The 122,737-nt window shown below is 45.7% G+C and overlaps 4 protein-coding genes and 2 pseudogenes across 11 annotated transcripts in view; 3 read left to right on the forward strand and 3 right to left on the reverse strand.

Annotated features, from left to right (window-relative positions):
* Positions 1-373: 373 nt before the first annotated feature.
* Wdr73 (WD repeat domain 73) lies at positions 374-9,290 on the reverse strand. The gene is made up of 8 exons (XM_051148818.1): positions 9,202-9,290; positions 8,738-8,805; positions 8,434-8,522; positions 7,588-7,676; positions 6,791-6,855; positions 2,791-2,955; positions 2,162-2,527; positions 374-724 (listed from the first exon to the last, which is right to left on the reverse strand). Exons 1-8 carry the CDS (start codon positions 9,240-9,242, stop codon positions 489-491), a joined length of 1,119 nt encoding a protein of 372 aa, XP_051004775.1. The 5' UTR covers positions 9,243-9,290; the 3' UTR covers positions 374-488.
* A 2,348-nt stretch (positions 9,291-11,638) lies between these two features.
* Positions 11,639-13,112, reverse strand: Nmb (neuromedin B). The gene is made up of 2 exons (XM_051148812.1): positions 12,875-13,112; positions 11,639-12,171 (listed from the first exon to the last, which is right to left on the reverse strand). Exons 1-2 carry the CDS (start codon positions 13,029-13,031, stop codon positions 11,882-11,884), a joined length of 447 nt encoding a protein of 148 aa, XP_051004769.1. The 5' UTR covers positions 13,032-13,112; the 3' UTR covers positions 11,639-11,881.
* Positions 13,113-23,841: 10,729 nt separating this feature from the next.
* Positions 23,842-65,043, reverse strand: Sec11a (SEC11 homolog A, signal peptidase complex subunit). 2 transcript variants are annotated; one of them, XM_051148811.1, is made up of 7 exons: positions 64,875-65,043; positions 47,257-47,366; positions 40,232-40,381; positions 35,547-35,666; positions 34,503-34,537; positions 24,657-24,714; positions 23,842-24,366 (listed from the first exon to the last, which is right to left on the reverse strand). In XM_051148811.1, exons 1-6 carry the CDS (start codon positions 64,923-64,925, stop codon positions 24,689-24,691), a joined length of 492 nt encoding a protein of 163 aa, XP_051004768.1. In that variant the 5' UTR covers positions 64,926-65,043; the 3' UTR covers positions 23,842-24,366; positions 24,657-24,688. The 2 variants fall into 2 exon arrangements, with proteins under 2 accessions (XP_051004768.1, XP_051004767.1); XM_051148810.1 differs by lacking the exon at positions 34,503-34,537 and having other exon boundaries at positions 64,875-65,042.
* On the forward strand, positions 30,040-31,282 carry LOC127191625 (60S ribosomal protein L4-like; annotated as a pseudogene).
* Positions 65,044-72,787: 7,744 nt separating the features above from the next.
* On the forward strand, positions 72,788-72,983 carry LOC127191628 (ubiquitin-like protein 5; annotated as a pseudogene).
* Positions 72,984-90,895: 17,912 nt separating this feature from the next.
* Positions 90,896-122,737, forward strand: part of Znf592 (zinc finger protein 592) — a 47,495-nt gene continuing 15,653 nt past the window's right edge. The window contains exons 1-5 of one of the 7 annotated variants that reach the window (XM_051148800.1): positions 90,896-91,393; positions 99,202-99,646; positions 99,714-99,938; positions 104,121-104,226; positions 116,439-118,680. In XM_051148800.1, coding sequence (XP_051004757.1) covers positions 116,458-118,680 — 2,223 coding nt within the window. In that variant the 5' untranslated portion in view covers positions 90,896-91,393; positions 99,202-99,646; positions 99,714-99,938; positions 104,121-104,226; positions 116,439-116,457. Of the gene's footprint in view, positions 91,394-98,810; positions 99,647-99,713; positions 99,939-104,120; positions 104,227-116,438; positions 118,681-122,737 lie in introns of those variants that run through there. The other 6 variants (XM_051148799.1, XM_051148801.1, XM_051148802.1 and 3 more) reach the window with 6 other exon arrangements.

Below are 122,737 nucleotides of genomic sequence, written 5' to 3' on the forward strand. Positions count from 1 at the left end.
GAGCAGGCTGGGCTTAATCCCAAGTAGAAAAAACTAAGTAAAAAAAAAAAAAAAAAATCGCTCTTTTCTTGTTCCTGGCATTTTTTTTCAATGTTTATTGGCCCTAAGACATTGCTTCCTTCTGTGAAAAAGCTCACACCCACATCACACTCCAGCTCTCCTGATTCTCACCATGATGCTGTGAAGTCAGGGACACAGTGCTGCCATTTTACACTTAGAAAGGCAAGGCTCCTAGAGCCAACAGTCGCTTCTAGCCCTGTTATACCATGTGCCTGACCAACTATTCTCAGATACTTTACTTGTGACGTTCCCCACAGCCCTAGGTAGTAGTTACTACCACCCTAATTTACAGATCAGAAAAAGGGACCAGAAGGGCATGCTAACCTGCCTGAAGCCAACAGCTGTGGTAGACCTGTGGTCACTCAGAGTCCTGCAGCAGCCACTCAAGCCACTCCTCTTCTCAGAGGCCCATGAGGGAACCGAAGCTGTCAACAAGAGGCCTGGAGGTCCACCCAGTCCCACACATGCAGAGAGGCATCATTTGCTGCTGATAACAAAGTCCTGGGTTTGCAAGGGTGCCAGGTGTGGGTGGTGACCAGGGGAGCGGAGTCAGCCTCATTCCCATCCAGGAAGATGTGGCCTTTGTGAGTGAAAAGGGGATCCGCTTGGGTTCTCTTCCCATCCCACGATGTGACATTATAGATCTGCACTGTCCCGTCGAAGCCTGGAGAAGAACACAGAAAAGAGAGGTGTGATACTGTGTGATGAAGGCCTGAGGTGGATGCCTGTTGTGTGTGTATTCCTGTGGCGGTCAAGGACGTAACCCTCAGGTGTCATTTTTCAGGCACAGTGCAACTTAGGCCTGCAGGCCAATGAGTCCTGCCTGTTTCTGCCTCCCTGGTGCTGGAATTATAAGCACAGACCACTACGTTGAGCATTCTTCCCCAAGACTGCCCCTCTCTCTGTGAGACAGACTCTCACTATGTAGCCCTGGTTGGCCAGGAGCACACACACTCACTCTACCTGTTTATACATATTTATATATTGGTTTTTCTTCCTTTCTTTTTTGGTTTTTTGAGTCAGGATTTCTCTGTGTAGCCTTGGCTATCCTGGCCTCGAACTCAGAGATCCACCAACCTTTGCCTCCTGAATGCAGGGATTAAAGGTGTGGGCCACCATGCCCGGCCACATACTGGTTTTTCAAGACAGGGTTTCTCTGTGTAGAACACTCAGCTTTTTTAAAAAAAAAGATGTATTTATTATGTATACAGTGCTCTGCCTACATGTACACCTGAAGGCCAGAAGGCATCAGATCACATTATAGATGGTTGTGACCCACCATGTGGTTGCTGGGAACTGAACTCAGGACCTCTAGAGGAGTCAGTGTCCTTAACCTCTGAGCCATCTCTCCAGCCCGAACACCCAGCTTTTCTACATGGGTTCTGGGAATCAAACTCAGGCCTCCTGCTTACAAGTGAGCTATGCCCCAACTTCAGCATGTGTCATCTTTAGTCCTCATAACAGTTATCTTCACTGGAAACAGAGGCAGAAGAAACCTTCAAATCTTTTTAAGTTGCTCCAGATTCCACTCCCTCCCCCTCTGGTCCTTGGCGGACAGTCTCATCTCCTCTTGAGAGAGCACCATGCCTCCTGTCCATCTGTCCCTCTCCCACCCTGCTGTCTTCCTGTTCTCTCTGGCACAATGTTTCTTCTGCTCTTTCCGGATCCCGAAATGCCCCCTTTTGTGCTTGCAACAGATCTTTCTCACTGGCCCCTAGATGAGTGTCCCACTGAACATGCACGGCCTCACAGTGAGAATTCCCAAGCTTTGGGAGCCTGCTGTCGTGGCTACAGCTAATACAAGCAACAAGCAGCTCACAGAGCTGCTGTCTGGTGCAGCCTCTGGCTGTTCCAGATCTTACTGTCTACAAGTCTCTCAACACACCTGAACACACCTAGACTTGCAAGGGCCACTGCCAATAGCTGCAAATTCAGTAGCCACGGTGGGAGGTGACGGACTTTGAGCAGACTAGAGACCAAAGTGGCATTCCAGTAGGCAGCCTGACCTTCTGCAGCCAGGTTTACTACAGGGCTGCAGTCCTTTCCCAAGCACCTGCCATCCCTGGGAGAGAGCAGTGGAGTAACAGCTTCTCGCCAGTACCTGAAATAGCCACGCAGTTATCCAGGCCTGGAGCCCAGGTCACCCGCAGCAGCTCTGGGTCAGGACTGGATCTGGATACTGGGCATTGGACTGAGCTCACAGGCTGACAGAGAGTCCGGGAGTCAAAGAGGCAGAGCTTCCCATGAGAGCCAAGGCTGGCGATGCAGGGTGCAGGGCCTTGGCCCCCATCCCTAACCTCTGCACACCATCGCTCTCCACCTGAGCCAGGGCTGGGGCTGACAGTCTCCAATGGTGCCCACTTCTGGCGGGTGTCCACAAGCCCCAGCCGACCTGAGGTGCCACAGAAAGCAAAGGTGTCTGCATCCAGGACTTGAAGGCTGCTCAATGGCTCACTGTCACTTGTACCTACAAGACAGAGGGCACAGAAGAAAAGGTGCTGGAGTCAGATGGGTCTGGCAACATGGCAGCGCCAAGCCCAGGCAGAATGAATCATGTTTACACCTTTCACCTTGCCAGTCTGCTCTCTGGCAGGTGCTGGGCCAGGGTTTGTACACGGCCCATGTTTCCCCAGCACCTGGCACAAAGGCTTGAGCGAGGTCTCACTAGGGACTCTGGAGGAAGGACAGAGCTGGTTGGAGCAGCCAGCAGGGGGTGCACTGTGTTAGTACCTGAGCTGTAAGTGATCTTCTGGGATTCCACATCCACAGTCCTCAGGCCACTGAGCCGCGCCCCGTGGAGGATTCCAGGTGCCACAGAGGAGAAGACAGACAGGCGAGGCCAGAGACTCTCCTCTTTGTCCTGCACATCAATGGTACTGACAGCTTCAATGACATCTGAAGAAAAGGGGAAGAGGCCAAAGTGCTGAATGTCAGTGAGGGGAGGCAGAAACCTTCCCTGACATTTAGAGGGTCAGGGAGAGCGAGCTAACGGCTGCTGAGACAGTGTGGAGACAAAAGCACTTTGGGCTTTGTTCACACTCTGAACCTGCCAGAATTATTTTCATGCCTTCGTAGTTTGTCTTATGAACTATTTTTGCAAATGGGAGACAATGAGTCACTGCAGCCATCTTGAAATCATGAGGTTCTGACTTGTTTGATGGAGAAGATAGAGAGGGAAAGAAAAGGAATGAACACATGCTGATGTCAGTCACACCTCAGTGAAAAGTGACAAGCATGGAGGTCATGAACCAGCCCTGCTCCTTCCCAGATATGCTCCGTGACCTCACCACGCAGCCTGCCAGACCTGGCAGCTCACGGCTGCACTGCAGATGTCATGGATGAGAACGTTTCATTAAATTTAGATTGCCAGATGGTCAGGCTCGACATCAAGTGCCTTTACCTGCTGAGCCACCTTGGAGGACCTTTAATTTTTTCCCCCTTTTTTGAGATAAGGGTCCTAGCCCAGCCTAGCCTCAAACTCTTGATCCTCCTGTTTCCTGGTGCCAGAATGAAATACATTTTAATTTTTGTTTGCCTCAGGCTCAGGCTGCTTGGCTAGCTGGCTGTTTCTAGTCTTTGTATTCTACATCTTTTGAGGCCTTTTTGTTGTTGTTGTTGTTAAGTTTTTGGACATAGGGCTCGCTCTGTACACCAGGCTAGCCCCAAACTCACAGAGCTCCATCTGCCTGTCTCCTGAGCGCTGGGATTCATTTGTCACTTCTCTCGATGTCACTCATAACAGTTTCGAACAAGTCACTTGCTGCATAAACTACTGAAAAGAGAAATCCTGTTTTGTGCTTTGTATTTTCTCCAAAAAGAACCCCCTACTTCACGTCCACACTGCACGGAGATGAAGATCTACGCGCATTTTCAGCTTTTTGTTTTTGTTTTTCAAGACAGGGTTTCTCTGTGTAGCCTTGGCTGTCCTAGACTCACTTTGTAGACCAGGCTAGCCTTGAACTCACAGCGATCCGCCTGCCTCTGCCTCCCTGAGTGCTGGGATTAAAGGTGTGTGCCACCACGCCCAGCAAGCATTTTCAGTTTTTTTTTTTTTAAGATTTATTTATTATGTATACAGTATGCATCAGATCACATTATAGATGGTTGTGAGCCACCATGTGGTTGCTGGGAATTGAACTCAGGACCTCTGGAAGAGCAATCAGTGCTCTCAACCTCTGTGCCATCTCTCCAGCCCCCCAGCATTTTCAGTTTTAAAGGACAGGACCGAGTCAGCACTGAACGGATGAGTGTGGAAAGGGTACTAAATGGCTGAACAAGAGCGTTTGGCAGTATGTTCCTTCCAGACAGTTCCCCTGCACCAAGACTTCTGACCTTCCCAGGGTCACGGCACCCTCAGGGCATTTCATCCAGACTTTTCAACACAAGCTGAGACGCGCCTGCAGCAGACACAACAGCTGAGCCTCAGAACTATTAGCTGGTCTCTAGAGAGCACCAAAAGGCTGTGGTTGAGGCCACTTTAGCAGAGCCTGCCTGGCTCTTGTGTGCTTTACTTCCCTGACTCCCTTGTACTGACTCCAAGGAGCCTGAAGCCAGTTCTCCCAGGACCTGCTGCTCTGAGCCACGGGAGGGGTCTCAGCTGCTGGACTGGAGGAGACCTATTTCAAAGCTTCTTCAGAGACAATGCCAGAGCACGGGCCTGACATAACTGAGGCCCTGGGTTCCCGCTCCATCCAGCACCGTAATAATTATATACATACCTAAAACAAAAACCCAGTCTTTCCCACTCAGTACAGAAGTATATCCTCAAGAAAATCCCCAATCAATATTCCAACCCAGCACGTTAAGAGGCTGAAAGAGCCAGGAGCGGTGGTACACACTTTTGGTCCCAGCACTTGGGAGATGGACACCAGCCTGGACTACGTAAGTGAGTTCCACGACAGCCTCAATTATATAGTGTGACCCTGTCTCAAAAAACAAAACCAAAAGCTGGGCGCATGTGGTGCAAGCCTTTAATCCCAGCACTCTGGAGGCAGAGTTCGAGGTCAGCCTAGTCTCTAGAGCATTCCAGGGAGGGCAGCCAGGGATACACAGAGAAACCCTGTCTCTAAAACCAAAAAAAAAAAAAAACCAAACAAAAAAAAACACCAAAAACAAAGCAAAACACCACCACAACATACAGCAACGAGAAGAAAAACACCAAACTGGGATAAATTATCAGCAAATGTATCTAATGAAGAACTTGTATCTATCACACAAAGAACTTTTTTTTTTTTTTTTTTTTTTTTTTTTTTTTTTTTTTTTTTTTTTTGGTTTTTCGAGACAGGGTTTCTCTGTGTAGCCTTGGCCATCATGGACTCGCTTTGTAGACCAGGCTGGCCTCGAACTCACAGCGATCCGCCTGCCTCTGCCTCCCGAGTGCTGGGATTAAAGGCGTGCACCACCACGCCCGGCTTACAAAGAACTTTTACAACTCAGCGTGGACCAGCACTCCAGCACAGGTGAAAGGCCAGCATTTTACTAAATAAACAAATGGCTTCCAAGCCACATGAAAGTTGTTTAGTGCTGTTAGTGAAAAATGTAAGCCAAAGCCACAGTGATATGCATACCACCCCCATTAGAATGGCTCTGACGAAAAGGCAGGGTTAGGGATAAGTGCTTGCTCAACAGGCATATGATTTAATCCCTAGGCACAGAGACAGTGACAAATGTTGGTGAGGATGTGGAAAAATGGTAACTTTTGCACACTGCTAGTGGGACATAAATGAACACATTTTATAAAATTTTATGAATGTGTAGGTATGTGTGCCTGCTTGAGTTTATGTGCACCATGTATGTGCATGTGCCCATGGAGACCAGAGGGTGTCTGGTCCCTGCACACTGGAGAAACAGGTGGCTGTGAACTGCCTGACAAATGAATGTGCTGGGAACCACTGCAACAGCACAAGAGCCTTAACTGCTAAGCCATCTCTTCAGCCTCAACTTTTAATTTCCAGGACAGCAGGGCTACACTGAGAGCCCTGCATAGAAAAACCAAAAAACAATCACCTCCGCCACCACCAACAGCAACCCCAGTGGCAGCAATCACCACCTACCCACATGTATAGGTAAGCAACACCAAGACAAGGAACTGGGAACAAGTGCACAGACAAGTGACAAAGAGAGTGCTCAACAGAATCCCAGCCATTGCGCTGACTGCCAGAGCTCTGCAGGAGACATCTTGGGACGGCCCACTTCCTACTGGTGAGAGGCCTCTCACTGGAGGAGGGACGGAGTGAATGGTTGGATCAGGGCAGAGGGACCATTGCTAGTCCCCACAGAGGAACGTCCTACCCCTCTGAGAAGGAACAGGACCTTCTCTGTGCCCTTGGCAGCACTGTGACCTCTGGGTAAGACGCTGCAGTGAGCCTGTTGCTCACTTGTACTTTCCTTTCCCAGAACTAGCACACTCTAAAAGGAGGGACCTTCTCCATGTCACCTTCTTCTCCAAGAGCTGAGTGCTCCTGACAGGCTCTGGCTCTGCCCTGTCCCTGCCCCTGTCCAGCAGAGAGGTCCTTGCTCTCAGGGTACTCTGCCTGGAGCTGGGCTGGTAAACTCAACTCCTGGAGGAAGTTTAAAGAAGCCCCATTAGGCCCGACTGCCACACCGTGGATACTAACTCATCTTTACAGACAGTGGACTGAAACTGCGATGTCCCCTGTCCCCTCCTTATGTGCTTTTTTACTGGCTCAGCAGAAGGGACCTCAACTTTCACCAAGTGAACTTCACTCACCATTGTCCTCTCCAATTTGCCACACCTGTATGTGACACCCTGGAAGGCCACTTGTCACCAGCAACCTGTCCCAGAGAGAAAAAAATCTTAGTCCAGACAGAGGGAAGCTCACCCTTACCCCGGCAGCCTTTCCCTTCCCACCCACTCAGGATCCCGGAGACCAGCTGCCCCGCTCATGCAGCAACGAGCAGGCTCACCCTGCTCTAGGGACAGGGATCACACCTCAGAGAGCCACGGTCTGAACCCAGACTTCCACAGGCCATGGTGGCCACCTAGAAAGGACACAAGTGGGGGCTGGAGAGATGGCTCAGAGGTTAAGAGCACTGTCTGCTCTTCCAGAGGTCCTGAGTTCATTTCCCAGCAACCACATGGTGGCTCACAACCATCTATAATGGGATCTGGTGTCCTCTTCTGGTGTGCAGGTGTACATGCAGGCACAATACTGTATACATAATAATAAATAAAAGACAAAAGTGGGAAACTTGAGCATGTAGCCCTGACTGAAAGCCGAGCTTCTGTGGGAAGTGTCTGTCAGTTCTCTGAGAAGCTTGAGAGTACTTTCCTACTCTGTATCTGGTTCCTGGAGCAACTCCAGAGACCTGTTGGTTTCACTAATCAAAATGGCTGCTAAGCTAGTGGTTTCTTCACAGGCTAAGTCTGTGTGTGCCCTGGTGTCATGTGCACACATCTATATCTCTACACTGAGAAGTGGGCATGGTGAGGAAAAGGCAAAACACTGCAGACCACTTCCTGACAGCCCCAAAGACCGGAAGGTGTGGGACAGAGACTGGCCATACCTGGTACCTGGCACGTGCTTTAGGTCAAAGACAGATCTGTCTGAGAATCCTCCATGGCGCATTTTGAAATCCCTCTCTGGGAATAAGCCCTAAAACACAAAGGGGTGGGGGTAATCAGACAGCACCTGTTTTTCCTTTCTCTTTTGGCTTTTCTAGACAGGGTCTCTCTGTGTAGACCTGGCTGGCCTCCAACACAGAGTGCCATGTGAGTGCCACACCACTGGGGTACTTCTCAAGTCCCTATATCTGTTTTTATTATTATTATTTATTCTATGTGTATGGGTGTTTGGGCTGCATGCATGTCTGTGTACCACACACACACCTGGTACCCTTGGAGGCCAGAAGAGGATGCGCTGGGACAGGAGTTGTAAAAGGCTGTGAGCTGCAATGTGGGTGCCAGGGATCAAAGGCAGGTCCTCCGAAGGACAGCGGTGCTCTTAGCTCCTCAACCATCTCTCCAGCCCCCTAAATCTATTTTTGACACGGTAAGATTGCCTTTACCTGTAGCAGCTCCCCGGTGAACCACCTGACTTCCCTTGGCACTCAACCCTATGCACGGGAGTCCTCCTTCTACTAAACTTTGGTTTTTCAGAGACAGGGTTTCTCTGTGTAGCCCTGCCTGTCCTGGAACTAGAGCTATAGCCCACGCTGGCCTTGAACTCACAGAGATCCACCAGCCTCTGCCTCACAAGTACTGGGATTAAAGGAGTGCGCCATCATGTCCGGTTCTTCCACTGGATTTTAAGGGCAGGCCCATAGCTTGTCAGAGATAGTACCTGGTGGGTAACAGGCACTCCGGAAATGCAATCACTTGACACATATAAGCAGCCCCTCCACTTAACTTACCTGGTTTTCCTTTACAGAGAGTCTGAGAGGTAATAGCAAATGAAGAATCTCATTTCTTTTCAAACTTTCATAACCAGCAACAAAGACTCCTGAAACAAAATAGTAACTGTGACAAACTTGTTAGAAATACCGTGGACCATGGCTGGATTTATAAATTCCCGCCAAAGGACAAATCTCTTTTCTCCATTCACTGGGCAGCCTTGTCAGGGAACAGAAGCTGGACGGGTTTCTCTAAAGTCTGAGACCTTAAAGCTCGGCCTGAGGGGACAGAAATCTATCTCTAGTGGCAGGTAAGGTATATTACCTTTTTCACCAATCCACTCAAGGACTCGAGTGGCTCCTGAGAGGTCAAATGCATGAAAATCTTGGTACCTGCGGGATAGGGATACAAAAGTCACATGCTGCGCGCCACAGTACAGCTGACCAAGGACTCTGGGATCGCTGCAGGATTAGTGGACCCAGGCTCTGGAGTTAGGTAGACAGGGGACTGGTTTTTTTTTTTTCCTGCGTTTTACTCCCTGTGTGTACAGGTTCAGTCCTTGAATCTGTTTTTAAGTTAGCCTAGAGGCTGGTACAATTTAACTGGTCATGTGTGCCATACCGTTCACAAGCGCGGATCTGGTCGCTAGCATACAAAGGACCGAATGTCCCAGAGCGAGGCCGGGGATTAGGACCTTCCTTCCGGCCGTGCCTGGGCACCACCCGCGAGCCTTTACCCGTGCCCCGGCAGCCCGTGCCCTCTCCCACAGCCCACCAGGCCCGATTTACAAGCGCAAAGACTCCACTAGCCAGTCCTCCGCGAGCTCCATAGCAACCGTGGCTTCCGCCGCTCCACTTCCGCCCTCCAGACTTCCTGGGCTGGCACGCTCTCTCGCGAGGAGAGGGCGTGGTCTTACGCCTGGCAGCGTCGTGAGCGCGCAGCCCCGTGCATGTTTCCTCAGTTCTGTGTGCAGAGTCCGGGTAAAATCGACGCAAAACCAGAACTTCATCGATGTCAGCTACAAGCAAGATCTGAGACTTCAAATATGCCGCTGCTTAGGATCAAGTTTGTGCAGCCAAAGAGCTGTCAGTGTCCCAAAGCCGGGTACAATACAGACTTAATGGGAACTTGAGGTGAACAGTCTCTTGGGTTTTCTGTTTTGTTTTTGTTTTTTTAATGAAGGGTATTATTGGACAGGGACTATAGCTGAGCTGGTGGAGTGCTTGCCTAGCATGCATGAAGTTAGCTTTCCAGTACCACGGAACACCCCGCCCCCCTTTTTATGGTGGTGCACCCCTGTAATTCCAGGGTAGAGGAGACAGAGTTAGGGGGATCAGACGTTTTATGTTATCATTTGCTACATAGGGAGTTTGAGGCTAGTTAATGAAGTATCCGATACTCCAATTTAATTTTTATCCTATAACTTTGGCTACAGTCAGAGAAGGGCTGGATTCCAGCGTGGTCCTTTCTTGTCTACACTAGGTACTGCACTAAATCTTGGCCTGGGGATGAAAGATGGGTGAGTGTGGCAGAGTGTAGGCAGCCTCCCATTGCAGGCGAAGAAACTTTAGGTAGCAGAAGACAGCAAAACTCATGGCTGGCAGTGGGCCTGTGCCCTGCGAGGTGGCAATCACTCATGGCGTGGCTGGTACCATGGCGACGGCTTTCCCAAGACCACGCCATCTCGCTGAACATCCATCCCATCCTCCCCTTTCCTCAAATGTGGGTGGAAGGAGAGGCCCAGACGTTCTGTGTAAAGCTGAGTGTTTTTATTCACAACTTCACCAGGGAAGCAAGAAACACAGTAGCAAAGACTTTGTGTCTGCATTGTCAACATTCCTGGTCACCCAACCAGAAATCACAGTAACGGAGTAGCACATTTGAGCTTAGGATTTCTATCCAGATGGGGCCACTGCTAGGGTTCCACTCAGCACCTTCACTGGATGGAGGCGCTTAGCGTCGTGTCTGTCCCATCATTGGCATCACTTCTGCAGTACTGGCTCCGGCAGCCTCCTGTACTGAAGACAGAAGGAGAAGACTCGATTCTGGAGTCCACAGTCATAGGGATGTGCTGGGGATAGGTGGGGGCGGGCAGGGACAGGCTCTCAGCTGAGCCTCTGAGTGAGTACCTTTCTCCTTGGAAGGCCTTAGGAGTCAGGGGTAATGGTTTTCCCAGAATGTGGCCCCAGTTTCACAGGGTAGTCATGACAACTAAAGGACACCACAGAAATCAAGTCCAAGGCACTAGGCAAGTGTCAGCGACATGACACTGTCCCCAAGCCCTGCTCCAGACCTCATGCTAATTCTCCTGCCGCTGGCCAGGGCAGTATTGCTTCCTCTGAGATCTTGCTGGTTGGTCTTGGAATTTCAGGCCTTCAAAGTAACATGCCTAGAGGGGATGCGATCTCTCTTTGGACTCAGCCAGCCTAAGCTTCTGGCTCTTGCACCTGAGGTTCCTGTGGTGTTTGCTGGGACTGGAGGTAGACTTTCTCTAAGGAAAGTCTCTTCTATGCACAACGTGCTAGTCACAGTGGGGCATATGAAGGGGGTCGGTGGCGGCAGATAGTGCCAGAGACTTGCTGATCGGTGACAGGAGTGTTCTGTGTGCGCAGCACTGTACCGCACATGTGATATAAATTATCTCATCTACGGGGGGGGGGGGGTTATTTCCATTTGGTGAAGAACATGGAGCTTGGCTCGGTGACATTTCTACGATCACCCAGCTACCAAGTGGCTAGTGATGGTCCCAGCATACATCCTACCCCATCACACTGCCTTCTGCACACAGCAACAGTACCAGGGACAGTAGTGTGCAGTGGGGACAACACCAGGAACAAAGAATGGAGGAGCTGCCACCCACCCAGGCAGGACACTAAGGCCATGAGCACCACAGGCCAGTGCTGTAGAACCAGCAGTGACCTGAGCTCCCTTCCCACCTGGGGAACATTAATGTTGATGTCTGAAGGCTTTTTGTTTTTGTTTGTCCCAAACTCCTGATCTCAAACCATCCTCCTGCTTCAACCTCTGAAGGGTCTAGGGGTCTGCAGGCAAGTGTACCCATTCTTGGCCCGGAAAGAATTTTATCACCACTTGGCTAGGGAGGATATGCACTGGCATGCCGTGGGTAGAGACCAGCATCCTAAATGCACAGGACAGTCCAGCAGAGCCTTTACTGTCAAGAGCCTGCTGTCGGTAAGTGGACGGGGGGATGGAAAACAAGCTGGTTCTGAGCCCTGTCTCCACTGCTAACCTCCTTTCCCACTTCTAGGCCTCCAGGATCACAGCTCGACCAAACACAAGCACAGACGCCTGGCTAGCACAGTGGGTGACAGTTGGGGCGGGCAAGGCTGTGTGGCAAGGAGGAGGAAGCTCTGTTTAAGGGCTAGAATAGTCCTAGCCTGTGACTTCAGACTGGGCATGGGCAAGGAGGAACTTTCCCCCATGCAGCCTGCTTCTTCATTTTTCTAGTCACTGACCTATTCCCCTTTGAGCCCTGGAGCCCTGGCTAGGTGGTCCCACCCTGAACCCATGCTGGCTGGCAATTCTTCCATCCTGGGGCTGCGACTGACTGCGGTAGGGGCTCACCTGGACTGGGGCAGCTGGACCACCGAGATTCATGCCTAGAGCTTTCTTTAGCAGGAGGAGCCTGAGCAGATCATGACTCAGCTGCAGTCTCTGGTCCCTCTGGGTGTTGGGGGATGCTGTCCCCACCAGTGACAGGCTCGGGGGCTCCAGACTCTTCTTGCCCATGAAGTGACCTAAAATGGAGGTGCCAAGGTAGATGGAAGCTAGAGAGTGAGGGCCCTATTACCACAAGCAAATTCTGGTCTATTCTACCTTTCAGCTCTCACAGTGGGAAGACAAGAAACGTTCCTTCTCAGCAAGAAGCCATAGATGGCTGGGTGGAGGCAAAGCTGACCACCTCAGCTTTTCCTGACCTGCTGGGGGGTCAGGGTAGATAGCCTGGGACCAGGGAGATAACGTGCTAGGGGAGAAAGTGGAAGAGGTGTCTCGGATACGAATATGCAGAGAAGACGTGAGATGAACAGACCTGGCAGTCTGCCTAAGGGAAAGGGGACTGACTGGCAAGCACATCTAAGATGCTGGCCCAGCCCTGTCTTAAACTTGCTGAGTGGGTTATCTTAGCCAAGTCTGTGACTGCCGGGGTCTGTCAAACTGGATGAGCCCCAGGGGCCTGCAGGAGTTATGCCACTAAGAGCCTCCAGAGGGTTGAAAGGAAAATTAGGGACTAAGAAGAAGGAAGCACGCTTGTCAGGGTCCTCTAAGACTCACCGATCAGCGGGGCGGTGGTGGCGCACGCCTTTAATCCCAGCACTTGGGAGGCAGAGGCAGGCGTATTGCTGTGAGTTCGAGGCCAGCCTGGTCTACAAAGCGAGTCCAGGGCAGTCAAGGATACACAGTGAGACCCTGTCTCGAAAAACCAAAAGAAAAAAGACTCACCGGTCGCCCAGAGGTTGCCCCGAGGGTGCACTCGAATCTTGCTGGCTCGGCTCCGGGGCTCCGGGAGATCCCAGTTGAAGGGTGCGACGCCGGCAGCAAACAACGCGAAGAGCAGGACACCGCGGAGCAGCCAAGAACCCCTTGCCTGCCGGGTCATAGCTGTGCCGAGCGGGCTCTCCTCTGGCACTACTGGATGCTAGTTAGCGAAGCCCGCCTTGCAGCCTTTTAAACTACAGTCTAGAGCAAAGTCTGCCAGAGGAGCCGAGCTCGCCCCGCCCCGAGCCCCGCCCCCTGCAGGCTCCGCCCACACAGCCCCTCTGTAGCCTTGCCTCACTGGGGTTTCCAGCAGAAACCCATCACAATCTTGTGCAACCTGGAGTGTGGCACCGCCCCACCGCAAAGGTGGTTCCCAAAGCCCTCCGTGGATACGAACACAGCTTTCTACCATCATGTTCTTCCATCAGCCCTCAAAGCGTCTCCTTAAAACTAAAGCGGAGCAAGAAGCCTGCTTTTAGCAGCATGGGTGTTTGGCATCCTCCCGCAAAGGAACTCCACAAAAGAATTCTGTCACCTCCTGTCTGGAGGAATCAGATCCTTGTTTGTACCGCTCTGCTCTCTCATAAACAGCACACACTGGGTAACCTGGAAAAGCTCTGTGCCCAGAACGGGGATAGGATGATTGGGAAGGGAGCCAGCAGCTGTCTCCTAGTAGCAGCATACTGTGGATGGCCCATGAGGCAGACCCACTGGGTAGGTCAGAGCAGTGGAAAGAGCGCTGCACCAGATGACACCTTCTTCTACTGTGAAATGGAAATAATGGTAGTCCATGGCTTTAGTAGTTTTACAAATTTCAGTACACCTACTTGTGGTTTGTTTTTTTCTTTTTGAGGAAGTGTTACCGTGTAGCTCTGGCTGTCCTGGAACTCACTGTGTAGACCAGGCTGGCCTTGAATTCAGATATCTGTCAGCTTCCGGCTCCTGAGGGCTGGGACTAAAGGTGTGCGCCAACACTGCCTGCCTGGCAATACAACTATTTGATAAGGAGCAGAACTATGCCTTCCTAGCTGGTCTTGGGAAATATCTTCAGCCCTCAGTGGCACTTAGTGGACAAGGACAGATATGTGCTCCAACCCCTTTATTTTTGTTTAGCTGCTCGCTGCACACCAACATTTGGAACTCTGTGGTAGACATGAGGGGACACTAACTCCCCACTCCCTGTTCACCGGCTCATTAGAAACTAGGTCAAGGAGTGACTGATAGAATGGGTGTGAAGTCTTGGATTCTCTCCTGGAACACTTGTGGGGCATTACAGAACCTACAGGCATCAAGATGGCACCTGCTGGCTTAATCTTTTTATGTTTGAGACAAGGTCTTTCTATGTAGCTCTGGCTTTCCTGGAACCTACTATATAGGCCAGATTGAACTGAATTCACAGCAATTCTCCTGTCTCAGTTGCCCCAAGTACTGGGAGCACAGGTGTGAGACGCGGCACTTGCTCTGCTAGCACCTACACAGGCTAGCTGAGCAGGGCCCAGCAGTCCTCAGGGTCACCATCCTACAAGGGCACCCTGACATTCCTGTGACGTCAGAGGTTAGCATGTTAGACATTTCCCTCGATTGTGCTCCGTGTGTCTGTGTGTGCGCGCGCGCGCGTGTGTGTATGCACACGCACACACACGCATGCCCATATGTGGAGGCCAGAGGACAATTTCCAGGGGTCAGTTCTTGCTCCTGCTTTATTTGAGGCAGCGTCTCTCGTTTCTGCTGCTTTGCTGTGTGGTCCAGTTTAGCAGGCACACAAGCTTCTGGTTATTTTCCCACCTATCTCTCTCATCTCACCATTGGAATACTGATCACATGTATGTGTTACAACATATGTTTTTTTCGTGTGGGTTCTAGGAATTTGAACTGAGGTCAGTCTCGTTGCAGCAAGTGCTTTCACCCACTGAGTCATACCTACAGCCCACACCCTATTTTTAAAAAATATGTATTATTTTTATGTATTTATGAGTGCTCTCTCTACACATACACCTGCACACCAGAAGAGGACATCAGATCCCAGTACAGACGGTTGTGAGCCACCATGTGGTTGTTGGGAATTGAACTCAGGACCTCTGGAGGAGCAGTCAGTGCCCTCCTTCCTGAGCCATTTCTCCGGCCCCCCAGACCTTATTTTTTGCGACAGGGTCTCTTGCTGAACCTGGAGCTCACTGATTAAAGACAGGCTGGCCAGCAAACCTAGAGATCCCCATGTCTCCAGCTCCCCAGCGCTGGGATTTCAGGTGCGTGTCAACAGCCCTGGCTTTGTAGCTGGTGCTGTGGCTCTGAACTCAGGTCCTGATGCTTGCACGGCAACTGCTTTCCTGAGCCATCTCCCAGCCCAGGGAAGCTTTCTGAGCCTGTGACGCTGAGGTTCTGGAGTGGGGCACACAGGACAGTGACAGTCTGTTTCTGGCCCTGGCTTTTCCCTTTAATCTCCTTGCTTCTCACCCCCAAGCTGACATTTACACCTCCCTGCTCTCTTGTCACAGCTTAGCCATGGTGTTCAGATATAGCTCTTATCACCTTCTATGATAATCATTCCCTCTGCGACCGCCGCCCTCTCTTCTGCATCCATCACACTGCCAGGCTACCTCTTTGGTCCACGGATGTAGGAAGCAAGGGAAATAGTACTTAAGTGAGTGTTGCCTTCCTTAACGGCTTGAAGGAACTCACCTGGCAAGCTTCTCTCTTACTGCTGAAGAGCTCATCAAAGGTTGAGTTACTTTGCCCAGACGTTTCACTGGAGTCGGACTTCAGGTCTGTCACGACGCTTTTGGGGCACTGCCTCGCGCTCCCAAAGCTGTGAGAACAGACACAGCTTCCCCTAACATGCATGCTCCTGTTTTCCCACGCCATCTTCTCAGTACCCAGTTGAGTTTTGGGTTCTCAGGAGCAGAGCTAGTGGCACTTGCCTTTCCAGTCTCACTGCTCTGCAAGTGACCGGGGCCTGGAGTTCTGTTCTCACAAGTTCACACGTCAGAAGACTAGCTCCATCTGACACACACTCGGTCCCTGGCTCACAGCAGGAAGCCAGAAAGCCACCACTCCACTGAACCCACTGAATCTGCTGAACACAGGGTGCCAAGCAGCCCTGGAAGTGGCCAGCCCAAGCAGTGTTCCTAACTATTTGCCTGTAACAGTCATACTACGATGGGATAGCTACATAACTGAATATCTTCAACCCCAAAGAGGGCTTTAGAAATGTTTTTGGATTTTAGAGTCTTAGACTCACTGTGGAGGCCAAGGCTGGCCTTGAACTCAAAATCCTCCTGCTTCAGCCTTTCCAGCGCTGGGATGTGCAGCACCACTCTTGACTGTCTAACTAGGTTTGCGGACTTGGGATTCTGGTAGATTCCAAGGGATTTGATAATCTGAGCCAACCCAAGGAAGAGAAGGACTTTGCAAATCGAGGTTTTCTGCCATAGTCCATTTAGTTCCCACAGGCGGGACAGGGTATGGCACCCAGCGCAGCAACACGGAAGGGACAGCAGGACTGTTGTGCACTGACCTGCAAAGACACAGTGCAAACTCCTGAACTCTGTTTTCTTTCCCGGGTGGAACAGAGGTTACTCTGAGGCATGTTAGATAGAAAACAACAGCTCTTCCTTTGCAGCCATTGCTGGAGCTGCAGCCACCAAAATGAGGCTCAGCCCCTCTGTGAGTTCCGACTGAAGCAAATAAACGGCATTTCAGTGCACCCTCTCACTTTCAGAAGATGTCTTCCTCTTTCCAAAGAGCTGAGACAGAAGCATAATGTTGGATCCATGACCACTGGAAAGGATGATGAAGGTCAGGTTGTCCGAGGACACGGCAAAGGTCAGCAGATCAGCCAAGTGGTCCGGGGGCCAGGTACACAGGCCATCTGCACTGAAAAGGGGCAGCAAGAAGAGGCTAACGGAACCAGTGTCCACATGGGCATCCACCCAGCAAGGAGGTCACCGCCGGGCTAAAGCTGGACAAAGACCACAAGAAGATGCTGGAAGGGAAAGCCAAGGCTCCACAAGTAGGAGAAGAGAGCAAAAGCAAGGATGGGTGAGACAGCGCAGGGCTGGGAGCAGATCATGCACAGTGTCACTAAAGACTGCTGGTGTAGAAAGAGACAAGGAGGAGCAATGTATTAGGAACTGTAAAGAACTTTTCAGAACGGCACCTGCTGGGATCCTAGGAAAAGCAAAGCCTGAAGCCTGAAGCTGGTTACCAAGAAACGTTCGCTTGTTAGTAGTGAGACCAGAGAGTGTCCACACAAGAGTGCCCTGCCAACATGCCTATGACATCTTGGTTCTTCAACCAAAATGCCATGGCACCCACATCATTTCTTCTCCTTCTTTCCCTCTCTCTCATTGGTTTATTTATAGGTATAGAGTTCTGCCTGCATGTATACCTGCAGGCCAGAAGAGGGTACCAGATGGCTGTGAGCCACCACATGGTTGCTGGGAATTGAACTCAGGACCTTTGGAAGAGCAGCCAGTGCTCTTAACCTCTGAGCCATATCTCTAGCCCCCCCCCCCCTTTTTTTTACAGTGATCTTGCTTCTGATTCTGAAGTGCAGGTGAGATTTAGTGTGGTGCTTAAGGCGTGAGCCACCATACTTGTCTGTACCTCAATTCTTGACTAGCTCTGCGTAAAGAAACTCTACAGCATTCTGGTTTTGGCCTAAATAAGTGGTCAGGCTGAGAGCTTTGACCAAAGCTTTATGTAAGCTAATTTACTTGCCTAACATTAAGTTCTGAATATAAATTTATCTAACTAGACTCCTTGAATTAAAGCTGAAACCTGGTTTAGCAATCCAAATAGACAGGACAATTAAAGTGATGGCTCTAGAGAAGTGACTCTTAATTGAGAGTGGGTAGAAGCATGCCAGAACGCCTAAGACAGGAAATACAGCTTGAAAGTCAGAGTCAAGAGTACAATTTAACAGTATATAAGAAAAGAGTGGTTTTCTTTTTTTTAAATTATTATTATTATACAAACTTAAGAAAAACCAAGGTAGCAAGGTAAAATATTTTTGGCAGAGGAAAGTGGAGACTGTGGCAGGAGGGTCTTAGAATAGTGAGGGTAACAGATTTCTATTTCCTCAAGAGGCCTGGATCTAGAAGTTTATACAAGACTATATAAGGAAAGTTGAAACTCCCCCTATGGGTGAGGGGAGGTGGCTTTTTTGGTTTGTTTATGTTTTGAAACTATGCCTCATGTAGCTCATGTTGGCCTTGAGTTCACTTTTATAGCTAAGGCTGGGTCTTAAATTCCTGATGCATCTGCCTCCACCTCTCCCTGTGCTGGGATTGCAGGCATGGGCTGCCACAGCCACTCAGGAGGCGGCTTTTTTAGATGTTGCCAAAACTAACTACACTGGAACCTTCTGGGAAACAGCCTGAGGACCGTTACCAGGCTGATTTGTACAGGGATTGTTGCGCAACGCCACAGGGTGGCCCAAGAGTTCTCTGGCCTTTGAAACTACTATAAGCTTTCTTTTATTACTTTTTTTTGGGGGGGGGGTGCATTTTGAGCAGGGTTTCTCTGTGTAGCCCTGGCTGTCCTGGAGCTCATCCTGTAGACCAGGCTGGCCTCAAACTCACAGAGACTCTCCTGCTTCTGTCTCCCAAGTGCTGGGATTAAAGGTATGTGCCAGCACCACCTAACTTTCTTTTTATTACATTTTATGCCCATTCCACAAAGCACAGAAATAGCAGTTTCCTTCTTTGTACTAGACACTAAAAAACCAAGAGTTAAAGGACACACACACCTCTTCCAGCAGACAACAGAATCTTTTACTACCTTAGGTTTTACTGATTTTGTATCTATTTTTTTTTTAAGATTTTATTTACTTATTATTATGTATACAGTGCTCTGCCTGCATGTACACCTGTAAGCCAGAAGAGGGCACCAGATCACATTACAGATGGTTGTGAGCCACTATGTGGTTGCTGAACTCATGACCTCTGGAAGAGCAGCTGGTGCCCTTAACCACTGAGCCATCTCTCCAGCCCCTTCGCATCTGGTTTTATCCATTTCCTCTCCAACAATTATTTCAATTCTAATTTCTTCAGTTACAATTTTATATTTTATCACATAGTACTATATTTATCTGTACAGAACAAGACAAGTATATAAATTGGTGTAAAAATAACCACAATACTGTAACAGGCACTAGGAGATACCCAAAGATGAATCCAAAACCAGATCTGTCTCAGTGCCTAAAGGAATCAACCTCACTCTAGTGGGAAGAGCAACCCAGAGGAAGCCAGCTGCCCTGAGGCGATGCTACAGACAAAGCACTGGGCATGCTGAAGCAGGAAGCACTCCACACACCGACTGGACACTCCCCAGCATCTTTTTGTGATCACACTAAGGCCCTATGTGGGAAGTGTGTTATGCGTGCCCCACCCACTAAGGTAGAGTACCCAAAGGGTGGGCATCAAAGACCTTGCTCACTTACCTCTGTAGCTGGGTCTAGCTGAAAACCTGACACAGCGGATGTTCAATAAACATCTGCTGAATTGATGAGAAAATGCTTGGCTACACCCCAGGCAGTGAGCAGCACAGGCAAAGGTTTACACAGCAAAGCCCACGTGGGTGCGGAGAATGGGGTTGGGGAGAGCCGAGACTGGAAGGGTCCTGAGGGCTTAAAGGGACTCTTAGGAGGAATGTCTTAACAATATGCGAGGAGCCTTGCTCGTTTTAGTCTCAATTACATCCCTTGAATAAGTGGCATTCTTTCTATGTCCAGACATACTTTGTGAGGAGAGGGTCACATCTGCTTCCCACAGCCCCTGGTATTGCTCAGTTCTAGCCACAGAACAGCAGTGAAGGTACAGGTGGGCGGAAACCAGCTTGCACCGGCTCCCTCACTCAAAGAGCACCTGGAGGAAGGGAGCGAGTCCATGCAGCCAGCTACAATTAGATGATCATTTCAAGCTCAACAGTGTCAGAACACTGTCATAGGGAGGGTGAAGGCAGACGGTGGAACAGTGCCTTCCCATGTGATGAGCGCTGGCTGGAGCTGACAAAACACTAAGGCAAAGACCAAAGCTAGAGAGCCTCTGTCAACTCCCCAGAAAAGCACACAAGCAATCAAGAAAGCTGAGGATCTCTCAGAAGCCTATGACCCCTGCGGTAAAGCGGCAAATTCCAACAGTCCCACCGGAAACAAGGACCTAGGAAGAGTCTGCAGGCATACAGAAACAAGAAAGCAGAATTAACGTTAAAAAACAAAAATCTAGAGAGGTACATGTTGCTTAAACGAAGCCATGGCGAAAGGAAGTTTTCAGATTCAACTTTGGCAGGGCCAAGAGAGAATGCACTTACTAAATAACAGGAAAGTACAAATCACTTTAATGATTCATATGCTCTGCTCAACAACAACACTGATCGGAGATACTACACCACTGCTTCCAGGGCCTGATTATACCCAACACTTAACACGCATGCTGCTTCACGTTACTGGGGAAACAGAGCAGTGTCTATAAAATGAGGCTCCTGCAGAGGAGCTCCCAACCCGCAGGAATCTTGAGACCGTACCCCAGATCCAAAACACTGTAAAGCTGTCAAGGATCAGTGCAGAGGAGTAACGTCTGAAGACGGTGACTCAGACAAGGTGAGAGAATGAGGCGATATAGTGGAAACCCCAGGGAAGGGGCATGGGGGGTGCGCATTCAATGTAGCTGCATTCAAAGCCTGAATCTCACTCGCAGGAGAGTTCAGTCAAGGGAGACTCCTGAAAGTAAAAGGCACACCTAAAGTAATTACCCACAATGCCCACGGACTGGACCACTAGGGCAGGGAAACCCGACAGGACAGAGAAGAGCAGGGGCAACACGACTGGTACTCAAGCAATAGGGAGCAGTAAATGCTAATGAAAATGGATGGCTAGGGCTGGAGAGATGGCTCAGAGGTTAAGAGCACACCATCTGCTCTTCCGAAGGTCCCGAGTTCAATTCCCAGCAACCACATGGTGGCTCACAACCCCCTGTAATGAGATCTGGTGCGTGCTAGTGGTGGGCAGGCACGTGTGGGCAGAATACTGTATAAATAATAAACAAATCTTAAAAAAGAAAGAAAAGGATGGCTAAAGGGAGATGGGGCTTGGGGTGACACACACAGACGCCACCTGAGCCTGGGAGGATTAGCCGAGAGGCTTCATGGGCTGCCCTAGGAGCTTGGGTTCAAAGATGGAGTTGTGGGGCTGGGGCTGAGGAAATGACACAAAGACTTATTAGCTGGAGTCGTGAGAGCCAAGAGATCATCCTTGTATCAAGTTCCAATTTAAAGTTTCATTAGTTCTCACTCCTGTTTTAACTCTTTCCAGGGGCCGAGTCCTCCACACTTCCCTTTACTCTTGCTGAAGGCCAAAGAACCGGGAAGGCCATTCAGTCACTACTTAGGTTTCTCTGGCCTTCCTTACATTTTTCATCTATTTTTGTTTGGGTGGGTTGGGTCTCACCATGGCGCCCAGTTGGTCTCAGCCTCCTGGGTGGCTTGGACTACAGGTGTGTACTGACATGCCCGGCTCATTTCTTACATTTTCCTTTTTTAAAAGATTTGTCTTGTTTTTAATTGTGTATGTGTGCATGAGTGCATGGGCTCTAGGAGACCACAAGCTGTGGGATCCCGTGCAGCTGGAGTTACGTGGGTGCTAAAATCCTGCTTCTCTGCAAAAGCAGATTCTGTTTCTGTCCACTACCTATGATGTCATTGCTTACTGGCCACAGGGGCATGGCCCTGCCCAAGGCCATATAAAAGAATAAACCGTCCAAGTGCCTCCCCTCCTCTCTCTTCTTACTCTTCCTGTTTCTGTCTCTCTCTGGGGTACCCCTCCCCCCTTTCCTTCTCTCCCTATGCTCATTTAATAAACTCTGTATAACATAATATCTGCTGCCTTTCATCTCATCTTATATATAAAAGCAGTGAGTACCCATGACTCCAATGAGCAGTCTGTCTTCAACACCCCTCATTCAAGATTTATTTTAATTTCTTATATTTTCAAAGAGCTCAAAGTATGTTTAAAATTTTTTTAAAAGATTTATTGTTTTTTCAAAGATATATGTGTGTGTGCTTGTGGAAGCTGGGAGGCGGCACTGGAGCCCCTGGAACTGGACTTACAGGTGGCTGTGAGCTGCCTCATGTGGGTCCTGGGAACCGAACTTACATCCTCTAAAGGAGCAGTGTGTGTGTGCTCTGGACAATGAACTAGCCCTCCAACCCTCATCCATCCATCTATCTATCTATCTATCTATCTATCTATCTATCTATCTATCTATCTATCTTCTGAGACAGGGTTACTCTATGTAGTCTTGGCTGTCCTGGACTCCCTCTGTAGACCAGGCTGGCCTTGAACTCCCAGAGATCCACCTGCCTCTGCCTCCCGAGTGCTGGGATAAAAGGCGTGTGCCACCACGCCCTGCAAGCCTTTATTTTTGTATGTGAGTGTTTTGCCTGAACGTATGCATGAATGCCGTGTCTTTAGTGCCCATGGAGGCCAGAAGAGGGCATGAGGTTCTTCTGGGACCGGAGATGCAGGCGGCTGGGAACAGATGCAGGTTGAGCAGAAGCAGGCCCCTGAGGCAGCCATGCTTGTCCTCTAACTGCTGAGCTGCCACAGCTCTGGCTCCCCAAATCTCTTAGTTTTAAGTCTTATGTTTTAGCTTTCAACAAAATAAAAATTGGGAACATAATACCTCTCCCCCCAAAATAATCTTTTTACTTTTGGCTAATAGAGTGAGTCAAGTGTTCTAAATGCTCTGGCTACTTTTTAAGAGAAATTTAGCCTTTGTTTGTGTTAGGAGCACCTAGCAAAAAAAGAAAAAGAGCCAGGGCACTGACCGGGAAGTACTAACCCATCTCCCACAGAGGACCATGGAGAAAGAAAGTACCCATGTTCTGCCATGTGCTGGAGAGGCACCCTGAGCACCCTCCAGGATCATGAGAAAACATTAAGTCTCCCAGGTGGGAAGGCCATTTGTTAAGACTGATACCATCCAGCACCATATGCAAAGTTTGAAGGCTGAGGCTTGGTTATGGGTGTCAGGTGCAGCACTCTCCACAGGGAAGGCTTTGCAAGCTTGTGCATTCTACCCCATTAGCAATAAATACAGCACAGGCTGTCACCTCAGATTCTGAATAAACAGAATCCGAGCACGTGCTTACTTTGAGATTTCACATTAAACAAGAAAAACAGAATTAGAAGTGTTTTATGTTACTGCATATTGGTTTACCCTAAATTCCACTTCCCTGGTGGCTTCAAAATTTAAAGACAGCACAATTGGGCTTTCAGTCACTACTTCAAACTCTGTCTCATTACGCCTGCATTAAAGAAAATGCAAAGCCAGCCACTTAAAAGAACAGGTTTAGGCAAATTAGAGAGTTAAACTGAGTACAATGCTGGCCAGGCTCCTGCCTGTCACCTGCCTCATCCAAATGCTAACACATAGTGTGGAGAAGTGCTGAGAGGCCGCCAGGGGACAAAGGCTTAGGTGTTTTCACAGCCAGGTGAAGTTTTTCAGGACCTCTCAGTCACATCCATCTGGAATTATACATACCTGAGTCACACCCTAGTGAAGAATCTAAGAGATTAACTATGTGACTAAGAGATTTCCTATGTACGTCAATGGCTACTTTGGCTTCACAGAAACAAGAACAAACCTAAACAAAAAAACATCATGGCTGAAGCCTTTTCTCCTTTCTAGTTTCTTGAGACTAAATCTCATTTAGCCCAGGCCGGCCTTGAACTCACAATGTAGTTGAGGATGACCCAGAACTCCTGATCCTCCTGCTTCTGGTGCTGAGATATTCCAAAACTGGGCTAAGAGGCATGTGTCGCCATGCCCAGCCACATCAGAGCCTTTATGAACCCATAATGGGTACTAGGAACCAGCCGAGAAAGGCACATTTCAGAAGCTTTCCCAACAAACACAATTCAGGGAAAGGGGTTCAATGTGCAAAGTCTTTTATTTAAAATCTTGAAAAGTTAAGACTTATGACCACCTCAATATGTGCCATCCCACTGTAAGGAGGAATGACAGGTTTGAACTCATGCAGAGCTGTGTTTTCATTTACAGAACTCTGTAGGCACTTTAAAAGTGAAGCTTGGCTTCAAAATACAAACACTGGGGGCTTTGGCTCAACCTTTTAATATAAAAAATTCACTGATGTACAAAAATGTGAAAGAGTGACAATGACAACATATGAAATCCTGTGATTGAAAGTCCCCTTGAGTGCACTCCATGGTGCACACGCGCCCGCCCACACATCCTCAAGTGTGGAAACAGAAACTAATGCAAACCAGTGCTACCAAGAAGTGCCAACATATGTGTCCTCCGAATATCCACCAATCAGAGCAGGATCTACTGCAAACATCCAGTAACAGCAGGCACAGCATCTTCCCGGGACAGCGAGCCGACTTCTTACTCACGATGGACCAGCACGAACAAACCCAGCAGAAACAGTACAGCGTACTGGAAAACCAAGCAGGAGCACACATCAAGGATGCTTCCCACAGCGCATAAGTCTTCAGCATTCACGAATTCACTTGTGACCAGGATCAGTTACTAACTATCCAATTATTCTTTCACACTTCAACTGTAATCCATTTAACAGCTTTCAAAATTAAACAAAAGGTCACTGTGGGGGAGGTGGCTGAATCCAGGCCTCAGGCATGCATGCGTGCTGTTGAGCTGCACCCTCAACCCAAGATTGCTTAATTTCTAATCAAACATACAGTAGGTAGGTAGGTAGGTACTCTTACCTTAAATTTAGGATAGTCATTCATGAGGATTGTCACAATTCCAATGTAAGGAACAAATCTAGAACAGACAAGCCAACAGACAACTTATCATCACAGACTCACGCCCTAGATGAAGCAACTGCTAACATTTACTCAGTATTAAGTACCAGTACCTTCTACAGAGTACTAATTTTCAGTTCACAAAGCCCACTTGCATATATTATATATGCTCCTTTCAACAGCCTGTTACAAGGAAGTTAGAACTATCACCATTTTATAGATGAGGAAACAGGATCACGCACCCAAGGTGCATGGCTTGTGTGTGGCAGAAGCAGTACCAGAGTGGAGATCTTGGTCTCTAGTTGGTAGCTCTAATTCTAGGGGCTGGGTGTGGCCTCATAGCCTTTAGGGAGCTGCCAATCTTGGTGGAGAGACGAGGCACACAGCAGCATATTATGAGGTACTTCATGTTGAGTGGCCAGTGAACAGAGAGCTTTATTACACAGCTCAGGGCTTCACCACCCACTCATTTAACCGTAGTCTGGCCTTGGCCCTCTTAATCTTTTTTTTTTTTTTTTTTTTTTCGAGACAGGGTTTCTCTGTGTAGCCTTGACCTGAACTCATTTTGTAGACCAGGCTGGCCTCAAACTCACATCGATTCACCTGCCTCTGCCTCCCAAGTGCTGGTATTAAAGGCACGCGCCACCACTGCCTGGCCTTATTTTATTTTTTTTTTAGACAGGGTCTTGAAAAGTAGCCCAGACTAGCCTTGAGCTTACTTCCACCTACGCCAGTCTCCTAAAACACCAGGCAAGGACATGTGCCACTATGCCTAGTTCTGAAATTTTTCTAGAACCATTTTTATCACCACATACAGCAAACCAGTCTTCATCTCCAGCTTCCTGTACATTTCTTCAGTATTTGATTTTTTTTTTAATTTTATATTTATTTATGTAACTTGAGTGTTTTGCCTGTGTGTATGTACGTATGATGCCTGGTGTCCACAGATGTCACAAGAGGGCACTGGATCCCCTGGAACTGGAGTTACAGATGGCTGTGAGCTGCATGTGGGTGCCGAGCTAGAACCCCAGTCCTCTGAAAGAGCAGTCTGTGCTCTTAACCACTGACTGAGCCATCTCTCCAGACCTAGTACTTGATAAAAATGACAACTTGCTCTTGAAATCCTTCCTCTTTGGTTTCAAAAACTCACAAACCCTTCTACCCCTACCTCTAGACTGCTATATCTGTACTTTCATTTCTTTCCCAAACTGGAATTATAAATGGGTGACCAAGCACAGCATGCACTTACAGAGGCTCTGGGGATCTGAACTCAGGTCCTTACATTTGAGCAGCAATCACTTTAACCTCTGAGCCATCCCCCCAGCCCTGTGTTAACACTAGCTTTCTTTTTCTTCATCTCCTCAAACTGGGCAAAATTACCTGGTGAAAAAAATCTTAAAGAACTCAATACATTTGCCTTTGAGGTCTTTTGTTTTGTTTTGGTTTTCATGACAGGGTTTCTCTGTGTAGCCCTGGCTGTCCTGGACTACCTTTGTGGACCAGGCTGGCCCTGACCTCACAGCGATCCACCTGCCTCTGCCTCTTAAGTGCTGGGATTAAAGGCATGTGCCACACTGTCTGGCGCCTTTTGAGGTCTTTCTCACAATTTTAACTAATTTGTGGTATCTGCCTCCCCTTCAGACTCTATGAGAGTAGCAATCTTGATCTCCCATAACCTCAAGGCCTTGTATGTCCAACCTTCCAGTAAATACGCAGATGTGTACACTTGAGAGCGCGCAAGAACGCACGCACGCAAGCGCGCGCGTACACCCACACACACCCACACCCACACCCACACACACAGTGCTTCACCATGCCAGAGCTCAAACTCAGGGCTTCACCTAGGCCAGGCACTCACTCTATTGCTGTTCAAGCCTTTGGCTCAATATTGCCTGATGGAATGTTTGTTTGAAGAGGTTTTGCTTTTCATATTCTTGAGAAATTTCATTTTCTCCAGGCTTTAGAGCTTCTCTCTATGCAAGACACCTTAACAGTATTAAGACTTCAGAGCAGGGGCTGGGCTGGTGGGATACACATTTAATCCCAGGCCCTCGGGGACAGAGGCAGGCTGATCTCTAGGAGTTCAAGGCCGGCTTGGTCTACATACCAAGTTCAAGGTCAACCAGGGCTACAAAGTGACACTCTATCTTAAAAAACAAAATAAAACAACTCGCAATAATAATAACTCAGGTCAGAACAAGAAAATGATCAGGGTGTCACTGATGTTAGAGGGAAAGAAAGTGGTGCGCAAAAGTAAGTGTTCGACTGTTTTCACTTCCCTTACTGCCGGGCTTCAGAGGAGCCTGGCCATAATGTGGCAATCTAGAGTCTGTCACAGAAAAGAGAGGGTGGGTCTAAGTGGACTTCAAACTCTTTATCACAGTCCACTTTCACTTTGTGAACCAACCCTTCTTGCCCTGCCAAAGGCCAGAGAAACAAAAATCATCTCTTACCTAACACCTCCACCACCAAAGCCACAGGCAAACTTGAAAAGACACTGTCTTTAAGTGTCCTTCACTTCCTGTTAAGACCTCTACTTACTTCCCATCAAATGTCTCTCTTTTTAAAAACTAAACTGGTCTTTCTCCCTCCCTTCCCTCAAACTCCCTGCCCACAAGTTAGTGTTTCTTTTTGTTGTTGTTGTTTTTAAAAACGATTTATTTATTTATTATGTATATAGTGTTCTCCTGCATGTACACATGCAGGCCAGAAGAGGGCACCAGACCTCATTATAGATGGCTCTGAGCCACCATGTGGTTGCTGGGAACTGAACTCAGGACCTTTGGAAGAGCATGCAGTGCTCTTAACCTCTGAGCATCTCTCTAGCCCTTGTTTTTGTTTTTCGAGACAGTTTCTCTGTGTAGCTTTGGTTGTCCTGGACTTGCTTTGTAGACCAGCCTGGCCTCGAACTCACAGCAATTCACCTGCCTCTGGCTCCCGAGTGCTGGGATTAAAGGTGTGTGCCACCACCGCCTGGCCATGTTCGTGTTTCTTAGCAAGTGGACCTTCGCCAACAGATCACCGGGGATGCAGTGGTAGCTCAGGTAGTGTCGGCCAGCAACAGGCACGAAGCCCTGGGCTTGCTCTCCAACACCACACAAATCAAGTAATCTCAACATTTGGGAGGTGGAGGCAGGAGGATAAGTCATTCTCAGCTACAGCAGAGAGCTCAAGACCAGCCTGGGCTACAAGAAATCCTGTATCAAATACAAATAAAAGTACCACATATACTTTTCTATTGTCCACAGATTTTCTGAGTAAACAAATCCCTGAAAAGTGTACCTCAAGCAATGCTCCTGAACACTCAAGTTCAGGATGTTTAGGTCTGATATAAGGTGCACCCCACAAGTATGTGGTGGCAAGCAGCAGTTTTTACCCCAGCAGACCTTGTATCAACATGTGGGTTCTCCAAGAGCTGAAAAGAGACACCTACAAAATATTGCTAAGCTCTGAGAGGAAAGATATCATTAACTGGTTGAAATTCAAACCTGCAGCCACTTCCCCTTGTACTGCTCAGATACACTGGCTTGTCATAGCTGAGTTGTTAATACACAGAGTAAGATTTTACAGCCGGGCGTGGTGGCGCACGCCTTTAATCCCAGCACTCGGGAGGCAGAGGCAGGCGGATCGCTGTGAGTTCAAGGCCAGCCTGGTCTACAAAGTGAGTCCAGGATGGCCAAGGCTACACAGAGAAACCCTGTCTCGAAAAATCAAAAAAAAAAAAAAAAAAAAAAAAAAAAAAAAAAAGATTTTACATAAGGGAACAAATGCCACTCACAAAACTGCCTCCAGCACCAGCTCCTGTCACGTTATTATCTAGACAGTAGAGCATGGGCTGGAGTTCACGTGACCAAAGTACTGTTATGGCTGTTGTGGCATACACAGACACAGAGGCACGCACGCAAAAACAAACGTATCAGCCTAAGCATCAAACAGTAAAGGAAATATGCTACACAAATTAATAGTGATTTATATTTAAGGAGTTTGGGGCAAGCTGGGAGTAGTGGTGTGTAACTTTAAATGTGATGGCTAAAGTTATGTTTCAAGTTTAGATCACTGTGCTTAAGAGAACTATAGAACAGCAATGCCTCTAACCTGTAGGCCCCACTTGCCCGAGGACAGATAACTTCCTGGAATGCTGGGGGCTGTGTTCATGCAAGATAACAAGCTGCACGTTGTCACTTCTGTAAACAAGCTTAGTTGCCCCAACTACACAGGATGTGCTTGATCACATCCAGGCAGGAAGTACAGTAAGATGTATGCTTGTTCCTAACTGGATGAAGGCGGAAGTACATAGCCTTGTGGCTTCTGCCTTTCTAAGCACCTGACTTTGGAGATTTGGTGTCATACTCTGGGAACCCCAAGTACGGACCTGGCCAATGTCCATTGTCCTGGCTAGTATTTAATAAAGTTTGCTCCAAATTTGGCTCAAAAATTGTGGTAGTGGTGAGATTAATATAATTGCAGCACTTGGGAAACAGAAGCAGGTGGATCACTGTGAGTTTTAGGCCAGCCTGCTGTATATAGTGAGTTCCAGGACACTCTGCCTTGAAGAATCCAAAAATAAAATTAAACAGAAATTTGGGGCTGACAAGATAGCTGTTAGGATTCTACCCCAGTCTGCCTACCTGCCATTGGGCATGGCACTGCCCAGTATATAAAAGGACAGACCTACCTTCTCTCCCTCTCACCTCATCTCTAACCTCTTTCTCCCTTTCTTGTTTCTCTTCCCGCCCCCCCTCCCTCTCTCTGGGGTACGCCCCCACTTTCCTTCTCTCCCCAAGCTCATATAATATCTGTTGCCTGGCATCTTATTTTTTAATTGTTAAAATGGCTCATTGGGTAAAGGCTCTTACCACCAAGACTGACAATCTGAGTTTGACCCCTGGAACATTCATAGCAGGAAGAGAGAATCAAGTTCTCTGGGCTGTCCTCTAACCTCTAGATTGGAACTATACAGACACTTATACAAAATTAATAACTAAAAAAAAAAAAAAAAAAAAAAAAAAAGCAGGCATGGTGATGCCTTTAATCAGAGCAGGGAGGCAGAAGGAAGTAATCTCCGGTAGTTCAAGACCAGCCTGGTCTACAAAGGGAGTTTCAGACCAGCCAAGTGACACAATGAAATTGTCAAAAAGGAAAGGGGGGGGGGGGAGCCTGGACCCCAGAAGCCAACTTAATAAAATACTATATAATGGTCCCAGAATAGAGTTTAGTTTTTGGAATGAGCTGCTTTGAGCTAAATAAAATGTAGGGGTTTTTTTTTAGAGATAAGATTTCATGTAGCACGTTTCCTGTGGGAGCAGCCAGGTTGAGAGGAGTGTGGCTTTTTCCTCTCCCCATGATGGCTTGTGTCCATCCCCTCATATCGGTGTACTCTGAAAAGGGGGAGTCATCTGGCAAGAATGTCACATTACCAGCTGTCTTCAAAGCTCTCATCCGGCTGGATATTGTGAACTTTGTTCACACCAACTTAAGGAAGAACAGACATCCGTATGCCCGTCAGTGAACCATCAGACCAGTGCTGAGTCTTGGGGTACTGGCAGAGCTGTGGCTCGGATTCCCAGAGTTCGAGGTGGTGGGACTCACCATTCTGGCCAGGGTGCCTTTTGAAATATGTGTCATGTGGGCCGCATGTACGTGCCAACCAAAACCTGGTGTTGTTGGCATGGCAGAGTGAACACAACCCAAAACCGATACGCCATCTGTTCTGCTCCGGCTGCCTCAGCCTTACCAGCTTTGGTAACGTCTAAAGGTCATCGTATGGAGGAAGTTCCTGAGCTGCCTCTGGTGGCTGAAGATAAGGTTGAAGGTTACAAGAAGACCAAGGCGACTGTTCAGCTTCTTAAGATACGTAAAGCTTGGAATGACAAAGGTCTATGCCTCTCAGAGAATGAGAGCTAGCAAAGGGCAAATGAGAATCCACCAATGTATCCAGCGCAAGGGGCCCTGCGTCACCTATAATGAAGCTAATGGTGTCATCAAGGCCTTCAGAAGCATCCCTGGCATTGCTCTGCTTAATGTGAGCGAGCCCAACATTCTGAAACATGCTCCTGGTGGCCATGTGGGGCGTTTCTGCATTTGGACTGAGAGTGCTTTCCGGAAGTTGGATGAGTCGTAGGGCACTTGCCGTAAGGCTGCTTCCCTCAAGGGTAACTCTAACCTTCCAGTGCCCAGGATGGTGAACGTAGACCTTAGCAGAATCTTGAAAAGCCCAGAGAGCCAAAGAGCCCTGTGAGCACCACGCAAGAAGATTCAGTGTAGAGCCTTAAAGAAGAACCCACTGGAGAACCCGAGACCCACGTTGCCGCTGAACCCTTACACAAAGACCGTGTGCAGGGACACCGCTCTTCGCCAGGCCAAAAACCACAGACTCGGTGTGAAGAAACTGGAAGCCGCAGCACGGGCAGCCAGGTCTGAGAAGGTTGCTGCGGAGAAGGGGACTGCAGACGAGAAGGCCGCAGTGGGCGAGCAAGAGAAGGAGCCTGCAGATGTTAGGAAGCTGAAGACGCCTGCAAGCAAGAAGCTGCCAAGAAACCAGCAGCTGAGAAGAACCTACCACAGAAGGAAAAAGGCCTGCTGCATAAACTATTAACATTTGTTTCATTCCATAAAGTAAATAGAGACAAACCTATTTGAATAAAAACCTAGGGAGTGGAGAGATGGCTCAGCAGTCAGGAGCACTGACTGTCCTTCCAAAGGACGTGGGGGTTCAATTCCCAGGACCCACATGGCAGCTCACAACTGTCTGTAACTCTAAGATCTGACACCCTCACACAGACATACATGCAGGCAAAACATCAATGCACATTAAAATAAAAAAAATTTCATGTAGCTCAAGCTATCCATGAGCTTTTCATCCTGCTAGCACAAGCACACAACAATCAAAAGTGCATTTTAAAAGGTTTATTCAGCCAGGTGCTCTGGCGCATGGCTGTAATCCCAGCACTTGGGGAGGCAGAGGCAGGTGGATTGCTGTGAGTTCGAGGCCAGCCTGGTCTACAAAGCGAGTCCAAGACAGCTAAGGCTAAGCAGAGAAAGCCTGTCTCAAAAAACAAACAAACAAACAAAAAACCCATATAAATTGTAGTTCTTGTTTTAAGTCAAGAGAGAGCTCATAGCCAGGCATGGTGGCACACGCCTTTAATCCCAGCACTTGGGAGGCAGAGGCAGGTGGATCTCTGTGAGTTCAAAGCGAGCCTGGTCTACAGAGTGAAGCTAGGACAGCCAGCTGTTACACAAAGAAACCCTGTCTCAAAAAACCTGAAAAGAGAGGGAGAGAGAGAGAGAGACAGAGAGAGAGAGAGAGACAGAGAGAGAGAGAAAGAGAGAGAGAGAGAGAAAGAGAGAGAAAGAGAGAGAGAAGAGCACTCACATGAAACTGTTTTAAAAATTAAAAGATTTACTTTTATTATTTCTCTTCTATGAGTGTTCGCCTCATGTGCATCTGTGTGCCACATTCATGCCTAGTACAAGAGACGAGGTGCTGAGCCTCCATGTGGCTGCTGGGAGTTGAAGTGGGTCCTTTGTAACAACAAGGACTCTCAACCACTGAGGCAACTATCGAGGCCTATAGTTTTAATTGTCAAAATAGAGTCTCACTATGCTGCTGCAAACAGCTTCCCCTCAAGAGAGCCTCTGTCCCAGCTCCCAGGTAGCTAGGATTACATATGCTTGCCACTTGCACCTAGACATAAGCTTTATTTTTTATTTTCATGTAATTTATACACATTTAGAATAGAGTGTACACTAAACAAGTCAGGGTAATTAGCAATTCCATTTTACCATCAGACATTTTGCCTGGTACACTTCCCTTCCTGTTAAGAACATATTTCCTCTTCTGTTGAGAGAGCTTTGTTTGGATACTTCAAACGTCACTATCCTAGCTTTCCCCTTCTTTGGTTTCATTCTTCTATTCACGATAACATTTGTACCAACTGTTCTGCCGGTCCCTCATCTCTCATCCCATTGCTCTCTTCTCTGTGACTAACAGGTTCTCTTGCATTAAAAAAAAAAAAAAAAACTTTCTGGTTTTTCCAAAGTGATCTTTATTAAATACTTAGTTGGTACAGTATTAGTTTCATTTCTAAAAACTTTACTGTATGCTACAAGATAAATTAACCTTGAAAATTAAGGCAGGTGAAAGAAGACAAACACAGAAGGCTTGCTCTGTATGATCTGTTTACATGAAACAGACACGTAGGTTAGCGTGGCAGCGGCTGCAAGAGGAAGGAGAGGAGACGTGACTGTGAATGAGGGTGGGGAGAATCGTGCTGGAATCAGAACCTGTGGATATACTAAAATCTGTGAGTTGTCTTACATGCGAACTCTGTTTAGTAACATCCGGCTCAGAACTGCAGGGATCAGTGTGCAGTAATCCAGAAAAGAGCAAGTTGTCCCACAGTCACAGCCTGACTCTGTGTCTGACAAGTACAATTTCCACAAAGAAAGGTGATTCATTACATTATGTGTCAAGCTCAGGAGTGGGATAACCGATGAAAAGTGAATCGTACAGTAAAGCCCATCTGCCAGCTGCTCATGCCCCAGGTGGTTTATTTTTCAAAGAAACTTTACTCAATTCAGACTATTACATTTTTTAATTAAAAGTCACTAAAGGATTTATACTGTTAAAGTTTAAATTTTAGTTTAAATTTTATATAGTTTGTGGAGTTTTAGAAGACAGAGAAACCCTGTCTTGAAAAACCAAACCAAACCACTTGCGTCTCTATCCCTGCATTATTAACAGGCTAATAGTGAATACTGATGAGGTGGATGGAAGTAAAGCAATGCCACTTTCTGATAATGCTATTTCCTCATCATTCTAAATGTATCTGTAGATTTAAAAACTAAAGGAAAAACAAAGACAGAAGAGATTAATGAGTCTGAAAAAAACGTGATGGGAACATCTTTGGAAACAAAGAAATTTAGAAATATTCCTCAGATGATGATCTAAAGTGGACTATTTTTAGCTCCAACATAGAACATAAAAATTCCCAATGTTGGACTGGAGAGATGGCTCAGAGGTTAAGAGCACTGTCTGCTCTTCCAGAGGTCCTGAGTTCAATTCCCAGCAACCACATAGTGGCTCACAACCATTTATATTGAGATCTGATGCCCTCTTCTGTCCTGTGGGTGTACATGCAGGCAGAGCACTGTATACATAATAATAAGTAAATCTTAAAAAAAAAAATTCCCTGATGTTGGATCTGCATATGCATGCATGTGCGAACACACACACACACACACACACACACACACACACACACACACACACACGCCACATGCAGACAAAATACAACACAATACTACTTGTTCTGATCTGGATGCCTTTACATCTCCTATGCTACAAGAGAAGACACTTTGGTGCAGAAACAGTCACTTCTTTCTGTACAGCACGGTGTCACAGTGAGGTGGCACATACACAGTAGAGTTGTGTAGTAAATTGGACCGGAGGTTCTGACAACAGTAAGAACGCTATGAAGCACCTAAATAAAGAACCAGTACCCACCCATCTGAGGGACGCCCTACCAACAATGCTACTGTGATGGCTCAGAGGGTGGGCTCTGGAGCTCCCAGCCACTTCGTGCCACCATCAGCATGACCTTAGATAGGTACATGGCTTGTCTGAGTTTCCTCATCTACAGAATGGGAATCTTAGGGTTGATTGGAGGTTAAAATGAAGCAACACTTATAAGGCACATACAGTGAGTGTCTGGAATATAGCAAGGCCTAATAACGGTGAGTTGTCGTTAATACTATTAATATATTAAAGTAGTAATTCCATACTTCCTTACACCAGTAACTTACAATTCCTGTCCTCCACTGATCTGTTCTCCTGATATCTGAAATAAACAGGCTTAATATAATTTAAAACTTTCACTTGACCTCATCAACTTTAAGACTAGAAATAAAAGAATATAGGATACATTAACACAATAAAGTTAACTTAGATGAACAATTTAAATTGTCTCAGTAACTTCAGTTTCACAAAGCAATACTACTACTGCTCTGGATCCTAAAAGCCTAGGCAAATGCAGGTATCAATACTCCTTGGGTGAATTAAGAAATAATTCTTGTTTTTAGAGACAGGGTCTCAGGTAGCCCAGGCTAGCCTTAAACTCAGCCTTTTAGTGAGTCTGGCCTTGAACTCTTGATACTCTTGCCTTTACCCCCCAGGAGCTGGAATTACAGGTGTGTACCACCACACTTGGCTCATGGTTGTTATTTAACTGTGATATCCACTCTACTCTCTCATCGCTAGTTCTACTCATCACACATTCTACTCTTATTGTTCCCCATTCCTCCCCTCAGGAACAGTATGCCTTAAGACTTGTATATGGGGCTGGAGAGGTGGCTCAGTGGTGAAGAGCACTGGCTGCTCTTTCAGAGGTCCTGAGTTCAATTCCCAGCAACCACATGGTGGCTCACAACTATCTGTAATGGAATCTGATTCCCTCTTCTAGCATGCATGAAACCAGAAGAGGACTCATACACATACAATAAATAAATAAACCTTTAAAAAAATAACACTTGGATGCATGGCTGGGGGTGGTGGCACACCTTTAATCACAGTGCTCAGGGAGGCAGAAGCAGGGGGATGACGTGAGTGCAAGGCTAGCCTAGTCTACAAAGCGAGGCCAGGAGAGGCCAGGTCTACACAGAGTTAACTCTGTCTCCAAAAACAAAAACAAAACAAGGCTTGGATGCACTTTAAGATGTATATTTTTTAAAGGACAAAAGGTGACTTGGTGAAACCAGGACCGACTGTTGCGCACTCAGTTATGTACAGTCAGTCAGGAAGACCATGCTTAAAGTGATATGAAAGGCTCGCGATGTCCCCTGGGTACTTACCCCCTTGCTCTCCCTACAACGTCTTTCTTCTCTAGCCAATGCTGTCCTTGTTTGTAGAGGCCTCGGTCATCAACGGCATTATTATCTCCTTTGGTTAAAAACTTGATATGCCCATCTTGCCTTAAGAGAGTAAAAAAAAAAAAAAAAAAAAAAAACCACAAGTCACTAAACACCCTCATAATATTTAATGCACAAAAGTAGCTCTTGTTAACAAGGACTAGGAATCACCATGCCTAACAGCTAAAGGACTGTTCACAGCTGGCTGCTTAGCATAGAGAACGATTAGAAATAAGTGAGAAGTCTAACACTAAGGAGCCAAACACTCTAAGCATTATGAACACTGTTGTAGAAGAACACAAAATGCTAGATGGTCATGCAAATTTTACTAGATGATAAACTAGTATATACAATAAACCTCATTTTATATTAAAACATACACAACCAATTTTGTACTAACATAAAAATCAAAGACACATTAAATTATCCCTCAGGAAGTAACTGTCAGAGTTTAAAAAAACAAAACAAAATAAAAAACTATGGGAAACCACAGTTCTTTAAGCAACACGAAAATTTTTGCATGGAACAAAGAGTGCTGGAGAAGGGGGCTCTAGACGACGTAAGAGTCTATCACACGCAGCCAGCGATGGCTCAGCAGGTAACGACACTTGTCACCATGCCTGACAACCTGAGTTTGGTCCCCACAAACCAGAGTACAAGAAAAGAACCAACTTCCCAAGGTGTCCTCTGACCTCCATATACACTAGTAGTGCCTCCCAAATGAAGAACAGTAATTAAAAAAAAAAACAATAAAGGCAATTAAAATAGCTTTCCAAAGCCACATCAACCAACTGCAGCCGAGGACTTTGCCTGACCTAAATTCAAACAAACAGTTAAAGTCATAATGAAATCAGTTAAGTTGAACAACAACTGGAAATTTAATAATCTTATGGAATTGCTCATTTTAATTTATCATATATTTAGTTATTATTTGTTATAGTTTATATTTATTCCCACAATTATAGTTTTAGTTTATAAATGTTGTTTTATAGAAATTTATTGAAATATTCATGTGACATGCTATGATATTAAGGATCTGGCCCAAAATAATACAGGGAAGGAGGAAAAGAAGAGCATGTAGCTGCACAGAAACGGCCACATGTTAACTGACTGTTAGATGGCAGACACATGGGCTCATTAGACCTCACTGCACCTCTAAGTACAGACACCTCTAAGTACAGAAACAAGGGCTAAAATAACACAGAGCAAGGGATAAACAGTGGCCACCTATGGCATGCTGTAACTTCACACTGTCTTATTTTTCTCTCTCTCTTAACAAGTATGTAGTTATTTGAAAAGCAAGTTTTAAAAGAAAACAAAGCTTCAGTTCTTCAGGTGTGGTAGCATTTATAAGAACAGTATTTTAGGTAAGGTCTAGTGGCTCACGCTTTTAATCCCAACACTGAGGAGGCTGAGGCAGGAGGATTTCTGTTAGTTTGAGGCCAGCCTGATCTACATAGCAAGTTCAAGGACAGCCAGGGTTGCATAGAGAATCCAACTCAAAAACAAAAACAAAAGACAAAAGAAAGCAAACCCACAAACTGTCCTGCCTAATCACAGAATGATTGCTTGGGGCCTGCTGCCGCAGTGTAGTGAGTGCTTGGAGCTTATACTAGGCCTTAACTTCAATCCCAGACCACATCAACTAAGCATGGCAGCATAGCACACGATCCCAATGCTTGAGAAATAAAGGCAGGAAAATGAAAGAGTTCTCTGGTCACACAGGACTGGAAGACAAGAAGGCTCATGAGGTCCTGTCTCAGAATAAGAAAAAAAAAGTCAAGAATTTAGTTCTACTAAAGAATAGTAAGACTGGTACTAATTTAAAAATTGCTTAAAACAAAAAAGGAATAAAATAAAATAAATTGCTTTTAGATTTACATGTATTAGTGTTTCGACTACTTATATGTATGTGCATCGTGCATGTGCCTGGTGCCTGCAAAGGACAGAAGAGGGCACTGGATCGGCCTGCACCTGCAGGTGCACGTGAGCTGCCACGGGGAGAATGGGAGCGGAAGCAGGGCCTCTGCACGAACAAGCGCTCTTGATCACCGCGTCATCTCTCCAGCCCAACTTCTAGTAATGTTAAAATGCAATTGAAAACAAAGCAAAATTTACAGTTAATAAAGACCAAACTAAAATTAATCCAAGTGTCTTTAACAATCACAGTCTATAAAAACAAATTAGCTTCAGGTTTCTACTGACTAATATCCACTGACTCCCAAGATGCTAGAACTGCAGGTGAAAATTGGGAGGTGTTGCAAACACCAAAGACCGTTAAGTGCAAATGTTCCAGTTTTTTAAAAAATGCAAATATATACATTGAAAAGCAACCTGTAGCTGACAACTCAGTAAGTGAACGAACATCTGAGATATCCTGGAGGTTAAGAGGACAGGTGGCATAGGGACTGGCTGTAAGAGAGTCAAGAGCACCAGGGAGGAAGAGTCCTTTCAACCAGGAACAGATGCTGGCCCCTCAGAAAGTAAAATCCCACAGAAGAGCAGAGCAGGAAGGGAAGGAATGCTCCCGGCTGCTACTACTCTTCAAGACCTGCTTGTCCACAAAACAATACCCAGGCTTTGCCCTGCTGGCAGTACTCCTGAAGAGCACACGTGACCACAGCTCAACACACCTGTCAAGATCTGCTCCAGCGGGTGTGGTGGCACACGCACAGAACCCCAACACCTGGAGCCAAGAGAAAGATCACCAAAACCACTGCTCCTCCTGAGTGTTAGGGTAGAGATGACCTTTCCTCACTGCTGTCCTGCAGGGCCTGGAGGTGGCCTTCTTGACCCCACCTCTCTGTGCTGGGATGAAGGGCACACCACCTCAGCTGAGTGCTTACGTGGAGAAGAACTAAAGATGCTGAGCCAGTCAGTATTAACTGAGGACTTTCTCAATGCAAGAGAGCCTTTCGGGTTCCCAGTATACCATCCCTTTGTTCACTTCTCTCCTTCTCTTGTCTTAGTTTCCTTACTACAAAGACTACAGACTGGAGAGGACAGGAGTGCACAGATGGGCAGGGACCACCCAATTAAGAGTTCATGATTCAAAAAAAAAAAAGAGTCCATGATTCATCTTTCTGAAACCTTTACATTACCTCAGGAAAATGAAACCTAGGGAAGTGAGGTTCTTGCTCCCTGTTCTCACTCTGAGGTGATTGGAAGGCTTTTTTTTTTTTTTTTTTTTTAAATGTGTGTCCTTTCTGCTTCTAAAACAAAAGCTTGTTCAACTTAGAAAGAAAACTTAGATTTTAGAAATTTGTCTTGGGCTTCTCACAGGCACGCATGAGGCAAAAGCAGGGAAGTCAGGAGTAGTCATTTAGTGGTGTTATGCACACCAGGGACACATGTGGAGTTCAGGTCTCCTCCCCGTGTGGGTCCTGGGAACTGAACTCAGGTCATTAGGCTTGGTGATAAATGCCTTCGCCCACTGGTGAGCCATCTCACTAGTCTCTTAAATTTTTTTTAAACTTTAAAATCATTTATCATTGAGTTATGCATGTATGTATAATGCCATAGAATATGTGTGATGGTGGGAGGACAATCTTTTTTTTTTTTTTTTTTTTTTTTTTTGAGACAGGGTTTCTCTGTGTAGCCTTGGCTGTCCTGGACTCACTTTGTAGACCAGGTTGGCCTTGAACTCACAGCAATCTGCCTGCCTCTGCCTCCCCAGTGCTGGGATTACAGGTGTGTGCCACTTCACCCAGCTCAGAGGACAACTTCTGAGCTTCAGTTCTTTCTTTCCACTGGGTTCTGGGGACTGAGCTCTGCCATCAGGCCTGACAGCAAGCACCCTTACCTGCTGAGCCATCTGGCGAGCCTCTTTACTGAGCTTTGAAAAGTCAATAAACTTGAGTCCGGCTTGGTTTACTTCCAGTATTCCAAGAGAACTTGACATGTTTACTGTTATTATTAGATTGCCTTTTGCTTTTGTTCTCATCTTAAGGTTTCTTTATTCATGAAGGTTACTTTATTCCATTTAAAGCAGGGAATATTTTTTAGGATTGATCTTTACAACATGACTTTTGGGAGTTCTACACAGATTGATAAGGAATTAGAAAAGAACAAGAAAAACCTCTGGGAAAACCTTCAGAGAAGTGGATGAATCAATACCTATCCAAAGTTTCCCAAGTGCCCTCTACAACGTTTCAGTATTGGAGAAGAAGCTGAGTTAGCCCGCACTAGGCTCCAATGTGCTATGTAGCCAACAATGACCCTGAACTTGCCCGCCTCTGCCTCCCATGCACCTCAAGGTCTGGGTTTCACATTTCAGTATTGGGGAGCTAATCCAGGGCTTCACTGTATTCTACTAACTGAGTTACATCTCCAGCCCTCTTTAATAATAATACAAAAAATGTTTTATGTTTATGAGCCTTTTGCCTGCATGTATATGCACCAAGAACATGCCTCCAGAGGTCAGAAGAAGGCATCAGATCACCTGGAACTGAAGTTACAGATGGTTGTGAGCATCATGTAGGTGCTGGGAACCAAACCTGGGCCCTCTGCAAGAGCAACAAGAGCTCTTAGCTGACAAGCCATCTCTAGGTCCCCCTCCTCTTCAACAACTTTTATATATTAAAATTAAACACTTCAAACTGTAAAACAAATAAAAAGCTGGCATGTACTTTTCATGGATCTTCAGAACTCGATGCACTATAGGAATCTCTCTTCCTTCTATCCTGAAAACAACGATTTCCCCAACTCGTATAGGATCTTCAACACGGTTTGTGAGGAAAAGGAGATCTCCTCTGTGAAACGCGGGCTCCATGCTGCCACTAGAAGGGAACAAAGATACAGAAAAACAGGTTACCTCGACTTCAAAACTACATATTCAACAAAACAACAGATGCCATTGTACTGTGATGTACTGTACCCAGCATTTTAACAACCACAGCACCACAGCCGACACTGACCTCTAGTCCATGCTGTTTCATCACTCGGCGATCAGTCATTCTGAGGACATAGGTACAGTTTCACAGGTGAGGTCAGGATGCTCTCACACCTGTGGCAATTTTCTTACCTTCGCCTCCCAAGTCCTGAGATTACATGTGTGCACCATCACACCCAGCTTGGTTTCCCTCAACTAGTAAAGGAGCATTTTAGTTATGAGTCTTCACTAACTAGTTCCATTTAAGCATTACAATTCAAAGATGCGAGTCTTGAAAAGGGCAGTGTTACTAATTCCTTAACCTTTTAAAATTTCAAACGACAAACAATATAAAAGAATGAACTTTGAAAACATTGCCCTTACTCTGGCTTCATCTGAATAGCTAAGCATATTCAAATATTCAAATGAGAACTGGATCATCTTCTGCCATTTATAAAGATACAGACCATGATGACCTTATGGGTTCAACTGATTGTGGAGGAAAACAGCTCATCAAGTCACAAAACAGTAAGAGATAACACTGGTGCTATCAAGGCATTTGTTCTAAAGAGAAAGATATGGAAGACCACAGAGATTTCTGTCTAAAACTTTCAGAAACTAGGAAGAAGCGAGAGAGGCTCACAGAGAACCTCTTTCCCTCTCACCTGCTCTGCCTCACACCAGTTCTGAAAAGGTCCTAAGTGATTTGTATCTTCAGGAACTCAATCTCCAGTTTTCAATTACAAGAACATTAGTAAAAAGGAAAAATACCAGCAGGAAATAACACTCAAGACAGACGCTCTCCAGCCACAGCCGCTGCTGTTTGAAGCAGTCGTTCCCAGCCTCTCCTGTGCAGGGGAATAACCCAGGCAACCTAGATAAACTCCTCCAGCCCAGGTCACACACAAACCCCTTCACATGCCTGGGCATGGGAGGCAGGTGTCACTGGATTTCTAGAAGCTACATTGTAAAGCAAAACTGTTACTATTTGTGGGTTTTCTTTCTAAAACCTTTGGTTGGTTTTGTTGCTCATCTCATGTTTTCTAAACAAAATATGACACTATCACAGGTAGCCCATGCTGACACAAAACTCAAAACAGTCTTCTTGCCTCCCAAGAGCTGGGATTACAGGCATGTTTGTCTGTTTGCTTACTGTTTTGCTGAACTTGATCTCACACAATCCTCCTGCTGGGATTACAGTCTTGCGCCACCATGCTAGGGTAGTTGTGTACATGTTTAGTCCCAAAGCTTTTGTTATAGGCAGGCGGAGTTCCATGAGTTCAAGGCTATCCTGGTGTGCACAGCAAGTTCCAGCCAGCTAAGGCTACATAGTAAGATCTTGTGTTCACATAAATAAATAAACAAACAAGATAAAAGTGTTGTTTAGCACTGTCAGGCTGAGGCTGTCGCTCAGTGGCAGAGCACCAGTCTAGAATGAACAAGGCCCTGCGTTGGATATCCAGCACTACAAAAAACTTTTTTAAAAAATGAAAAAAATAAAAACAAAAACAAAAAACTTTTCAAAGAGGAACACACACACATACATAAACATACATATATGTGTACAAACATATGTATATGTATGATAAGGAGAAAAATAGACAAGGAAAAATGATGCACATACAGAATTATCTCAATTATACATAAAAATATACATGAAAAGAGACTACAATGTTAGCAGCGATTTTCCTTTTTTTTTTTTTTTTTTAGTCTCAGAATTAAAGGACAGGTTCAATCTAGAGTTTTTCTGTTTCACATTATGGGAATATATTAACTTTTTCTTATTAGAAAATCATTTCTTCTTAAAGGTCACTATGACAGTCAGGCAGGAAATGACAAGGCCTGAAATAGAACAGCAATAAAGGAGTAGAAAGGGGAAAACAATTGGTAGCCAATTAGACACAGCAGAATCAAGTTTGTGGCACTGTCAACTGAGCAGATGTGATGACAGTCACAGAAACAGGAGGAGGGGGTTAAACTGGAGCTGAATCTTATTTTTGTCACGCAGAAAATCAAGTGTCTGGTCAATAGTCAGGTGAAGCTGTCCAGTGGAGTGAAATAAGAAACAAAATCAAACGTTTTCAGAATTCATATGTAGAAGTCCATTTAAAACCCATGAGAGTATCCAGAAATGGTGGTAAATGTCTTAAAACCAGTACCTGAGCTGGTGGCAGGGGGTGGTAATGGTGTGGGGGGTGGCGGCGGCGGCAGCAGCGGCAGTGGCGGCAGCAGAAGAGGAGGAGGAGGAGGAGGCGGCGGTGGCGGCACACACCTTTAATCCCAGCACTCAGGAGGCAGAGGCACATAGATCTCTGTGAGTTCAAGGCCAGCCTGGTCTACAAAGTGAGTCCAGGACAGACAGGACCACACAGAGAAACCCTGTCTCAAAAACCAAAACAACAAAAAACAAACCCCGCTCCCCAAAACAAAAGTTCCTATGCAAAATAAGCCACAAACAATGGCTCAGCAGTAAGAGCTGCTCTTTTAGAGGTGGGGGGTTCAATTCCCACCCACCCCCACCCCGCAACCCTCACTACAGCTTACAACCTCTCAACTCTAATTCCAAGGGGTCTGATGCTCTCTTCTTCTTCTCCTTCTTCCTCTTCCTCCTCCTCTTCTTTCTTTGTTTTTCTTTTCTTTTCTTTTTTTCTTTCCTCTTTTTGGTTTTTTGAGACAGGATTTCTCTGTGTAGCCATGGCTGTCCTGGAACTCGCTCTGTAGAGCACACTGGCCTTAAACTCAAAGAAATCCACCTGCCTCTGCCTCCCAAGTGCTGGAATTAAAGGTAGGCACTACCACTACCTGGCCTGATGCCCTCTTCTGACTTCCACAGGCACCAAGCATACAAGTGGTACACAGACATACATGCAGGCAAAATACCAATACGCATAAAACAATAAAATTTAAAAACAATAAAAAATTTTAAAATTGTCTAATGCAAAAGAAAATTTAAGTATTCTAAGTATGTAGTGAAACCATCTAAAATGTTATTTTCATCATTATTATTCTATTACTATTTGTGGTGCATTTTACCCCTGAACTACAGCCCCAGCTTACAAGAATTATTAAAAAAAGAAAACTAAGGAAAATTGTTTAAATGTTAAATGAATTACTAGTAACCCTATTACCTGATTAAATTCTTTTAATAAGGCAAACATGCTTCCCTCTCTCTTTTTAAATGAGACAGGGTTTCATGTAGTAGCAGAAGATGGTCTTGAACTTCTACCTTTAAGACTCCACCTCCTGAGTCCTGGATCAAAGGTATAGAGCACCACACATTTTAAAAATACTATGGGTGTTCTACACACATGCATGTATACCATGTGCACATCTGGTGCCCTCAGAGGCCAGAAGAGGTAGCACTATAGTCAGACTGGCTAGAACTATGTAGCTCAGGTTGGCATCAAACTCCCAGTGATCCTCCTGCTTCAGCCTTCCAAGTACTTGAATGGCAGCTAGGAGCCATCCCATTCAACCACACTTTTAGTTTTTTAACCGACACACTAAAAATTGCATATATTGGTGCTGGAGAAATGGTTTTTGCTGCCAAGTGTGATGCCTGAGTTCACTCCCTGGTACTCACATGGTAGGAAGAATAGATTCTCACAAGTTAATCTCTGACTTCTACATGTGCATCCTGCACATTTTTCATCTAAACACATACACAAATAAATACAATGTAATAAAAAGTTGATATCTAGGAGGCTGGGACTCAGACTTATTGGGTGGAGTGCCTGCCTACCAAGCACAAAGCACTGAGTTCAATCCCCAGCACCAATACTAGGTGCAGTGGCAGATGCCTATAATCCTAGCACGTGGAGAATAGGCAGAAGAAAGATCAAGAGTTCAAGGCCATGCTTGACTATATACAGAATTCAAAGCAGGTAAAACTGCACAAGGTGCTGTCAAAGGGGGAGGGGGAAGCCAAGCCTGTTGGTCACACTTTTAATGTCAGCACTCAGGAGGCAGAGGCAGGCGGATCTCTGTGAGTCAAGGCCAGCATGGTCTAGGGCTACACAGAGAAATCATGTTTAAAGAAAACAAAAAATAAAAAGAAGGAAAAAAGCAGCAAGGAACCTATGAGTTTGTGTCTAGCCTGAGCTATGTAGCAAGACCTGGCCTAAAGACAACAGTCTGAAAGGAGGCGTGGTCGCAGAGAAACGATTCCCGATTCTGTGCTCAGAAGAGCTTCCGCTGATGGAGCAGCCCAACACTGAGGGAAGAGGACACGGCACCGCTGGAAGGTTGGGAGCGCCTAGCAAGCAAGCACTGTGAGATCTCCTTCTAGGCTACTTCAGACTTCATTCTCTTCAGCAGAGGTATTTAACGTCAAGGACTTTGGTGCCTGACTGTGGTCAGATATGCCGAGAAGGATTCATGCCAAGCCAGAGTTTTTAACCTTCTGGGCTTTGTAAAGTTGGTGAATTCTAGGAATAAAAACAAACGCTCTCATATGATTTATTATATTAGTCGTACCCCAAGCAAAGTCAAGTTTTCTGCCTTTATAGAGCTGTTTAAAAAAAAAACAAACAAAAAAAAAAAAAAAAAAACCTAGCCAAGGATGACAGTACATAGACAGGAAGATTGAAGATTGATTCAAGTTCAAGTTCCAGGCCAGCCAGGCTACACAGCAAGACCCTGCCTCAAATAGAGAGGCACTTCTTCAAAAACCAAAAACCAAAAGCACTGACCCGGTTTTACTCAAGACCTGTCAGCATTAGAGCACTCACCTAGCACACAGGAAGGTTCTAGGCTCTACCATCAACACTGAAAACATCTGTCCATGGATTACCCTATTGGAACCTGGTCCTAAGATGCCAATCTTGGGTACAGAGTGTCAATTTGTGCTGCCTTCTAGCACTAAGGGAAGACACCACACCAATAAGAGGATGTGCAGGCTCATGTAAGCTCCTTTGGGAGACTTCTGGGGCTATTTCAGATTTAGTCCTTTTTAGCAGAGGGGTTGAAGGACAGTCATAGAAGCTGACTGAGACCACTGGAATAAGTATAGAATTACATTAGGGGACTTGATTTAAAAAATGACGGTAGCTGACATGGTTGATATACAGCACTTGGAAGTGTCTGAGGCAGGAGGATCATAAATTCAATACTAGCACAGGCTGTTTAAAAAGGGAGACAGAAAATAACATTCTAACATTCTTACCAACAGTGAATGGAGAAACTTGAGAAAGTGGCAGGCATGTTTAAGGTAGTAATTACGGTAGTTTCCAAGGTATATGCTTACCAAACTCACCAGGTTTTGACCTGACAAACCACCGCTCTTTTCCTATCAGTCATTCCTTATGAAGAACTGAAGAAGAAGAAAGTAACCATCCCAACTCTAGACAATGGGGTGGCTCCTGTGCTTCCTACTTAGACTGTATCAGCTCCAGGAAGGACCTGAGAGGTTACAAAGTGACTCCCCAAACAACACAGGACTATAATGAGTCAATTAAATAACTACATAGTAATTTCCCAAAAATTAGTTGCTAAATTAGATTTTAAAATCTGTAAGATTTGGGCTGGAGAGATGGCTCAGAGGTTAAGAGCACTGGCTGTTCTTCCAGAGGTCCTGAGTTCAATCCCCAGCAAACACATGGTGGCTCACAACCATCTACAATGAGACCTGTGTCCTCTTCTGGTGTACAGGCACACAGGCACCATTGTATACATAGTAAATAATAATAGACATAATAAATAAATCTTTTTTTAAGAAATCTGTAAGATTTATCAATGCAGCCGGGTGTGCTGGAGCTCGCCTTTACTCCCAGCACTCGGGAGGCAGAGGCAGATGGATCTCTATGAGTTCTAGTCCAGTCTGGTCTACAAAGTGAGTCCAGAACAGACAAGGCTACATAGAGAAACCCTGTTTCAAAAAAACAAAAACAAAAAAGATTTATCAGTGCAAAGATAAGGATGGAACAAAGGTGGGAAAAATATTTCAGTACTATCACCTAAGAGACAGGATTGTTACCGTCAAACTTCCTGGACACTGGTTTAGAAGTGATATTTAAAGGTCAACAGAAAATACCCAAATAATTAGTGATGCTTCTAGCATGGAAGCATGGTGCAGGAGAACCCTATGGATGCACCAAACAGCCTAGTGAACGAAGAAACAGGCCTGGTGCACCCAAGTGAGGAACACAAAGGACAGAAGAGCCTGAGGGAATACAGTACAGTGACCACAGCACACTTCCTTAAGGGAGGAGCCAGAAATGCAAGTTCACACAACAACCTCTTTTGTTGTTGTCTTAAGATGGGGCTCTCACGCAGCCCAGGTTGCCCCTAAACTCCATATATAGCTAGGACTGGCCTTGATCTCCTGATCCTCCTGCCTCTTACTCCTGAGTGCCGGGACTGTAGCCATGAGCCACCTCATCCAGCACATAGCAGCCTTTGATAGAAAGGATTTTACTGGGGTTGGGAGTGGTGGTGGAGAGACAGCTCAGGAGTTGAGGACACACATGCTCTTACAGGGTCCTGAGTTTGATACTCATGTTGGGCAGCTCATAAGAGCCTGTTTGTCTTCTGGCCTCCATGGGCCCTTCATCCACATGCAGACACACCCACACAGACACGCACGCACACACCTGTGATTACAAACAATTGTTTTTAAAGAAAAGGATATGGGTCCTTTGGGGAATGGAAACAGCTCCCGTATTGCCCACAACTGAGTCTCCTAGGCAGTAGTTTCTAAGGGACTGCTCTACAACTCCTTATTTAGTACCTGTTTTCTCCCACGTCATCCCATGCAATTCCGTGTCTGAGAAGGAGCAGGGTTACCTGAGCACCACTACAATTGGACTCTCGCTTCCAGTGATCACCATCAGCCCCTTCCAGATCATTAGTGCCGAGGAGACAATCATTCCAAAATTTAGGACTTGGTAGTACAGCTGTAAGAACAAAGAGAAGAAAGCAGATCCACTATTACTCTCACTCAGGAAAAGCAATGATAGTAGCTATTAATTTTAAAGTTTCAGGCTGGAGAGATGGCTCAGTGGTTAAGAGCACTGGCTGTTCTTCCGGAGGACCTGAGTTCAGTTCCCAGCACCTACACGGCAACTCACAACTGCCTGTAACACCTGTCCCAGGGGATCCGATTCCCTCACACATACAGGTAAAATACCAATGTACATTAAATAAAAATAAATTAATTAAAAAAAAAAGGTTCAAGTAGGGTTGTAGCTCGGTTGGTAGAATGTTTGTCTGGCAGGTAGACAGCCCAGGGCTCAGTCCCCAGCACTGCATAGAGCCAGGTGTGGTGACTCATGCATGTATCCTAGCCTGCAGGAGGTGGAGTCAGGCCAAGGGAAAACATCATGGACATCAGGTTGTTACTGAGCTGATGGCCTACCTCAGCCAAGAGGCCTGTCTCAATAATAATAATGATAATAAATAAAAAAATATATAAGTAAGTAAGTAAGTAAATGAAACTACAGAAGAAAAGAAAAAGAAAGTACCATACCATTAAATTAATCAAAATAAATAAATGGGGAGAATTTTTTTTTTTAAAGTTCAAGTACACTTGAGGGGCAGAAGCAGGTGGCTGTGAGTTCAAGGCCAGCCTGGTATATAAAGGGAGTCCAGGACAGCCAAGACAACACAAAGAAACTCTCTCTCGAAAAACAAAACAAAACAAAAAGTTGAGGTAGTATATGAATGAGGCTAGCCTGGGCTTACATAGTGAGTTCTAAGACCACCTGACTTATAGTGTGAGACCTTGTCTCAAAAGAAACAAACAACTCAAATGTTTCAAGCAGTACCACTATGGCTGCTGAAGTCCTGAGATCTTTTTCTTAAAAGTGGTATCTCAGGTTGCCCACTAAGTAGCTGAAGATAGCCCTCAACTCCAGATCCTCCTGCCTCCACCTCCCACGTGCTGCCACTATGACCCCTTGTTTAAGACTTCTTTTAAGTAAAACATAAAACCAACATCCCAGAACAGACCTCCTCTTATCCAAAGCATTTTCCTGAATTCTGTTTGCTGAAACACAATGACATCTATGTAATAACTAATATTTCAGACCCTTACTGTTTCATTTGGGCTGCTGTTACTATTTTTAACTTACATTCAGTCTCGACATGTTAGACACAATTGATAATACTCTTTCTGTTTTTTAATTTCTCTCATACTTGTCTACTGATTGTCTCTCTTAATAACCATGGAATATTCAGTATTTGTTACCATCGCCGCCTCCTCCTTCTTCTTCAAATATGTATAGAAGTGCTCTGCCTGCATGGACAGCTACAGGCCAGAAGAGGGCACTAGATCTTATTATAGATGGTTGTGAGCTACAATGTGGTTGCTGGGAATTGAACTCAGGACTTCTGGAGCCATCTGAGCCCCTCTGAGCCATCTCTCCAGCCCCTACTCCTCCCACTTTTTTTTTTTTTTTTTTTTTTTTTGAGACAGAATTTCTCTGTACAGTCCTAGCTCCTGGAACTTGCTCTATAGACCAGGCTGGTCTAAAACTCATTCATTTTAGAGTTGGAAAAGCATCATCTCACAATGAGACATTATCAGAGTCCTGCTTGTCATTCAGAGTTAAGATCTAATCTGACAAGCTGGGCGTGGTGGCACACGCCTTTAATCCCAGCACTCGGGAGGCAGAGGCAGACGGATCGCTGTGAGTTCGAGGCCAGCCTGGTCTACAAAGTGAGTCCAGGATGGCCAAGGCTACACAGAGAAACCCTGTCTCGAAAAACCAAAAAAAAAAAAAAAAAAAAAAAGATCTAATCTGACATGGTGGCTTTAATGCCAGCACTTGGAAGGCAGAGGCAGGCAGATCTCTAAATTTGAGGCCAGCCTGGTCTACAGAGTGAGCCCAGGACAGTCAAGACTACACAGAGAAAGGCTGTCTTGAAAAAAACAAAAGAAAAATAGAAATTAATCCATAACATAAAGAATTTTAGGTTTGAGACTGGAGAAATGGCTCAGTTGTTAAGAGCACTGGCTGCTCTTCCAGAGGACCCGGGTTCAGGTCCTGGCACCACAGAGTGGCTCACAGCTATCTGTAAATCCAGGTCCTGAATAGCAGCTGCCCTTTTCTGACCTCTGTGGACACCAGGCACACAGATGGTACATGTACATTCATGTACACATATAGGCAAAACACTCAGACACATAAAATAAATCAAGTTTTAGAAAAACAAAGAACTTTAGGCTGGGCGGTGATGGCACACACCTTTAATCCCAGCACTCAGGAGGCAGAGGCAGGTGGATCCCTGAGTTCAAGGCCAGCCTGGTCTACAAAGAGTCCAGGACAACCAGAGTTCTGTGTAACAGAGAAACCCTGTCTCGAAAGACAACAAACAAACAAAAAACAAAACAAAAAAAACTTTAAAAAAATGAAGATTTATACTCTGTATGACGCTGCTCTCGGCTCATCTGGCCCTTCCTCTTTCCTTAGACAGGACGGCATACGGCCTTAGGATCTTACTCTGAGATTCAGCTAACCAACATCATCTTCATTTTTAGTAGATTCTGTGATAAAAGACAAAAGCAACTTAAAGCACAAAAGGCTTATTATTATTAGTGCTCAAGAGTCAAAGGGACAGCATCACTGTGAGGAAGTCAAGACTGCAGAGCCTGAAGCGGCTGGTTATAGTCCATCCACAGCCAGGACGAGAGACCAAAAAATAATTGCTAATATTCAGCTGGCTTTCTCCTTTTTATGCAGTATATGATCTCTGGCCAATTAAACAGGGTTTTTCTACATCAATTAGCTCAGTCAAGATAATCCCCCAAAAGCCTGTCCTCAGGGAATTCTAGCTTCCTCAAGCTGACAAGTAACACCAAGTCGCTCAGAGAACATAAGTCCCTTCAAGCCTGTTTGTGTAGCTGGGAGTTCCTTAAAAAGGACTAGTAAGTTCGTTTTGGGAGAAATGTACACAAAAGCAGTCTACGCTGAAACAAACATCCCAACTGAGCAGCGTCCGAGGGTCTTACTCTTTCTTTTTTTTGCTTCCTCTTTTCCTGCCAAGAGACTTTACCCAAAAATCAAATATACAGCTTCTACTTCCTGCTTCCTTATTCTACATGTTGGTACTTAGGAACATAAATTATCAACAAAAAAGCCGCATTTATCTGCCTAGTGTTGGCAGAAATAAGTTACCCAACCTCATTCCATTTGGCCACATCAAGCTATTAGTAAGAAATGGTGACATGTGTCCAGCAACAACCACAGAATTGAATTGCCCTTTCTAAGAAGTGACAGACCAACCAGTATGTTCCTCATTGTTCAAGGTCAAACTGTTGAAGAATACTATTAAACCCAATGAAAACACTGGCCATGCCACACACCTGTCATCCTGCATTGGGAAGCCGAAGAGAGAGGACCATCAGTTGAAGGGTTAGCTGCTCTTCATGAGACTATCTCCATGAAGAGGTGGGGTCAGGGGTGAGGGGACGGCTGGAGAGACGACTCAGCAGGTAAGAACACTCATTGGCTGCTCTTCCAGAAGAACAGGGCTCAGTTCCCAGCACCCACATGACAGCTTGCAACTGTCTACAACTCAAGTCCCAGTGGCTCCCATTCTCTCACACAGACATGTATAGAAACAAAAGTAACTAAGTAAGTAAATAAATAAATTTTAAGACAGAGAGGTAACGTGTAAGCTCCTTTCAGTTAGGCTAGGTGGAGCACGTCTGTAACCTCTGCATTAGGGAAGCTACAGCAGGAAGGATGCCAATCCCAGGCCAGCCTGGACTGGACTGTGAGAGCCTGTCTCAGAGTTTATGTAAGGCTGGGCTCAGTTGGTAAGGCGCTTGCCTAGCATGCACAAAGCACTGGGTTAGAGCCACAGCTACACGTGAATTGGGTATGATAATGCACAGCTAGCACTCAGGGAGGTATAGGCAGGAGGGTCAGAGTTCACATTTATCCCCACTACAGGAGTCTTCTACCCTCTTCTCTGAGGCAGTGTCTCTCCATCAAATCCAGAGCTCACTGACATGGCAACTCTTGCTAGCCAGCTGCTCAGGGGATCTTCTTCAGTCTCCACCTTCCACAACTGGAATTACAAACCCACTGTTATATTTATTTATCATTTTGAATTTTTCTCAAATGTTTTCTTTCCTGAGACATGGTTTCTCTGTGTAGCCCCGGCTGTCCTGGACTCGCTCTGTAGACCAGGCTAGCCTCAAACTTGCAGAGATCTGCCTGCTCCCTTCCCAAGTGCTGGGACTACAGGCGCGCCATCATGCCCAGTTCCCATTCTGCATGTTTGTGGGTTCTGGGAATCTTAGATCTGACCCTCTTGTTTGCTTGTACTCACTTTAACATTCAGTCACTTCACCAGCCCTAAAATAAAAAAAGTTTAAAACTGAGCAAAAATAAAAATACAACACAAAAAAATTTGTAGGCTATTACTACAAAAAGTGACACCTAGAGAGGATTTTTTTGGGGGGTGGGGGTGGGGTGTTTCGAGACAGGGTCTCTCTGTGTAGCCTTGACTATCCTGGACTCACATTGTAGACCAGGATGGCCTTGAACTCACAAGGATCCACCTGCCTCTGCCTTCCGAGTGCTACAATTAAAGGCGTGCGCCACCACGCCCGGCTCTAGAGAGGATTTTGTAACTGTAAAGGTTTCTGTGGTTAAGAAACCTTCAGCATTAGGCAGGTAAGGCACCAGCTATATGGCAGGCAGCTCTGTGGCATGGGAGTAATGGTTAATCTCCTCTAGTGAATTACATGTGCTGCATCAGCAACAACACATTCTGGAGTAGGATTCAGCAGGCCATGGCCAGTAGATGTCTCAACATGTAAAGGCACTTGTCAAACCTGATGCCCTGAATTTAATCCAGGGGCCCACATGGTTAAAGAGAACTGACCTCCACATGAGCCACATGAGCCCCACGATGCCCCCCCCCAACACACACGTACGTAATTTTAAATGTTTAAAGAAATACTTATGATATGACATGACAGTGCTTCTTCCTTCTTCCTTTGTTCAAAATCCTGACATCTGCTGATTAAAGGCTTTAATTCCCAAAAGGGACAGGCACAATCTTCTTAGAGAACACAATGGTTCTACTCAACCAAAAGCTAAGAAATCTGTGGACTATGGACTCCTCGTGCCACTTAATCAAAGTGCCAGGAACAAGGTGCTACTGATTGATGGCTGGTCTTGAGTATCAGAAAGAACTTGTTAAGCCTATTACAGCCTGGGATCCCAGCACTTGAGAAGCAGAGGCAGGCAGATGACTGTGACTTTAAGGCCAGCCTTGTCTATAAAGAGAGTCCAGGCCAGCCAAGGTTACACAGAGAAACCCTGTCATGAAAAACCAAAAAGAAAAGAAAGTCTATTACACAGTGAAGGAAGAAAGGACAACTGGAAAAAGCAGACCCTGAGAACTCTGAGGTTCCCATATAAGTTAGTGAAAATCACGCAATTCCAGGACCATATGGCACTAATATGGTCTGAGTCACCCTATCAGGAAAGAAACTATGGCCAATTTAGGTTCTTGCCCAGAGCAGCAGCAGAAAATAACTATGCCCATGTGATCAATTACACAAACAAAGGTTACAGTCTATTAGAAACATAACTGCTTTCATCTTTAAATGAGAGTTATGATGAGATAGGTGTGACTAGATGCCAAGGTGACAGAGGGCAGGCCACAACAGCTTTGTACTCTGTTAATTTGGGTAAATCAACACAGCTTCCCATGTTGCCTTGCTGTATGGGTCTAAGTTAAATCTGCCGAGCCCTGGAAGGTGGACGGGAAGCTGTGATGGCGCCTGAAGGTCACAGTGGTTACAGGGAGTGAGCACACTGAGGCACTTGCTTTCCGCTGCTCCAGGTTGAGCTCTTTGAGCTAACACAGATTAGAAGCACTTCCTCTGCTCTCCCTTCAGGCCCTACTCCAGCAGGCCCTACTCCATGCAGACCCAGATTCTATGACACGTGTGGACTTACCTGCCTGTACACACCAGCCACACAGAAGAGCTAGTTGGTGACAATTTTCTCCTGAGACAGGGCATCATTATGTAGCCCAGGCCAGCCGTGAACATGGTAGTCCTGCTGCAGAATGAGCAGCCTACAGGTGTGGCCGCTGTGCCCAGCAGTGGCAATTCTGACTGCCTACCTTCTTCTAGACTCACAGATGCAGCATCCCCCCAGTACACAAGACTCTTCTGTGGTAAACCGCTCACTCCATGCTGTCATCAATAAACGTTTCACCAACCACACTGTACCAGCTAAGCCACGGGTGATGGTTAGCTTTAACTGTCAGCTTGCCACAACCTAGAACCACCTGGAAAAGGAGTCTGAACTGATCATTCCTACATCAACCTGACATGCAGGAGGGTCTGTGGAAGACTTGATTGTTAACTGACCCAGACGCTGTGGGCAGCACCATTCCCTGGATGCTGGGCTGCAGAAGAGTAGGGGGCGCTGGCCGAGAGTGAGCAAGTACTCTTGACTGCGGATGAGGTGTGATCAGCTGCTTGAGCTCTTGCCTTCTCGGTGATGAGCAGTTACAATGCAACTGTAAGGCAAAGCCTTTCCTCTCCTACACTGCTTTTCACTCAGGGTATCTTATCACAGCAAGAGGAATGAAACTAGAACACTCTTTCCTCTGTCCCTGTACACACCTGTGTCTAGACTCTGTTCTTCTTGAAGACAAGCCACAGGAGAAGAGCTACAGTGCTCTCTTCTATGTCACATCTGCACATGGAAATGAGGAACTTTTAGGTCCATAGAGAGAACAGGATTAAGATGCAGAATATCAATGAACAGTAGCAAAGAGAAGGCTTTAAACTTTACTAAGCACTGTACTCTGGATTTCCCAGTTTCAATGGACAAACAGTGATTTCAGGATGTTTAAGAATGCAACTGTGGCTGGGCGTGGTGGCGCACGCCTTTAATCCCAGTACTCCAGAGGCAGAGGCAGGTGGATCGCTGTGAGTTCGTGGCCAGCCTGGTCTACAAAGTGCGTCCAGGACAGTCAAGGCTACACAGAGAAACCCTGTCTTGAAAAAACAAACAAACAAACAAAAAAAGTCCAGCTCAGCTCCAAATTCCACTTGTGATTCCCTTGTGACGTACTGGGGACTGTGCTAGTGCGTCCACACTGACACTCTGACAGGGAAGGTATACTGACACCCCCCATAAAGATTTTTCTAACCCTATACAATTATTAAATTAACTTTCAATTTAAAAAAGAAAGTAACAAATAGTTCCACATAGTGGCACACACCTTTAATCCCAGCACCCAGGCAGATCTGTGAGTTCAACACTAGGCTGACTGATAAATTGAGTTCCAGGACAGCCAGAACTACACTGTGACACCCTGTCTCAAACATCGCCAGAAGAAGAAAGAATAAAGAAGAAGGAGGAGGAGGAACAACAACGACGACGACGAAGGGAAAAACAATCAAACATGGTGGCACATCCCTCTAACCCCAGCTACTCAGGAAGCTGAGCAGAAAGATCAGACGTTTGAGGGGGCCTAAGCAACTTAAGGAGATCCCCCCCATCTCAAAATGATAGAAAAGTGTAGCTCAATGGAAGAGCATTCGCCTAACTAGCCCACAGCCCTGAATTGAATCCTTACGACTGGGGCAGGGAAAGCAGGGGAAGTAGTGCATGTTCTGTAATGTACCCATCTGCCACCTACTGAACACTTGCTTATTATAGTAGACTGATATGTAAGAAATCACCAAACTTCTAGGTTCTTCTCTAAGGGCCAATTCATTAACAATGGCAACTGAAAGTTGTTACTTTGAGTTCAAATATCTATTTTGATAGCCATTGTGATTTGGGTAATCCTGTGAGGTGGTGGTGGCACACACTTTTAGTTCCAGCACTCAGGAAACAGAGGCAGGCAGAACTGTGAGAGTTCAAGGCCAGCCTGGTCTACAGAGTGATTTCTAAGACAGCTGAGGCTACACAGAGAAACCTTCTCTTGGGGTAGGTATGAGAGAGTTGAGTAATCTTAAGAAGCAAACAATAAAAGATTTTATTAAGTCGTAAGGATCCTACACATGTGCAGCACACCTTTAAAAGCAGCCAGCATTCAGGAGGCATCACTGTGACTTCAAGGCCAGCCAAGGCCAAGGAGTGATACGTTGTCTTAAGTAATAAGACAGGACAGATAATTAAGACGTAAAGAGAGCAAGCACAGTGGCCAACGACAGTGATCCAGGCAGGACTCCGGAAACAGGAGGATCAGGAGCTTAAGGTCAGCCTCAGCTCCACAGAGAGCTGGTAACAGCCTAGGACACACAAAAACCTATCTTTCAAACAAACTGTTTAAAGAGATTCAACAGACACTCATGTAGTACATGCACACTCTTTGGGCAAACATTCATACACACAAAATATATTTTTAAAAAGTCCAAAGAGAAAAGATGGCCTAGTGGGGAGTTAAGCAACTTTGATGAGTCAGATGATGCTACGATGACTCAGATCAAGTCACATCATGCCTAACATCCCTGAATCACTAAGACATCTCAAAAAGGGCCAAGTGCGGGGGCTCATGTGTATAGTCCTAGCACTGGGAAATGGACGCAGGAGAATCAATAACAATTTACCAAGAATCACCAAACATGCTCTACGTACAGAACTCCAAGCCAGCCTGGGCTACAGAGCGAGACCCTATCTCACAGAATTCTCACATTTAGAAAAAATTTTTAAAACCTGAAAAAAAGTGCTCTCAGAGACAGTCTCTGTAACTCCCTTCCTAATAAAGTCTCTCACGTGGGAAAAACGAACAAACAACCACTAAAAAGCTTGTTGAATAATTAGAGTTTCCAGTACTTTTTAAATTTTTTAATTAATTTATTCAGATTACTTCTCAATTGTTTTCCCCTCACTTGTATCTACCCATTCCTCCCTCCCTCCCGCTTTCACCCTATTCTCCTCCCCTAGGTCTGTGACCAAGGGGGACCTCCTCCCCCACTATACGGTCATAGGCTATCTATCAAGTCTCATCTTGGCAGCCTGCTTATCCTGCTTTCCACACAACTGTGGAGAATGTCCTGTCCATTGGCTAGATCTGAGTAGGGGTTCAATGTTTGTTGCATGTATTGTCCTTGGTTGGTGCAGCAGTTTGAGCAGAACCCCTGGGTCCAGATCCACCCTCAGACAGTACTTTTTAAAAATGAGATTTGTCTTTAAAAAGTGCGTGTGTTGGAGGGCGGGGAGGCAGGTAAACCCCAGACATAGAAAGTTAAATCTCTGCTGCTGAAGACACCATTCACTTTGGACACAAAGCCCAGAGGCCCCGAGCTGGATATGACCTGAAAGCCCCCTCCCCGAGGACTATAAAACAACCTTAAGGATGCAGCAGTGGCACACACACCTTAGCGGTAACCAACAGCTCTCTAATTGGACTTGTGACCTGCTCAACAAGAGGGAAATCACAACTGGCACTGGAAATGTAGCCAACTACCCAGAGCTGGTGAAGTCATAGATTTTGGAGAATCTGCAAACACCACTTTACTAAAAAAAAAAGCCTAACTTCTAAGTACATTTTAAATGTCCTTATACCCACAGGTTGAGTGTAGTCTTCACCCATCACTTCTCTTTGTTACAGATAGGGACCATTACAGAAAGCTACAACCAATCAAAATGCAGAGCTGTGGAGCATAGCCCCTATGAAAACATCCATGACACAACTTCTGCACCGAAGGCTCAGAGATCACTGTGAAAGGGGGGGAGATTGTGGGGGGGATGGGGAGGAGATAAGAGGCAGAGGACCAGGAAGTTTGCTATGAAACAGTGTCAGAAGCTTCACCTATGAAATGTCACTAGCCTAACTGCTTAGGCATGACATAAGCAATACACATGCTAATTTAAAAAGGGTAAAAGCTCATGAGGTCTCAACCCTAGAAAAAGACCTATAGGCAATTAAGGAAAACTGACATTGGGACAAATAACCCTCTCCCCGGAAGAGTACACCAATTGGTTATCTAATACTAAACGGTCAGCCCTGAAATCATACATACAAGCAACATTATATAAACTGAGCAGTTTATATTTATGTATCTAGAAACACACACACAGGGGGCTGGAGAGATGGCTCAGCGGTTAAGAGCACCGTCTGCTCTTCCAGGGGTCCTGAGTTCAATTCCCAACAACCACATGATGGCTCATAACCATCTATCATGAGATCTGGTGCCCTCTTCTGGTGTGCAGGTGTACATATACACTGTATATGTAATAAATAAATCTTTAAAAAAAAAAAAGAAACGCGTGCGTGCGCGTGCGCGCGCACACACACACACACAGGTTCTTATTTATATGTAATAACAAAAAGAGGCCATGAATTTGAAAGCAAAGGGAGGTACAGGAGAGGGTTTGCAGGGAGGAAAGGGGAAAATTATATAATATATAATTATATACAACCTCAAAAACATATATAATATCAAAAAGTAAACAAAAATTAAAGACGAGGTCATATTTATAAACTAAGTTAATACTGTGTTAACTTTGTGTGTGTTCTGTGTTGCAGAAGTGTGTGTATATTTATGTGAAGTAGGTGTGTAGATGCATTCACCCACGTGGGCCAATGCAGAGGCCAGGGGACAACAACGGGAGTCTTCTTTAATTGCTCTCAGCCTTTATTTTTGAGACCATCTCTCACTGGAGAGCTTGTCATTTTGCTCGATTATCTGGCCAGCAAGGGTATAAGGACCCACCAGTGTTAGCCCCCACCACTGAGTTTACAGTCACATGCTGCAAGCCAGCTTTTTATATAGGTGTAAGCACTCATGTCTACACAGCCATCTCCCTAGCTTCAAGTTTATTTTTGTTTTGTTTTGTTTTCAATATAATTCACCCCCCAAAATACGGTTTCTCTGTTTTAACACTGGCTGTCCTGGAACTCACTTTGTAGACCAGTCTGGCCTCAAACTCAGAGATCTACTTGCCTCTGCTTCCTGAGTGCTAGGATTAAAGGTGTGCGCCACCATGCCCAGCTCTAAGTTTAATATTTAAGAAAAAATATAAGGGGGCTGGAGAGATAGCTCAGAGGTTAAGATCACTGGCTGCTCTTCTAGAGGCCCTGAGTTCAATTCCCAGGAACCATATGGTAGCTCACAACCATCTACAATGAGATCTGGTGCCCTCTTCTGGCAGGCAGGCAAGGTGTTGTATAAAATAAATAAATCTTAAAAAAAAAAAAAGAAAACGTTTAAATTTGGGTTTGGGCTTTAGCTGGTTGGAAGAGGGAATACAGATAGATACACAGGACAAAGTAATAATCTTGTATATGGGAGACTAATGAGGGTAGGCTGTGTTTGTGTTTGAGGCTAGCCTGTACAACATAAGGAGACAAAGTTAGAAAAAAATAAAAGTAAAAGTAAAATGTAAGCCAAGTATAATGGCTTAGCCTTGTGATCCCAGCCCTTGAGAGGTTCTGACACAACCAACATGAATTTAGGCCAGCCTGAGCTACATTTGCAGACTAACCCAGGCTATAGAGTGAGTCTACGTCTCAAAACAAATTAGAAAAACAAAAAACTGAGGCCAGCCTGGTCTACAGAGTGAGTTCCAGGGCAGCCAGAGTTATTAACACCAAGAAATTCTGTCTCAAAAACGAAAAACCAACCAACCAACCAACCAAAAAAGAACAGTAATGATAACAAACCCACAGGGACTAGGGAGATGACTCTGGGTAAAGTAAGGTCTGGAGTCCTCGGTTTGGATCCCCAGTACCCACATAAAAGCTACACATGGCAGTGCTTGCCTGTAAGCCCAGTATTGGCAAAGCAGAGACACCTATCCTGGGCCTCACTGACCAGTCTTTCTCGATGAAAGGAAGATCTTCAGTTTCAGTGATAAACTGTCTCAAAAGCTAGGTAGTTTTGTGCACGAGCCACATGTGCAGCTGCCACCTCTGTCAAAGAAGCTTCTCTTAGCCAGGTGGTAGTGACCCAAGCCTTTAATCCTAGCACTCAGGAGGCAGAGGCAGAAGGATCTCTGAGTTCGAGGCCAGCCTGGTCTACAGAGTGAATTCCAGGACAGCCAAGGCTACGCAGAGAAACTATGTCTTAAAAAACCAAAAAATTAAATAAATAAATAAATAAATAAATAAAGCTTCTCTTTACAGGAAATGAAGACCATCACAGAAAACCACAACAGGATACAATACAGAGATCCAGGTGGTAGGGGGCCCAGCATCGGCAGATGCCTCTGCAGCACAGCTCCTGAATCTATGGCTCAGAGAACATCACAGAAAAGGGGGCAGAAAGACTATCGGAGACAGAATTTCGGGAAGCCTGCTGTGAAACAGTCTCTCCTAGAAACAGCTCCAATGGATACGGTAAGGTGGAAGGAGAAAATCTGAGGGGTCCCACCCTTAGACAAAGAACTACAGGCAACTAATGACTAATTGCTTGCCCAATGCAGAGTGGCCAGCCTTGAAATCATATATACACCACGAACAAAAACAGACTAAGCAGGTTGTATTTATCTTTATTTGTGCATACACATCCCTGTGGGCGACACATACACATGCATGTATATAATGATAGTAATCAAAGAAAAAGAGGCTATTAACTTAAAAGTGTGGGGGCATGAAGGGCTTGAGGAAAGGTTACCTGGAAGGGGCTGGAAAAAGGAAACGGAAGGGGGAAAGTGCTCTGATTCTATATTAGATAAAAAAAACATACTAAAAACATAAACTAAATTAAAAAGATAGTAAAAATGGCACATAATTTTAAAAGTCTTTCTATCCAAGTGATTTCATATAGATCACCATAGATCCATCGTATCTTAATATGGAAATCTGTAACTAAAGTAGTAACAGCTAAATAATTACTCTTTGTTTCAAAAGTCTGGAAAAAAAAATTATCTTAAATGATGTAAGATGGAGAGGGATACAAGGAGACCATCACAGAAAACCACAAATAAACCATGTTAGCCACCCCCCCCCCCAGTAGATAAATAATAAAATAAAGGCAGTCAGGCATGGTGGCGCACAACTTTAATCCTAGCACTCAGAAGGCAGAGGCACATGGATCACTGTGAGTTTGAGGCCAGCCTGGTCTACAAACTGAGTCCGGGACAGCCAAGGCTACATAGAAAAACCCTGTCTCGAAAAACCAAAACAAATAAATAAATAAAAACAAAAGAAAAAAAATTAGTTCCAGGGGATGTCCATGTTAATCAAGTGAGGTTTATGGCTAGCATGTTTGAGGCCCAGGAATCAATTTCTAACACAGTCAAAAAAATAAATGGGTATAACTGCATTATATTAATAAGAGAAATAATATCCTAGATTCATCACATTCTATTTTATTAGCTTCCTGTCACCTATGCTCTTGAGGTTGTTTTTTCTATTTTGCCTACAAAGTAAAAATTATAGTTTGTGTATCTGTCTTTTTTTTCCTTCTTCTTCTTCTTCTCCTTCTTCTTCTTCTTTTGGTTTTCAAGACAGGGTTTCTCTGTGTAGCCTTGGCTGTTCTGGACTTGCTTTGTAGACGAGGCTGGCCTCGAACACACAGCAGTCCTCCTGCCTCTGCCTCCCTGAGTGCTGGGATTACAGACATGTCTTTTCTTCTTTTTTGGTTTTTTTCAAGACAGAGTTTCTCTGTGTAATAGTTCTGGCTGTCCTGGAATTCTCTTTGTAGGCCAGGCTGTCCTTGAATTCACAGCCATCTGCCTCCCAAATGCTAGGATTAAAGATGTGCACTACCACACCTGGCCTAGCTGTCTTTTCTTTTCTTTCTTTCTTTCTTTCTTTCTTTCTTTTTTTTTTTTTTTTTTTTTGGTTTTTCGAGACAGGGTTTCTCTGTGTAGCCTTGGCCATCCTGGACTCACTTTGTAGACCAGGTGGCCTCAAACTCATAGTGATTCGCCTGCCTCTGCCTCCCGAGTGCTGGGATTAAAGGGGTGCGCCATCACGCCCGGCTCTAGCTGTCTTTCCTTAATTTCCCTTCCATGATGTGTATGATGTGTGTGTGTGTGTGTGTGTGTGTGTGTGTGTGTGTGTGTGTGTGTGTGTGTGAAGAGATGGCTCAGAGAATCAAAGTGCTTGCCACCAAACCTGACAAGCTAAGTTTGATCTCCAGGACCCATAGGATGGAAAGAGAGAACTAACTCCCAGAAGTCATCCTCTAACCCTTGAATATTCTCTCTCTCTCTCTCTCTCTCTCTCTCTCTCTCTCTCTCTCTCTCCTTTCAAAGTACTGGGATTGCGGGTTTTTGTTTGGTGCTTTTTTTCTCTTTGGGGGACAAAGTTTTGTTTTGCTTTGGTTTGGTTTTTTGTTTTGTTTTGGTGGGGTTTTTTTTGTTTGTTTGTTTTTCTAGACATGCTTTCTCTGTGTAACAACTCTGGCTGTCCTGGAACTCTCTCTGTAGACCAGGCTGGCCTCAAACTCACAGAGATCCTCCTGCCTCTACCTCCCAAGTGCTGGGATTAAAGGCGTGCACAGCAAGTTTTGCTTTTAATTAAATGCTAGCTTTCAATGATGTTGCCCAGGCTAGCTCAGCCCTTCCGAATGCTGGGATTATAGACGTGTGCTGGCAGGCTTGGCTCAAGGCAAAGCTGTCTTCAAAATACCAGGGGCAAACAACACTACAGTATAGCTCAACTGGCAAAGGTACTTGCTGCCAAGCCTGATGACCCAAGTTCTACTCCTCGACCCACATGACAGAAAGATCTGGAAAATCAATCTCTAACTCCCACGTGTGTGCCAGGGCATACTCATGCACATGCACACACATGAGCACACAAAATAAATCTAATTTTAAAAGGGAGGGAGGGTGCCAGGCAGGTGCACGCCTTTAATCCTAGCATTTGAGAGGCAGAGGCAGGAGGATCTTTGTGAGTTTGAGGCCGGCATGGTGTACAAAGCAAGTTCAAGGACAATCAAGGCTACACAGAGAAACCCTTTTTTGAAAAAACAACAACAAAGGGCGGGGAGGGGAACTAGGCAAACAGCTCAGCGTCTGTGTTCGTGGGTCAGCAGCTCTGGGGATGCAGGACCCTGCCTCAATGAGGTGGCGAAGAGAACTCCCAAAAGTCACCCTCTGACTCCCGCACTCTACAGCTTGGGCGTGCCCACATTCACATGCACATGCACCACACACGGTCAATAACAAATACACATGAGTACAGGGCTGGAGACACAGCTTAGCAGTTGAGAGCACTTGCTGCGCATGCGGAAGAGCATCCACCTGGCAGCTCTCAACTGTAAATCCAGTTCCAAAGGATCCAAGATCTTCCTCTGACCTCACCTAGCAGCAAGCACCCAGTTGGTGAACATACATACTTTTTTAAAAAGTAAGCAAAAAAATTAAATACAGGGGCTGGAGAAATAGCTCAGCAGTTAAGAGCACTGGCTGCCCTTCCAGAGGACCAGCAACCACATGGCAGCTCACAGCTGTCTGTAACCTCAGTTCCAAGGGAACAGACACCTTCACAGAGACATATATGCAGGCAAAATACCAATGCACACACACACACACACACACAAAGTATATATATAAATAAATTTTTTTAAAATTGAAAACAAGAGCCAGGTGTGGTGGCGCACGCCTTTAATCCCAGCACTCGGGAGGTAGAGGCAGGTGGATCCCTGTGAGTTCGAGGCCAGCCTGGTCTACAAAGCAAGTCCAGGACAGCCAGGGATAGCAACAGAGAAACCCTGTCTCAAAACCAAAAAAAAATCAAAAACCAAAAACCAAAAAAATTGAAAACAATGGTCCCAAATGTAGTTTATTGGTAGAGCACATGCTTAGGACCTGAAAGACCAAGCTAGGTGGTGGTGGTGTGCATCTTTAGTTCCAACACTGGGGAGGCAGAGATAGGTGAAGTCCAAGACCGGCCTGGTCAACAGAGTGAGTTCAAGGGACCATAGACACTCTGTCTCAGAACAAACAAAGAACCTAAAAGGCCCTGGGTGTGACACAAAATAATTCTTCTGGGAATGGAATAAGAGGGGTGGGATCCCACAGCAGGCATGGTGGTATATGCCGTCAATGGCACTACTTGGGAGCCAGAGGCAGGCGGATCTCTTAATTCCAAGCCAGCCTGGTCTATATAATGAGACTCTATTCGACCCCCGCCCCCAATCCAAAAAAGTCTTTCCAGATGGGGATATAGCTCAGTGACAGATTGCTTGCCTAGACAGAGCACGTGCCTAGTTTGCAAAAAGCCCTAGGCATGATTCTCAGCATCACATTTGAAACAAACAAACAAACTTTAAAAAAATAATAAGGTTATTTAGCCTGACATGGTAGTGCAGTACTCAGGTAAAGGCAGGATTCCAAGTTCAAGGACAGCCTGGGCTAGCAGGAGCTACATATGGAGACTCTGTTTTACAATAGACAGATGGATAGATAATCATTCTAGCCAGTGAAGTCATATGGTGACTTATCTATAAATCTACTTATCATAAGGCTAGGGCAGGAGGACTGCATAGCAAGACTCTGTCTCAAAATAAAGCAATAAAAATAAAGTCTTCAGACTAGGGGTGTGGTCTGTGGTACTCTGTGGTGAACATGTGCAAAGCTCTGGGACCAATCCCCACCAACAAAATAGGGGTTCATGCTAAGTGACAGCTACTCCTTTAAGCTGTTCTGATGACCTGGCTGGAATGGCTCACGTTCTGTATGTATGTCCATACGCTTCTATGTAATAATTATCAACAGTGCAAAACGAGTGCCCCATTCCAAAACAAAAACAAAAACACCTTAAATAGTATGTTCAAACAATTTAATACCAAAACGCTAAAAAAAGAGGGCAGGGGACGTCAATTTCGAGCAAAAGTAATCACCATACACATCAGGTTCAGAAGACAAAAAGGTGAAATCTTTTGTAATAGCGAAATGTCACTGTTCTTAGCACATGAAGAAAGAGTAAGGTTTAAGGATTAAACACAGAGACCTAAAGTTCAAGGTTTCTGTGCCACTGTCATCTGCCATCAAAGATTCAGAGAGCTGTCACCTTTCTGCTAAGGGAACAGGCACACGGGTAGTGCAATTGCTTCAACTCGGAGGGCAGAGCGACCCAAGTTAAAGGGGATGAAGGCCACTGAGGTCTAGTTGGGCTGAAGGGTGGCTGTGGTAGGAGAGACGCAAACGGCTCTTGTGGGAGCTGCAATGGCCATCCCCAGAGTGCCACCAGAAACGGCTAGTCCGCCGCCTTACAGTGTCCAAAACAATAACCAACCCTGACTCTGGTTTACAAAGCGCCCTACAGTTTTCACTTACTTCCCTTGCCTCCGCGGGAGGAAGGGATCGCAAAGGTTCGCCTTCCCTCAGTGTCTCCCTAATCTGTTACTATGAATGGGGTGGAAAGAGACCTTGGCTACAGACTGAGAAGAAAGAATGATCCATACACAGGCGACCGACCCACGCAGGCCCTCAACCTGGCCCAGAGGTCCGCGGGGCCCTACAACGGCAAAGGAACCAGAGAACCCCGGCAGAGAGGGAGGCCAATCTCACCTGCCTCTTGTTCATCCGCCGAACATCATCTAGAAAGTCTAGAGACAGCATGGTGAGGTGGAGGACGCGACAACCAGCAGCCAAGAGGGCGCGATAAGAATGCCAGGAGGAACCGCTGCCACACGGGCCGTGCTCACAGTGGACTGGACCCTCTGACGCCTAAACTTCCGCTTCCGGGGCGGGAGCAGGGGAAGCCCCGCCCCCTTTGCCGCAGAGCCTGGTCAAAGAGTGATTTGCCAAGCCTCCCAGGACAGCCCAAAGCCTTGCCTCTTGAAAAGGAGGACCTAGCTTTCACCAAACCGGCTGGAGCTCACTTTCTGTGCTCAGCCCGTAGCTGCTTGCGAAGGCGGTGACCCAGGGTTAGATAGACCCGCAGCCTCCACAAGGCGGGCCCTCGGCCACGCCTGTCCAATCGAAAGCCGAGCCTGCGCCTGAGTGCCGCTGGGGCCTGGGTGTGGCCCTGGACGTGTAGCCTAGCTGTTTGTTCTCAGGTTGAGGGTTCTGTCGTTGGCTACGGGGAGCTGTGAGTCTTTTAAAGCATTGTATGCCTGGTCGCGTGCGCGCGCGCACACGCACACGTACACACACACACATTAAATTGTACACATTGGTGAACTGTGTGGTATGTGAATTAGATCACAGTAAAGCAAGTGTGAGAATGAAAACTGTTAAGTTCCCAGTGGTGGCCACCATGGCCTGGCATCCATGGTACTGCACACTCAGCACTTGAATTTAAAGAGAGAATACCTTCAACTCGTAGTAGAAACCTCATTTACTGAGATGAAAACTGAACTTTTTGGAATCTTCAAGTTAGGGAGCTCTATGACTGATTCATAATAAATGTTGATGAAAGCCAGGCGGTGGTGGCGCACGCCTTTAATCTCAGCATTTGGGAGGCAGAGGCAGGTGAATCTCTTGTGAGTTCAAGGCCAGCCTGGTCTACAAAGTGAGTCCAGGACAGCTAAGGCTACACAGAGAATCCCTGTCTTGAAAAACCAAAATAAATAAATAAATGAAATAATAACTATTCTAAAACCAACAACTTAAGATTTTTTTTTTTGGTCTCAGAAACTTGGAACCAGTCTAGCTGGATGGTTCCTGACTTACGGTCTTTCATGGCTTCTAGCTGTCTAGCTGTCCAGAACAACAGATGCCTCACCTGAAGGCTTACCTGTGGGATCCATTTCCAAGCCCTACTCAGGTGATTGTGTGTTGCTTTCTATTATTCCACTGTTGTCCGATGGAAGAATCATTTCCTGGTTGTCGTTTAACAACAGGCTCCCAGAGTTTCTTGCCATAGGAGAATTTACAACACTGTGAAGACAGATGCAAGCTTTTGTTTTGGTTTGGTTTGGCTGTGAGAGCCTCATAGCTCAAGCTTACCTGAAACTCACTTTGTAGACCAGGCTAGCCTTGAACACAGAGAGATCCGATCCACCTGCCTCTGCCTCCCAAATGCTGGGATTACAGATGTGTGCCACTATGCCTGGCTTTTCTCAGAGTATTTTATAGGATAAGATTTTTGCTTGTGTTGGGTTCGGAGTGGAGGCTGAGAAAATACACTTTAGAGGCAGAAGCTTAAAAACAAAAGCTTTATTTTCTGAGTTCAGGGAGGCAGCCAGTTCAGGATCTGAACACTGAGTGGAAGTTATATCGTCTATTTAAAGGTGAAAAACCCCAATTAGCTCATACAGGGGGGTGGATGGTGGAACAGTGTGGTCAGCTCTGTCTCAAGTTATTTTGCTAACAAGAAGTTCTAGCTAACCTTGATAGTGTGCCTGGAAGTTAGGGGCAGCTGTGTTTATGGTTCGGGAATTCTTGCTGATTAATAAGGCCATAGTATATGTTGAGCATAAACATCTCTGGAGCACGGGAGTTCAAGATCCACCTGGATTACATATTGAGACCCCCCCCCATCTGAAAGAAAATAATGAACAAGAAAAAATAAGACCCAAATTATGTAGGGAACCATGGAGCTGGCCTGCTTTAGGTGCCTTGAGAGACATGGGTCATAGGTTTTCCAGGTTAGGGTTGGTGGCTCCTGGGGCACCAGGTGCCTTTTAGTTCTTGAGGAAACGGAGGCACCCCCTCAGGCAGTGAAGCGTTCAGGCTGCTCTGTGTTTCTTGGAAGTGAGTGAAACATATAGACATTTGACAGGACAATTGGTCTTAGACATTGGTCTTGTGTACCCCGCAAACATCATAGTATCCCGGCAACCTCGTTTTATTGATCCAGGCATCTGACTTTATATTCTGTTTCTGATAAGGGTATAAAGAGTCTGATTTCTTGCAATAAACTTGTCACAGCCTCAGCCTTGGCTGTTACCCCTCCAACTTGTGCCTGGTCAGGAGTCATTCCTTACCAGTCATATCGGTGACGTTGGTCTAGTAAGTCAGCCCTGGCGTTTACAGTAACATCTTCATTTCTTCCATGTTTTCTCCACTAAAAGCTAGTCAGATATTGGTTTAAAATAGGGAAGAATTCATTTCTACCTTTTGAAGAGAGTTGTATCAGAGAGTGTGCACAGATTTTTCAGTCATCATCTCTGCAGCCCAGCCTTATGGATAAAATAAAGAGGGTTTTTTTTTTTTTTTTTTTTTTTTTTTCCAGTTTTATGGCCCCGGGGATGGAACCTAGGGCCTCACCAGTTCTGGGCAAACACCTCCACTCAGCTCACTTTTAATTTTTTTAAAGGGCCAAGAGAAAACTTGTCTTGGAAAAAAGAAAGAAAAAAAGAAAAGAAAAAAAGATAGAGTCTTACTATATAGTTCTGGCTGGCTTTTATCTTATGATAATCCTCCTGCCTTTGCCTTTTGAGTCTTAGGGTTACAAGTATGCCCCACCTTGCCAGTATTCAGATTCATTCTTTCTTTCTTCTTCTTCTTCTTCTTCTTCTTCTTCTTCTTCTTCTTCTTCTTCTTCTTCTTCTTCTTCTTCTCCTCCCTCTTCCTCCTCCTTCTCCACCTTCTTCTTTTTGTTTTTCAAGACAGAGCTTTACTTTGCAGCCCTTGCTATCCTGGAACTACCTCTGTAGACCAGGCTGGAAGGGGCTGATGGTGATCACTGGAAGTGAGAGTCTAATTGTAGTGGTGCTCAGGTAACCCTGCTCCTTCTCAGACACGGAATTGCATGGGATGACGTGGGAGAAAACAGGTACTAAATAAGGAGTTGTAGAGCAGTCCCTTAGAAACTACTGCCTAGGAGAGAGCCTGGGCGGAAACCAGTTGCTACTCAGTTGTGGGCAATACGGGAGCTGTTTCCATTCCCCAAAGGACCCATATCCTTTTCTTTAAAAACAATTGTTTGAGCCGGGCGTGGTGGCACACGCCTTTAGTCCCAGCACTCGGGAGGCAGAGGCAGGCGGATCGCTGTGAGTTCGAGGCCAGCCTGGTCTACAAAGTGAGTCCAGGATGGCCAAGGCTACACAGAGAAACTCTGTCTCGAAAAACCAAAACCAACCAACCAAACAAACAAACAAAACACAATTGTTTGTAATCACAAGTGTGTGCGTGCGTGTCTGTGTGGGTGTGTCTGCATGTGGATGCAGGGCCCATGGAGGCCAGAAGACAAACAGGCTCTTATGAGCTGCCCAACATGAGTATCAAACTCAGGACCCTATAAGAGCATGTGTGTCCTCAACTCCTGAGCTGTCTCTCCACCACCACTCCCAACCCCAGTGAAATCCTTTCTATCAAAGGCTGCTATGTGCTGGATGAGGTGGCTCATGGCTACAGTCCCGGCACTCAGGAGTAAGAGGCAGGAGGATCAGGAGATCAAGGCCAGTCCTAGCTATATATGGAGTTTAGGGGCAACCTGGGCTGTGTGAGAGCCCCGTCTTAAGACAACAACAAAAGAGGTTGTTGTGTGAACTTGCATTTCTGGCTCCTCCCTTAAGGAAGTGTGCTGTGGTCACTGTACTGTATTCCCTCAGGCTCTTCTGTCCTTTGCGTTCCTCACTTGGGTGCACCAGGCCTGATTCTTCGTTCACTAGGCTGTTTGGTGCATCCATAGGGTTCTCCTGCACCATGCTTCCATGCTAGAAGCATCACTAATTATTTGGGTATTTTCTGTTGACCTTTAAATATCACTTCTAAACCAGTGTCCAGGAAGTTTGACGGTAACAATCCTGTCTCTTAGGTGATAGTACTGAAATATTTTTCTCACCTTTGTTCCATCTTTATCTTTGCACTGATAAATCTTTTTTGTTTTTGTTTTTTTGAGACAGGGTTTCTCTGTGTAGCCTTGTCTGTTCTGGACTCACTTTGTAGACCAGACTGGCCTAGAACTCATAGAGATCCATCTGCCTCTGCCTCCCGAGTGCTGGGAGTAAAGGCGTGCACCAGCACACCCGGCTGCACTGATCAATCTTATAGATTTTAAAACCTAATTTAGCAACTAATTTTTGGGAAATTACTATGTAGTTATTTAATTGACTCATTATAGTCCTGTGTTGTTTGGGGAGTCACTTTGTAACCTCTCAGGTCCTTCCTGGAGCTGATACAGTCCAAGTAGGAAGCACATGGAGCCGCCCCATTGTCTAGAGTTGGGATGGTTACTTTCTTCTTCTTCAGTTCTTGGTAAGGTGTGACTGAGGGGAAAGAGCGGTGGTTTGATTTTGTTTGTTTGTTGTTTGTTTGGTTTTTGTGTTTGTTTTTCAAGACAATGCTTCTCTGTTTAAAAGCCCTGGCTTTCCTGGAACTCTCTTTGTAGACCAGGCTGGCCTTGAACTCACAGAGCTCCTCCTGCCTCTGCCTCCTGAGTGCTGGCATTGAAGGCGTGAGACACCATGCCTGGCCAAAATCGGTACAGACTTGATGAGTTTGGTAAACATATATTTTGGACACCACCACAATCTCTACCATAAACATGTCTGTCATTTCACAAAGCTCTCCATTCTCTGTTTTTTTTTTTTTTGTTTGTTTTGTTTTTTTGGTTTTTCGAGACAGGGTTTCTCTGTGTAGCCTTGGCCGTCCTGGACTCACTTTGTAGACCAGGCTGGCCTCGAACTCAAAGTGATCCGCCTGCCTCTGCCTCCCGAGTGCTAGGATTAAAGGCATGCGCCACCACACCCGGCTCCTATTCTCTGTTTTGTTGTTGTTGTTGTTGCAGGGTATTTGATCACATTGTGAACCCCAAGATTATGAACCGGAAAGTCTTTTCCTAACTGTGCTATGGCTTAGCGTTTGATCCTAGAGCTTTTGTTTATTGTAAACAAATAGTGTGTGTAGCTCAGCTCTAGCATACACCTTTAATCCAAGAGCTAAAGAAAGTCAACCATAGGTCAAGAGGTGGAGCAAGTAACCAGCCAATAGGGAGGTGAGCCTAAGTAAAAAGAAGGGAGGGGCTTTGAGGAAGAGAGTGCTTAAGACAGGATGGAGGAGGAGAGTTTTCCTTTTGGGACGTCATCTGAGTAGGAAGGTCAGCTGGGAGCTTTCTCTGCTCCTGAGGCTTCTCTGGTAAATTTGAATGTTGGGATTCGGAGAAGAACATTTTGGTTGCCTTGTGGCATGACCCCACAGACAGAGAGATCATTCCTGCTGCATACAAATGGAGAAGCTGTCTGATCTGCTCGGTGTAGGCTTTGAACTTTTTCAAACCTACTTTATTAAGTGTTCTTCCCTCCCCTGCCCCAGACAAGGTCTTTCTGTGTAGCCTTGTCTGTCCTGGACTTGCTTTGTAGACCGGGCTGACCTCAAACTCACAGGGATCCATCTGCCTCTGCCTCCCGAGTGCTGGGATTAAGGACGTGCGCAACCACTACCCGGCTATTTGGGGTTCTTTAATGATTATACTTCCCTTCCAACCCACCTACCCTAGATAGAAGAGAAAAGAGATTAATGGGAACAGGAGAAGTAGACCTTTTTAGACTCAGTTCCTTGGAGCAACTCCGTTCTTTGTGATCATGATTTCAGCAGACCCGTTAAACAGCAAACCAGCAGTTCAGCAAAGGTGACTGCAACTGCAGAAGCCACAATCTGGAGCAGCAGCTAGAACTTGGATCCTTGAAGTGATCTCTGGAGTGTTTCTTTCTAGGAACAAGTGGAGCAATGAACAGTCAAATGGCCAGGGTGGTGGCACACACCTTTAATCCCAGCACTCGGGAGGCAGAGGCAGGTGGATCACTGTGAGTTCAAGGCCAGCCTGGTCTACAAAGGAAGTCCAGGATAGCCATGGCTACACAGAGAAACCCTGTCTCAAAACAAAACAAAAACACAAAAACAGAAACAAACAAACAAACAAAAAACCAAACCAAACCAAAACAAAACAGTCAAATGATAGGAAACAACGCCAAGACCATAAAAGCCAAAGACTTATTTGATGGGGCTCATATATATTCACACCTTGGTGCTAAGTTGTTTAGCAGCTTTAAATGCTTAGGACAAAACTGAAGAATCAGGAAAGGGGTGTGAGTCATTTACTAAAATTATATAAGGCTCAAAAGAAGTCTTCACTGATTTTTTTGAGAAGAATGACTTCAGCTGTAAATAGAACAGTATCAGCATCTGAACTTAGAAAAATAACTGGGTGTCGTGGTACACACTTTTGATTCCCAACACTCAGGGAGGCAAGAGGCAGGCGACCAATGTGAGTTCAAGGCCAGCCTGGTCTAAGGAGTCCAGGACAGCCAAGGCTACACAGAGAAACTCACTGAGGCGGGTGGATCAAATAGTGTTATTTTGGGGGGAGCTGGAGAGATGGCTCAGAGGTTAAGAGCACTGGCTGTTCTTCCAAAGGTCCTGAGTTCAATTCCCAGCAACCACATGGAAGCCCTCTTCTGGCCTGCTGGCTCACATGCAGGCAGAATATTGCATACGTAATAAAAAAAAAATCTTTTTAAAAAAGGGAAAATATTGTTATTTTTAAATTTTTCTTTTTTCTGTTTTTTGCAGCATCAAAGTTTTTATTCATGTGAATTGTTTAAAATGAGCATTTATACCAGTGTCAAATGAGAACAGGAGAGGAAGACAGGTGTTGCCAAGTGATAGAAAAACTATTTATTCAGCCAGAAGGTGGTGGCACTCTTCTTTAGTCCCAGCACTTAAGAGACAGGCAGATCTCTTGAGTTGGAGGCCAGTTTGATCTACAGAGTGAGTTCCAGGATAGCCAGGGCTACACAGAGACACTCTGTCTTGAAAAACCAAAAACCTGTGTTGTTATCTTGCTTCTTATGAAATTCTGAGACTTCTAGCACATTTGCTATTCATTCCCCTCTATTCTTGGCCTACCCTGCCTTCCTCTCCCTCATTTGACACTGGTATGGATGCTCATTTTTTTTTCTTTCTTTCTTTTTATAATTTATTTTTATTTTATGTTCACTGGTGTTTTGCCTTCACGTATGTCTGTGTGAGGATGTCAGATCTTGGAGTTACAGACAGTTGTGAGCTGCCATGTGAGTGCTGGGAATTGAACTCGGGTCCTTTGGAAAAGCAGTCAGTGCTCTTAACTGCTGAGCCATCTCTCCAGCCCCTGGATGCTCATTCTTAATAATTCATAGGAATAAAAACTTTGCTACAAAAAAAACAAAAACAAACCACACACACACACACACGACAGCCAAGACTGCACAGAAACCCTGTCTCAACGCCCCCCCCCCCCAAAATTAAAAACAAAACAAAACCAAAAAAAAACCAAAAAACAAAAACCCCATGAATTGATTAGATTCGAACAGGAGAGATCTCTTGATTAAGGAGAGGCGACATTTCATCAGACAGCTTGGCAGTTCAGCCCAAACATACAAAGATTAACAAATGCCTTTTATTTGATTAGGTATGAAAAACAAAAAAACAAAGCAAGCAAACAAACAAAATCCCTGCTTCCTGTTCCCAGCCTTAAATCGGATCAGGCATCAGCCAGCTTTTGAACTACAAATATCATCAACAGGCAGGCGGAGATTGGAGCTCCAGCCACAACGATGGAGGTGGTTCGCAACAATGGTCTGGGAACGGATGTCTGAGTTAAGTGCTACTCTGATGTCACTATTGGGGACTTGAAGAAACTGATAGCGGTGCAGACTGGCACCCGCTGGGATAAGATCGCTCTAAAAAAGTGGTACACGATTTTTAGGGACCACGTGTCTTTGGGAGACTGTGAAATCCAGGATGGGATGAACCTGGGGCTTTAGTACCGAAAGAGAGACTTCCTCCTTCACCTGGCCCCGCCCTGCCTTTCTCTCCCACCCTCATGTGGCTCCTCCCTAAGTAAACCCACTAACCAGCGCCTCTTGAAAAGCACGTGGGCTTATTGATTCAGTCTCCAGTTTCATTGTCTTGCTTTTCCTCCTTGCACACAGCCATTAGTCACCAGGCCGGCACTGTCTCTGGAGGAAAAACGTAAACGTGAACAGCTTCATCCACCTAACAATCTTGGATGCTTTCCCCACCACCTCCACGATATAAATCAAACGCTGGCTTCTGGCCCTAGCTCAGGGTTAGAGCTCACAGAGTCCTGGGTTCCGAACTCCATCCAGCATGACAAAACAACGAAAACCGTCCGGCAGATCAAGCAACAGCGGTAGTCCTATGGTAATCTGCTCCAGCTGCCGTGACAAACACTAAAATACAAAGATGAGCAATGTATAGGTATTTTAATGTATATTTTATTATAATTTATTCACATCACATCCCGATTGTTAGCCCTTCCCTCTTATCTTCCCTTCCCACCTATTTTAAGAGTTCCAGAGCAGAGAGATGGTACAGCAGTTGAGAGTACTGACTACTCTGCTAAAGGACCAAGGTTCAATTCCCAGTACCCACAAGGCAGCTCATAACTGTCTGTAACTCCAAGATTGGAAACTATCACACAGACATACATGTAGGCAAAATACCAATGCATATAAAATAAAAAGGTTTAAAAAAAAAAAAAAAAAAGCCAGGCTTGGAGAGATGGCTTAGAGGTTAAAAGCACTGTCTAGTCTTCCAAAGGTTCTGAGTTCAGTTCCTAGCAAACACTTGGTGGCTCACAACCATTTATAATGAGATCTGGTGCCCTCTTCTGGTGTGCAGGTGTACATGTAAGCGGAACACTGTATGTATAATAATAAATAAATAAATCTTTTTTTAAAAGCCCACCTTGATCCCCAGTACAGGAAAGAGGTTGGTGGTACAAAAGAGGCATAAACAGAAACTTCATGAAAGAGAAAATAAGTCTATATAGCTAATAAGTGTACAAAAATATATTCAACATCAATTCTATTATTGTTGTTGTTGTTGTTATTATTATTATTATTATTGAGACAGGGTTTCTCTGTGTGGCCTTAGCTATCCTGGACTCGCTTTGTAGACCAGGCTGGCCTTGAACTCACAGAGATCCACCTGCCTCTGCCTCCTGAGTGCTGGGATTAAAGTTGTTGTTGTTGTTGTTTTTCTTTTAGAGGTCTCCCTGTATAACGCTGGCTAGTACAGAACTCACTACTCAGTTCAAGGTTGGCCTTGAACTTAAAGTGATACTCCTGCCTCTGCCTCCTGAATGCTAGTATTATAGCTATGTACTACCACACTTAACTTGTAATTCTGTTTGTTTGTTGACTTGATATAGGGTCTTGTTATGTAGCCCTGGATGTCCTAGAACTCAATATGTAGCCTAAGCTAGTACTGAACTAATGATATTCCTTCTGCTCAGCCTTTCAAGTGTGATTCAAGAATGTACCATGGCACCTGGGGTTATTTTTTAACTTTTTTTTTTTTTTTTTAAAGGCTCTGTATCCTAGGCTGGACTGGAACTTCCAATATAAACAAGACTCATCTCAAACTTTCAGTGATCCTCCTGCCTGTGTACTGAAACAATAGGTACTACCACGTCCAGCTTTATTTTTCATAAACCATTTAAAATTTTTAAAAATGTGGATTTTTGGAGGCAGAGGCAGGTAGATCTCTGTGAGTTTGAAGCCAGTCTGGTCTACAATGTGAGTCCAGGACAGCCAGGGCTACTACACAGAGAAACCTTGTCTCGAAAAACAAAACAAAACCAAAAAAAAAGGATTTTGTTTGTTTGTTTGTTTGTTTCAGGGAGGTCAGGGAGGTGGCTCAGCCAGCCTTCTAACCATGAGAACTAGCGTTCAATCCCCAGAATTCAGGCATAATGAAATCCACCTTTAATTCTCAGTGCTAGTAAAAAGGCAGGGAGATTGCTGGAGCTCACAGGCCAAGAGGCCTAACATACTTAAAACAAACAAACAAACAGATTTTATTTGTAGTTATGAATACTTGTTTATGTAAGTGCGTGGCATGTTAGTATGGATGCTTTTGGAGGCCATCTGGAGTTACAGGCAGGTGTAGTACAAACAGGAGTTGTAAGCTGCTGGACATGGGTACTGAGAACAAACTCTCTCTTCCCATCTCCCCCCCCCCCCCCCAAATCTCTCTCCCTCTCACCCCCTGGCTTTTCAAGACAGCGTTTCCCTATGTAACACACTTGGCTGTGCTAGACTCTTTGTAGACCAGGCTTCAATGAGCTCTCTTAACCACTGGGCCCTCTCTCCAGCTCCAGGCTCCCAGCATTCTTGGTGAGCTCCAGAAGAAGCCCTGCACCAAGATACAAGGCAGACAGGAATGATAGATGAAATTGTTCTGATCTTCACACACAGTACAGACACATGAGCATACCACTTAAAACAACTCACTTATTTGCCTATTTGTTTATGTATTTAGTGTGTGTGTGTGTGTGTGTGTCGGGGGGGTTACACATAGCACAGGTCACAGGATAACTACTGGAAACTGGCTCTTTCCTTCCAAAATATGGGTCCCAGGGATCAAACTCAGGTCATAAAGCTTGGCAGCAAATGCCTTTACTTGTCAAGCCCTGGCTATCCTGGAACTGTGTAGACCAGGCTGGCCTTGAACTCATAGAGATTTGCCTACCTTCCAAGTGTTGGAATTAAAGATGTACACCACTGTGTCTAGATTAAAAAAAAATTTTTTTTAAGAACAAGAAAAATGCTAAGCATAAACCGACACCTTGCTGAGCGGTGGTGGCGCACGCCTTTAATCCCAGCATCTGGGAGGCAGAGGCAGGCAAATCTCTGTAAGTTCAAGTCCAGCCTGGTCTACAAAGTGAGTCCAGGACAGTCAAGGCTACACAAAGAAACCCTGTCTCGGAAAAAAAAAAAAAAAAAAAAAAAAGAAAGAAAGAAACAAAACAAAACAAAAAGCCCACAGCTCCAGTCCTGGTTATTGAAGCTGGGGCTTTGCACATGGTGAGAAAACATCTCACCACTGAGCTACAATCCCAGCAACAATGAGTGTTAGGTGAAAGGATATATGTACACTGTCAATTCTAGTTCTTAGGTTGGGTTATAAATGTAAAGTTTATGTAAGTTATGAGGACCAAAGAAAGTGTTTGAGAGTCTAAGAAGGTGGTTTTGGTTTGGTTTTTTGTTTTTTGTTTTTTAGTTTTTCAAGACAGGGCTTCTCTGTGTATCCCTGGCTGTCCTGAACTCACTTAGTAGACCAGGCTGGCCTCAAACTCACAGCGATCCACCTGCCTCTACCTTTCAAGTGCTGGGATTAAAGGCGTGCGCCACCACGGCCGGCCTAAGAAGGTGTTTTAAGCTTGGTAAATGAAAGTTATGAAGGTTGGAGGTGGTGCTCATATGTCTAAAGTTTGTTTCTTTTTGTAAACTTAAAGAGATCCTTGTAAGCTTCAGGGAATACACTCCTCACAGGAAAGATGGACTCAGATAAGAACTGTCAGTCACAGCCTGTTTGGCTGAGGGTGGGATTGATTGCCTTTTCCCTGATCCTAGGATCCACCACCCTCCAACAACCAAGACTGTGGGCCTAAAAGCACCAAATGTGTATTCTTCCTCCAATATGTATATGTGTTCTAGCATCCTGCCAGAACCAGGGGTTTACCTCAGGAGCTGCATCCGGTACCTGGCTGCTCAGGCCTAATCTCACACATTGCTTCTGCTGGGTCTGCACTTCCCTAGCTGCAGAGGGCCCCAAAGATCCTGGACAACAAGTAGGACGGCCTGATCTTCCTGGACTTGGGTCGACATTCCAGCTTTTAGGTCTGTTCTACCCCCCCAATACCGATGTCCAGTGTCAGCAGGAAGCAATCATAAATGAATAAATATAGCCCCTTATTCATCTAGTATCAACAAAAGGCTGGAATCTTATATTTCAGACCCAAGACAGGCAGCTCCAGATTCTCCCAGCATCCCTTGGTCCCAACCTGCTGCAGGGTGTGGCTGGCATACCCTACCCTCTACTCTGAACTTTCCAAGCCAGGGGCAGGGACTTCCCTTCCCTCTTCACTGTATAATCCAGATGTTTTGGCTCTCTCCTCTTTCTTTTCTTCACTCTCTCTTCCTTCTTTCTGTGTTTCCTCTCTCCTCTTCCTCTCTCTGCATGGTAGCAGAGAGCTGCTCCAAGTAAACCTGTATTTATACACTATAACTTTGTCTTGCAAGTAGCTCATTCTGACATTTCAACCAATGAGTAACAAAAGAGAGATGAAGCTTGGTACCAGAGGGGTGTGTATACTATGAGTGAGCCCCTGGCTTCCATTCCCAAATATGCTGCCTCCAAAAAAAAAAAAAAAGAGGAGCTGGGCGTGGCGGCACCCACCTTTAATCCCAGCCCCTGGGAGGCAGAGGCAGGCGGATCGCTATGAGTTCGAGGCCTGCCTGGTCTACAGAGTGAGTCCAGGACAGCCAAGGCTACACAGAGAAACCCTGTCTCGGAAAAAAACAAACAAACAAACAAAAAAAGAGGAAATATATGGACCAGTAAGTATGCTGTCCTTTTAAAAAAAAAAAAAAGGCCGGGCATGATGGCACGCCTTTAATCCCAGCACTCGGGAGGCAGAGGCAGGCGGATCACTTTGAGTTCGAGGCCAGCCTGGTCTACAAAGTGAGTCCAGGATGGCCAAGGCTACACAGAGAAACCCTGTCTCGAAAAAAAAAAAAAAAAAAAAAGTACATAGTGTCATAAATATATTCATTGGCAACTATAGAATATTTTGGAAGGAGCCAGGAGATACTTATCTCTGGAAATGTAAGTGACCACTGACAGTTGTTGAAGACTGAACAGAGTCTCAAACTTAGAACAGTGGGTATGGGGAAAAATACATGGAAAGAAAGGCAGTCCTTGAGCTGGGTGTGGTGGTGCACACCTTTAATCCCAGCACTTGGGAAGCAGAGGCAGGTGGAGCGCTGTGAGTTCCGAGGCCAGCTTGGTCTACACAGTGAGTCCAGGACAGCCAGGGCTACACAGAAAGACTCTGTCTCAAAAAACCAAAAAACCAAACCAAATCAAACAAAACAAAAAACCCAAAAAATTCAAGATTGAGCGATGGTGGTGGTAGATGGCTCCATTGGTAAAGGTAGCTGCCATTAAACCTGACAATCTGGGACCCACACGATAGAAGAGAAGAACTAAATTCCACTAGTATCCTCTGACCTCCATAGATGGCACCATGGCACAGGTATACCACCCATATGCACACAAAATAAAATGTAAAACTGTTTCAACAAAAAGAAGAAATAGAAGCCAGGTGATGGTTGCACATGCCTTTAATCCCAGCACTAGAAAGGCAGTGGCTGGCAAGTTCGAGGCCAGCCTGGCTCACAGAGAGAGTTTCAGGACAGCCAAGGCTACATGGAAAAACCTTGTGCCAAAAAAACAATAAATAAATAAATTCATTAACATAAATAAATTGAACTGGGGCAATATCTGTCAGTTTGGTCCCCATGTAAAAATGTAAGGCCTGGTGGTTCATATCTGTAACCCCAGCATTGGAGAAACAGAGAGAAGAAGTTCCAAGGGCTTCGCTGGCCAGCCAGCCTCTCATCTGTGAGCTTCAGGTCAGTGAGAGACCCCATCTCAGAAAGCAAGCTCGACAGAAACTAAAAAACAGCATCCTAGGATGTCCTCTACCCACTGTATGTACACATATGCACATGCGGAGCCTGTAACCTGCTACCTGCACACATATGGAAAACACATATACATATGAAAAATAAGATAAAAATGAAATGGCTAATGATAGAGCCCTGGTCTAGCATGTGCAAAGCCCTGGCTTCAAGCCTATTGCAAAACGGAGGAAAAAAGCATAAACACAACCTGTGGAATATGCCAGAACTTAGAGGCAACATGGCATGTTCAATAAACTACAGGTGACAGTGATGTGAAAAGGAGAATGAGGAAGATAGGAACAGAGGTTGGAACCAGAAGATAAGAAAGGAGTAGTAGCCGGGTGTGGTGGCGCACGCCTTTAATCCCAGCACTTGGGAGGCAGAGGCAGGTGGATCGCTGTGAGTTCGAGGCCAGCCTGGTCTACAAAGTGAGTCCAGGACGGCCAAGGCTACACAGAGGAAACCCTGTCTCGAAAAAAAAAAAAAAAAGAAAGAAAGAAAGGAGTAGTGTATATAGCTGGTAATCCCAGCACCCCAGGAGGCGGAGGCAAGCAGATTAATGTGAGTTCGAAGCCAGCCTGGTCTACAGAGTTAGTCCAGGACAGCCAAGTCTACACAGAGAAACACAGTCTCAAAACAAAACAAAAGCCAACAACAACAACAAGACAAAACCCCCCAAACAAACAAACAACAACTCAAGACTAAGTGGATCAAAGACCTCAACATAAAACCTGACACACTAAATCTATTAGAAGAAAAAGCAGCACTCGGGAGGCAGAGGCAGGCGGATCACTGTGAGTTCGAGGCCAGCCTGGTCTACAAAGTGAGTCCAGGATGGCCAAGGCTACACAGAGAAACCCTGTCTCGAAAAACCAAAAAAAAAAAAAAAAAAAAAACAAGAAGAAAAAGTGGGAAAGAGCCTTGAACTCATTGGCACAGGAGACAACTTCCTGAACAGAACACCAACAGCTCAAGCTCTAAGATCAACGATTAATAAATGGGACCTCTTGAAAAACTGAAAAGCTTCTATAAGGCAAAGGACACTGTCAATAGGACAAAATAACAGCCTATAGATTGAGGAAAGATCTTCACCAATCCTACATCTGACAAAAGCTAATATCAAGAATATATAAAGAACTGAAGAAATTAAACACCAACAAACAAAATAATCCAATTAAAAAATGGGGTACAGGGCTGGGCGTGGTGCACATGCCTTTAATGCCAGCACTTGGGAGGCAGAGGCAGGTGGATTTCTGTGAGTTCAAGGCCAGCCTGTCTACAAAGCAAGTCCTGGACAGCCAAGGCTACACAGAGAAACCCTGTCTCAAAAAACAAACAAACAAACAAAAAATAAACAAACAAACAAACAAAAAAAACCATGAAAATTTCAGGCAAATGGATGGACCTAAAAAAGATTATCCTCAGTGAGGTAACCCAGACAAAGAAAGACACACATAGTATGTACTCCTCACTTATAAGTGAATGTTAGTCATATAGGACAGCATAAACATACTACAATACACAGACCCAAAGAAGACAAGTAACAAGGAGGACCCAGAGGAGGACGCTTAAATCTCAGGCTTGGGTAGGGGGCAGCAGGAGGACGCAGATATGCAGAGAAAAGAGAAACTGTGGGTGGGGGCACTTCTGTGACAGGCTGGAGATCTAACCTAAGTCAGGGTACGCTTCTGGGAGGATATGAGGGGGACTCTAGTTGAGACTCCTAGAAGCAGGGGCCATGAAGAGGACACCCCCTAACAAGACAAGACTCCTAGTGGAAGGAGAGGAACACCAACCCACCCACAAAAACTTCGATCTAAAACTTACCCTGCCTACAAGACGCAAAGGGATAAAGATAGAGCAGGAATTGAGGAAATGTTCAGCCAATGCCTGGCCCAAACCAAAACCTACCCCTTGGGAGAGAGCCAACCCTTAACACTATTAATGACACTCTGCTATGCATGCAGACAGGAGCCTAGCAAAGTTGTCTTCTGAGAGGCTTCACCCAGCAGTGGATCCAAACAGATGCTGAGACTCACAGATAAACACTGGGTGAAGTGTAGGGAATTTTGTGGAAAAGGAGAAAAGGACCTGGAGGTGACAGGAGCTCCACAGGAAGACCAACAGAGCCAACTAAGCAGGGCCCAGAGGGGCTTATGGAGACTGAAGCACCAGGCAAGGACCATGCACGAACTGGACCTAGGTCCCCTACACAGATGCAGCTGATGGGCAGCTCAGGCTTCATGTGGGTCCTCTAGAAGGGGAAAGGGGACTATCTCTGACATGGACTCTTTTTTAATCACTTCCCCCTGGTGGGACTGCCTTGTCAGGCCACAGGGGAAGAGGACAAGCTCAGTCCTGATGGGACTTAATGAGCTGGGGTAGGTGAGTAGGGGGTGCTAACCCTTTTCTGAGGAATAGGGGAGAAGGGAGGGGGGAAGAGGGAAGGAAGGTGAGACTGGGAGGAGAGGAGGGAGGGAGCTACAACCAGGATGTAAAGTGAATAAATACATTTTTTTAAAGGGTGGTGATCAGCAAGTCAGCTGTTACTCAATATGGGGAAGCACTGATGAGTTTCAAGCAGGACACTGAAATGATTTCAGAGTGATTCTCACAGCACAGTTGGAGGATGTGGGAGCCAGGAAGGTCGATTACAGGCGTTATGATCTTAGTCTAAGTGAGAGACACCAAGGCCTCAGTTTGCCCAGAGGGTTTGGCAAATAGTGAGTTAAGTGGTTCAAATCAAGAGGGTTATCATAGGTAGGAGAGTGGGCAGAAGGCTATTCCACCTCGCTCTAGACCTCTTATCTCCACTTAAGCATTGTCTGCCCACCCCCACCAGGATGTAAACTTCACAGAACAAGGAGGTTAATTTTGTTTCCATTTCAATCCCCAGAGCCTCGTAGTTCCTGGCACAGGATAGGTACCACATAATTATCTGTTGACTGCATCAAGTTTTGCTAGGAAAGAGAAATCTACACTATAGTCTATAGTCTATTTAACTCCAATTAAAGTTATATACATCTTTTTAAATGTTTAAAAATTTAGAGCCGGGCGTGGTGGCGCATGCCTTTAATCCCAGCACTCGGGAGGCAGAGGCAGGTGGATCGCTGTGAGTTTGAGGCCAGCCTGGTCTACAAAGTGAGTCCAGGATAGCCAAGGCTACACAGAGAAACCCTGTCTCGAAAAACCAAAAAAAAAAAAATTTATTTTTTGCACAGGGGAAGAGGACACTCTCAATCTTGATTCGCCTTGATGAGCTTGGGTGGTGGGTAGGGGGAATCCCCTTTTCTGAGGAATAGCAGAGGGGGGGAGAGGGAGAGGAAAGGGAGAGGGGAGGGGAAAGGAATGGGGGAACTGGGAGGCAAGGGCTATGACCAGGATATAAAGTCAATAAATTAGTTTAAAATATTTTTTGAAGCCGGGTGTGGTGGCACATGCCTTTAATACCAGCACTCCGGAGGCAGAGGCAGGTGAATTGAAAAACAAAACAAAACAAAACAAACCCAATACATATATATTTCATGTATGTGTAGGTGGGAGGTTTGCATGCATATGAACATGTATTTAGAGGACAGAACTCTGCCTTTAGTGTGGTTTCTCAAGTGTGTCTACCATCTTCTTGGAGGCACTTGTCACTGGGATCTAGGTCTCACTGCTGGCAAGGGAGCCCTAGGAGTCTGCCAGTCTGTACCTCCTTAGCACTTTTATTACAAGCGAGTATCACCACACCCAGCTTTTTTGTTTTTCAAGACAGGGTTTCTCTGTGTAGCCCTGGCTGTAGACCAGGCTGGCCTTGAATGAGACCCACCTGCCTCTGCCTTCTGAGAGCTGGGATTGAAGGTGAGTTTACCACACCTGGCCGCACGCCCCGCCTCTTCTATGGATGCCAGGGAACAAACCCAGGCCCTCATGCTTGTGTAGCAGGCACTTGGCACCACGGGAGCTCTCTCCAACCTCTCCATATACATTTCTGAGTTGTTCCTGGCTTAGACTCCAGTGTAATAGTCTAACAATGGAATGGCCTCATTTGGAGCTGTCACCCTTGCCTCAGGAGGAATTAGTCCGTCCTGGCCATTTTATCTGTTCTATCTGCTTCCTACCTACCTGTGCTTTCAAACTCCAGATAACTTACTTTCCCAGGTTCCCTTGAGGTCCGTGGCTACAAGTTTAGGGTTCCCCCTAAATCTTTTTCCCTTTTATGTAGTTGAACACAGGACCTTGTACATGTTAAACAAGTTGCTTTAACACTGAGCTACATCTGCAGTCCCAGTTTGTACATGATTAGATAATCAGCCTTTGCCCCTTGACCCATTCCTTACCCTCCTCCACTCTGCTCTTTATTGATAGAGGCTGACCTTGAAAAACAGTTCACCTGGCCTCCATTGACCTCAGGTGTCCTTTTGGGTTCAAACAGTGTGAGGTGCTGTGAGAGAGTTGAAAGAAAGCAAATATGTGTGCCTCTGAGCTCCTGTTGGTCTTTCCTCTCTCAGAGCTAGCACAGCATTGGCAACGTCGCGTTGGCCCTTGGGGCTGATGACTGACAGTGGCTTCCCCGCAGGGCGGGCCCACGATTCCTTGTCGGTTTCCCTATCTTTGTGCATTGTTTCTCTTCAGTTACACATTGTGACTGGTCCATCTGTTTTCCTGCTGCTCTTGGCTGATACAAACGCAGAAAATACACATTTTATCTTTAAAGAAAAGCAACCTCTATAGTATCTAGTTCAATAGAGAATTGTATCTTTTGTAATTTATTATGTAATCAAATGTTTCCAAGTCACCCTCTTCTCTGTGCAGTGTTGTTATACTATGTTGCACACGTCAGTTAACCATTTACTGTGGTTACAATTTATTACAAATAAGATTATAGTAAACATTGTTGTGCGTGTAGTTAGTTTCTGTGGGAGGGTTTCTCAAGAAGTTTCTAGGAGTGATAGTGGTGAGACAAAAGGGACTCATATTTCTTTTTTTTTCCCACTTTCCCCATATGGGTTTCTCTTTGGAGCTCTGTAGACCAGGCTGGCCTCGAACTCACAGAGATCTGCCTTCCTCTACCTATGAAGTGCTGAGATTAAAGGCATGCACTATTACTGCCCAGTTTGGGGCCCACATTTGTATTAAGGCTTTTCAATTGCTTTAAAAAGATTATGCCAATTAGCTGGGCATGGAAGCATACTTTGTAATCCCAGTACTCAAGGAGGTGAAGGCAGGCAGGCAGGCAGGCAGATCTCTGTGAATTCAGGGCCAGCCTGATCTACAAAGCTACTACAGGCCAGCCATGGCTACACACACACACACACACACACACACACACACACACACACACACACACACACACACGTCTCAAAAAAAAAAAAAAAAAAAAAAAAGGCTAATTTACCTTGCCAGCACTTTCTCTGAATGCACCAATTGCAACAAGGATGAATACTGGAAAGCAGTACATCTATATTTTGCTAACGCACTAAGTCACCTAGTCATTTGAAATTTGTATGTATCAGGATCTGTTTTTGTGACAGAATCTCATTTTGTAGTCTGGCTGGCCTGAAACTTTCTCAGATTTGTGGAGGTTCTCCTGCTTCCAATTCCCAAATGCTGGAATTACAGGGATATGCAACCACACCCGATTTATTTATACCCAGTCTATGATAGTCATACCAACCTTAAAGTATTTAAAGTAAGCTTTGGCTGGGCAGTGGTGGCACACGCCTTTAATCCCAGCACTCGGGAGGCAGAGGCAGGAGGATCGCTGTGAGTTCGAGGCCAGCCTGGTCTACAAAGTGAGTCTAGGACAGCCAGGACTACACAGAGAAACCCTGTCTCAAAAAACAAGAAAACAAAACAAAAATAAAGTAAGTTTTGGGTCTTGGGGTGCTTAGTATGCATGAAACCTTGGGAGACCCTACGTTCAATTACTACAGAAAGAAGGGAGGGAGGTAAGGACCAGGAGGCTGAGGAGGAAAATGGAAGTTTAAGGCCAGCTTGAACTGTATCTAGACTCTTGTCTCAAAACCAAAAACCAAGGTGGTAGGACTACCCCTCAGCTGGTGCAACACTTACCTAGAATCTATGAGGCCTTGGGTTTGATCGCCAACACTGCATACACTGGGTGTGGTGGTACGTGCCTGTAACCCCAGCTTTGGGAGGTAAAGGAAAGAGGATCAGGAGTTCAAAGTCGGGCTGGGCTTCAGAGTTAGGTTCCAGGACAGGCTGAGGCCTGAGCAGAGACAGACCTTGTCTCAAAAATCACACAGGGGGTGGAAAGATAACTCGGCGGCGGGATGGCTCAGGGCCCAGCTTCAGTTCTCACATTGAGGATCCATACCAGGGAGCTCGCAAGTACCCATAATACTGAGCTGCAGGGTCGTAGTAGCCCATATGTGTCATACACTCTCTTCTGGGCTTGGAGGAAGGCCACCCTTTTATGGCATATATTCACACAAACAGATAACAGAAAAGAAAACCTTAAAATTTAACACCAACATTGAGCAGTGTTCGCACTCTAGTTGAAGGTGCATGTTTCTTTTTCCTTTCCCCTGGCCCCTGAAGTCTCTGATAATTTTCTCTCTACACAAAACTCTATGGTCTAGTGGGGAAATAATGTAATTAATAATCAGAGAAACACCAGCACTCGGGAGGCAGAGGCAGGTGGATCACTGTGAGTTCGAAGCCAGCCTGGTCTACAAAGCCAGTCCAGGACAGCCAAGATAACACAGAGACACCCTGTCTCAGAAAACAAAAGCAAAACAAAACAAAAATTCAGAGAAACAATGACAATTTTTCATTGTATAAGTGGCTGGAAGACACTGGTTGTTCTACCGGCCTCATTGTTCTGAGTCAACTAAACATCCAATTATTAGAACCAAAGGGCCGAAGTCTACAATCTTGTTGAGTAAGAGATCATGGGAAAACCTACTTCAAACTGTATTGCCGGCGCAGTTCAAGCTCCAGTGGTTCCTCCAGGTGTGTGAGGTCTAGAGTTCAGCCTGACTCACTTGTGCTTCCTTCCGTCCTCCCCTGACTTCCAGAAGGCTCTCCTGTTCCTCCATGTTAGTCCTGTAGCATGCGCTACCACACCTAGCATTTTGTTGCTCTTTTTAGATAAGAAATTTAGGGATAGGGCTGGTAAGATGGCTCAGTGGGCAAGGACTCTTGCTGCCAAGCCTTATGATGAAAGTTCAACCTCTGGGACTCACATGGTGCAATTTGGGACTCTCCCAAGTTGCTCTCTGACCTCTGCACATGTGACAAAACACATACACAGGAATGGACACACATACATAGGAGTGAACACAAATAGATATTCAAAGAAAAAATCATGTGCCTCACGAACTCCTAGAGATACCAGCTATTCTAGGTATGCCTTTTTCTGTATTAAGTTGTGTAGGTTCTGTTCTTGTTTGTTTGCTTGGAATGGGGCAAGCTCTTCTGCAGCTCAAGCTGGTCTCAAAGTGGGATATATAACCAAGATAAGCCTTTAACTCCTGATTAGTCTGCCTTCTACCTCAGGAGTAGAATGCCAGGATTTACAGGCATTCATGCCACCATAGTATGGGAGTTTGAACAAACTGCAGCAAAAATTTAAAGACATAGAATGTACCTGCCTATGGATGCCATCTAGGGTCATCTGTGAAAACATGCATGCCTTCCCGACTTAAAATAAAATAAAATAAAATAAAAGACAGAAGAGAGCTGGGCGCAGTGGATAGCCAAAGCTACACAGAGAAACCTTGGAGGAGGTGGGCGACGGGCATGAGGTGCATCCCAGCACTGGGAAAGCAGAGGCAGTGGTAGATCTCTGAGATCCGGGCCAATCTGGTCTACAGGGTAGCAGGACAGCCAGGATTACAGAAAAGAAACCCTGCCTCGAATTAAAAAAAAAAAAAAAAAATCCTTCCTTTTTGGTCTTTTTGTTTTTGTTTTTCGAGACAGGGTTTCTCTGTGTAGCTGGACTGGACTCACTTTGTAGACCAGGTTGGCTTCGAACTCACAGAGATCCACCTGCCTTTGTCTCCGAGCCTTTTTCAGCTTTTAAGGAACTCTTTCTATGAGTAATCCCATCTGGCCTTGACAGGAACCTTTTGCCTCCTTCTTCCAAGAGCTGGGATTATACACATGCACTACTACACGGGACAAATATTTTGTTGGACAAAACACCTTTTTCTTGGACTTCCTCCTTCCCTTCTTCTCTGGGATATAAACTATACATTACTCGATCTTCCTTTGGCTCCTTTATTTGAGCTATCGCTCTCTTTAAAACTGAAAACCAATGAAACAAACCTTTCTTTTTACTCCTCCTTAAGATAGAGACCTAGTTTTCTCTCCCTCTCCCTGCCAAACTTCTGGAAAGAATCATTTCTCTTAACTGCCTTGGTTGCTTCAAGAAACACACTTCTCATCCAAGTGTTCGGCTGGGTCACGGCCTGGCACACAGCAGATTCAGGCCCCAGCTGAATGTCGGGTCCCAGCCCTTTTGCAAAGTGTCGCCTCTTTCCTGGTTTCTTCAGAAGGGATTTCTCCATGCTTAACAGTCCTGCAATGTAAACCAGAACTGGCCAGCTACTTCCTACAGTCTGACCTCCCTGTTGACTTTAACGCTGCAGAGGCAGGTATCCCAGGTTCTTGGAAAGTCCATTTTCTGCCTGTCTCTCCAAGTTCTGGCTCTCCAGTCATAGCTTCCCTGGTAAGCCCACGAATTGCCAGTCCACCCTGAGAGGTTACCACCCTCCCCACTCCCACCCCCGCTCCCGCTCCCTGCAAGTCCCTTGGTTTCCCCCAGAGGTAACATGTCCGAGCGCCCCCTACCCCCACCCCACGCCTGCGAGCATGTTCTTATATCCTGCGATGACCAGCCATTTAAGGCGCACCTGAGTGCCCAGGCCCACTCCTTTCTCTTAACAGCTGTGACTAGGCCCGGCTCGCCCAGGTCTAAGTGAAGACATCTTCCAGGCTCCTAAGGCGCTCGCCGTCCGCTGCCGCGGAGGCGCAGCTCGTCCCTCCGGCGGGCGGCCTGGGCCGCACCGAGACCTCAGAGGCGAGTCAGGGCTCCATAGGCCCAGGCGGCCCGGAGAGGCCGAGGGCGCGGACCGCTCCCGCCCGGGGGGTGAGGCAGCGCAGAGGGCGGCGGCAGCCAGCCCGGGTCGGAGTCCGGGTCCAGCCTAGGACTCCGCCGTCCCCGCCCCGCCCCTCCCGCGCCTGGCATAGCCAGGGTCGCGCTAGCCTGAGGCCGGTGGCGCGAGGCCGGGCCGGGCCGGGCCGGGCCAGGGCAGCTCTTCAGCCGCACCGCCCTGGCCGGTGCCCAGGCCCGAGTCGCCTTCCGCTCGCCCTCCCCACCCGCGGCCTCAGCCAGGTCCCGCCGCCAGCCCGGCTCCCGCCCCCGCTCCGCCCCCGGAGCCGCAGCCCCGCCCGCCACCGCCGTCGCCATGTTGTGGCTCCCGCAGCCGGCGCTGGGGACGCGCGCGGCCGAGCCCGGGGCCTGCCGCCGCCGCAGCCGCCGCTGCCAGGTAAGCGCCCCCCGCCGCCCGGGCAGGGCGAGGCCATCACCCGCGGCCGCTCCAGCCCGGGCAGGGGAATCTGAGAAGAGCGGGCTCAGAGCCCGCGCTGCGGCCCGGCCCTGCAGCCTGGCGGACCCTGCCCGCCGCCCGAGGCGGCAGCCACTTCCCCCGACCGCCGCCAGGCGGGCCCGGGCCACCACCCCACCCCGCCCCCGGCCCGGGTCGCCGGCCCCTTCCGCCGCCGCCGCCGCCGCCCGCCGCCCGCCGCCCGCCGCTCCGGGGCGGCCCGGGCACGCCGCTGTCGTCCCGCGCTCGACAGGCGGCCGCCCGCCAAGCCCCCGGCCCAGTCAAGGATAACGGTGCACTTCACCCGGCTGGGACGCCCTGTCAGCTCTCCGGTCCCCGCCGCGCGAGGACCTGGCGCCGTCGCACGGGGCAGACACTCTGAGCGTCGGCCCTCCTCGGCGCCCCTCAGTCTCCCCCTCCGCTACGCCCAAGTTCTGACCCCGGGGAGGTTTCTCCCGGGGCAGACAGGTCTTCCTCCTCCGGAGTTGGGGTCCAAAGAGGGATGACCAGGCCTGTTGATCAGGGTTGAATCTATTTCTCTGTGGGGACCTTCCTGCCGACCTAGGGACCAGGAGGGGAGGAAAAGGCTCCGTGTGACCCGGGGGGTAGGACCGGAGAGCGCCTGCTGGACAGATGGCCTCCTGGCCTTGGATCAGCTTTTGTGAGGGGGAGGGGTCCGTATGACCTTAGGTATGCTTGCTCTGGAACCATAGGATTATTGGAGGTGGTCAGGGATTTTTAACTAATTTTTATGAGTAGGCCAGAGGTGACATTAAAAGTCCAGGGTTGGAATAAATCTACAGGCCACCCAGGGAGCATGTTTGTATCCAGGACAAGCGTAGAGAGTTTCTGCATTAGGAGAGTGGGACTTGGGTGGGTAAAATGGTTTTTGGACCAGAGTTTGCCTGTGGCCTGTGTTCCTGTCGGGGCTGGAGGGTGCTTGTGTCAGGTGTACACAGTGTGCTTGGCCTGGTGGGTGCTCAGTGGGATTTCAGATGTCTTGTTTGCTAAACTGAAAGGTGTGTTACACCGTGAAAGAGAAGGGAAGCCTAGTGCTAATGCCAGGTTTTTGTTTGTTTGTTTGGTTTTGTTTTTTGTTTTTAACCATTTTACTGTTCCACAGACGATGGCTTTGGTTCATTTAGCAATTACCCCTCCCCCATCTCCCCTTTCAGCCAGGTTGGCCACTAAGCTCCGAGTCTTAACCTCCCCAGTAGCTGGGACTTTTTCGTTTTTTTCTGAGCACTTGTAGTATGGCCTATGACTGAACTAGGTTTTGGAGATACTGTGTCAACCAAAAAGACATCACTATTTTAGTGTTGGAGATCTTGGCCTAGAGACAAAGTCCGGTAATAAGAAAATATTTGACAACAAATACATGCTTTCGATGTGGTGAACAAAGCAATGAAAAATACCTGCCCTTGTAAAGATTTTATTCTAGTGTGAGGGAAGACACTAAGTACAGTGTCTAATAAACATGTAATATATTACAAAGCACCAGATACTAAGGGGAAAAAGAAAAGACAGAAGGAGGCTCTGAAGTAAAGGAAGGTTTTTTGTTTTTTAATTCTTTGTAGATACAGTTTAACTATGTCTTCCTGACTGGCCTGTCTAGATCTTCCTGCCTCAGCCTCTTGAATGCTGGGATAACTAGACCACAACACTCCTGGAATTAGTGAGAATTTAATTAATATTACAATAGCAGGGGCCCTAAGAATGATTCTGTTGTGTGCCAGGGAGCCACCCCCACCTGCACCCCCACCCCGTGTGTTTCAGGTCTTTCTTTTTGTAGTGGGGGAAAATCAACCCTAAGGCCTCACTTGCTAAACAATGACTCTGCCTTTGAACCCCAGGTGAGTGTTAGGAACAAAACTCTGAAGGAAATGGCAATATAAAACTTATAAACGCTGGTGAGATGAAGGGAAGAAAAAGGACGAGGAAGGAGAATGATTTGAGCTGGGGGCTCAGTGAAGGCGGCCCTGAGGAAGCACCGTTACATTAGGTCACAACCCAAAGAGGGCTTAAGACTTAACCATGTGTGGAGCAGTACTCAGCTTGGCAACTTGGAGGAAGTGAAAGAGGTTCATGGGGCCAGAGGAAGAAAGAGGAGAGAGGGGAGATTAAAGCCTGTGGCGAGCTGGGCCTGTCTGATCACCCAGGCCTGGGGTCTATAGGATGCGTTCCCTCTTTAGTTTGGATTGAGTTTAGGGTAATTAGGGGTATTTGCATTTTTATGAGGCCTCTGGCCCCTAACTCTGTTCTGACTTAGATAAGGCAAGGATTTCTCTGTTTAAAAGATCTCAAGTATGGAGGACATCCTGTCCTCTGTGAGTTCCTTACAGCTTTTAGGAAGGGAAAATGAAGTAGCATTTCAGAGTGTCTTCTGGGGGCGGGGGGGGGGGGGAAGAGAACCCATTTGAATGATTTTTTTAGACGTTACCTTACTACTTTGTACACCTTAGGAGACCAGATTCTCATGTCCATTTTACAAGGAAACAGTCCAGAGGGTGAGGCGATGTGTCCACAATAACAGTTGTAACATGGCTGGATTTAAGCCTAGCCCGCCTGATTCCTGCGCTCGCTGGCTTTGGAGTCAGAAGTTTCCTCAGTGCAAGTATATACTTCATAGAGTTACGCAGATCAAATTAAGCTATATAATATTTAGCATTTTGTCTAAATATTAGTTTCCTTAGCTAATAAAAATAAAGAGCTGCTTCTTAGCTATATTGTGACTATTTCGGAAAATATTAAAAAGATTATTCAGTTTTATTTTGTTTTGAGACAAGGTTTCTCTGTGTGGCTCTGGCTGTCCTGGAACTCTAGGCTGGCCTCCAACTCAGAGATCCACCTGCCTCTGCTTCCTGAGTACTGGGATTAAAGGCCTGTGCCACCACACCTGGTGATAATTCAGTTCTTGACTTTTGTGTAACTAGCTGCTTTCCCTCTTCTTTCCTCTTAGTGCCAGTGCTGTGTTCCATATGATCAATCATTCAACATTGATACCTCATTTCGTGCTTTGATACTATGCTAGAAGTTACAAGTGAGAACTGTTAGATACCATCTTCTTTTCAGTAGAGTGTCTGGGAAAAGTCAATTATTTTAACAAGTGAGTTAAAATCTCTATTTAAGTTCTCTAATATAGAGGTGGTTAATGGGCTATTGGGAGCAGGTTGTGGGGCCCAGTCCTGTAATCCTAGCACTTGGAAGATAGAGGAAGGAGGAAGGAAGATCAGGAGCTCAGCTAGGCAGTGTTTGAAGCCATCCTGGGATACAAGAAGTTCTATAAATGCTTGGTGGGGGGGAGGTGCTTCGGGGAAGAGGTGACTTCTGAACTGGTCTCTGGAGGAGGATTAGCAGTTTTGTGGGTTAGTAAGATTGTGAAGGACATTCTACATAGAAGATGAAAGCATGCAGCTATTAGAGACCTCATTGTCTGGAGATGAGGCTGGGAAACAGGGCTATGTGAGAGACGGGCCAAGAAGCGTATTTAATTCTGTAAGCCGCGCTGCAGTACCAGAGGGTATTAGACACGTGCAACACATGCGTTCCATGATGGTGCTGCTGGAGAGCAATGGTCGCTGTCAGCCTGGGCAGCTTTGTCCCGGGGGACCCTGGGCTTCAGGATGTATTCCTAGCTATGCAGACCAGAGCTTGCGTTTAGTAAGATTTTCAGCTGATTCAGGTCAGGGAGACTGACTCATTAAGTAAACTTGGAGGAGACTGATGAGTAAACCTAAACTATTAACTGATCATGAAAATGGAACTGTACACGACAGATGTTTCTGTCCTCTGGCCATTGTCCCCAGCTCTCTTCCCCTTTCTAGCTAGGACTAGCGAAGCTGACAAACTCCCTCCTCGGCTCCCATTTGCTTTTCCCAGGCTTCATGGAATGAACCATTCTCTCTGCATTAGTCTCTCTCTTCAAGCACTATGCCATAGGGTTGATAGAGTGAACAGTGCTCTGTTATCTGCATGGGATCCTGTGCTTGTGAAACTTAAGAAAGAGGAACAATAACTTAAAGAAAGAAAGAAAGAAATACTGACAAGTTCAGGGTTAAACCAAGTTTGAGGCTAGCCTGGCTGACATGAGACCTTTTCTTAGGAAAAACAACAACAACAAAAAACCAACCAAACCCAAAACAAAAACAAAAAACCTCTTAGAATGAAAGGAGATATCATGAGAGAGGTTATTTAGAACTAGCCTAACAGAAAGTATACGCAGATTTGAATGGTGGGGTAGACTGGGCTAAGCAGTAGTATGGGCATATGCATTGGAGTCATTCAGGAAGGAACCTAGACTGTAGAAAAGTTTTTTCTTTTTAAACCTCTAAAAGTTGGGGCTGCAGAGATGGCTCAACAGTTAGGAGCACTTACTGTTTTTATGGAGGACCTGAGTTCAGTTTCCATATCCATAGGACACAAGAATGCTCCTAACCTCTGTAATTCTCACTTCAGCAGCGCTGATGCTCTCTTCTGACTTTTGTGGGTACCTGCACTCAGGTGCACATACCTACACTTAGACACATGAAAATACGCACACATAAAATGAAATCTTTGTAAAAGGAAATCTCTTAACATTATAATATATATGTAGAAGAATTAGAGATACAGATAGGAATACAAAGGAAATAAAGCTTGCTGATAAATCCTATATTCAGAACTATCTCTGACATTTATTTTATTTTTTGGCTTTTTTGTTGTTGTTTTGTTTGAGACGGGGTTTCTCTATGATAGCCTTGGCTGTCCTGACACTCTGTAGACCAGGCTAGACTTGGAACTGATCCTCTGCCTCCCCAGTGGTAGGATTACAAGCGTGGACCATCACCCCTAGGTTATTATTTGATATTTGTTTTGTTGTTGTTTGCTATACTTGGGCTTGAGCCTAGGTCCTTTGTATGTGATAAACAAGCATTCTACTGCTGAGTTTCATTTCCCAGCCCTTTGGATATTTGTATTAGATCTTTATTTCCATCTCTATTTTTGTATGTATGTTTGTTTAACTTTCTTTTTCCTTATAAAAATAGGAACATTCTGAATAGTAAAGAATTATAAAAATTGGTGTCCATGAGGTAAACAGTTGTATGTACCTAAAACCTCTGTCTTTCTATTTATGGGAATCTAGTCTATTGTTGGCTTTAGAAATGTAGGGTGTGCCAGGTGTGGTGGCCCACGCCTCTAATCCCAGCACTTGGGAGGCAAAGGGAGGCAGATCACTGTGAGTTCAAAGACAGCCTGGTCTACAAAGTGATTCTAGGACATCCAAGGCTACACAGAGAAACCCTGTCTTGAAAAGCCAAAAATAAATAAATAAATAAATAAATAAATAAATAAATAAATAAGTAAGATTAAAAAATTGTAGGATATGATATCCATTAAGTAATAATAGTTGTTGTTGTTATTATTGAGGTTTTTTTCTCTGTGTAGCCTTGGCTGTCCTGGACTCACTTTGTAGACCAGGCTGGCCTCAAACTCACAGTGATCTGCCTGCCTCTGCCTCCTGAGTGCTGGGATTAAAGGCGTACTAGGTCATTACATTTAAGAAAGGTTTTTTTTTCTTTCTTTTTTTCCAGCCAAATTCCCTCTTATTTTGACAGTAGGAGAGCATACTTTGGTATAACTTATCCGATGCACAATTTTATGCCTCCCAGAAAAGTAAATGACAGCTTCAAGTTTGATGTTGCCAATCAGTGTTTGCATTATCCTGCCGTGTGACTTTACCATCTGTATTTCAGAATCTGAAGGTAATGGTGGTCCCTCATTCTGATTACAGTACTCCAGTAGACAAGTCAGAATGTGGTGTCTGTTTGTGGCTGTGAAAAGACTCACAAGGATGAATGAAGAGGAGTGAATGTAAGTGATCATGGCTAGGAGCTGACTGACTCTTGGTCTCAAGTGTGTGTGTGTGTGTGTGTGTGTGTGTGTGTGTGTGAAGTCCACATGTCTGTAGCCTATATCTAGTTTTAAAACTTCCAGAGTTATTGGGGCTCCTGAAATATTCTGAAACTTTAAAATGTTTATTGAGATAGTGGGTCTTTATATAGCCCTGGCTGTTCTAGAACTCACTATGTAGACCAGGCTGGCATCAAATGCAGAGATCTGCCTGTCTCTATTTTCCACCTGCTAGGATTAAAGGCATGGACTATCACATCTCTGGCTTTTATTTATTTATTTATTTATTTATTTATTTATTTATTTATTTTTGTTTGTTTTGGCTTTTTGAGACAGAGTTTCTCTGTGTAGCCTTGGCTGTCCTGGACTTGCATTGTAGACCAGGCTGGCCTTGAACACACAGGGATCCACCTGCCTCTGCCTCCTGAATGCTGGGATTAAAGGCATGCACCATCACTGCCTGGCAGGCTTTTATTTTTTTAACTGAAACTTTTTTGAGTAGTCCAGAGGTAGCTCTAAAAATCTTTCACAAAAAAATATAGACTCATGCAAAGAGGGCAAGAATTGCCTCAGGTCTAACCCAGCACAACAGTGTTCCTTCTGGGGGACAGACTCCTAGAGATCTTGCCTCACAGGGGAGTGTGTATAGTTCTTACATTTTATTCTTTGTATTTTCTTCCCATCAATTGAATTTTATAAAGGCTTTAATAGTTCATCGTCACAAAAATAAGTATTCCATAGGTCTTCTTTCACAAATACTGAAGGCCTTGTAGCAGCCTGTAGACCAGGCTGGCCTCAAACTCAAGAGTTCTACCCACCTCTGCCTATGAGTGTGCCACCACTGCTGCCTTGAAGGCTTTCTAATTTGAAAGATTCTAAAGAAATCAGTTTGTTTATGGTGTGTCCTGATTTCCAACATGGTCCAGGCTGTCTTCTGTGGACTCCTGGGCTCAGTCTTCCACATTTCCACATGGAAGATGGCAGAATCTTGAGGGTACAACTTGGAGCCCAGGCAACTGCAAAGGAAAGGAATTAGTGTAATCCATGTGTAAGTTTAACATGCATTTCTAGGATTTCTCTTTTTCTGCAGGCTTGGCCTTTTTCAGCCCTTTTGGCCTATTGGTGAGGTGGGGACTGTTTCTTCTTTTCAGTCTTTGGATGCAGGAATATTTTACCCACACTACCTGAGTGGGAGCCAGTGGGGTTGGCTGTGGCTTCACTTTATACCCTCATTTGCTGCAGTTCACAACTTTCCCCTTTCTGCCAATTCAGTTTATCAAGTCAAAGGTGTTAACTTGTGCAAGGCTAAGGGCAGAGGGAGACTGTAGCAATCAATTTTGAAGCTATGGGTTGGTTGTAACTACAACTTATGCTGTCTGAAAACAAAGCTAAGCCCCAGCTCTGTCATTCCAGAGGAGAGGAGTACCCAGGAGTGGGCGCCAAGCAACTGTTTGTTTAGTTTCTTTTGGAAGGGATCTCTATTTTGGTGTGCACGTGTGTGCATGCATATGTGTGCGTGTGTGTGTGTTTTGTTTGTTTTTTGAGACAGTCAATCTATATAGTCCTGGCTGTCCTAGAGCTTGCTATGTAAACCAGGCTGACCTCAAACTCACAGAGATTCAGATTTGCATGCCTCTGCCTCCTCAGTGCTGGGATTAAAAACCTGCACCAAAATGCCTGGTTAATTTTTATTTTTTGAGGCAGAGTCATGTAGCCTGGGCTGGCCTCAAATCTCCATGTAGTGTATGCTAGTGTTGAACATTTGATTCTCTTGCCTCTTCCTCATCTGTGTGGGCATCACATGCATGCGTCACACGCCCAGCTCCTTGTTTACTTTGTTTGTTTGTTTTCAAGACAGGGTTTCTCTGTGTAGCCTTGGCTGACCTGGACTTTGTCTGCCTCTGCCTCTGGAGACTTGTTTTGAGACGGTCTCACTATGTAGCCCCTGGTAGCCTGAACTTTGCTGTGCAGCTCTGGCAGTCCTCATATATGCCGTCCTCATGCCTCAGCCTCCCTGATCTGCTGTCACGGTTAGCTCTCACACCTCGCACAAGAATGTTTTACTTTTACACCTGTACATCATTGCTAGGCAATCTATAATCAAGTATGAAAAGTTTACCGTTGGCCCTGCCCAGAGCACTGAGCTTTCTAGGACATAAAAGAACCATGTGAGATGAACTTTGCCTTTAGGAGCTTCTCTCACTGCGAGCAGTTACATAACAATTCACTTCTAAACCAGATGCTTCTTAAGGGGGCTTTTCTTTCTGAGGGTGGTGGCTATGTACTACTCATTTGAGGTGGCTGAAGTCACCTTTGGAACCTGTCTGGCACCCAAAGTACAGCAACACCATTTGGAAGGAGATGGTGGCCCTCTTGCCTTGCCTTCTAGATGTTGAAATTGCTATCATGAACTACCACAACTGGCAGCTGTTATTGAATGAATGAATGTGTGTGCATGTGTGTGCTGTGTGCATATTATGCAGGTGGGGTGGGAGTGACATAGAGCTGGAAGCTGAGAAGAAGGAAGAAGAGCCGCTCAGGGAGAACGAGAGCACTCTGGGTAGGAGTGGAGGTTGGACATGACTTGAGTCTATTATTGTCTCCAGTGTTGTCTCTCATTTGTGGTGTAATGGGGAAGGCAGTGGTGAGGTGTTCTGAGGAGGTGAAGGAACAGCTGCTGCGATGTCGAATCAGAAGACTTTGTCCAGGCCTAGATCTAAAGCTTCTAGAAAGCCTGGCCTTGGTGAAATCTGAGTGGTAGGCAGAAAGAAACTATTTTAGGTTTGTTTTGTTTCAGCTTAGTGATGAACTAGTGTTTGAGGGGAATTAGTCTCAGAGAGCCACACAAAGTGATTCTATAGGGAAAGACCAGAGGTGGCCAGGAATGAGACAACAGGACAAAGTCAGCAGACATGGAAAGGAACAAATGGTATCAATGAGACTTGGTGATGGCATGATGACATCATCTGAGTAGTCCCGGACAAAGGCTTTTAGTGCGCCAACCTTCAACGTATCAGTGATTTTGAACAAGTTTCTGAAGCAGATGAAGTGTGAAGAGGAAGTAGGAAGCAGAGCCTGTCTGAGGTGGATGGGCGGTGGTGAGGGCTTCTGTCCTTGTTGGTCTCATCTCTGACTGTTACCCAGAGAAGAGCCTGTTTGTTCTTTCTGGTCTGCTGAGAGCAGTTTACTGTAGGTGGAGCAATCCTTTATCTTACGGCTCTAGGTACCCTAGGGTGTTGTCTGACATCCAATGTTCCATCACCTCCTTCCAGGCTCACTTTCTATCTCCACATTGTTGTTTCTCAGGACAGACTATCTGACTTACAAACCCTTTAGAGGGATTAATTTGACTAAAAATGTTTGTTTCAAAATGGTTTCTGTTTCAGTAAGCTTTTTTAAAGATAGGGTCTCTGTATTGCAGGCTGCTTTCAAACCTGGAATCCTCCAGCCTCAGGCTCCCGAGTGCTGGTCAGTGTGTTTGGCATCAGGTTTTGAGATTGGTGGTTCTCATGTGCAGGGGTAGCTGTATACCAGGCACTATTCTAAGCCCTGGGAACATAGCAGAAATCATGATTAAAATATTTCCTTCATAGAACTTATTTCCTAGGAATTTGGGGACTTAGAGTCAATAAGAAAGAAGTAGCGAGTATCGAAGGGGATGAGAAGTATAGAAAGGGAAATAAAGAAGGTGTGGTGGGTGGCTGGCTTCAGGGAGACAGATTTCTTTCTCTCTCTCTTTGGTACTGGGTATGGAACCTGGGATTTCCCATATGCTAAGTAGACAAAGCCCATATTACTGAGCTACATCTCCAGCTCTGGGTTTATTTTATTTTATTTTTAAATTTTTTATTATTTTATGTGTATAGGTGTTTTGCCTGTGTATATGTTTATACACTGTATATGAGCCTGGTGCCTGCAGGGCCCAGAAGATGGGATTGGACCTGGACCTGCAATGTGAGTGCTTGGAGTTGAACTCATGTCCTCTGGAAGAGCATCCAGTACACGTACACACACACTCTCTCTCTCTCTCTCTCTCTCTCTCTCTCTCTCTCTCTCTCTCTCTCTCTCTTCCTCTCTCAATGTTTTTTGAGACATGGTTTCTCTGTGTAGCCTTGGCTGTCCTGGACTTGCTTTGTAGACCAGGCTGGCCTCAAATTTAGAGAGATCTGCCTGCCTCTGCCTCTCTGAATGCTGGGATTACCACATTTGAGCAGCCAGTACTCCTAGTCATTGAGACATTTTTCTAGTCCCTGGGTTTCTCATTTTATTTGTTTGTTTGTTTGTTTTTTGAGACAGGGTTTCTCTGTGTAGGACTGATTGACTTGGAACTTTGCTCTGAAGACCAGGCTGGCCTCCAACTCTGAGATCCCCCTATCTCTGCTTGAGTGCTGGAATTAAAGGGGTGTGCCACCACTCCCCAGTGGGTTTCTTTTTTAAAATGGAGAAGTTAGGGCTGGTGAGATGGCTCAGCAGGTAAGGTAGCTTGCAGAAAAGCCTAATGACCTGAGTTCTGGTCTAGGGATCCACACGATAGAGGGAGAGAGCAGACTTCTGGGAGTCCTCCTCAGACCTCTACTTATATTCTCTCTCTTCTCTCTCTCTCTCTCTCTCTCTCTCTCTCTCACACACACACACACACACACACACACACACACACACACACACACACAATTAGATGGGTGGATGGATGAGAAGGAGACTGAGGTAGGAGGAAAGAAGACCAGCCTGGCCTTTAAAGAGAAACTGTCTCAAAGTAAAATATAAGGAAATCAGAGAAATCTGACAGATGAGAAGATCTTTGTAGAGATCTGTTGGTGAGAACTGGCAAGTGTCTGAGGGAAGAATGATCAGCATGGAGAAAAAAAGGCAAACGGAAAAGCCTTGTAGGCCAGAGTGCTTAAGGAGACAAGGAAGGTATGAGTGCAGGGCTCAACGTAGAGACTGATACAATTGGTCTGAGCTGGAGCCAGGTGTTTATCCAGGGTGAGAATTACTGATTAAGGGTTAAATAAGCTCTTTCTTCAGCACTGGATGGAGCTCCCGTGGTTACTGTGGACACACTGGATGGAGCTCCTGTGGTTACTGTGGACACACTGGATGGAGCTCTCGTGGTTACTGTGGACACACTGGATGGAGCTCCGTGGTTACTGTGGACACACTGGATGGAGCTCCCGTGGTTACTGTGGACACACTGGATGGAGCTCCCGTGGTTACTGTGGACACACTGGATGGAGCTCCCGTGGTTACTGTGGACACACTGGATGGAGCTCCCGTGGTTACTGTGGACACACTGGATGGAGCTCCCGTGGTTACTGTGGACACACTGGATAGAGCTCCCGTGGTTACTGTGGACACACTGGATGGAGCTCCCGTGGTTACTGTGGACACACTGGATGGAGCTCCCGTGGTTACTGTGGACACACTGGATGGAGCTCCCGTGGTTACTGTGGACACACTGGATGGAGCTCCCGTGGTTATTGTGGACACACTGGATGGAGCTCCCGTGGTTACTGTGGACACACTGGATGGAGCTCCAGTGGTTAGTGTGGACACACTGGATGGAGCTCCCGTGGTTACTGTGGACACACTGGATGGAGCTCCAGTGGTTAGTGTGGACACACTGGATGGAGCTCCTGTGGTTAGTGTGAACACACTGGATGGAGCTCCAGTGGTTAGTGTGAACAGAGCCTGTCAGCCCCTGTGATGGGAAGGCCTTAGGGCAGGGTCTTGTGATCTTGCCAGGGATGCTGGGAACCTTGCAGGTAACAAACAATCTTTTCAATTTTTATACCTTTTCTGATCTGATTACCTCATTGCTCTGGACCTCTGTTTCTTTATTTGTATTGTGGCTTAAATTTAATGGGTTCCTGGAATCTCTTTGGCTCTGACAGGCTTTTGTGTTTCTGATGTTGAAAAAACCCTCTAATCTAGAAAGATATTCTAGAACAATGTTTTCTTATCCTAGTCTTACAACACCAAGATGTGTCATAATTATGACAAGAGCTACAGTGAATGTCTCAATACCACACTGAAGGAAAATTTGTGCCATGCTGGAAAGTGGGAAAAATAACTAGAGCTTTAGAGCTTTTAGTACAGGGCATCTTGGTCTTTGGAAGCAGGCAGGACCTTTGAGCTTCTGAGTACTAGTTGTGGCTCACTTCCTGCTAAGTTTCTTGTCAGGTGAGGGTCAAGTTCTTACATCAGACCCATAGTCTGTGATTTCAGTGACTTGGGAGACTTTCAGCCTCATGTCCTCTGCAGCCAGACTGTTTATTCACACCAGAGACTCACTGGTTAAGAGGCTGGAGGCATGAAGGTTATTACTGAGGAGTGAGTAGCCAGTCCATTCAGAGCTTACTCATGACTGGACAACAGGCTGAATGCCTGCCTGCACCTCTTCAGCTCTCAGCCTCTGGCGTTTGTCCTAGTTTTGCTGTTACACTTTCTGTTAGTTTATGTTTTGTTTGTTTGAGACGGCAACTCATGTAGCCCAAGCTAGTTCCTCTCCACCCCTTGTGTGCTGACTGGGATCCCAGGCTTGCGCTGCAACTCCTTGCCTAGTTTATGTCTTGAAATGTTAGGATCCAAACAAGAGAAGGAAAATAATCAAAAAATTAATTTTTCTGTTCCTTTCTGCAGATTGTGGTACCAGGTACCCTTCAACATTTCTATTAACATTACCTGTATCTCTACTTAGAATCTAAAATAAGTGCCGATCAGTAGAAGTAAAGGTAAAGATGAAGTCAGGCTGGGAAATGCATGATGGAGTAAGACAAGGCAGAAGAAGCATAATTAGAAATTAAAGAGATAGCCAGGCATAGTTGTGCACGCCTTTAATCCCAGCACTTGGAAGGCAGAGGCAGGAGGATTGCTGTGAGTTTGAGGCCAGCCTGGCTCCATGGCAAGGAAGTCACTTCCAGGTCAGCCAGGAAGAAAACAGAAAAAGAAATAAAAGAGATCAAGCCTTTTCCTTCTTCTTTTTCCCTCTCTAGAGAGATGTGTTTTATTAAAAACAATTAAATTTGATAGTAATTCAAGTTCTTAAACCTTTCAGGAAAGCTAACAGGATACATGCAAGGCATACAGGCAGCTGTAAATAGTTTTTTGGTGGCAAGTAAGTTTCACACAAGCTGCCCTAGTAATGATCACAATGAAGTTTTGCTTTCAAAAATGAGTCTCGGGCTGGAGAGATGGCTCAGAGGTTAAGAGCACTGTCTGTTCTTCCCCAGGTCCTGAATTCAATTCCCAGCAACCACATGGTGGCTTACAACCATCTATAATGTGATCTGATGCCCTCTTCTGGCCTGCAGGGGTACAAGCAGGCAGAGCACTGTATATGGAATGAATAAATAAATCTAAAAAATAAAATGAGTCTCAGGCTCAGGAGATGGCTCAGTAGTTAGAAGCACTGGCTGGTCTTCTAGAGGATGACGGTTCAATTCCTAGCACTTATATGACAACTTGGAACTGTCTATAACTCAGTCCCAGGGGATCCAGCTTGTATTTTTGGCTTTTGAGGATACCATACATGTACATAGTGTACAGACATATACAGGCAAAACACTCATATATGTAAAGAAAAAAATTTAAAGCTGGGTCTTAAGGTATATACAGCAAGGAAGACATACAGACACTTTTAGTAATTTGAAACTAACTTCCCTTCCCTTCTCTTCATGCCAGGGTTTCTCTATGTAGCCTTAATTGTCCCGGAACTCACGTTTATAGACCAGGCTGGCCTTGAACTCAGATCTACCTGCCTCTGCCTCCTGAGTGCTGGGACTAAAGGCATGATCCACCACGCCTGGCTAACAATCTGATCTTTAAGGGTACCCTACAAACTGAACATGAAAATATACAAATAATTTATAAAATAAGCTTTTGATCCTAGAAAACTACAGTGGGGCAAGCTCACAGGAGGATAACAGCAAACACCTAACACTTTCCCTGAAGACTCAATCCCAGAAAGTCAGTGACATTTCCACACCCAGCCACTTGAGTTCTCCTTGGGGAAGTCTGTTATGACTTGGTATGCATAGGAAGTAAAGGAGTACAGTCCTGCATTGTTCCATTTCTTCCTTTTCCTTTTCTTTAATTTTCTCCAGTAGCAGTTTTCCTTTGGGTTAAAAAGTTGAACTCCAAGGTTTGGAGTCATTAACTTTTATTGAAATACCACTGGGAAAATGAGAACCTAGAAAAGCCAGGTTTTGTATCCTCAGGCCAATGGCAGCGCATTTTCCTCCCAAAACAAAGATTTTTTTTTCCTAATAAAATAAAATCCCCCCCCCCCCATTTGACAGACTTTCATATAGGCCAGGCTGTCCTTGGACTCCCAATCCTCCTTTCTCTGCCTCTCAAGTCCTCAGATGACAAGTGTGCCTAATCATACATGATTTCTTTCCTTTTTGCCATTTATTCATTCATTCATTTATTTATTCATTCATTTACATATTTTGCTTCCCCTCACCCCCACCCCACCCCCAGACAGGCTTTTTCTGTGTGTAGCCCTGGCTGTCCTGGAATTTACTCTGTAAGACTAGGCTGGCCTCACAGAGATCTGCCTACCTCTGCCTCCCTGAGTGCTGAGATTAAAGGTGTGCAACACTACTGCCCAGCAAGAATAACAATAACAACAACAACAACAATGACAATTTGTTTTTATTATTTTATAATAATTAAAATAATTAAATATTAAAATTTATGTTATTATTATTTTGATTATTATTATTTTGATTTTGATTTTTTGGGACAGGGTTTCCCTGTGTAGCCCTAGCTGTCCTGGAACTTTCTCTATAGACCAGGCTGGCCTTGAGTTCAGAGATCTGCCTGCCTCTGCCTCCCGAGTGTGAGTGCTAGGATTAAAGACATGCACTGCCACCACCTAGCAGCAGTTATTATTTGTTTATTTAGACTTCTACATTTTATGTGTGTGAGTGTTTCGCCTGCACATATGTGTGTGTACCATGTGTGTGCCTAGTCCCTGCAAAGGTCAAGAGAGGGTGTCAGATCTGGAACTGGAGTTACAGACAGTTGTGAGCCACCATGCTGGTGCTGTGAACCAAGCCTGGGTCTTCTGGAAGAGCAGCAGCTAGTCCTCTTAACTGCTGAGCCCACTCTCCAGCCCCTTTCCTGTTTTTGAACACAGGCTCTAGCTGGCTATGTAGTTCAGGCTGGCCTTCAGTTCTCCTGCCTCAGCCTTCTGAATGCTGGCATTTAGGTAACACCATCGCTCCCTGTTCTCATTCTGTTATTTTTGAGGACTAATAGACCGTTAACTAGTATTTCAGAACACTGGCCAAGTAAAACTGAATCTTGGGGGTGGCCAAGCATTAACAGTTTCCAAAGTATGCAAGGTAATCCTCAGTTCTCATCAGTAGGCCAGTGGGTGCCACCTCAGCCCTCTCCCCACGTATGGTTTCCCAGCTTCCAGTTCCCTCAGTGCCTGAAGAGCTTCCTCAGCCTCAGTGGGTAGTGTCCTGAGCACTGGAGCGGGAGCTGTGGGCAAAGCTGCCTTACTGTTTCCTCTGTCCTCTGCATGCACTTCCTGTTGGTGATCTGGAGGGGATGAGGGGACGCCTGCCTGCCACTGAGAGTGCCGTGAATACTGAGGTGGCTATGTGGGTGGTTGCTACATTTTACACATGGGAAACAGGCACATAGGTATAGGTGCTCCCGCCAGGTCACATGGCTAACTAGCTGCCAGTGGGATGTTAATCTAGGCAGAGTCTATGCTCTGAACCATCGGGCTGACCTAGGTAGAGTGGAGCAGGTCTGGGGCTGGAAGTTTCGCCTTTATGGGACCAGCTTTGAATTTAGAGGTTTTCCTCAGAGTTGTACTTATGCTGGGATGGTTGTTACCAGTTACTAATTTTCTTAAATTCTTTCCTTACTTTAACATTTATCTTTAAACCCATTTAAAAAGCATTTTGTTTTTCTTCTTTCCATAGGTGGTGATTGGACTCTAGACCATGTGCCTAGGTAGTTTTTCCTTTCTCCGCAGCTCTGCTCCCCCAGCAACGCTCACCACACCCTTGTTTTGAGAACCTCACTAAGGTATGATGTCTAGGTTGACCTGAGCTGGCCTTGAAGAGCTGAGTCTGGCTACAAGAGAGCTTGTATTTTTCCTGGGGTTTCATTTTGGTGGTAGAATACAACAAAATCTCCTAATTTTTAAATGTGTAGTGACATTAAGGAATTCCAGTTAAGCAGTCATCACCACCATCCATCACCCAGCTCGCCCATCGCACAGCGAGCGCCCTGTCTCTGTCCCCACCATCTTGGCAACATTCATTCTGCTTTCTGCTTTGGAAATGTCGTGGAAATGGAATCACTCAATGTTAGTCTTACTGTGTCATCACTAATATAGTGTCTTCAAGGTTTGTTCATGTTGTAGTGTCTCTGAATTTCCTTGTCTCCCCACTTTTTCCTTCCTTCCTTCCTTCTGTCCTCATTCCTTTCCTCCTTTCCTTTCTTCAGTGATATGAACAGACTACAAGACTATCTGTGCTAGGCAAACATTCTACCACTGAGTTATGTCCCTAACATCCATCCTTTTTCAGGTTAAATAACATTCCATTTTTATATATTTTACATTTTATCTGTTCATTCATTGATAGGTACTTGGGTTGCCTTACCTTTGGGTATTGTAAATGTGACTGCTATGAATGAACATGTAAATATTTTGAGGTCTTGGGGACGTGCGAGGGGCGGGAGGGGGTGCGGAGGAGTGCGGTTATTTTGATGCAAGGTCTTGCTATGTAGCTCAAGCTACCTTGGAACTTGACTTTCCTGCTTCAGCCTCCTTAATACTGAGACTAAAGGTCTGCATTCTCATGCTTGGCTCATATGCCTGAAATTGTATTTCTGGGCTATTTGGTACTCTTAATATATTTTTTTGAGGAATTTTTCATAGTGGCAATACCATTTATTTGTTTGTTTATTCACTTACTCATTGGTTCATTTATTCACTTACTTGGTTTTTCAAGACAGGGTTTCTTTCCATAACCCTGGCCGTCCTGGAATTTCCTCTATAGACCAAATTGACCTCAAAATCAGAGATCCTGCCTCTGTCTCCTGAGTGCTGGGATTAAAGACGTGTACCACCACCGCCCAGCAGCAATATCATTTCTATTTCTTCTAGCAGTGCACAAAGCTTCCATTTTCACACATTCTTACCAAGGGTTGTTTGTTAGTTATTATTACAATTTATCCAGATGGGTGTAACTTTTGGACTTACCTAGTTTGACCTATGGAGTCTAGGCAAGGGACTATCTTCCTGAAAGATAGATGCTATAGAAAATGACTTGATTAAAAACTTCACTCAGAGCCAGACACAGTGGCGCATACCTATAATCCCAACACCTGGGAGGCAGAGGTAGGCAGATCACTGTGAGTTCGAGGCCAGCCTGGTCTACAAAGCGAGTCCAAGACAGTCAAGGCTACACAGAGAAACCCTGTCTAGGAAAACCAAAAACCAAAAAACCTTCACTCAGTTAACAGTTGGTAACCAATCTTGTTGCATTTATGTACTCCCCTGCTTTCTTTCTTCTGTTCTTTGTTATTTTGAGGCAAACCTCGCCATCTACTTTTTTGTTTTGTTTTGTCTTTCGAGACAGTTTCTCTGTGTGGCCTTGGCTGTCCTGTAACTTGCTTTGTAGACCAGGCTGGCCTAGAGCTCACATCCTCCTGCTTCTGCCTCCTGAGTGCTGGACTTAAAGATGTGCGCCACCACATCTGGCTAACAGAATTGAGGTGCTGGTGGTCAAGCCCAGGGCCTCATTTTTTTATTTTTGAGATAGGATTTTACTATTTTACTCAGGCTACCTTCAATCTCCTGCATCCTTCCTGAGTAGCTGGGACCACAAGTTTCATACCTATGCATCCAGCTAATATAAGGACCCTTACCATCCCATTTGTCTGATGATAGGAAGGCACATAGTGATATGCCATTGCACATATTCTCTGATATTCCCTTACACCACTGGTTCTCAGCCTTCCTAATGCTGTGATTCTTTAATACAGTTCCTCATGTTGTGGTGACACCCACCTATAGAAGTATTTTTGTTTATTTTTGATTTTTGGTTTTTCAAGACAGAGTTTCTTCTCTGTGTAGCCTTGGATGCCCTGGAACTCACTCTGTAGACCAAGCTGGCCTTGAACTCACAGAGATCCTCCTGCTTCTGTCTCGTGGGTGCTGGAATTAAAGGTGTGCCACTACTACCTAACTCATAAAAATATTTTTATTGCTGATTCATAGTTGTAATTTTGCTACTTTCTTGCGGATGCAGTTTAGAGTAGAGTCTGACTGTCCAGGTCTCTGAAGAGAACAGAGGTGACTGAAGGAGGGAGGAAAGGAAGAAATATGTATGATTGGCACATGGAGTAGAGAAGAGGGGAGGGTGGGAAAGGGTGGGGCACACTGATTTCCTGACCTTCTGGTCTGGTTGGACACTTCTAATTTGGATTCTCATTGTTCTCAGTCTGTGTTGGACAGTGGCAGCGAGCCACATTTCCTGATAGCTAGCCACGCTATCACATAAATGAATCACCCGTGTAGTGCAGTGTTTTTTGTGGTCATTTAGTGGGGCTCTTCATCTGTTTTCTGTTGCTGTAAGAGAAAAATCATAGACTGAGTTATGCATAAGCAGTAGTTGATTTGGCTCATGGTTCTAGAGGCTGGGAATTCCAAAGTTAAAGGGCCACATCTCTATTGGTGGCCTTTGTGCTATATAAGATGAACTAACAGGCATGTATGTGAGACAAAAATATTTGGCTGAATCATCATATTTTTTTTTTTTTTTTTAACTAAGAACCATCCCTGCCTTAATTATCCATTCATGAGAGCAGAACTCTTAGACCTAGTCTCCTCTCAAGAGCCTCACCCCCAGATCAGCTGTACTCCCAGCCTTTAGGTGGTAGAAGCGGGAGGGTTAGGAGTTCAAGGTCCTCTTTGGCTGTAAGAGACCTTGTATCTCCTTAACCCCAAAGGGGGAAAAAAATCAAGTCCTACCCCTTAATTCTGTCACTATGGTCATTACATTTTAATGTGAGTTGTGAAGGAAACATTCGAAGTATTTTGTTTGTTTTTGAGACAAGGTCTCATGTAATTGAAGCTGGGCTTAACCTCCCGAGTTTTTACTGTTCCCATCCCCTAAGGGGTTGCAGACACACATCTCCACATCAGGCTTACATTAAGAAACAAAACAAAGCTGAGCATGGTGTCACACGCCTTTAACTTAGGAGGCAGAGGCAGGTGGATCACTGTGAGTTCGAAGCCAGCCTGGTCTACAAAGTGAATCCAGGCCAGCCAAGCAAGGCTACACAGAGAAACCCTGTCCCCCACCCCCAAAAGAAAAAAAAAAAACCCAAAATATATACACACACACACATAAACATTTATTTAAATTATTTAGTATGTGTGTGTGTGTGCACTTGCCATGGTGTGTGTGTGTGTGTGTGTGTGTGTGTGTGTGTAGACAAGGACAATTTTGGGGAGTCAGTTCTTTTTATCATGTGTGTCCAGAGGATCAAACTCATGTTGTCAGGCTTGGCAGTTTTTACCCAAGTCATACAGAGGGGTAGATGGTGGAACAGGGTGCTCAGTTCTGATTCAAGTTACTTTGCTAACAAGCAGCTCTAATTGACCATTTTTTATTTATATTTCCAACTTAAAGTGAATGGTTTTCCTGCAGTATAGTCCCATTGTAAGCTGAGGAACATCTGTCAGAGGGCAGCTGAGAAAAGCCCCTTCTTTCACTAGAGCCTACTCCTGTGGCAGCCACAGAGATCCCCAAGGCTAGCGGCATGTCTTTGTGTTCCTGCAACATTTCAACTTTGGAATCTTTGCAACTCTTGTTTGCTTGTGGTCGATGAGCTGAGTAAGGGACAGCTTCAGAACCACCAAACAGCAAGGAGTCCTTACGGCCATGGCATGGTGCTTACAAAGTTCAGTGGGAGGGGTTCTTTAATACAGGTGTGAGCAGGATTACTGTCTCCTTTTCTCTCAAGTGTCTGATTCTGTTCTCACAAGTGCAATGCCCAGGCAGTGCTGGGATCTGTTTGCAAGTAAGGCAAGGTAAAATAAGTGCAGATTACGAAGTGTCAGGTTTTATCTCTCTCTGTGTTTGTTATCTAGCCCTAGTTTCTGCTTCTCAGTCTGCTCAGACTATAATTTTTTAAAAAAAGATTTGTTTATTATGTATACAATGTTCTGCCTGCATGTACACCTACACACCGGAAGTGGGTTGTGAGTCACCATGTGGTTGGCTGGGAATTGAACTTAGGACCTTTGGAAAAGCAGCCAATGCTCTTAACCTTTGAGCCATCTCTCCAGCCCCAGACTATTATTCTTATTCCCTCCACTTTTTTTTTTTTTTTCATTTTAATTTGATGATGATGATGATGATGATGATTTTGGTTTTTCGAGACAGGGTTTCTCTGTATAGCAGCCCTGGCTGTCCTGGAACACTCTATGTAGACCAGGCTGGCCTTGAACTCACAGAGATCCACCTGCCTTTGCCTCCTGAATGCTGGGATTAAAAGGTGTGCACCAGCATACCTGGCTTTTTATTTTATATGTATGGGTGTTTTGTCTGCATGTGTATCTGTATGCCATGTGTGTGTCTGGTGCCCTCAAAAGCCAGAAGAAAGTCTTTTATCCCCTGGAACTAGAGCTATAGATAGTTGTGTGTCTGGGTCAAATACTAATCAAACCTGGGTCCTCGCCAGTACGATGTTTCAGGCCTGTAATCCCAGCACTTGGGAGGCAGAGGCAGGTGGATTGCTGTGAGTTCGAGGCCAGCCTGGTCTACAAAGTGAGTCCAGGACAGCTAAGGCTACACAGAGAAACCCTGTCTCGAAAAACAAACAAACACCAAACTTGGGTCCTCTAGAAGAGAAGCCAGTGCTCTTAACCATTGAATCATCACTCCAGCCCGTTTCATTTTCTTGTAACACAGAAGCTGTATGGTGGTAAAACGCACACATACCATGCATAATTTAGTGGGGTTTAGTTTTCTCATAGAATTGTATTCCTTTATGGTTCAGGATCAACCTGTGCCTTCCTTCTGAGTCCTGGTTCCTAGCTCCTAGCTCTTAGAGCTAGTCTTTTGTCTCTACTGGCTTCTCACTGATTTCACCCTTAGACATATGTCTTGGATGATCCTGGGACCTTGGCCAGTAGGTGTTTTTTCACTGATGAAATATTTAGATTTAATCAGTTTCTGTAGGGATCCAGGATTCATAGACAAGGGCTATTTCAGGTAGATCTTTTCCTACTCACAAGGCCTATCACCCCTTACAGCCTTTCTTTATGAAAGTTTCAGGGGTTAAGGCTGTAGGCAAATGGTAAAGCTGGTAATAAACTTACTTGGGACTTTGTGACTATCCTTGTATAATCTCAGCTGTGGACAAATAATCTTGTGAAATTCTAATGGTGGGTCACCTTCCAGTAAACACAGTGGAAGCAAATTTGAGTAAATAATTTCCTTATTGTTACTCAAATAAGGAAATAAATGGTAATATATGTTCAATGGTCATAAGTGCTGTGGAGGGGGAAAAGGTAGAATAAAGGGCTGGAGATAAGGGATAGGGGTGACCATGGAGAGCACCTACACAGATCAAAGTCTGTCGGACATGAGGAAGTGACCCACAGAGACCTAGAACAAGAACCTCTCTTCTCTTGTCTTCATTGTCTTTTCGTCTTGTCTCTCTGTGTAGCCCAGGCTCCTGAGTTATGGTGTTATAGGTATGCACCAAGTGGGCAAGGAGTTGTAAATCAGAGAGAGAGAGAGGGAAATGTACAGGTGCTGAGGAGGAACATGGCCAGAATGCTTGAGGAGTGGTAAGGAGATCTATGGGTGCCATGATAAAACTTGATGAGAGCACCTTATGGGAAGATGTGCCAGTGAGCTCCAGCATGCTGTCTAGGTGGCAAGAAAGACTATATTTTACTCAGGGTAAGACAAGATGGTGCTGGAACAGGTTAAAAGGAGAGTCTGACTTACATTTTCTTTTTCTTTTTTTTTTTTTCGAGAAAGGGTTTCTCTGTGTAGCCTTGGCTGTCCTGGACTCACTTTGTAGACCAGGTTGGTCTCAAACTCACAGTGATCCTCCTGCCTCTGCCTCCTGAGTGCTGGGATTAAAGGTGTGTGCCACTATGCCCAGGCCTGACTTACATTTTCAAAGAAGCATTTGGCTGTTAAGTTGACCACAGCTGTTATAAGCCAGAGGAGAATTCAGGCCATGGTGGAAATCCAGGCAAGGTAGCGGTTAGATTTGGATGTATCTTAAAAGTATAGTGCATGGTATTTGCTTGTGGACTAGGTGGGAGGTATGAAGGAAAGAAAAAATTTGACCTTAGCACCTGGAAGGATTTGGGTAAGGATGAGTGTAAGAGGAAATCGAAAGTTGCTATTAGGTCCTTTAGATATGAGGTGTCTGTTAGACATCCAAGTAGAATGCCAAGTCTAAAAGTGCCAATTAATAATTTAATGAGTTCCTACTGAGGGCTTGTAAAGGCAAGAAAGCAAGTATTTTACTGAAACTGGCTGTAATAATGGTCGAGAATTATGCCATGGGGGATAGTAAGGAAAACAGAGGGAGCTAGGGTGACTTCTGTAGGAATCTCAGACCCTCAGTATACCTGTAGCAGCTGGTATGAGCTTCAGGGTAGGGGCTGGGCCTTCAGCTTTGTGTCTCTTTGGTAACCTGTGGATAAACCTAGTGTTTTTTAATGTGTAATCAAGAGGTTGGGCTAGAACAGTGTTCTAGAAACAACCAGGAAGCTTTGAGCCAGACCTATTGAGTCAGAATTGCTGTGCCTGGAACCTGAGCATCTGTTTTAGTCATTTGCATTTTGTTATTATTACTACTTTATTTTACATGTATTACATTTTATTTATTTTTGTGTGTGCACATGCCATAGTATATGTGTGGGAGGCAGAGAACAACGTATAAGAGTTGTTTATCAGCTTGCACCATGTGGGTTCTGGGACTTGAACTCAGGTCCTCCAGCTTGGTGGTTGGTGTTTTTACCTGCTCAGCTTTCTTGCTGGCCCTGTTAATTTTACACTGTACAGGCAGACCAGCAGCAGTCTACAGCCGCTTGGAAGCCACCAGACATGATAATTTGGGAGATTCTCTTTTATTCTTACATCCTGTGTAATGCCTATGCCTTCTTGGGTCTGTTTTGCCTGGGTCTATTGGAACAGCTGTTTCTTATCTACCTGTCTAAGGCTGAGACTCCTTAGACTTTTTGTTTTGTTTTGTTTTAATTGTTTGAAGGACAGGTGTCTCATGGAATGAAGCATTAGCCAGTCATTCAGAACATCTGTGATTTTGGGTCACTTGACCTATAAGCAAGTCTAGATGATGTCTAGGAGAGTTGTGATATGTATATGGAATGGTCTGTTTATCTACCTTAGGAGTCAATACTTAATTGTTTATTAGCTGTGCATAAATTTGCTCAGCTGTTGTAGCCTTGTTTGTTTAAGAACTCAGAGGTCCTTAAGGCTAGTTTAATTTTACCTTTTAATCAAAGTCTAGCAGCATAGTGGGGAGAAAAGCCAGTTCCTATGGTTCATGATTCTTTAGTATTTCTTTTTTTTTTTTTTTAAAGATTTATTATTTATTATTATGTATACAGTGTTCTGCCTGCATGCATACCTACACACCAGAAGACGGCACCAGATCTCACCATAGATGGTTGTGAGCCACCATAGATGGTTGTGGTGGTTGGGAACTGAACTCAGGACCCCTATAAGAGCAGGCAGTGCTCTCAGCTGCTGAGCCATCTCTTCAGTCCCGATTCTTCAGTATTTCATCTGGACCATTCCTAGTCTGGGACTTGGTTCTGAGTCCAGATAAATATACAGCAACACTTCACCTCCCATCCCCGTCACACACATTTCCTTTAGTCTAGCTAGTGATTTTGCTAACTTTCTTTGAATACCATCCATGAAAGCAATGTCTCTCTGACCAGTCTCCTTCCAGAGTCCAGGCCGAAACTCATGTAGGTCTTGGGAGCAACGGTGTGTTCTTGAGCCTGCTTGGTCACTCTGCCTTCCCTTTGTCATCCAGGTACAGGAGTTTCTCTGTCTTGCCCCTACCTCAACAGTCGTTTGTTTGTTTGTTTGTTTGTTTGTTTGTTTGTTTTTCGAGATAGGGTTTCTCTGTGTAGTCCTGGCTATCCTGGAACTCACTATGTAGACCTGGCTTGCCTCAAACTCAAGATCTGCCTGCCTCTGCCTCTTGAGTACTGAGATTAAAGGGGAGTGCCGCCACCACCTGGCTAAAAATTCTTAACCATTATAAGCAATCACTGAACATTTGTGGAGTCAGTATGTAAATTGGTCATTGTGTTCTGGGGGCAGAATCAAGAGTTCACCAAGTGGTAAGAAACATTTCTTTCCTTGCTTTCTTCTCCCTCCCTGCTGCCCTACCATCCCAAAACTCATAGCACATTTTGAAGCTAACTTAGTTTTGTGGTTCTAAAGTAGTCCTCCCTCCCAAGACAGGGTTTCTCTGTGTAGTACTGGCTGTCCTAGTCTCACTTAGTAGCCCAGGCTGGCCTTGAACTCACAGAGATCTGCCTGCCTCTGCCTCCTGAGTGCTTGGATTAAAGGCATGAGCTACCACATCTGGCTACAGTCGTCCTAGTTCATGACAACTTCCTGTGTCAGTCTGCAGCAGTGTGAGTTTCTCTGCCCTGTTAAACAGATCATATTAGTAAATATCTATATGAAGCTTTTCTTAATGCTTTTGGAGTGCCTCAGCCTCCTTGATGCCCTGTTGCATAACTTTTATTATATTCCCATTATTGGAATTTAGTATTGGCAAGAAATGGGTTTATAGCCAGGCATGGTGGCACGCACCTTTAATCCCAGCACTCAGGAGGCAGAGGCAGGCGGACCTCTGTGAGTTCGAGGCCAGCCTGGTCAACAAAGTGAGTCTAGGACAGCCAGGGCTATTACACAGAGAAACCCTGTCTCGAAAAACAAACAAACAAACAAACAAACAAAATGAATGGGTTTGTTTGTTTGTTTGTTTCAATACAGGGATTCTCTGTATAGCCTTGGCTGTCCTTGAACTCACAGAGATATAATAAATTTTATTATATTTAGCGTGTGTGTGTGTGTGTGTGGGAGTATTGGCTTTGTGGGTCCCAGGAATCAATTGACGTTATCAGGCATGGCAGCAAGTGTCATAACCCGCTGAGCCATCTTGCTAGACCAGAAATTTTTCTTTTTTCTTTTTGGTTTTTTGAGACAGGGTTTCTCTGTGTTATCTTGGCTGTCCTGGACTCACTCTGTAGACCAGGCTGGCCTTGAACTCACAGTGATCCACCTTCCTCTGCCTCCCAAGTGCTGGGATTAAAGGTATGCACCATCACACCCAGTTTGTTTTTTCTTTTTAATTTGAAGGTTTTGATGCAAAGGGAAGAAAAACTCATATTTTCAGTGTGAAGTCTGTTCTTAGCTAAGCTAAACTTTTCTTCTTTTTTTTTTTTTTCCTTTTTCTTTCTGGATTTAAATGCTTGCTTTACTACACACACACACACACACACGCACGCACGCACGCACGCACGCACGCACGCACGCACGCACGCACACGACTTTTTGGTGTGTGTTGTTTGGGATTGAACCCAGGTCCTTTTTGCTTTCTTGAGGCAGGGTTTCACCATGTAGCCTTGGCTGTCCTGGACTCACTATGTAGACCAGGCTGGCCTTGAACTCACAATGATCTGCCTGCCTCTGCCTTCCGAGTGCTGGAATTAAAGGCGTGGACACCACACCCGGCTTTGAATCCAGGTCCTTAAACATGCTAGGCATACCCTCTTCTATAGAGGTACTCAGCCCTGTATATGAAGTCTCATGTGTAGCCCAGCCTAGCCTTCTTCTCTCCATTCTCTTGCCTCAGCCTTCCCGAGAGGCGAGGTGTAAGTGTGCATCTGCATTCCTGCACTAGCTGTCTGACCTAGCAAACCCCTGAAGCATTTCTGTGGGAGAACAGTGCTTATTCTGATGTAATACTTATTCAAGCCCCTGTCATTTTCTGGTGGAGGACACTGGTCTCCAGTAAACCGTTTATTATCTGTCAACCACTGCTCCTCTCTCCCACACGCTTTCCCCAGCACTACAGAAGGACCAACTGTCCTACCTTTCTTCAGCTTTTTTCCCCTTAGGCATTGGAAGACTGGAAGAAAAAAGGAGGGAGGGAGCATCTGAAGCAAGGGTCCCAAAGGCATTTATTCATAGCTATGTGGCCCCACAGACCAGTTCACTGCCTGTTGTTCATGGACTCCAGCACCTAGTTCAGGAGACAAACATCTGTTCTGTTTAAAACCTTAATCATAATGCCAATAGATACTTAAAGTTATGATATATTGTTATAATGTGACAATACTTTTTGTATCAGTCTTTTTTAAAGTTAATGAGTAATTTTTTTGTTTCTCTGTAGATAATTGACCATGTTTTTGTTGAATGCATAATAGTCAAATATTTAACTATTCCCCATTAGTAGGTGTTTAGTCTAGGCCTTGAATCTTCTATGTAAGGAAGTATGACGTTGAACTTGTGATCCTCCTGCTTTTTTCACCTCTGAGTGCTAGGATTATCAGTATTCTTCACACACTTGGTTCACACCCCCTACCCCCACACTTTATTTGGTCCTGGAAGGAGACTGACAAAGTCCTTCTGTAGATACTAGTGCCCAGGTGGAAGGAATCCATTCCTCAGCCTTGAGAATAATTCTCCAAAACTACAGATACTGATATAGAGCTGTAGTCTTAAATATAAATATGCTTACATGAATGTTTAAGGTGATAAGATTACTAGCAAGGGTTTTTGTTTTTTGTTTAGATTTTATTTAATATATATATATATATATAGACTCATAAATATATATGAGTGCTCTATCTGCATGTATACTGACATTCCAGAAGAGGGCATAAGAGGGTGTAGATGATTGTAAGCCACCATGTGGTGGCTGGGAATTGGACTCAGGACCTCTGGAAGAACAGTCAGTGCTCTTAACCTCTGAGCCATCTCTCCAGCCCTTCTTTTTGGTTTTTTGAGACAGGGTTTCTCTGTGTAGCCTTGGCTGTCTTGGACTCACTTTGTAGACCAGAATGGCCTTGAACTCTGCCTGCCTCTGTCTCCTGAGTGTTGGGATTAAAGGTGTGCACCAGCATATCCGGCTAAGGGCACTTATTTTTGAAAAGGATCCTAGTTGATTTGTAGCTCTCACATAGTGGCCCACAGCCTCCCATAATGAAATCCTATGTCCCCTTACAGAAGCAGTAGACTCACATATGATGCACAGATGTACATTTGATCAAAACACTCATATACATTAAAAAAGATTTAAAAGAGGTTTTCAGAGCCAGGTGAGGTACATGCCTCTAGTCCCAGCACTCGGGAGGCAGAGGCAGGCGGATCGCTGTGAGTTTGAGGCCAGCCTGGTCTACAAAGTGAGTCCAGGACAGCCAAGGCTACACAGAGAAACCCTGTCTCGAAAAACCAAAAAGGGAGGGGGTTTAATAGCAGCTGAGCGTGATGGTACATACCTTTAATTCCAGCATTTGGGAGGCAGAGGCAGGTGGATCTTTGTAAGTTTGAGGATAGCCTGGTTTACATATTGAGTTCCAGATCAGCTAGAGCTATAGAGAGAGACCCTGTCTCAAAAAGAAGAAGAGAAGGAAAGTAGGGGAAAAAGAAGAAGAAGAAATGGAGATAGCACAGAGAGAGGAAGAGAAGTGGGGAAAAGAGAGAAAATATATATATATATATAAACATGAGAATATGTACAGAAACATTCAGTAAAGATCTTTAGAGACTCTAGGCACCGTTTGTTCCTGATATTTGTGTGTGTTAAATATGTTAGCCACCCAGAGGGTGAACATATGCCAGTGAGCTATAGGTAGGTAGTGGGGGCAGAGTTGGTGGGGAGATGTGAGGGGGCATGGCTCAATTGGATAGAAGGGCACACTCTCTTTTTCTTTTGGTCATGGGGTCATGAGGCCAGCCAGAAATCTGAAAGTATTAAGGGTTAAGACCTTCCAGGCTTGTCATTACGTATAAGCTTCTCCTTTTAAACCTCTTAGGGTGAAACTCAGGTATGTGACTTCCTAGTGTAGAAGGTGAAGATCTGCAGGGGTGGGCCAGCTGCATGTGTGCATTAGTGTGATAAGTATTCTAAACAGATGATGCAGGACAGTTCAGGGAGGCCCTGGTGGTCATTGATTCTATTCCTTGTTTCTCTTGTAGCTCTTGTCAGCATCCAGCCATGGGGGATATGAAAACCCCAGATTTTGATGACCTTCTGGCTGCCTTTGACATCCCAGATCCCACAAGTCTTGATGCCAAGGAGGCCATCCAGACTCCCAGTGAGGAGAATGAGAGTCCCCTGAAGTCTTCCAGCATGTGCATGGATGAAAATGTGTCCCTGTCTCACGCTGGATCAGCCCCAGATGTGCCGGCTGTGAGTGTCATAGTTAAGAACACCAGCCGCCAAGAATCGTTTGAAGCAGAGAAAGACCACGTTGCTTCCAGTCTCCTCCACAACGGGTTTCGGAGCTCAGACCTGCCTTCAGACTCCCACCACTGTGGGAAGTTTGATTCTTCTTTCATAAATGGAGACAGTGCTAGGAGTTTCACGAACAAGCTAGAACCTTCCAAGTCGGAGCCATTACCCACTTTCAACCAATTCAGTCCAATCTCTAGCCCAGAACCTGAAGATCCTGTCAAAGATAATGGGTTTGGGATAAAGGCCAAGCACCCTGACAGTTATTTCCCACCTCCTCCTGGGGCTGTGGGGGGCCCAGTCCTGGAAGCTCTGGCTAAGTTCCCAGTCCCGGAGCTACACATGTTTGATCACTTTTGTAAGAAAGAAGCCAAACCAGAACCCTTGCCTTTAGAGAGCCAGCAGGAGCAGGAGCCGGCTGGGCCGAAGGCGGCAGAACCTCCCAAAGATCTGGATTCCAGTCAGCTCTTTGGGGAAGCTTTAGAATTCAACAGTCACTCTAGCAGCAGTGTTGGAGAGCTCAAGAAGCTTGCTCCAGAGCTTAGTGCTTGCTCCTCTGTCCCACCTAGGCAGCGTCTGAAGCCAGCCCATTCCAAACTATCCTCTTGTGTTGCAGCCTTGGTGGCCCTACAGGCCAAACGAGTGGCCAGTGTCACCAAGGAGGATCAGCCTAGTCACACAAAAGATTCCTCAGGGCCCACTAAAGAGGGTTCTAAAGGCAGCCCCAAAATGCCCAAGTCACCAAAGAGTCCCCGGAGCCCTCTGGAGGTCACTAGAAAAAGTATCAAGCCATCAGATAGCCCTCGGAGCATCTGCAGTGACAGTAGCAGCAAAGGGTCCCCTTCTGTGGCTGCCAGCTCCCCACCAGCAATTCCCAAAGTTAGAATCAAAACAATTAAGACATCATCAGGGGAAATCAAACGAACTGTTACAAGGATCCTGCCAGACCCTGATGATCCAAGTAAGTCCCCTGTTGAGTCACCTGTAGGGAGCACCATTGCTGAGGCCCCTAGTGAGGTGCCGGGGGATGAAGGCACAGCCATGCCTGTGGAAGAGCCCTTTTCTGAGGCAGGCATAAGTTTAGGGAGCCCCCAGGGTGACAGGAAAGGAGATGAGAGCATGATAAAGACCAGTGACTCTTCATCTCCCTGCCGCGTCTCTGGGCCCCGAGTCCCAAAAGGAGCTGCCCTGACCTCACAGGCAAGCAAGAAGCAGCAGAGCACAACACTTCAGACATCAACCTTGGCCCCTGCCAGTCTCTTGCCCAAAGCTGTGCACTTGGCCAACTTGAACCTCGTCCCCCACAGTGTTGCCGCATCTGTGACTGCAAAGTCCTCAGCACAGAGACGGAGCCAGCCTCAGGTTGCACAAATGACAGTGCCCCTCGTCCACCAGGTGAAAAAGGCCGCCCCTCTAATTGTGGAGGTCTTCAACAAGGTCCTTCACAGCTCTAACCCTGTGCCCCTCTATGCGCCAAATCTCAGCCCACCTGCAGACAGCAGAATCCATGTGCCGGCCAGTGGGTACTGCTGCCTGGAGTGTGGAGACGCGTTTGCCTTAGAGAAGAGCCTGAGCCAGCACTACAGCCGGCGGAGTGTCCACATCGAGGTGCTGTGCACACTGTGCTCTAAGACACTGCTCTTCTTCAACAAGTGCAGCCTGCTTCGGCATGCCCGAGACCACAAGAGCAAGGGGCTTGTCATGCAGTGTTCTCAGCTGCTTGTGAAGCCCATCTCCGCGGACCAGATGTTTGTGGCAGCTCCTGTGAACTCCACGGCACCAGCAACCCCAGCCACTTCTTCCTCCCCCAAACCCAGCCCCACTTCAAGCAACGCCAGCCCTGTAATTCCAGCCTTGCCACTTTACCCAGACCCAGTGAGGCTCATCCGGTATGGAACCAAATGTCCTGAATGTCACAAGCAGATGCGAGACTATATGGTCCTGGCTGCACATTTCCAGAGGACCACAGAGGAAACCGAGGGGCTAGTAAGTAGACCATCCGGCTGTTGGGTGGTGAGCCTCAGGCCATGCAGGTTCTATGATAGGGACTGGAGAGAGCCCATTAATATGGGAGCAGTGGTAGAATCATCATCATCTTCTTCTCCTCCTTCTTCTCCTCTTCCACTTCCTCCTCCTCCTCCTCCTTCTTTTTAAGTTTATTTCATGTATAAGTGCCCTATCTGCACATACACCTGCATGCCAGAAGAGGGCATCAGGTCACATTATAGATGGTTGTGAAGCCAGGTGTGGTGGCACAGGTGAATGGCTGTGCGTTCGAGGCCAGCCTGGTCTACAAAGCGAGTCTAGGACAGCCAAGGCTACACAGAGAAACCCTGTCTCCAAAAAACAAAAACAAAACAAAAACAAAACAAAAAGATGGTTGTGAGCCACCATGTGGTTCCTGGGAATTTGAACTCAAGACCTCTGGAAGAGCAGACAGCTTTTAACCGCCGAGCCTTCTCTCCAGCTCCTAGATCATAGTCTTAGAAGAGGACGTCTGGCTTAATGATCAGCATCTCACCTGAATATATAGTGCTTGGTTTTTTATTTGGAAAGAGACCCTATTCATACCTGTGGGGAAAGCCTGAAGATCCAGCAAGTTTAACCAGGGGTGGTGGTTTTGTATATAATTCCAGCACTTGTAAGGCTGAGGCAGGAGGATTATGAGTTTGAGGTCAGTTGGGTAATAGCCACATTGTCTCAACAAACAGAAACAAAACAGTATCTTTATGAACATGGTCCGTGTTCCACTTCCACTTAGATTACCAGTTAGTTTGGTTCAGATTCAGGCCTGTTAGGGCTTGGCTTGGTGGTCTCTTTCTGGCCTCTAGCAGATGGCAGCATGGTTTAGCATGTGCCCAGAGATCCTGGGGATAAGGGTAGGTGAATCACTGTCTTTGTCCCTTGGTCTATTTTCTAAGAACATTCTGCCCCTCAGTAGACAGAGCTGTTGAGCAGAACCTCTCTGGAGGCAGGGCCAGAGGCAAGGCTGAGGAAGAAAGGAGAGTGGAGTAGGCACGTGGGCTCTGTGCCGAGGTGTTGTAGGTCTCTGTCTTTCACCGTGTTCTCCCAGCTCTAAAAAAGGAGTTGAGTCAGGTGCGGTGGCGCACACCTATAATCCCAGCACTCTGGAAGGCAGAGCCAGGCGGATCCCTGAGTTTAAGGCCAGCCTGGTCTACAGAGTTAGTTCCAGGACAGCCAAGACTACACAGAGAAACCCAGTCCCCATCCCCCACCCCTCCAAAAAAAAGAAAGAAAAGGAGTTGAGCTTTTAAAAAAATTTTTTTTATACTTTATTTTATTAATTTATTCTTATTACATCTCAATGGTTATAATTTTAATTTGTGTACATTGGTGTGGGGGTGTCAGATCTTGGAGTTACAGACAGTTGTGAGCTGCCATGTGGGTGCTGGGAATTGAACCCAGGTCCTTTGGAAGAACAGGCAGTGCTCTTAACCACTGAGCCATTTCTCCAGCCCTGAGTTGAGCTTTTTGCCTGTTCTGATTCCTGGTTATTGTTGATGAGATATGTGCTTTGTTTTTAAAGGCACTATGTGCTGTACCCTCTACTGTCCCATTGATGTTGCTAGCAGATTCTGTCAAGAAGTCAGCCTTAAGCTGTGGTAGTGCATAGTTCTAATCCCAACACTTTGGAGCTGGAGGCAGGAGGGCTTCGTAGTAAGACTTCATGGCTAAAAAACAGAAAGGCATCCAGGTTGGGCTACGTGTATGTGTATTTGTGTGCATGTGTGTACATGCATGTAGATTACAAAGAACATAAGATTGCTTCTTATTTTCTTGAGCTTCCTTATTTGGAAGCTCACCATTTTGCTTAGGTTGTCTGGCCAGCAAGCTTCCAGGGTCTGCCTATTTCTACTCCCCAACAGTGAGGTTACATTCATGCATAGCTTTCATGCGTAGCATTTTTACATGGGTGCCAGGCTGTCTGTTTAACTCAGGTTCTTATGCTTACACAGCAAGTGTTCTTACCCATGAGCCATCATTTGGCCTCTAGGGTTCCTCTCATGACACAGCTCAACTTACTCCTTTACTATGTTTCCCTTAGCCAGGGTGCATTAGTTTGCTCTCTAAATCGTAATAAAGACTATTAGCGGGGGTTGAAGAGATGGCCCCTTTGTTGCTCTTGTAGTGGACTTGGGTTTGATATGGCACCTACATGGTGGCTCACAGACATCCATAACTTCAATTTTAGGGGATCTGGCCCCTTCCTCTGACCTCCAGAGGCACCAGGCATGCACGTGGTACACGTACGCATGTGCATGTGCATGTGCAGGTAGAACACTCACACGCGTGAAAATAAATCTTTTTGTTGTTGTTGAGACAGGGTTTCTCTGTGTAGCCTTGGCTGTCCTGGACTCACTTTGTAGACCAGGCTGGCCTCAAAAACTCACAGTGATCCTCTTGCCTCTGCCTCCCAAGTGCTAGGATTATAGGTATATACTACCACGCCCAGCTGAAAATAAATAAATAAAAAAGGGGGGGGGGGGCAGGAGTGGTGGTTCATGCCTTTAATCTCAGCCCTTGGGAGGCAGAGACAGGTAGATCTCTTGAATTCAAGACTAGCCTGATCTACCTGGGCTAGACCCTTCTGTGTCAAACATTAACAAAATGCCCTATAGATTTGCCTACAGGCATTAGCTTAATTGAGGTTCTTTATCCCAGATAAGACTAGCTTGTGTCAGGTTGACAGAAGAACAGCCAGGACAAAGGGCTGCAGAGATCTGGGAGGACAACTGACAGCTACTTCCACTTTAGTCCAGGTCACTGTGCCGGCCCTGTACTGCTCAGGGGATGCTAGCAGGAGGCGGCCTAGGAGATGGTGATAGACAGCAAAGGCAGCAGTCTGCACCCAAACCTCTGCTGTATGACAGACCCATTGAGATTAAAACATGACTGAGAACCTACCTCACATCAGAAGGACTAATTCATAATGGCTGCAGGCATAGAGGCAGTATTGTGTGGTTGTGTTGGTTAAATTGGGCCTGTAAGGCCGGGAAGAGAGTCTCTGAAGGTATTCTGGCCCTGGGGAGCACAGGTCAGAGTTGAGCAGAGATAGTAAGGAATAGGACATTGTTAGTGACCATGAGTACTGGGCAGAGGTGGGAAGTTGAGCTTCTGCAGAGGACTTGGTATCTGAAGTGGCTAGGAACTGCCATAGGGTCACTGTCTTAGTCAGTGTTCTGTTGCTGTGAAGAGGCATCACGACCACAGTGGCTCTTTTATAAAAGAAAACATTTAATTAAGGCTGCCTTACAGTTTCAGAGGTTTAATCCATCATCAGCATGGTGGGAAGCATGGTAGGAGGTATGGTGCTGAAAAGGTAGCTGAGAACTACAACTGAGTCTGCAGCTAGCAGGAAGAGAGCCCCAAAGCCCTCCCCCAGGGACGCACTTCCTTTAATAAGACCACATCTAATCTAACAAGGCCACACCCCCTAATCCCTCTCAAGTAGCACCTCTCCCTGATGACCAAGCATTCAGAGCCATGAACCCAGGCGCTATTCTTGTTCAAACCACCACAGTCATTTATCTTCACCCTCTCTTCCATTTTTCTTGTGATGAGTCAGATGGAATGTGGTAAGCACCTTCTAGGGGCTTCCATGTTCTTGTGTCGTAGCATACTTGAGTTGGGCTAGGACTCTTATTTCTGAGTTTGGTCATTGAAGATCTCTGGCTGTGGAGGCCTAGTCCCTGGGTCTATGACATTTCCCACATTGCTTTTTACCCCAATTCTAAAGTCTTGTATATGTAGAAATTGGCATAGAATCAGAGCTGGCACCCCTCTTATCCTACGCCTTCCCTGTATCACACAGCCACACATGACTGAAGAGACTGCTCTGGAAGACTGTTGGCCTTCTCTCAGCCCAGCTTCAGTCCTTCATAGTATCTCCTGTAGCTGAATGTGGCTTCTAGGGAGGAAGACGAGACCAGGAATTAACTAGCCTTCATGGCCACTAGGCTTGGGTTCCCATGACAGTACCAGTATCAGGCCACATAGTCAGGTCAAAGGGTTTTCAGATGAG

Source organism: Acomys russatus, chromosome 7, assembly GCF_903995435.1.
Source record: "Acomys russatus chromosome 7, mAcoRus1.1, whole genome shotgun sequence".
Classification (NCBI taxonomy): domain Eukaryota; kingdom Metazoa; phylum Chordata; class Mammalia; order Rodentia; family Muridae; genus Acomys; species Acomys russatus.

Coding starts and splice junctions, on each gene's coding strand:
- Wdr73 (XM_051148818.1), bottom strand. CDS start 9,242: ATGGAGCTCGCGGAGGACTGGCTAGTGGAGTCTTTGCGCTT. Junction 8,806..9,201: donor CTAGTGGAGTCTTTGCGCTT/GTAAATCGGGCC, acceptor CCTATCCCGCAG/GTACCAAGATTTTCATGCAT. Junction 2,528..2,790: donor GAAGATCACTTACAGCTCAG/GTACTAACACAG, acceptor TCTGTCTTGTAG/GTACAAGTGACAGTGAGCCA.
- Nmb (XM_051148812.1), bottom strand. CDS start 13,031: ATGACCCGGCAGGCAAGGGGTTCTTGGCTGCTCCGCGGTGTCCTGCTC. Junction 12,172..12,874: donor GGGCAACCTCTGGGCGACCG/GTGAGTCTTTTT, acceptor CCTCCATTTTAG/GTCACTTCATGGGCAAGAAG.
- Sec11a (XM_051148810.1), bottom strand. CDS start 64,925: ATGCTGTCTCTAGACTTTCTAGATGATGTTCGGCGGATGAACAAGAGG. Junction 35,667..40,231: donor GTTCTGAAGATCCATGAAAA/GTACATGCCAGC, acceptor TACTCTCTTAAG/GCAAGATGGGCATATCAAGT. Junction 24,715..35,546: donor GTTGTAGGGAGAGCAAGGGG/GTAAGTACCCAG, acceptor TGTCTGTTCTAG/ATTTGTTCCTTACATTGGAA.